The sequence below is a fragment of the Pongo pygmaeus genome, chromosome 4, assembly GCF_028885625.2.
Source record: "Pongo pygmaeus isolate AG05252 chromosome 4, NHGRI_mPonPyg2-v2.0_pri, whole genome shotgun sequence".
In the NCBI taxonomy this organism is placed as follows: domain Eukaryota; kingdom Metazoa; phylum Chordata; class Mammalia; order Primates; family Hominidae; genus Pongo; species Pongo pygmaeus.
In genome coordinates this window covers 146,575,069-146,719,247 of record NC_072377.2, presented here as the reverse complement: position 1 = coordinate 146,719,247, position 144,179 = coordinate 146,575,069, and the positions used below count along the sequence as shown (strand labels likewise).

The 144,179-nt window shown below is 42.9% G+C and overlaps 1 protein-coding gene across 2 annotated transcripts; it reads right to left on the bottom strand.

Moving 5' to 3' along the window:
• Nucleotides 1-53,460: 53,460 nt before the first annotated feature.
• NDFIP1 (Nedd4 family interacting protein 1) lies at nucleotides 53,461-97,097 on the bottom strand. Of its 2 annotated transcripts, XM_054488067.2 has the most exons (8): nucleotides 96,770-97,097; nucleotides 74,383-74,470; nucleotides 73,934-74,064; nucleotides 70,457-70,544; nucleotides 68,434-68,558; nucleotides 65,545-65,611; nucleotides 61,523-61,628; nucleotides 53,461-54,501 (listed from the first exon to the last, which is right to left on the bottom strand). In XM_054488067.2, exons 1-7 carry the CDS (start codon nucleotides 96,830-96,832, stop codon nucleotides 61,525-61,527), a joined length of 666 nt encoding a protein of 221 aa, XP_054344042.1. In that variant the 5' UTR covers nucleotides 96,833-97,097; the 3' UTR covers nucleotides 53,461-54,501; nucleotides 61,523-61,524. The 2 variants fall into 2 exon arrangements, with proteins under 2 accessions (XP_054344042.1, XP_063521308.1); XM_063665238.1 differs by lacking the exon at nucleotides 53,461-54,501 and having other exon boundaries at nucleotides 55,723-61,628; nucleotides 96,770-97,077.
• Between the last annotated feature and the right edge of the window lie 47,082 nt (nucleotides 97,098-144,179).

Below are 144,179 nucleotides of genomic sequence, written 5' to 3'. Positions count from 1 at the left end.
GGCCTAGTGGCCAGGAGGGGAGGCAGGAGCACTTCCTGAGAGACACTTCAGGAGAATGGCCTTTGCAGTGATCTCCAGTACAGGGACAGTGCTAGCTCCCACTCGTGTCAGGTGGGCCATTCTGCATGCTCGGAAGGGTCAGTTGAGTCTGGGAATTCACAGGCTTCTGGAGCATCCATATAGATGTCTCCATCCCACATATATATCACAGCCAGGTTTTACCCACCAGGGCCTTAACCTTGGTATAATGAAACTGCTTCAATGGGCATTTCATCCTGCCCTGTGCTGTAGGAGGCTAGAATTTCTTTGTATGCAAACAAAAAGGCCCTCTGGCTTCACACCTGCCTTTCAGTTGCCTGTTACTGGCCCTCAGCTGTCCATTCTTTTTCTGAAGGACATCAACTTTCTATCCCATACCCTATCCTTAAAGCAACTGTGAACTCCAGACCTCTCAAGTACCTCATGCATAACACCTACTAGTGTGTTTCCCCCCTTCCTCACCAGGGGAATCCATAGTTGGGCCACTGCCCTGACCCAGGGGCTGCTGTGCCTCACCCCTCTTAATGCTGGCCCTGTGATAACTGGTCCAGTTCCAAAACCCACCTGTCAACTGCTTTCTGGGACCATTCCTTGTACCAACTATCACAAATTGCGTTCTCCAGAAGGCAGAGGCTGATATGGAGTTGAGGGTGCATGATGTTTACTAGAGATCAATAACTGTGAAAGGAAAGAGGTGTACGGGAACAGATGTCGGCAGAGGGAAAAGCCAAGCTGCAATGCAGACCTGTCAAATGCGTGGCCAGCCCAGTGCAGAGCTCTGGAGCAAATGTTGCAGCAGAGTTACCCTTGCCAGGCTGAAGTGGCCAGGCCCTGGTGCCCTCATCTCACCCAGCCACCAGATGGGGCTCCCCTAGGGAGGCCATGGGCTCAGGCAGGACAACCCGTGTAGGAGCAACAGCTAGAAGCTCCCTGCTGAGAGCACCTGGCTGGGTACCATGTCTTGCCTTAAAGGAGAGCTGGGTGATGATGGAAAATCAAACTCCTTTTGGCTGATAAGAAACTTCTGGAGAGATTTGAAGTATGGTTGGGATTTTAACAGAAAAAAGAGAAGGGAGAGACCTTCTCAATGGAGAAAGCCCCTGAAGGCTTCCTAGAAGACGGAAGAATGAGAGGCTCTGGGAAAAGGTGGAACTCTTGGGGTAGCCCCATCCGGGAGGCTGTCTTCTGGGCCTGGAGACACAGTGTGGGGTTGGGGAGGGGCCTCATGGAGTCACTTTTAACAGGCTGGAAGCCTCTTGAGGCTCATCATCTATTTGTTTCTCTCTCTTGAAAAATCCTTGTGACTCTTCTTGCATAAACCCCACAGAGATCTGCAGGTGCCATCCACAGAGGGCAGGCTCCCAGTAGTGCCCCAGCTGGAGTCCATGACACTAGCAAAGTTCTTAGAAGGTATATCTGGCACATAGCACCACTATTGAGAAAGCAGAGGGACTTGACTCCTCAACCCCTGCAGGAGGTCCTGGCATTCCAACTGGACGTCATCACTTCTGCTGATTTCTGCCCAGGAGGGGTCACCACCCCTCCCCCAATGCCCAACTGGCTGCAGGCAGAGCCCTGGGGGTTCACCCACCTCTCAGGAGCAAAAGGCCAAAGCAATGTGGTAAAGCCTCGCTGTACTGTTAACGATTTCAAACGGAGAAGAAAGAAAACTACAAGAACAACCCTTTGACCATCTACACACACCTCACAGTGTCTTGAAATCTACTTCATTGCTCATTTTGAAAGAACTACTTCATTGCTTATTTTGAAAGAACTAAAAATGAGGGTCCTCGCAGAGAAGTAAAACACCCCTGACTTGACACTAACACAGAGGGGATTTTCTTTTTGCTTTTTATGTTTGCCTTCAATTGCACTTGAATGCAGATAAACACAAAGTCCCGTTGACACCCTCTTTCCCAGTTCCAGTCCCCTTCTGGAGGTGACCATGGTCAGTGTTTATCTTTCCAAATCTGTCTCTGTGTATGTACCTACCTATATGTGTACAGATAAAAATAATTTTTGCGGCAGCATTTTTAAAAAACATATTCTCCATAATAGCCTGAAGCTTGCATTTCTTTTTTCTTTTTCTTTTTTTTTTCTTTTTTTTTTTTTTTTTGAGACAGAGTCTCACTTTGTCGCCCAGGCTGGAGTGCAGTGGCACAATCTTGGCTCACTGCAAGTTCCATCTCCCAGATCCAAGTAGATTCTCATGCCTCAGTCTCCCGAGTATCTGGGATAAGAGGTGTGCACCACCATGCCTGGCTAATTTTTGTATTTTTAGTAGAGACAGAGTTTCGCCATGTTGGCCAGGCTGGTCTTGAATTCCTGACCTCAGGTGATCCACCCGCCTTGGCCTCCCAAAGTGCTGGGATTACAGGCATGAGCCACCACACCCAGCCCTGAAACTTGCATTTCTTACACATAAATATATCTTGGAAATGTTTCCATATTAGCAGTGTGGTGGCATTGGAATGCATCCATTTGGGAAGGCTGGATTCTGTCTTCCCTGTATATAGCCAGTTAGGGGGGACCAAGAGACATTTAGGCTGAGATTTGGATATCCTGTATTGCTGCTCATTTGACGGCTGCAGCTGCTCCACCTGCCCTGTGTCCTCCTTCAGCAGCTCCATCTCCTGGGCCAGGTGTGTGTTTGGCTCTGTGATGAAGGAAGAGGTCAGCTGCTCCCGCAGGACACTTGTACCAACAAGTTGGAGGTGGAGAGAGACTCCTGTGGATCTTGTGGGCTCCTGCTGGTTCTCACTCTTCCCTACTTACATCCCTCTTCTCTTCCTGCCCTGTGGATGCCAAGCTCCAGTGTCAGATGAGAAGGTAACAGCCTTCCCAAGACAGTTTAGCCAGCTCCCCAATTGCTTAAAGTCAAATCCCCACCTCTCTCTCTCTCTCTCCCTCTCCGTCTCTCTCTCTTTCTTTCTCTCTCTCTCTCTCACACACACACACACACACTGTACCTCCTAGTGGTTCCACTTCTCTAATTGAACTGTTAAGAACACATAATAATACTTCATTCTTTATTCTTTTTAACCACCACGAAAATGGCAATGTGATTTAGCCTCTCTCCTATATGAGACCTTTGGGAAGGTCCACTTTGTTCCTCTAACAAACCATGCTATAATAAGCACTCTTGTTCATATTTGTTTGTTTTTTTAAACCATATCTATAATTAGTTCTCCAGAAAAATTAAACTGATGATTCAAAAAGTTTGCATATCTTGCATTTTAGTAGGTAGGTCTAAATTGTAGGAAGGCTGCCTGGAACCAATGTAGATAGGGAACATTGACACAGTAGTTTTAGTCTCTTCCCCCAACAAGGATAGAGAAACATTTGACAACAATCGATTAGTCAAGATAAGCACTTTCTGTGGGTTCAGCAGTATGCTTGGCACTAACACGTACCCAACATAGGAATTCCCAGACTGTACAGTATGCTCAAAAAAGTCTAAGGGACACAGAGAGTGTAGTAGGTTGAATCATCAATCTCAATTCTTCACTGCCCTGTTGCAGCAGCATCACACATCCATACCTTTGCCGTGGTCATGCGAGGGCAAAGTGTGCCATTCACCCTTGAATTGGGGCTTGGCCTTGTGACTTGCGTTAAATGCTAATTACAGATTTCAGATGTGAAGTGAGCAGAAACTTGAAATATGATTGTGCAGTTGGGCTTGCCTTACTTTTTGGCCATGAATAGAATATGCCTCAGGTGGCCGGGCGCAGTGGCCCACCCCTGTAATCCCAGAAACTTGGGAGGCCGAGGCGGGTGGATTACCTGAGGTCAGGAGTTCGAGACCAGCCTGGCCAACATGGTGAAATCCTGTCTTTACAAAAATACAAAAATTAGCCGGGCATGGTGGCATGCGCCTGTAATCCCTGCACTCCAGCCTGGGTGACAGAGCAAGACTCCGTCTCAAAAACTGAAAAATAAAAAGAATATGCCTCAGGTATCTGCTGATCCAAGGGGGATGAAAGACATGTGGTGGAGACCTCAACTCAGCCATAACCTGGAGCCAAGACCCACAGATGCTAGCAGAGAGCAGCGGAGCCCCAGCTGGCCTAGAGACAGATCAGAATCACATACTGCATTTAGTCATCATATCTCTTCAGTCTCCTTCAATGTGAAACAGTTCCTTAGCCTTCATGGCCTTGACACTTTTGAAGATCACAGGGCAGCTTCTCACGGAATGTCTTTCAACTTAGTCCTCACGACTCGATCCTGGTTATGCATCTTTGGCAAGAATATCAGAGAAGTGATGCTGTGTTCTTCCCACATCCTATCAGTGCATTTCCTGCCTTGCTTTCCATTTGTCCCATTGCTGATGATGTTCACTTTGATCACTTGATTAAGGTGATGTCTGCCAGACTTCTTCACTGAAAAGTTACCCTTTTCCCCCTTGAAATTAATAGATGCTTTCTGGAGAGACTATCTGAAACTATGTAAATATTTATTTATTTATATTAGTGTGGAGTCATGGTTTCCTAAATCAGTCAATGGGTTATAACCATTACTACCATAATTTATTTTGGTGTTTAAATTGTCCCAGCTTTGCATAATAGAAGCCCCTTCAAGCTGGCTTCTGTGTTGACATATCCTCATCATTTTTTTTTTTTTTAGCACTTTTTTGCTTTCTGACACAACAGGATCTTCTAGGCTTTTCTTACACTTTCTATGCCTTAATATGGGAATCAGTCATTTCTGCAAGGAGCCCTAGTTCCTGCTATTGGAAAATGGTATTTAGAAGATCTGGGTGCTGGATGTGTTCATTGCTAGTGAGGTGTATCACTCTTCCCAGGCCCTCAGAGCTAGTGGACATTGCTATCTCATTTTATTTATTCATCCATCTACCTATGTGTTGAAAGCCATGAGTTCTGATATAGATCTCAATTCCAACACGACACTACAGGGTTCACTTAAGTTCTGTTCCTCTCCATAATTGTAACTCCCTTCTCTGACTCTGAGAAATCTGGCTCCCATTATTCCTAATATATGTACTTTTTGATGACTTTCCCTGCTGTCACCCAACTGCCATCATCATTCTTTGCCCTGGACACAGTTCTCACCTTCTGACTCTCTGTGCCCAGCTGCCCTCTTGCATGGACACCCTCTTCATCTCTCTAACACCCACATGGGGATGTTCCTCTATCTGCATGGACTCTGATCCTTCATGCCAGGCCCTTCCTCTGTGTAGACAAATTCCTCCCTCTCTATGGACTCTGATACCCGCTGCCAGGCCTCTCCTCCCCATGCACACTCTCCTGTCCCAACCCGGTTCTGTCTTCCCACATGAGGGCATGCCCTTTCACCATGTGGATACCTCCCTCACCTTTCACAGGCTCTGACATCCTCCTCCTCAGATGCCTTCTTCTCCCTGTCTACTCCCCATGCCAGGCAGTCTTTCTACATAGACACCTTCCTTACCCCACTCAGGCTCCGACACCCCATTCTGGACTACAGCAGTCTCTCCCAGGTGTACTAGGTGCCTGCCTTGCTTTGTCCTAATGGTTTTTAGAACAATCTGGTCAGAATGGGATGGGAAAGCACAGGAAAGGAAGTAGAAAAGAGGGGAGAGAGCCAGGCTGCTAAGTGAAGAACAGACTGTAGGGAGGCAGGAGCAGAAGGCAAACCAGGTGAGAGGCTATCGCAGCAATCCCATCGAGATGATGGTGACTTGGGTGGTGAGGAGTGGTCAATACTCTAGGTATATTCTAAAAGTAAAGTCAATAAGAAATACTGATAAAAACACTTGGGAATTCAACCCAAGGACAATTTTTTTGTTGTTTTGCTTAGTTTGCTTAGTCACGGCTCAAGTGGGTTGCAAATAGAAACCCACTCTAGGCCAGGCACGTTGGCTCACGCCTGTAATCCCAGTACTTTGGGAGGTCGAGGTGGGTGGATCACTTGAGCTCAGGAGTTCGAGACCAGCCTGGCCAACATGGTGAAACCCTATTTCTACTAAAAATACAAAAATTAGCCAGGTGCAATGGTGCATGCTTGTAATCCCATCTACTCGGAAGGCTGAGGCAGGAGAATTGCTTGAACGCAGGAGGCGGAGGTTGCAGTGAGCCGAGATCGTGCCACTGTACTCCAGCCTGGGTGACAGAGTGAGACTCCATCTCAAAAAAAAAAAAAGAAAGAAACCCACAAACCCACTCTAACTTAAACAAAGAGGATAAGAGGATGAATTTGTAAGGATTCAGGTGCAGCTCTCAAGCTCTCAGAACCCAAAGGCAGGAGGAGCAGCCGGGTCTCACGAAGAGTAAGAACCAGTATCCAGAGAGGTGCCCAGTGCTGGGGCAGGCGTCCTTCCTCTATCTGACTCTGGCCACATGGTCGCTTGTCAATGCTGCTCCCTCACACATGCTCTATTCTCCTCCCTGGCAGACCTCTTTCCTCTGTTCCCCATGCACACAGCAGAAAATGGTGATGATGATCCACAGCTCCTGTCTTACCTATTCCTGTTCAAAAGACCAATGGGAACCAAAGAGTCTGATTCCTAGTTCCAAGTTCTCAGGAAAGAGGTTCTGAGTGGTCCAGCGTGGGTCAGTCGCCCATCTCCTGTGGCCTCCTAATAAATATGTCAATATGTTGTGATACCCCATGTAGTGACCTCAAATTCAGCACCACCTGGACAAGTCAGTCAGGAGTGACACTCCCTTACATGTATTCCTTAAGGGGCATTAGTTCCAGGGAAAAAGAACCAATGATACGAAAGGGGTATGGCAGGAGGCATGTGTTTCATGGTTCCACAGGTTTGGGAAAAGGTTAAAGGGGGACAGGGTTACATGGTACAAACCTGGCTCCTGGAACTATTTTTTATTTTTTTAGTTGTTATATAATATTTGATCTATGTATGGGCTACATGTGATATTTTGTTACATGGATAGAATCCCTAATGATCAGGTCAGGGTATTTGGGATAGCCATCACCTCCAGTATTTATCAATACATTGTTGCTAACTACAGTTGTCTTACTCTGCTATCATTGAACATTAGAACTTATACCTTCTGCAAGGCGGGTGGATCACTTGAGGTCAGGAGTTTGAGACTAGCCTGGCCAACATGTTGAAACCCCGTCTCTACTAAAAATACGAAATTAGCTGGGCATGGTGGCACGCACCTGTAATCCCAGCTACTTGGGAAGCTGAGGCAGGAGAATCGCTTGAACCCGGAAGGCGGAGGTTGTGGTGAGTTGAGATCGCATCACTGCACTCCAGCCTAGGCCACAGAGTGAGACTTCGTCTCAAGAGAAAAAAAAGAACGTATACCTTCTGGCTGGTTGTAGTGGCCCAGGCCTGTAATCCCAGCACTTTGAGAGGCCAAGGCAAGCAGATCACTTGAAGCCAGAAGCTCGAGACCAGCCTGGGCAACATGGCAAAACTCCATCTCAAAAAAAAAAACTTATACCTTCTATCTAATTGTATGTTTGCACCCATTGGCTCGACCTCTCTTTCCTGGACCCATTCTTGATTGAAGTGGTGACACTTGTAGGGACCAAGGGTCAGTGACCTCAAAAATGTCCCTTATTCACCTATCAAATGCAAAGAGTTGAGCGGTGGTTGTGAAGTACATGGAAACAGATTAGGCACAATCGGCCTCCTCAAGCCAACAATCTCTGAAGGGAACTAAGAAATGCCACAGTGAGAAATGATCCAAGACAGCAAGGATTGTGTGGCAGGCGCTCTGGGGAGCATTGGTGACCTTCAGAAATGGAATGAACCCCACTTACCATCAGGCTGTAATCAGCAGCATCTCAGTTCACAGGACAGAAGCGGGGTGGGCAGGGAGAAGGGAGAAGAGAATTCTGGTTACTCTGCTGCGGAAAAGGCAGGCCCAGCAGAGACCCCTTGAGCAACACTGCCCTCTTATCCTGCAGGCAGTGGGCCTCTACAGGGCTTTGGATCCTCTCACCGCTGATTTATGGCTTGTGCAGCCAGCAAATTTATACCTTCTGTGGCTTTGTTTTTATAGGATTGCTCCTCCAAGAGCTGGCTTCATACCTCAGACATATAAATCTGTTAGAGGGTAGTATATGGCCCAAGAAGTCTTTACCAGGTAGGTAAGATTTTGTTCTCATCGGTAGATTATTTCAGAGTCCCCCCCAACCTGAGTCCCCCCTTTATGTATTCAGGCTGTCTTTATTCACTGCAAAAACCAATCCAATCTACAGTGCCAGTGGTTGGGAGACGGGGCCTGTCTCCTTCTTAATGCCCTAAAATGTTCACAGAGCCACCCAGTTCTCCACAGGCTGGAAGGGTCAATCTCAGTCATCTGCAAAGGAATTTTGCTAATACTTTTGTTTTTTGTTTGTTTGTTTGTTTAAGTAGAGACAGGGTTTCCACCATGTTGGCCAGGCTGGTCTTGAATTCCTGACCTCAAGTGATTCGCCGGCCTTGGCCTCCCAACGTGCTGGGTTATTAGCTCTGGTTGATTCCACCGTCTCTCAGACCTTGGCCAAAGGGGCGACACAACAACAAAACAGATGTGGAATCCTGTTACAACTAATTTCAGTTGTCATTTAAATCTTACATGGCTAGAATCATATTTGCAGTCTAAAGCAATATGGTGCTAGAGTGAAGAAGGAAGTGTCATGCAAATTCTTGAAATTCCTGCTCATTTCCCCCTCTTCCTTTCTGAGTGTTGTTTGGTTGAAGGAAAGCTCTAGTGTTTGACGTAGGGATGGTGTTGGTGGGGGAGGGTGGATGAAAGATATTTATTTCTTGTGGCTGAATAAGCAGAGCTTGGAACAGACCATCTCCCACTTCCAAGCCAAGCAGCACATCCCGACACCTTCCTCAGGAGTGGCCTCTGCTTCTAGGAGAGGCAGGAGGAAGCCAGTGCTGGCCTGGTTCGTTTGTGGGGAGGGTTTGTTGGACAAGAACAATGAAGGACTAGTTCCTGGGACTCAGCACTGAGCTTGGAAGTGGTTCCATCATGCAGGCTCCTTCTTTGATTCAGGCACCATAGATTTTGGTCACAAGGAAATACTAAGATAATAAGAGTTCCTTGCTTTCCCCTGCAAGGGAATGGTTCACTCTAGGTCAGTGCTTCCAGAGTAGGTTTCATGCAACACTACTCCCATGAAATGCTCATCAAAAAGTAAGTTTGGGCAACACTGTTTACAACAGTTTCACCCTGGGATTAATATAGTAGTTTGTTCTGTGAAGGGGCTGAGAAGCCCAGTAGTTAAAACATTTGGTTAGGCCGGGCACGGAGGCTTACGCCTATAATCCCAGCACTTTGGGAGGCCGAGGCAGGCGAATCACCTGAGGTCAGGAGTTTGAGACCAGCCTGGCCAACATGGTGAAACCCCATCTCTACTAAAAATACAAAAATTAGCCTGGCATAGTGGTGCATGCCTGTAATCCCAGCTACTTGGAAGGCTGAGGCAGGAGAATCGCTTGAACCTGGGAGGCAGAGGTTGCAGTGAGCTGAGATCGTGCCATTGCACTCCAGCCTGGGCAACAGAGCAAGAGTCCATCTCAAAAAAAAAAAATGCCAGGCGCGATGGCTCATGCCTGTAATCCCAGCACTTTGGGAGGCCAAGGCAGGTGGACCACCTGAGGTCGGGAGTTCGAGACCAAACTCCAGTCTGACCAACATGGAAAAACCCTGTCTCTATTAAAAATACAAAATCAGCCAGGCTTGGTGGCGAATGCCTGTAATCCCAGCTATTCAGGAGGCTGAGGCAGGAGAATTGTTTGAACCCAGGAGGTGGAGGTTGCAGTGAGCTGAGATCATGCCATTGCACTCCAGCCTGGGCAACAAGAGCAAAACACTGTCTCAAAAAAAAAGAAAAAAAAAAAAAAGAAATTAGCTTTACTTCACCTGCATCCCAAACCTATTGAACCAGGGAACACATACCTCCTGTCATTGCCCCTTCTTTTTAATTTTTTTTAAATTTTGAGACAGAGTCTCGCTCTGTTTCCCAGGCTGGAGTGCAGTGGTGAGATCTCAGCTCACTGCAACCTCCGCCTCCCAGGTTCAAATGATTCTCCTGCCTCAGCCTTCCAAGTAGCTGGGATTATAGGCACATGCCATCAAGCCCGGCTAATTTTTGTATTTTTAGTAGAGATGGAGTTTTGCCGTGTTGGTCAGGCTAGTCTCAAACTCCTGACCTCAAGTGATCCGCCCTCCTCGGCCTCCCAACGTGCTGGGATTACAGGCGTGAGCCACCATGCCTGGCCCATTGCCCCTTCTTAAAAATCATCAGGTTTTTTACCCTGGAAGTAGTGCTGTAAGGAACACACTTAAGGGAATGTTCCTCTTGACTGACTTGTCCTGGTCGCGCTGGATTTGGGGTCACCACATGAGGCATCATAAAATATTGACATATTTAATTCCATCCATGAACCAGGAACATTTTGCCCCTGAGAAATGTTTGTCTGATAGAAAAAAAGAATCTGCATCTCAAAAAAGATAAATATATAAATATTTTAAAATATTAAATGATTTAAAAAATTTTTAAATCAACATAAGCTTACCTATCTAAGGAGAACATTGAACTTGACAGCCAAACGACATCTAGCCAGCATGTAGTAAATCTGTGGAAGAAAAAAATCCGGCGGGGCACAGTGGTTCGCACCTGTAATCCCAGCACTTTGGGAGTCTGAAGCGGGAGGATTGCTCAAGCCCAGGAGCTTGAGACCAGCCTGGGTAACATGGCTAGACCCCATCTCTACAAAAAATCAAAAAATTAGCTGCACGTGGTGGCATGTGTGGTCCCCTGAGGTGAGGGGACCGCTTGAGCCCCAGGAGGTTGAGGCTGCCACTCCCTGTGTTCACGCCACTGCACTCCAGCCTGTGTGATAGAGCAAGACTCTGTCTCAAAAAATAATAATAATAAAAATAATTTAGAATTGAAAGAATTATCTCTCTCTTTTTTTTTTTTGGATGAAGTCTCACTCTGTCACCCAGACCGGAGTGCAGTGCCACCATCTCGGCTCACTGCAACTTCTGCCTCCCAGGTTCAAGCAATTCTTCTGCCTCAGCCTCCTGAGTAGCTGGGACTACAGGCGCCCACCACCACGCCCGGCTAATTTTTCTATTTTCAGTAGAGACAGGGTTTCATCATGTTGGCCAGGATGGTCTTGAACTCCCGACCTCAGATGATCCACCCACCTCAGACTCCCAAAGCGCTGGGATTACAGGGGTGAGCCACGACACCTGGCCTGAATTATCTCTAATTCATCAATGTCTACCATGAGCTTCTTTGTTAGCCCAGTTCATTTTGATTTATTCAATAACTTAAGCTCTTTAAGCTTCAGTTTCCCTGTCCACCCTACAGGCATGTCATCCAGAGAGGCTCAGAATGGCGTGTGTGTATATATACATGCCACCCAGTGGGTAGCAGTGGGGTGGGGGCTTCCACCAGGTATAGCCTTAAATAAAGAAGCTGAGCTTTCTATGCATACTGAGAGTGGTGGGAACAAAAGTTACAGCTCTACTATAAATAAACGGAGGTGTTTCTTTTTGTTAAATAATGATGGTACCTCTCTATGGAACACAATGAGCTAATCCAGAGAGGGCTCAGGCTGTCTACCTGTCTCCTGGGAATAAGAGATTTCTCCTATAAATCACTAATTGCTCACTTTAAGAGAGTATTTTATTTATTTATTTGAGACAAGGTCTGGCTCTATCACCACTGAAGTGCAGTGGTGTGATCTTGGCTCACTGCAACCTCTGCCTCGTGGGCTCAAATGATCCACCCACGTCAGCCTCCTGAGTAGCTGGGACTATAGGCATGCACCACCACACCCAGCTAGCTTTTTACACTTTTTGTAAAGACAGGATTTTGCCATGTTGCCCAGACTGGTCTCGCACTCATGAGCTCAAGCTAATCCGCCTGCCTCAGCCTCCCAAAGTGCTGGGATTACAGGAGTGAGCCACTGTACCCAGCGAATAGTTTAAATTCTGAACAAACTGCCAAAGGACAGGTTGGCGGCTTCACTGTGCCAGTGGCCGTGGTTTTGCCTAGGGCCTAATGCACGGGCACTGGAATCAGAAGGCCCTGGGTGCGAACGCTGCTTCCACCATGCCCCAACTTTGTGACCTGGAGCTGCTAACTTCCTCTCCCTGAGGCCAAGTGCACACCTGTAAAATGAGGACAACACTCAGCCCTACCTCACAGAGCCCTTGGGAATTATCAGGTAAGGCTGAAGAAGTACTAAGTACAGGGCTTGGTACCTATGCACAGTAATTATTTTTCCTCATCAGCAAGTGAGGGCCAGTTGCGGTAGCTTATGCCTGTAATCCCAGCATTTTGAGAGGCTGAGGCGGAAGGGTTGCTTGAGGCCAGAAGTTCAAGACCAGCCCGGGCAACATAGGGAGACCTTGTCATTATAAAATAAATTAAAAAAAAGTTTTTTTAAAAAGTGAGGATTATTACTATTACTATTTCCATATCTCTCTGCTGCATTGTAAGACATGTGACTATCGAGTGATTGATTTTCTTTTTAAACAGCAGAACTCTTATGTCTATAAAAGTGAATGCCGTTCATTCATGGTCATCTCCAAACAGGACTGAGCTGGACATAAGGAGCACTGAATTACAACAGCGCCTGTGCCCCGTCCCCCTGGGACTGCACTAAGCGAGGCTAGGAAGGACACTGTGCACTTTCTCTCGCTTTATCTTCAGGGTCCAGCACAAGGCCTGAGAACACAGTAGGGACTACATTCATGCTTTCCCAGTGGCACCTTGCCCTTGTTGGCAATGTTTTCTGGCCTTCAGATTCTGAGCCATCAGCTCTGGCATAACCTCAGTGGTGACAAGCCTTCAACTTTATTTCTGGAAACCGTAGGCCATTTGGAGCCCAGACGGCAAATAAGGCGAGGAGGAGTTTGTCCAATGATGCTGAGTGAGACCATTTTTGGTCAAAAGTGCAAGGAAGCAGTTCAGCGTGCAGGCCCTGTGAATGGGGGTGCCCCGCGGGGCAGAGAATACATGAGTGCAAGTAAACCTCTGGAAACAGCGCGCACGCCTTGGTGGTCAGCAGGTCAGCTGGCCGGAGGTGAGGACTGATTTGTCTCTTTAAGTCTGTGGCCTTAACTCTGGGCCTTAACTCTGGGGCTTCCAAGTCACAGCAGTGGAAAATTCTGATTGTTTCATTTTAAAGGCCAAAAGAATAATTTGTCCTTAAATGATGTGTATGCGGTGCGATTTTCTATTAAAAAGAAGGAGTATATATGGACTATCTCAGGAAGGATATGATGGAAACCGGTAACAGGGCCTGCCTCTGGGGTGGCAGTGGGGGAGGGGGCTGGGGACAAAGGTTCCAGGGGCCATGTATTTTTCCCATATCGCATTGTGTACCTTTTAGATTTTATACTATTTGCATGCTATTGCCTATTAAACAATTATGAGCAACAGAGCAGGAAAAGCAGGAGGAAGCAGCAGCATTCCTTTCCTGTATAATAAATATTTAACCTAAGTTTTCTCTCTAAAAAAAAAAAAAGTAAACCATAAAAGGATTAACAGGAAGCGAATGACCCCATTGGGCCTGTTAGCACATCACAGGGTTGCTCTCCCAGCCTGGCAAAAAAGAAGTACGTTTCGCTTCCCCAAACTATGTAGGCTTGTGGTTGAAGACAATAAATACCCTTACCCTAGACCCCCATGGATAATTTGCAATAATCAACTTTAAAAATAATAATCCTGTAAATAACATTTTGAAAGAAACGGCTCGATCCATCAGCTCCTACACTCCTCCCTTTGTTGCCAGTTCACTGCTCAGACACCTCCCCTTAAGGGCGAGAGGCACAAAGAAGTATTAGAATCCAGCTTTTTCATCATTTCCTTCATGAAGGCTGAGCTCTAAGACCACAACCCGTGACTGAAGCGAGGGTTTTGGATCATTTGTAATTGTTCTTGGACGACCCACAATTTTTTGTTTGCTAACACTAGTCCTGGGAGGAAGTGAATTAGCTTTAACTGAGGACAGGTAGGAGGCTCAAATTCCTCCCACTGTAGATTTTACATTCTAAATGAATGACTGTGTGACAGGCACTGGGGAGAAACCAGGGACAGTCACTTTTGTCTGTGACATGTCCAATATCCTTTCCTCTGCCTTCAGGAACAGCTCCCAGGGTTGGTTTGGGATCCACCCTGCCACCCTCAAGGTGAGGCTCCAGAACACAGCCATGGGGAGGAACACACGTCCTAGCCTAAGCCAATCACTGTTCCAGATTCCCTGGGCCACGGGGCTTAAATCAGGAAAGGAAAAATGGCCCCAGGGGAGCCAATGGGCCACAGAGGCCTTTCCTGGGAATGCAGAGCCAGAGATGGGCACTCTCTCTGGCTAGACTTCGATCCTGAGGCTGAGGGGCTGCCGGTGCCAACCCATCTTGTCTTCACAAGGAGTCTACGGCGAGAAGAGAGCGAAGAGAGAGTCCAGGGTTGATGCATGTCCTCTTTGGGCCCTGAATCCCTTCCATTCTCATCCCCACCCCCAGGCATCCTTGTATATGATCCAATAAATTGCTTCTTTTTTCTTTTTCTTTTTTTTTTTTTTGAGACGGAGTCTCACACTGTTGTCCAGGCTGGAATGCAGTGGTGCAGTCTTGGCCTACTGCAACCTCCGCCTCCCAGGATCAAGCAATTCTCCTGCCTCAGCCTCCCGAGTAGCTGGGATTACAGGTGCCCACCACCATGTCTGGCTAATTTTTTCTGTTTTTAGTAGAGACAGGGTTTTCACTATGTTGGCAAGGCAGGTCTCGAACTCCTGACCTTGTGATCCACCCACCTCAGCCTCCCAAAGTGCTGGGATTACAGGTGTGAGCCACTGCACCCGGCCAAACTGCTTCTTTATTAAGCCAGAGTGGGCATGGGCTTTTCTGGGTCTTATAACCAAAATGGTCCTGTGTGACATACTAGTGTGCAAACTCTCGGAAACTGAAGCTTGAATCAAAAGCTGGAAAAGCAGTGGGGCCCACTTTGACCAGTGAGCATCTTTGAATTAAACCCTGGACTATTCCATCAAAGTTACCATGGCCTATATTCTGTTACCTTTCTTCTCTTGGGAACATGGGAATAGCAGAGGGAAAAAGCCTGAAATGTACATTAATAGCAGGCCATTTAACGGAGGTTTACCCGCCATCTTACTACTGGTAGCCCACTCCCTCCCACTAAAAGGGCATTTTTTGCCCAGCCCCAGGGCTTAGAGTTCAGAGCTGCCTCACAATTTCACTGAAGAGCAGGACATTCTCTTACTGGGAATCACAGAGTCCTCTGAAAGCACAGGCCCTTATAAGTAAGGAATGAGCCTGGAGATAACACAGGGTTAATAATCTGCTTGTCAACACTTTGAAACTCTCTCTCAAAGTCAGTTCGCAGGCAGCAGAGCTGGCTGATGAAACCCTGAATCAGAGTCCTCATATGGGATATTTCCTCCCCTCTGAGCTCCAAACTACCATTCTGCTTCTTTGATGATATAGGAAACTCATGGACTTATTCCCAAACTGAACTCTCAGAACATACTGGACAACATAGCACGATCCCATCTCTTAAAATTGTGTGTGTGTGTGTGTGTGGTGGGGGTGCACACCTGTGGTCTCAGTTACTCAGGAAGCTAAAGCAGAAAGATCACTTGAGTCCAGGAGTTCAAGGCTACAATGAGCTATGATGGTGCCACTGCACTCCAGCCTGGGTGACAGAATGAGACTCTGTCTCAAAAAAAATTTTTTTAAGTGAAACATATAAAAAGATGCTCAGCACCTCTGGAACTAAAAACGAGTTATAATTTTACATCCACGAGATGGACTATGATGAAAACAATGGATAACATCCAACCCTGGTGAGGGTATGGAGAAATAAGCGCTCTTGTATCATGTTGAGGAGAGTATGTATTATTAGTATACGGCCCCCTGCAGGTCTTCCTCTCCCCGCACATGCACACATGCTGCTCCCCACATCAAGAGGCAGAGCTTGGCTCCCACCCTCTTTGAATCTGGGCTTGCCTTGTGACTGACTTTGATCAATAGAGTATGACAGCAGTGACATTCTGGAACCTGGACCCATGCTGCGAGAAACTCAAGCCACATGGAGAGACCAGTAAGAGGGAAGCCAAAGGCGCTCCTGGGGATAGCCCCAGCCCAGCACTCAGCGGCCAGCCAGCACCAACTACCAGCCCCACCAGTGAGAACGTTTGGACCCTCCCTCTCCAGCACCACAGGAGGCAGAGTCGCCACTCAGTCCACCCACAGAAACATGGGGAATAATGAATTATTGCTTTAAGTCATTTAATTTTGAGGGATTTGTTACTCAGGAATAGATAACAGAAACAATATTCATTGTCATCTTGTATGAAATAGAGAAAAAATTGGAAGCAAAAAGCCATCAGTAGGAGAATGGTTGCATAAATTATAGTCCAGCCATACCAGAAATGCTGCGCAGCCTTCAAGAAGATTGCTGTGAATCTGAATGAAGTGACAGAGGAAGGCCCCCAAGATAGTTGCTTAATGAAAAAAGCAATTTTTTGTTTGTTTTTTGAGACGGAGTCTCGCTCTGTCACCAGGCTGGAGTGCGGTGGTGTGATCTTGCTCACTGCAACCTCTGCCTCCCGGGTTCAAGCGATTCTCCTGCCTCAGCCTCCTGAGTAGCTGGGACTACAGGCACGCGCCACCACGCCCAGCTAATTTTTATATTTTTTAGTATAGACGGGTTTCACCATGTTGGCCAGGATGGTCTCGATCTCTTGATCTTGTGATCTGCCTGCCTTGGCCTCCCAAAGTGCTGGGATTACAGGTGTGAGCCACTGCACTCGGCCAAAAAAAGCAATTTTTAAAACCATATGCCTAGTATGATTTTGTTATGTAAAAATATGTGATTTGGGTAAACACATTTAAAACTATCGAAAAGATATACACCAAACCATTAACAGTATTTACTTATTGGGGAAAAAAGTGGATTTGGGGCAAAAAAGGGTATACAAACTTTCACTTTTGATTTCTATACAGTTTAATTTCTTCTTCTTCCTCCTCCTCCTCTTCTTCCTCTTCCTCCTCCTCCTCCTCCCTTCCTTCCATTTTTTTTTTTTTTTTTTTTTGACAGAGTCTCACTCCGTCTCCCAGGCTGGAGTGCAGTGGTGCGGTCTCAGCTCACTGCAACCTCTGCCTCCCTGGTTCAAGTGATTCTCCTGCCTCAGCCTCCCGAGTAGCTGGGACTATAGGCACCCGCCACCAAGCCCGGCTAATTTTTGTATTTTTAGTAGAGACGAGGTTTCACCATGTTGGCCAGGCTGGTCTCGAACTTCTGACCTTGTGGATCCACTCGCCTCGGCCTCCCAAAGTGCTGGGATTACAGGCGTGAGCCACTGCGGCCGGCCTTCCTTCCTTCCTTCCTTCCTTACTTCCTTCCTTCCTTCCTTCCTTCCTTCCCCCCTTCCTTCCTTCCCTCCTTTCCTTCTTCTTCTTCTCCTCCTTCTTCTTCCAATGACCATGTACTCATGTTTTATAGTTTTATAATCTAATAAAAGAGGACAGATTTCCAAGCTTTTTTAACTCAGTCCACTGGCTTCCTGAGAAGTTAGGTTGAGCCCAGTCTCATGTTAGCTGTCCTTTCACTGAACACCTATGATAAAACCAGGCATCCCACATACTATTTCCAATTCTCACAACAACCAGGCACTATTTTTCCGATTTTAGAAATGCACCCATGTGGGTTCAGAATGGATAGGTAACGTTCCAAGTGTCACCCAACTGAGTGGCGGAACCAGTGTTTTAATCCAGGTGGACCCCACTCCAAAGCCCTGGTGCCCTTTCAGGTAAGACCTGGGCCGGCCTGAAGGAGCTGATGGTCTGGCCAGGGACAAGAACTCACACATGGACAGAAAATACTGAATGCAATGACTGCACACAGGGATCTGGGTTCAAATCCCAGCTTCACTGCTGACCAGGTGTGAGGCTGTGGACTAGTGACAGCCTCCTGTGTCTTAGCCATTGAGCAAGCATCTATTGAGTACCTCCCAGGTGACAGGTGCTGCTCATGCCAGGTCCCCACCACCTCGGGAGGGAAATCCCTGCCCCATGGAGCTCATGATATAATACTTGAGCCAGATATGAAACAAGTAACCAGATAAACACATGATGTAACCACAGAGGATAATAAAAGCTAAGAAAAAGAAATACTGCCAGATGCAGTGGCCAGACATATAGTCCCAGCTACTCAGGAGACTGAGGTGGGAGGATCACCTGAGCTCTGGAGGTTGAGGCTGCAGTGAGCTGTGATCATGCCACTGCACTCCAGCCTGCGTAACAGAGCAAGACCCTGTCAAAAAGAAAGGAAGGAAGAGAGGGAGGGAGGAAGAAAGGGAGGAAGGAGGGGAGGGAGGGAGGAAAAGGAAAGAGAACAAAACATAAAAGTGCCTCAATTTTCCTGTCTGTAAAATGGGATACTGATGATGCCAACTTCACAGGACTCTTGTGCTGAGTCAGTAAAATATTTTCTGTCAGATGCTTAGTGCCAAGCTGTGTGTACAATGAGTAAATGGGAGTGACGGTGCTGGTATGCTAAATTGTGTTTGTACAAGCTGTGATAAAGAATTTTTAAAAGGTACATGACAAATATTTGCTAAATGAATGCAACAAAGAGCCATCACCTGCGCTAGAGCAGTCAGGGAGGACTTCCCAGAGGAGGCACCAGAGGAGCCTCTGCTCAAAGCTGGACCACACTTTGTAGGGCAAAGGCCTCCACCCTGCACAGGAGGTTCTGGAGTGTCCAAACACAAGACAGAGCCAAGGCAAACAGGCCAAGCACCCTGCTAATGTGGTTAGTTTGGGCCTTATCTCTGAAAGGAGCTGGGTCTCAGACAGCTTGTCGGGGCTGACCGCAGGGCCTGCCGAGAAACCAGATTCAGAACATGCGCTTGCTGCTGCCACCACAGGGAGGGTGGTGTGGGTGGGGGGTGCGGGAAGGCCTGGGGGAGCGCTGGGTTATTTGTTATGGGGTGAAGAGGAAGCTATAAGTGGTCCTCTGTCCTCCATTAACAGCAGGATGGAGTCAGGCTGGAGCCACCGGCTTCGGAGTCAGCCTTGTTTTTTAAACACACATGGCTGGCCCAGGCCTTTTAACCCCCAAACACCCCAGGGTTCCTGCAGGAAAAAAACAGTAGCCTTTGGTCTAGAAACTCTGCAGCTGGGGTGTAGCTTAGGGCATTTCTTTTTAGCTCAGAAACAAACAGAAGATAAGAATATTGTGATAAAAGGAACTGTACTTTTATAATGGATTATTCAAAGTCAGGGAGTCTGGGATGGTTATAATTCTTTATACTTCAGACTCTTTAATGTACATCCACAAAGCTAAGAGCAAATAATAAAAATGGATTATCCTTGTCTGCAAAGAAACACAAACTATTTATTTCTACCCAATCCTCCCCCACCCACTCTCATCACCAAAAGTTGATGCAAAGAAATACAAACTATTTACTGCAAAGAAATACAAATGATTTATCTCTCTCAATCCTCCCCCACCCACTCTCATCACCTGAAAGTATGAGACCTAGAACCATTTACACAAGTCTATGAGTACTTCACCCCCTCTGAACCTCCCCCAACCCTGTTCATTGGGACCTATTCTACAGCACTCTTCGGTGGGGTGAGGGAGTGGTTGTACCAGTGATTCTTAACTTTTTGGAGAAGTCCCAGACAATTTGGGAAGCTCATGAAGGCCATGAACCCTCTCCCTGGAAAGATGCACACCACACAGAATTGTGCACCATATTTCAGCGGTTCCAAGACTTCTCAGTCTTGGAACAGTACTTCCCAGATACAGTACTTCCCAGGTCAGACCGATTGGTGAATTTCTTCCAGCTCTCATTCTACGATTTATTTGCTCCCATTCAATACATGAGATAATCCTTAGCAATCAGAGTCTGATGATAAAAAAAATCTCAGTGGCTCAGAAACACCCAGGAAGTGTTTCTAAGGCTCAATAGTTAGTAGGGTGAGAATGGTTACCACTGTGGGAGAACTAGGGCATTTGCAGCAGGCACCTGGATAGTAGCTCTGAATCCCCACTTAGACTGGTGACATGAGGATAGGGTCCCTAGGACCCTTACGGCCAACAGGATTTCCACTGCCTTATACCCACAGATAGGCTGAGAAGGTGAAGCTTCTCCAAGCCCCCAGTGCCCATCATGTTCTCATGAGGTCTCACTCTGCGGCTATGCTCAGGCCTCATACTCCACAATGGGGGTCTGCAAGACCATGCTGCTGAGCAGGGGGCAGGCTGGGTCTGAGAGTCCAGTCCAGATGGATTTGGGCCCCAGACCTTGGAGAAAAGGCAGAAGTGAACACAGACTCACCATGTCCTCATCCAGCCTGGATGAAGGACGACCCAAAGGCTGGAGCTACGGTTCACCCCAACCCAAACAACTACTGTGGGAGGTGTGGGAGGTTGTGTTTTCCAGAGCCTGCAGTTCTTTATCTACCAAATCGGGGTTCTGTACCACCTCCCCTCTCCCTGACACACAATCATCCCAGAACTTCTGCAAAAGTTTCCAAGGCAAAACTGCTGCCCTGAAGGCAGTCCCTTCAGGAACTGTGGTGATCAGGACAAAGCAATTTTGGGAGGCGAGAAGATTATAATCCACAAGACTTTGGTCAGGCTCAGTGGGAGCAAGCCAGCCCCTAAATGCGGGAATGATTACTAACAGATGATGCTCCCAACCTTACGCGTGTTCCACATCCACAAACTGGAAAAAATTGTCAAATTAAATATGAAACAGGAAGTAGAGATAAAGACCCATGCACACACTGCGCACAAACTCACACACACTCTTCTTGTTAGCACGGGATGAAAGTCAGTGGTGACGATTTTTAATTAGAAAGGAGGACTAATAGCCGCCTCCCAAGGCCAAGGCACTCGGCTCTGAACACCAGGCCAGAGTTAACCCTTGCAGCTCCAGGGCGGTGCCTCATTATAAATGGCCCCACTCTACAAAAATTAGCTGGGCATGGTGATGGGCGCCTGTAGTCCCAGCTACTTGGGAGGCTGCAGCAGGAGAATTGCTTGAACCCAGGAGGCAGAGGTTGCAGTGAGCCAAGGTTGTGCCACTGCACTCCAGTCTGGGCAACAGGGCAAGACTCTGTCTCAAAAAAATAAAAATAAGATAAATGGCCCCTGCCGGGAGTGGTGGCTCACACCTGTAATCCCAGCACTTTGGAAGGCCGAGGCGAGTGGATCACCTGAGGCCAGGAGTTTGAGACCAGCCTGGCCAACATGGTGAAACCCCATCTCTACTAAAAATACAAAATCAGCAGGGCGTGGCGACGCATGCCTGTAATCCCAGCTACTCAGGAGACTGAGGCAGGAGAATCACTTGAACCCGGGAGGTGGAGGTTGAAGTGACCTGAGATTGCGCCATTGCACTCCCAGCCTGGGCAACAAGAGCGAAACTCCGCCTCAAAAAAAAAAAAAAGAAAAAAAGATAAATGGCCCCAGTGCTAGAGGAAGCTCATCAAAGTTTTCTAACCTTGCTTGGTTAATTAAAGAATCATTAAGAAATGGGTGGAGGGGATAGGAGGAAGAAAGGAAGAGAAGAGAAGAGAAAAAATCAAGGGGAGAAGAGACTCTCATGGCAGCATCAACCCCTCCACCGAGAGAGCGCTGGTGTGGAGGCCATGCCGCCTGAGGCCTGAGAGAGACAGGTTAGACTCCCAGCTTTTCTACTCACCAACTGTGTAACCATGGACTTACCCATCCTCTTGGTTTCGATTTTCCTTGTCTGTGAAATGGAAATGATAGCATGAACTTGACAAGATTGTTGTTAGGATTAAACGAGATATGTATGAAAGGCACATATTTGCTTAGAACATTATAAGTTCTCCAAAATGATGGCTACTACCTGGCCATTAAATTAGTTTCATTATATTCTTCAGTCTTCTTCTGACCATGTTTGAGGAAAATCTTTCCTCTAAATAAATATAAGGGGATAAACTACCTCCTGTAGATACTGATTTCAAAGTGTGGGGATAGGGTAGGGAAAGTAAGTAGTTGCCTTTTCCTTGAACAGATTCGCCACTCCCCCCCCCCCCCCACCATCACTGTGTCAGCTGAGAGTGAAATGTGACATCCTGGATGGACGAGTCCAGCAGGTGTCCTTTAGGGAAACCAGCCCACGCTGCCACAGAAAAAGACAACGAGAGCTCTAAAACAGGAGCTAATGCCCCACCCTACCCGAACCCTTTCCCTGCCCATCACTCCTGAGTAGCATTTGACTCCAGCTTAAGTTGCTGCTTGAACGGCAGTTTACCGACAGCAATGCAGGTGCATGCATTTCTCCCTTCCTCTTTCCAAGTCTATCTGAGAAAGAACAGGCAGGGGAAAGTGGGCTTGATTCTTTCTAAAACAAAAGTGATCATTTTAGAGATAATCGTTATCATCCTGAAAGAGCTCTTCACATCTCAATGACCAGCTAGTGCATAGCATATTGCTGGGCACATAGTAGGTGTGCATAAATACCTGTCGAGTGTCCAAATGGACAAAGTGACCCAGTCCCCACAGTGGCTACTCCTGAGGCACTCACATGTCAATAACAGAGACATACAGAAAGAACTCTCCCCCCAGCCCCCGAACAAGTTTCCAGGTACAGGGTCATAATATGCAGTTAAATTATGGCTTCTAATACATTTACAAAGTCAGTTTTGAAAAGAATTTGTTTCTCTCTTCCCTGTCAGCTTTACTCACCTACTCTTACTAAGACATTGGATCCAGTACCTGACACATAGCAGGTTTGTAATAAATAGGTGTGTAATAAAAAGTAATTAATAAATGCATTACTGATGTCAAGAGCCACACTGCTGGCCTGATGTAATTGTCAGAAAAATACGGCAGCAGAGCCCCAAGCAAGCCAGCCATGTGCATTTTCTTCCATTACCGTCCTGTACCAGATAGCATCTTTCTAAATGGAATCATAAGACCAGACCTGGTATAAGAGCACAGCATTGCTGGCTCACTCCAGTGACTCAAGCCACATGGTTTAGAAAAGAACAGCCCACTTTTTATTAGTAGCAGTAGGAACAGTGCCAATAATTGACATTTTGTGAGCATGTATTTGCCAGACTCCATGCTGGTTGATTTACATCTGATATATCTTTTAATTCTCACAACAATCTTATGAAGTAGGTTATATTATCCCTATTATACACATAAATAAACTGCAGCTGAGAGAAGTGAAATGACTAGCCCAAGGCTGTGCAGCTAGTCTGTGTGCCTCCAGAGGGCTTTCTCATCACACCTCTGAGCTCTGACTCTCCAACCTGCCCCAGCTTTTCCCTGCATTCCAATCTCACCCAACAGTATCCATTCCTCCAACACCTCCAGACATCTGTTCAAGCATTTTCCTTGGTCTGGAAAGTCCTTCCTATCTTTACCAACCATGGAAAGGCTCCCTATATTAGTCCATTTTCACACTGCTATAAAGAACTGCCCCAGACTGGGTTATTTATTTATTTATTTTTGAGATGGAGTTTCACTCTGTTGCCCAGGCTGGAGTGCAGTGGCGCAAACTTGGCTCACTGCAACCTCCGCCTCTCAGGTTCAAGCGATTATCCTGCCTCAGCCTCCTGAGTAGCTGGAATTACAGGCGGCTGCCACAACGTCTGGCTAATTTTTGTATTTTTAGTAGAGATGGGGTTTCACTGTGTTGGCTAGGCTGGTCTTGAACTCCTGACCTCAAGTGATCTGCTCACCTTGGCCTCCCAAAGTGCTGGGATTACAGGTGTGAGCCACTGTGCCTGGCCGGGACTGGGTAATTTATAAAGAAAAGAGGTTTAATTGACTCACAGTTTCTCATGTCTGGGGAGGCCTCAGGAAACCTAGAATCCTGGCGGAAGGGGAAGCAGTCACGTCTTACATGGAGCAGGCGAGAGAGCAAGTGTGTGAAGGAGACACTGTCAAACACTTGTAAAACCATCAGATCTCGTGAGAACTCACCCACCATCACGAGAACAGCATGAAAGAAACTGCCCCCGTGATTCAATCACCTCCTTCCCTTGTCACATGGGGATTAGAGGTCCCTCTCTCACTTAACATGTGGGATTACAATTCAAGACGAGATTTGGGTGGGGACACAGAGCCAAACCATATCACTCCCCTTATCTTTCAAGGCTTTGCCTAAAGTCTGCTCCCCTCTAAAGACTTCCCCAGCCCTCCTCACGGCCTGAGGCAGAACCACTGCTCCCATTCTCGGCCTGTAGTTCAGAGCATCATGGCACAAACTCACTGTGCTTGCAGGGAAGAGTCAGGATCGGTTCACCTTTGCACCTCCAGCACCTAGCACAGTCAGCTACCTGCCACTCGGCAGAAATTCAATAAATGTCTTATAATTAAGTAAAATCAAGCATATCATTCCCAGAATAACAAAATAGAGAGCAAACCTTCCAACCCCAGGACATTCTGGTCCCGTCTGCTCCCTAAGAAGTAGCTGACTGCTGGGGTTGGGAGGGGAGCAGAAAGAAGCTTAGAATTAGGCTGAGAGCCCCGCAAGCAGCCCTGGCAGGGGTCCAGCTCAGGGAGAGCCAGGTGGGGCTCCTACAGCAGGCTTTGTGATAGTGAGGAGCTAGGCAAGCTCAGATGGGTAAAGGCCATTTGGCTCTGGGCAGTCATGGCCCTGAGCCTGCAGACAAGGCCTGCAGCACCAGCCCTGCACGCCCTGCGGCCCCTTTGGGTCACCCACACTCACTGGCCTCCTCTCTTCGTTTCTATGATTCCACCTCAGAGAGTTGTTGCCTTTATCACAAGGAAGCCAGGAGAACAAGTTACCTCCTGGGCTTATCTTCAAGCCCAAGGGTCTCCTTGATGCTGGAACAGGAGGCTGTTCCCCCTGCAGTCCCAGCTTTTCCTGTTTGCTCATCTCTCATCAGAGAATTCTGAGCAGAGGAGAGAAGAAGCAGACGAAGGAGAAATTGTACCATGGAGACACCTGTGAAGGGCTGGACTGAGGGCTGGCCTGAGGCAGGCATGGGGCTCTTCCTGGACAGCAGGGTTGTGGGGTCTGTTTGTTGCCTTCCAGCCACAGAATGAATTAAAGACCCTTGGAAGCCTCTTCCAGCCCCACATTCTAGAATCTTTCTGAAGATTGGTCACATGTGCCTGTGGGCAGGGTAGCCATAATTTATTGTTCTGAAATACTTTTTTTTTTTTGAGACGGAGTCTCGCTCAAGTGTTGCTCAGGCTGGAGTGCAGTGATGCAATCACAGCTCACTGCAGCCTCAACCTTGTGGGCTCAAGTGATCCTCCCACCTCAGCCTCCCAAGTAGCTGGGACTACAGGCATGTACCACCATGGCTGGCTAGTTTTTGTATTTTTTGTAGAAACAGGGTCTTGCTGTGTTGCCCAGACTGGTCTCAAACTCCTGGGCTCAAGCGATCTACCTACCTCAGCCTCCCGAAGTGCTGGATTACAGGCATGAGCCACCATGGCCAGCCCAAAATACTTTTAAAATAAAGAAGTCACAGGCATAAACCAGGCCTACCCCAGGCAACACTTTTCTACCTAAGGTGTTGAGGACAGGGAATGTTTACCCAAATTTTGGTAGATCCAAGATTAAAACCTGGAATTACTGTCCAAACTTTTCCAAAAGAAATGGCCACTTCTCAAAGAGAGTTTGACAACCCACTTCTCTGAGTAACATAATAAGATACATGATAAATCGTAATAGCATGGAGCCTTTGCTTAATGTCCCCTGGTTTCTCCTGCAGCTGCTCTGCACAGGGGCACGTGCCCTAGAGCATTTTCTGGGTGAAGCAGACACTCCCAGGGGAGAGCACAGAGATAATGCTAAATGGCCTGTTGTACAGAATGATTCCCGGTAGTGCCACTCCTTCTAAGGGGGAAGGGAGAAGGGCCTTTATCTTTTCCCAGGTGGGAGAGGGGAGGGACGAGCCAGTGGCCACTGATTTCTGGGTAGAGTCCCTTTGTGTCTTGTCTTTTGGGCTGACCCCACATGCCTCTGGGAGATGGGGGCTGGAGTAAGGGGGTGGTACTTACCGTGCTTCCCCGAGACCAGAATGTGGGCACAGGGTCCCGGTTCCCCTTTCTTCCTCCCTGCTGGTTCTGCTGTGGGATTATTTTTCAGCACAAGGACAGGTTTCAGGGCAGTGCAGGACTTAGGGGCAGCCCACTCTTACTTGGGGTGTAACTCAGTGAGCCTACACAGAGGCAGGGTTCCTCTCCTAGCTCCTCAGGTGAGGTGAGCGAGTTTCTGGGATGAGGCCTTAGGAACCCCCTCTGTAACCTTGAGATATCAGGGACAAGTGTCCATGGGTGACCAAAACCCCTGACCTCCCAGGAAGGATGGTGTATGTGTGAAGTCAGAGATCAAAGGATCAAGTGTGAAGTCTGTTGGGAGCACTGGTTCCCTGAACTCCAAGCAGTTTTGCCAGGCCTTGTACCACAATCCATCAAATCCAGTCAACCTTTAACTTCAATACATAGCTTAGCTTTGTACCAAAAATAAACACTTGTGAAATAATAGATTTTGTAAATATTTTATTACATAAAGAAGATAGAAGCACTTGATATATATGGACACGTGTATATTTTAATACGTGACTATTAAACTTTAAAAAATCTTTATCCGGCTGGGCACGGTGGCTCACGCCTGTAATCCCAGCACTTCGGGAGGCTGAGGCAGGCGGATCACAAGGTCAGGAGTTCAAGACCAGCCTGGCGAATATGGTGAAACCTTGTCTCCACGAAAATACAAAAATTAGCCAGGCGTGGTGGTGGGCGCCGGTAGTCCCAGCTATTCTGGAGGCTGAGGCAGGAGAATCCCTTAAAACCGGGAGGCGGAGGTTGCAGTGAGCCGAGATCGCACCACTGCACTCCGGCCTGTGCGACAGAGTGAGACTCCATCTCAAAGAAAAAAAAAAATCTTTATCCATGAACCTCCCGGAACCATCTCACCATTTGGGAAACACAGGTGTAGTGATCTGAGCTCAGGCACCAGCAGGAGAGGGGAAGAAGAGAGCAGAGTGAAGTTGGGGAGTTGGGGAGTTACTTTCCCAGCTCCTTCCCTACGGAGTCATCCTGGGCTGGCTGTGTCCCTCTTTCAAAGCCACAGCACCTGCCAGGGAGGCCTCCCCTTATGCCAGCCCTTGTGGGGCCTGGTGTCTGCTCCCTCCTTGCTGCTGCTGCTTCTTCTTTTTTTTTTTAATTGAGACAGAGTCTTGCTCTGTTGCCCAGGCTGGAGGGCAGTGGCACCATCTTAACTTACTGCAACCTCCACCTCCCAGGCTCAAGTGATCCTCTCGCCTCAGCCTCCCGAGGAGCTGGGATTATAGGTATGTGTCACCATGCCTGGCTAATTTTTGTATTTTAGTAGAGACAGGTTTTCACCATGTTGGCTAGGCTGGTCTAGAACTCCCGACCTCACATAATCCACCCACCTCGGCCTCCCTAAGTGCTAGGATTACAGGCGTGAGCCACTGCACCCTGCCAAAGATTTTTTTTTAACTGCTGCAATGCATTTAATACCTTGCTAACACATTGTTTTGATGAATACCTAAAAATGGAAAAGTTAAAATTTCAGAAGTAACACATACCTTGTAGATAGTAACTGTTTCTCACCTTCTCTAAACTGTTTCTTTTACCGCCTGGTAACAGAGCAGCATGGTGTGAATGGAGAGTGGGCTTTGATACAGACAGAACCAGTCTCCTAGACTGAAGAGCTGCGTGGCCTCGGGTAAACTGTGTAACCTATCTGAGCTTCGGTTTCCTCATCTGAAATATAGAATGATAATGTCTGTCTGTCTTCCAGAGATATTAAAGATAAGTGCATAATACGTGACCAATAAAAGATTGCTATCAGGCCAGACAATATATTGGAGCTTATTTTTACAAGTCTTTTTGGGCTGCATTGTCCTCTGCTCGGTTTCTTGTGAGTACATGTCTCGCCTCCCAAACTAGACAGTGAGCACCTTAAGGTTGCCTTCTGTCCGCTTAGCCTGAGGATGCGGCCCACAGACAATGCTCCGTCAATGTCAGGTGAGTGGTGCATTGATGCACTTTGGTCCATCGTTATTATATGAAGAGGGGAAAAAATAAACAAAGACCGGAAACATTTTTCCATTCAGGAAGAGGTTGGTGACACCAATGAGCCTTCCACAAGCAAAGTGTCAGCGGGAGAGATAATGACACTACCACCTCCAAACACCCTTCCAGCTCATTCCAAAAATGGAAAAAACACAGGATCAGGAGATGAAGCTCGCTGTCCTCGCCTCCCTCCCCAACCTCACCCAGGGCACCGGCCTGGAATGGAAAACATTCCATGTAGAGGCTCGGGAGCACGGTCTGTCCCAGGCAAGGCCCTCGGACCCATTTCCAAAGAGCTGAAGAATCACAGGAGAAAGAGAGGAAAGGGAGGAAGAGGAAACCTCAACCTTTCGGTTACATTCACTCTTCCACCTCCTAAAGACCAAACACATTTTCCCAACTCCTTGCTCCTTACTCCTTGGAAGGCTGAGGAGGGCAGATTGCTTGAGCTCAGGAGTTCGAGACCAGTCTGGGCAACATGGTAAAACCCCGTCTCTACAAAAAATACAAAAATTAGCTGGGCATAGTGGCATGCACCTGTAGTCCTAGCTCCTCAGGCGGTTGAGATGGGAGGATCACTTGAACCTGGGAAGCTGAGGCTGCAGTGAGCCAAGATTACGTCACTGCACTCCAGCCCGGGCAAAAGAGTGAGACTCTGATCAGGCATAGATGCTAGAAAGCCCTTGGGTAAAATTGGTCGTTGTGGGATCAGATATTCACACAAGGCCAAAATATCACCCTCTAAATTACTTGCTGGTTGCAAGGTAGAAAATGGACACGTAACTGCCCTGGAGGGATCAGGTGAGTCTTTTGATGTTTTGGAAGACTAAAGATCTCTCTGGTCCCAGATTGTCACCTGACCTTTTTGCTACTCCTAATTATACCTAAGTCTTTCAAAAAGCCAATAGGAGATCTAAGCTTTTTTTTGTTTTTTTGAGACGGAGTCTTGCTCTTGTCGCCCAGGCTGGGCTGCAATGGCACAATCTTGGCTCACTGCAACCTCTGCCTCCTGGGTTCAAGCGAGTCTCCTGCCTCAGCCTCCCAAGTAGCTGGGATTACAGGCACCCACCACCACACCCAGCTAATTTTTTTGTATTTTTAGTAGAGATAGGGTTTCACCATGTTGGCTGGGCTGGTCTCAAACTCCTGACCTCGTGATTCACCCACCTCGGCCTCCCAAGGTGCTGGGATTACAGGCGTGAGCCACTGTGCCCGGCCAAGATCTAAGCTTTTTAAAAAAATTTTTTTTGTTTTTGAAAAACAAAAAGTCCTTAACTTCAAGGACTAATCCGTTTCCTGGACCTCCAGACTGGCTCAGAATAGAATTAAGAAAGGCAGTTCTAGAAAAAACTAGAGCCTGATGGAATAAAATAGACTCAGACCACTCCAGTCTAGAGAAGCCACACCTTGTTCTGAGTGCTGACTGCAGCCAGGCACAATCCCGAGGTCAGCTCTCAGCACCGGCGTGCACTCTGACAGCTAGGGAAACAGAATCTCAGAGAGCTAGAGTATAACAAATCTGTCCTATAACCTGCCCCAAGTGGCTCAGCTAAAGTGGGACAGATTTCAAACCTGCCTGTCTGAAAGTAGAGCCTGGATTAACTGGCCATCCAAGCTTTTCTGCTTTCTGCTTTAAAAAGACTTTGGGGCCGTCATCTCCAACCAAACATATCAGCCACAGGAGTCAAGGATGGTTGATCCATTTAAAGCACTGACCAACACTTACTGTAAACTTTGAACTGGGTGAGGCTTGTGCGGGAGTCAGAGGCAAAAGCCTGGTCTCTGGCCTAAAAGCGCTCATAGTCCATTTGAAGACAACACTAAGAAACATGAGATTACTAGAAGGGATAATATCCGAGATTGCATGGCACCTCCCCGGACACTGTCTTTGCACTGGCTTCCTCCTTCTGCTTCTCTGCTCATCACACTGCACTGCAATTATATGTTTACAGTGACAATGGTCTCGTTAAGCTCAAGATCTTGCCTTATCTTTATCCACTTAACACCTGCAGTGCTGCCAGGGACGGAGAAAGGGTGGGAGCCGGAAAGAAAGTGACTAGGTGCGCAGAGGAAATCACACCAATTCTCCACCTTATCTGCCTGGGCCGGGTCCTGGGAACGGATCATGTTATCATCCTATTCCTCTCTCTGCCACCACCATATCTGTTCCTGACTCCGTCCAGGTGGCCTGGGTTCCCTTGACTTCCTCCTGAGCTGTTACTTCTGACAGAGCCACACACACAGATGCTAAGGGCTCTGCTCCAATCTGCTCCAACCAAAGGCCACCTTCAGGTCCCTGGCCCTGCCTGGCTCTTCTGTCCTTAGGCTACTACTTTGTCAGTGCTATGCCCTATTTTCTCCAGCCCTCAGCTTCTAGGCTTTCCAGTTTTCTCCATGGGTGATGGGGCAATGAGTTGCCAGCCTGATGGGATTCAGCCCCAAGACCCAGACAAGGGGGCAGAGAGAGCAGTAGAGGCCCCCAAATCAGGATAAAGCCTCATTTGGGGGCACAGCAGTGCTGCCAAGACTTTCTTGGGTCAGGCCTGCTCCCTCCATATGTCCTCTGGCAGGACAAGAGCATGACAACGGCTGGGCCACAGTTTCTTGGTACACAAGCCCCAAAGACCTGGGTTTCCCCTGACTCTCCCTAGCAGCCAAATAACCCCTCGAAGTCCTGGTGCAACTGTTATTCTGATTGAGGGGGCAGATGAGCAAATTGAAACCTTAGAGGCAGCACCTGTTCCCAAGGAAACCCCCCCCCCAAACCATTGGCACTCCTGCTGGCTGGGATTTCATTTTCAGTGTGGGCAGGCTGCTCAGTGCCACGTTTTCCTCCTTCCTCCCCAGGGATGGTGGTGAAAACGCATGATTTCCAGGCTCCCACGTGGCTGCAATGACTCCATGTGTTTTTTCACTGCATACTCTCATTATCACCGTTTTGGTGTCCTATAACCTGCACATATTGCCAAAATCCAATCTTGCCTTCCAAAGCTTTTTCAAATTTTGATCAATCAGGTCAAAATTATTAGTATCACAATCAAAAGAGTATCTGAAAAGTTAAAGCTGAAAAAATTTGAAAAGCACAAAACTTGAATTCTATCCTTTTTTTTTTTTTTTTTTCTGAGACAGAGTCTTGCTCTGTCGCCCAGGCTGGGAGTGCAGTAGCACAATCTCTCAGCTCACTGCAAACTCTGCCTGCCAGGTTTAAGCAATTCCCCTGCCTCAGCCTCCCGAGTAGCTGTGATTACAGGCGTGCACCACCACACCTAGCTAATTTTTGTGTTTATACTAGAGACAGGGTTTCGCTATGTTGGCCAGGCAAGTCTCAAACTCCTGGCCTCCTGGCCTCAAATCTGCCTGCCTTGGCCTCCCAAAGTGCTGGGATTACAGGCGTGAGCCACCACGCCCAGCCTCTATCCTTGTTTTTAAAGCTATACTACAAATTTCTGGTCTTTTCATTTTTTCTTGTTTTTGTTGATTTTTTTTTTTTTTTAAACAAAACAGGATCTCACCCTGTCATCCAGGCTGGAGTACAGTGGCACAATCATGGCTCACTGCAGCCTCAACCTTCTGAGCTCAGGCAGTCCTCCCACCTCAGCCTCCCAAGTAGCTGGAACTATAGGTGTGCACCACCATGGCCCACTGTTTTTAAAAATTTTTTATAGTGATAGGGTCTCACTATGTTGCCCAGGCTGCTCTTGAACTCCTGGGCTCAAGCTATCCTCCCATCTCAGCCTCCCGAAGTGCTGGGATTATAGGCGTGAGCCACTGCACACAGCCTAAAGCTGTACTCCAACTTTCTGGAATGTGTACTTGAGTTTGAGGCTGAACACTTCTGAGGTGATACGGTCTGGATCTGTGTCCTCACCAAATCTCATGTTGAATTGTGGTCCCCATTGTTGAAGGTGAGACCTGGTGGGAGGTGGTTGGATTATAGGAGTGAGATTCTCATGAATGGGTTGGCACCATCCCCTTTGTGCTGTTCTCCTGATGGTGAGTGAGTTCTTGAAAGATCTGGTTGTTTAAAAGTGTGAGGTACCTTCCCTCTCCCTCCCCCCAACCCCCTTCTCCCACACCTTCTCCTGTTCCTGCCATGTCAAGACATCTGCTCCCCCTTTGCCTTCCACCATGATTGGAAGCCTCCTGAGGCCTCCCCAGAAGCAGAGGCTGCTATGCTTCCTGTACAGCCTGTGGAACTGTGAGCCAATTAAGCCTCTTTTCTTTATAAATTACTCAGTCTCAGATATTTCTTTTTTTTTTTTTTTTTTTTTTGAGACGGAGTCTCACTCTGTCACCAGGATGGAGTGCAGTAGTGCAATCTTGGCTCACTGCAAGCTCCGCCTCCGGGGTTCAAGCGATTCTCCTGCCTCAGCCTCCTGAGTAGCTGAGACTACAGGTGCACACCACCACACCCGGCTAATTTTTGTATTTTTAGTAGAGACAGGGTTTCACCATGTTGGCCAGGTTGGTCTTGATCTCTTGCCTCGTGATCTGCCTGCCTCGGCCTCCCAAAGTGCTGGGATTACAGGTGTAAGCCCCCACGCCTGGCCCCCAGTCTCAGGTATTTCTTCATAGCAATGCGAAAATGGACTAATATATGAGGTTACACATTTATATTGATCGGGTTGTAGAAAATACTGTCCCAAAATATGGCACTTTGGCATACTGAGTATTTTAAACTGAAAGAAATTGAGAAAATCTCAGAAGCAGAAGTCTTTCTGACCTTTTCTCTCTCTCTCTTTTTTTTTTTTTTTTGAGACGGAGTCTTGCCCCGTTGCCCCAGGCTGGAGTACAGAGGTGCGATCTTGGCTCACTGCAAGCTCTGCCTCCTGGGTTCAGGCCATTCTCCTGCCTCAGCCTCCCGAGTAGCTGGGACTACAGGCACCTGCCACCATGCCCAGTAATTCTTTGTATTTTTAGTAGAGACGGGGTTTCACCATGTTAGCCAGGATGGTCTCGATTTCCTGACCTCATGATCCGCCCGCCTCAGCCTCCCAAAGTGCTGGGATTACAGGCATGAGCCACCTCGCCTGGCCTCTGAACTTTTCTCTTGAAGAGCCTTATTTGACAAGTGTTCTGCCCTATACCTGGAAGAAAGGACTATTACACAGAGAGGCCAAGAGAAATCTGAACAAACAGGCTAGTTTGTTATCTTTAGATCATACCCTTTTGACCTCCAATCATATTTCTGCACAACTTTCCATACAAATACAGTTTTCAGTCAGGTGCGGTGGCTCACACCTGTAATCCCAGCACTACGGAAGGCCAAGGCGGGTGTATCACTTGAAGTCAGGAGTTTGAGACCAGCCTGGTCTCAAAGTGAAACCCCATCTCTATGAAAAATACAAAACTTAGCTGGGTGTGGTGGTGCATGCTGTAGTCCTGGCTACTCGGGAGGCTGAGGCAGGAGAATGGCTTCAACCCCGGAGGTGGAGGTTGCAGTGAGCCAAGATCACGCCACTGCACTCCAGACTGGGCGACAGAGAGAATCCATCTCAAAAATAAAATAAAACATAATAAAATAAAATAAAAATACAGTTTTCCCTGGGTCGGGTCTTCATTTCTTTCTTCCTTTTTTTTTTTTTGAGATGGAGTTTCACTTTTGTTGCCCAGGCTAGAATGGTGCAATCTTGGCTCACTGCAACCTCCACCTCCCAGGTTCAAGTGATTCTCCTGCCTCAGCCTCCTGAGTAGCTGGGACTACAGGCACCTGCCACCATGCCAGGCTAATTTTGTATTTTTAGTAGATACGGGGTTTCTCCATGTTGGTCAGGCTGGTCTCAAACTCCCAACCTCAGGTGGTCTGCCTGCCTCAGCCTCCCAAAGTGCTAGGATTACTGCACCCGGCCAGGTCTTCATATTTGAATGCTCATGTGTCACGCAAAACTTTGGTTAAACACATTCGTTGTTTTTCTATTGTTAATCTGTCTTTTGTTATAGGGGCGTTGGCCATAAACCTCGAGATAGGTGAGGAATATATATCCCTTTTCTTTCCTTATCCCTTTTCTTCCCTACAATATTCATTCAAGACATTCAAACTGAGAAAGTCAGTTCAAAATAATAAACTTTCGAAGTTGTGTCTTACCCCAAGATACAAACACTTAATGTACCCCATTAGTTCTATTTTTTATTGTATGAATTCATACAAAACTGTTCTGACAATGATCAAGGATGCTTCCAGGACCTGCTCTCACACGTTCCCTCACCCCCACCAGCTTTTGGCAAAGATAGTTGTCTAAATACCACTAAATAGTGACTTTTTTTTTTTTTTTTTTTGACAATGACCTTATTTTATCTTTTAACTAACTGAGTCTTATATACAGACCTGCCCAACTGGAAAGCTTTTACACATGCTTCAGAATGCGGCAGTATTGCACAATGGTTTGGGGCAGGTTCTGTGGTTAAACATGGGATGGAACCCCAGCTCTACCTGGCTCAGCTGTATGGCCCTGAACAAGTGACTCAACATTCCTACACATGGGGACCCCTGCTGGAAAATGAAGATGGTAACAGGTACCAGCCTCACACCTAGGAGGCGCTCACTTCATGCTCACTGCTAGGTTTCTTCTGTTTGTCCTGACTTTACAGCTTTCCCTAATTGCAATTCCCTGCTACAAACGTCACAGATGGAGAACACATGGAGGGAACAAATGTTAGGTAGCCTGCTGAACCCTAGGGCCAAGTTCACCAGTAATCCTACTAGATTTTAGCATCATAACCCCTCTATCTGGCATGGCTCCACCATCAGGGCCCAGATGACCAAAGACAACCAGAAGGGAATGAAGACTTCCTGTTCTTTAAAACTGTCCTTCTGTCTATACTTCACTGCCCTCAGCAAACTGCCATTCCACAGCCATATGATCCTGATTCACTTCCTCTGCTTCCACAGCCAACATCTTCTCAGCACCAGAGAGGAACCTAATTCGCCCTTACTCCTGAGTTGCTTTCCATGTTGTCCTCAAGGTGCCTCGGGCATGGGCCACCAGTAAGGATTCACCCAATGAGGATTCAGCTGTCACCTAGAAACTCAAAGTCTTCTCCCCATTGAAAGCTGTTGAGCTCATCTGAGCAGGCTCAAACCAGCTGACATCTGCCCATTCGGCTAAAAACTCGCTTGCCGCAATAATCAAGATATTTCCACAACATAACTTAATGGGGAGGGGAGGGGGACATTAATCACAGATTATTTAATGATGGTACAGTCAGGTGATGGAATATGACTGAGCCAACTTAAAACGATGTGACTAGAGACTAGGAAAAAAGATGTTCAAGACAAGTGGAGTGAAACAAAAAGCAGAGTCAAAAGAGTTTGCACAGGTGCTCTGGACTGAATTGCATCCCCCCAAATTCATGTGTTGAAGCCCAGGCCCCCTCAACGTGACTGTAATTGGAGACAGGGCCTGTGAGAAGGGGATAAAGGTTAAACGAGCTGGGATCCTAATCCCGTAGGGTTAGTGCCCTTATAAGGAGAGGAAGACACATCAGAGCTCTCTCTCTCTTCTCTGTGAGAAGGCCGCCATTTGCAAGCCAGGAAGAGAGGCCTCACCGGGAGCCACATCGGCTGGCACCTTGATCTTGGACTTCTCAGCCTCCAGAACTGTGAGAAAATAACTTTCTGTTGCTTAAGGCACCCAGTCTGTGGTATTTTGTTATGACAGCCCAAATTGACTAATGAGACAGTGAAATGCAATTTAAAAGTCAAAAAAAAAAAATTTCCCCTGCATGTGTGTTTATCTATTTTCTACCTGTATACATATGCAGGCACTGAAAACAGACTAGAAATAGATACACCAAAATGTTCACAGGGGTAATCAGTGCATGGTGGAGTTAGGGATAATTATTTTATTCATTTTGCCTGTCAGTATTTTCAATAATGGCCATGCATTACTTTTAGAGATGGGGGCAATTAACTCTAGAAGAACATTAAGGCTTGCCTCTCCCCCCACGTCTTCTTTGGCTTGAGTCACATCTCACAGAGAGAAAGACCAAGGCACGCTGCACCAATGAACTCCCCGAAGTCATGCTTCGTCTCCCATGTCGTGCTGGCATTCTTTCTCCGAGGAAGAGAATGAGTTTCTAGACAGCAGAGCGGGCCCTTCTCAGGGCCAGGATGGTCCTGGCAGGAGTCGTTCTCTAACACGTCACAACATGTGTTTCCAGTAACTCTGTTTGTGGCCGCTTTCTTCTCTTATCGCTCCTCCTGTGACCTTTGCTGGTTGCAGACTTACCGACTGGAGCCAGGTGGATTTGTTTGATTTTTGTTGATGGTTATTAGGAAGAGGAAGTGCCAGAAGGGATTACCTCAAGTTTAAACCTATTTCCAGCAGAGTCCCAGGGCCTTTAATTACACATGTTGGGTCTGTTTGGTAAAGAAGTGGTCAAAGATGTGCTTTTTATCTCCCTAGGAATCTCCTGCGACTGGCAGCATTCCATTTGTGCCTGATGTTCCTGTAAACTCCAGCCACAACTCCTGCAGGGAGGAGGGGCTGCTGTGGAGAATGGGATATGAAGTTGAAAGCTGGCGAGAGACTTCTTTTATTTTTTGTTTTTAAGACGGAGTTTCTCTCTTGTTACCCAGGCTGGAGTGCAATGGCGCAATCTTGGCTCACTGCAACCTCTGCCTCCCGGCTTCAAGCAATTCTCCTGCCTCAGCCTCCCGAGTTGCTGGGATTACAGGCATGCGCCATCACACCTGGCTAATTTTGTATTTTTAGTAGAGATGGGGTTTCTCCATGTTGGTCAGGCTGGTATTGAACTCCTGACCTCAGGTGATCCGCCTGCCTTGGCCTCTCAAAGTGCTGGGATTACAGGCGTGAGCCACCGTGCCCAGCCACGTATCTGGGAGTTAAAAGCACCATATCTGGGAGTTCTTGGCCAGACCGTGTCATATTGTCATTCCTGACAATAGGGGAAGATTAGAACTGCACCAGACAGAGTTGGAATTTTGTTTTCTGGACCGCACTATTGCAGTCCCCAGAAGAGTGTCATGGGTCAGCCACTGCTGAACACAAGCATGAGGACAGTCGGAATGCTAAATGCCTGGCCCAGCCCACCCAGCCCAGTCCAAAAGCAGACTTTTTTCCTTTTTCTTTTTTCCATTTTTTTTCTTAGTGAAATAGTAACAGACTATAGGGAGGCAATAGCTGTCTCTGGGACTATCAAGACACCAGCTTAGCTGCACCGCAGACAAATGTCACTTTTCTGATACAGGTGGCCCTAATCAGAGAGATCCTACTACAGCTGGTGCTCAAAAATAACCTTTCCCACTCTCCGATTTACCCAGGCAAGTGAAAGAAGACAGACTCCAGGATTCTATTCTCCAGAGCATGAGTATGTTGCTCTTCTTTAACTAACTTGCTGGTTAGAGGGATTGTCAAATTATAAAGTTGGTTAAGGTCCAAGATTAGAAAGTTTAATATGTAAAATGCAATTTTATTGGGGAGGATAATGAGGATGCTTCGTTACTGAGGGTCTTAGCATATTTTGGAATAACAGTGAGGTCAATAAATTAGGAACTATTCCTCAGATGCTTTTATTAAAGACATAGCAATATAGGTCAAATGCATATACAATTTCAGACAATAAGATTCCAAATTTTCCTTCAGCTTATGCCCCAGAAGGTATGGAATTTAGAGAGGAACATTTAGTTAAAATGGAAACATGAACAAGTGGGCTTTTCGTTAGAGGCCTTTTTCATCCTAGGCTGAGGGACCTTACTGCACAATTCTGCCCCTGGAAGGTTATTTCATCCACAACCCTCAATATCCCAGCAATATCCTTTCAGCAAGAGCACACAGAGCACAGATTCTTGCCCCAGTCACTGGAATCCTTCAACCCCCTCAAGGAGAGCTAAGCAACATTCTTTTTCTTGGCATCATTGCCTCATTAGAGCAACTAAAACAGGTCCTGAAAGATACAGGGCATGGCCTCCACCGTAAGAGTGCCTTCCCTGGAGTCAAACCCAGCCTCCTCTCTGATGCTCTTAGCACCACTCTCCATGACCCTAGCCTGTCACTGTGCCAGAAGGGCTGCCTGGGGTGGGTGGCATGAGGTGGTATTTTAGTTTACCCACAATTCTACTGCAATATAGACATGTAGTCTTTAAATCATACATTAGGGTTTTTTAAAGCACGGCACCAATACACTGATGGCACTCTACATGATATTAAGTAGTATTAAAACATAGCTTTTTTTTTTTTTTTTTTGAGATGGAGTCTCCCTCTGTTGCCCAGGCTGGAGTACAGCGGCGCAATCTCGGCTCACTGCAACCTCCGCCTTCCAGGTTCAAGCGATTCTTCTCCTCCACCACCCGAGTAGCTGAGGCTACAGGCACACACCACCGCACCTGGCTAATGCATTTTTCATCTTAATGGTTATGTAGTTATTTTAGTGTGTATTCAGGAAAAAAAATTAGCACATCAATGGTTTTTCCGTGGCTATTATTTAGGAATGAGGATAAGAAATAACACATTTAATTAAAAATTTTAAATGGTAGGTAACTTAATAGCATAGGTGATATATAAATAGGGCAAAATTCATGAAGGCTACACTTTGGGGAAAAGATGGCTACAGTTTAGGAAAAAGAGCCACCCATCCCACTCTGTGCCAGTTAGACAAATTAACCAATGTATATGAAACGCTTGAATAAGTATATTAAAACGCCAAAGACAGCCTTCCACAGTGCTAACTAACAGACATGGAATCAGAAAGTTGAAGTTCTGATCGTAGCTCTATCATTTACTTAGCTCTGTGATCATGGGCAAATTATAACTCTTTTAGAAATAAAAATTCCTATCTTATAAGATTTTCTGAGAATTAAATGTGATAACATTTATAAAGTATTTAGCACAGCACCTGGCATATAGCAAGTGCTTAGAAAGTAGGAGTGATTATAATTGCAAAGGCCTCATTTCTAAAGTAGGCTACCCATGTATCTGCCCTGAAGATTACCCTCAAAGAAGATGCAGCCCAAATAGTACAAGAACATTTAGTCCTTTGATTCATAGGTCAGCTCCCAGAGAAATATGCATGCAGACACATTTGCAAACCCCAAAATTGCATACAATTTTAAGACATTAACAGGCCCCCAATTGACACCTCCTTTAACCATAACCTGCACTGACTATAGACCTGGTAAACTAAGATGGAAAACCAGGGTAACAAGAGGTATCTCCAACTACTTCCACCATAGGGAGGCCTGGACTCATCCCACCTTCCGGGTGCATTCCTAAGCCTGACTGGTTCTCTTTGGGTGCCTCTTAGTACACAGGCTATCACAGCTTTATTCTCTATGTGGGCAGAATGCAAATAAGGTCTTGAGGGCCCCCCGACACCCTCATCCCCAGTAACTGGCTTGTTCTCCCTGCCCTGGCTCAGCGTAGTACAGCCCAGCCTTGCAATTTAACGCAGCGCTGATGGAGTTGGGTAAACTGAAGTGCCTAGCAAATGTACATGGAAAACCATGGTCCCTGATAAGCTGCTGATATGGTGTACTTGTGCTTCCGCCAGTTCTATTTAAACACTGATAGACCCTTGGGCAAACAAGAAGCCTTTTGTGCTCTGAGCATCCACAACTGCCATCCTGAGCCCAATCTGGACATGAGCATGCCTCACAGTGGGTGGAAGTGAGGGTAGGGAAGAGACAAACTTTTCCCGCATTTTATCAGATACATGCACACAGGCAAGACCAAGCTGATCTTCAACCTCGGGAGTCCGAATCTTTCCCCACACTCCCTACCCTACCTCACAGTGATCTCTTAACAATGGAGATTTAGAAAAATTTTTCTTTTTCTTTTCTTTTCTTTTTTTTTTTTTTTTTTGAGACGGAGTCTGGCTCTGTCGCCCAGGCTGGAGTGCAGTGGCGCAATCTCGGCTCACTGCAAGCTCCGCCTCCCGGGTTCACGCCATTCTGCCTCAGCCTCCCGAGTAGCTGGGACTACAGGCGCCCGCCACTACGCCCGGCTAATTTTTTTTGTATTTTTAGTAGAGACGGGGTTTCACCGTGTTAGCCAGGATGGTCTCGATCTCCTGACCTCGTGATCCGCCCGCCTCTGCCTCCCAAAGTGCTGGGATTACAGGCGTGAGCCACTGTGCCTGGCCTAGAAAAAATTTTCTAGAAAATGCACTGTAGATCGAGATCGTTCAAGCAGGACATGTGTGCTAACCAAAGCCATGACCCACCCATCACACTAGTAAGAGACAGAGGACTCAACTCACAAAGGAAGGGAAAGCTGATGTGTTTTCCTGCATGCACTGATGCCATCAGAAAGGAAGTTAAAATCAAGCCCAAAGAAAATCCAAGAAAATCAGACTGCTTTGGAGCCTGAGGATAAGGTTTTTTTTTATTTTTATGTTTACATGACCATTTGAGTTTTGGCTTATTCTGTAAGTAGTGTTTGTAAAGTTCTTTTTTTTTTTTTTTGAGATGAGTCTCACTTTGGAGTGCAGTGATGTGATCTCTACTCACTGCAACCTCCACCTCCTGGGTTCAAGTTTCTCCTGCCTGAGCCTCCCAAGTAGCTGGGACTACAAACGTGTGCCACCATGCCCAGCTAATTTTTGTATTTTTAGTAGAGATGGGGTTTCACCATGTTGGCCGAGCTGGTTTCGAACTCCTGACCTCGGGTGATCTGCCCACCTCAGCCTCCCAAAGTGCTGGGATTACAGATGTGGGCCATCAGGCCCAGCCTGTAAAGCTGTACATTTGAATTTAGTGTTTTTTTTTCTTGACTATTAATGTGGATTAGAGACTTGCTCATGAAAATTTGATTCTGGCCAGGCAGTTTGGTCATCACCTGGGAAGTTTTTACAAATGCAGAATCACAAGCCCCAGCCTAGACCTCCTAAACTAGAACCTGCATTTTATTAAGCTTCCCAGGTAGTTTGTATGCATATTAAAGTGTGAGAAGGACTAGATTCGAGCATTTATGTATAAGGCTACTAGAAAGGTATATTGAATAACAGTAAATGATTATAGCTTTCTTTCAGATTTGCAACAGATTTTGATCTAAATATTGAGTATAAAAAATAAAAGTTAAATTTAAAGGATGAGACTAATAACAATCATGACTTCTCAAATCTAAATGAATATTTCCTACAGATAACTCAATATATATGACCTCAACTGGGCAGCCTTAGTCACTCTTCTCTAACATAAAGACACGCTCTTCCCATGAAGGTTCACATCTGTATACATTACAATTGCTGGCATTTTAAGAGGCTAATGAAACACTCTATTTTGCGCTATTGACAGAAGGCAGATTTCTAAAAATCAGAGTTAAGATGTTCCATAATAAACATGGGTTAACTTTGTAAAATAAAAAGGGGAGGGGGCAGGGATGATGGTAGGGGAAGAAGTATTGGTTAGTGGTCAAGAATGCCTTGATTTGGATTCTTGCTCCGTCCACCGTGTGACCTGACCCGTTACTGCATCTCTCTGGGAGCCAGCTCCTTTAGTGTAAAATAGGGATAATAGCGCTGTTGCTGTTCAATTCTGGAGGGTTAAGCGATTCTGCGTGAAAAGGACTGTAGCAGCACTTGAACACAATAAATGTTGAATAAATGTAAGCTATTAATATGAAATTAGAATTGAAATCCTGTCTCGAGATACCATTTTGCTTAATTGAGAGAACTTGCCATGTCTCTGTCCAGCACTTGATCTGACTCTTAGCTAGAAAGATTCATACTATCAGCTGTGCCTATCTCACTGGCTTAGAGAAAGGATAAAAAAAAAAACCCTGCAGTACAAGCTGGGGGTGGCGGTGGGGGCACTGAAGCCATGCTCCAGGTGAGGTGGGGAGGCACACTGATGGAGGGGTAGGAGCCCACTTCATGGGGAACATGCACAAACAAGAAAACATCTCAGGCTGCTGTGGGAGGGCAGATGTCCTGTGCCTGCAGTCCAGAATCCCCCCCATTCCCACCTTCAATAAAGGGAATCCTGTGGGAAGAGAAAGGAATGTGTTAAAGTGTAGATCAAGAAGGGACAGGAGAATAAAAAGAAATGGAAAATGGAAGCAAGTGCACACACAGGAAAGATGATGAGTGTTCTATTGTTAAAGAGTTCATCCTCTAACAACACAAACCAAATTAATCCCAGCCTCCCCACTTAAGAATGGTAAGGGGCAAGTCAGTTAACATGAGTCTCCATTTTTTTTAAAGTATAAAACAAGGATCACAGTACTCCCTACCTCAAAGGGTTGGGGAGATGATTAAATGTACCTGTGAAGAAGAAAGCAGAGTACTTCACACATGATAAATGCTCAATAAATGGTATTCATTACTGTCCATCTATGATACGCATCTGCAACACAAAAACATACATGTTTACTGTAGGTTTAATCCCAGGGTCAAGGAATTTGATGTGAACTTCCAATCAACAGAGAAACCAGGTCTCTTTTGGATGCCCTATGGATGAAAGAAGACCAAGGGTATAGGACGCCTTTGTCATAATTGTTGCAAAAGTCTAATTATTCCTCTTAGCAATGAAGCAATGGAAAAAAGAGGTATTAGAAGTTGGCTTTAAAAACACCATCATCAGCTGGGCGCGGTGGCTCAAGCCTGTAATCCCAGCACTTTGGGAGGCCGCGGCGGGCAGATCATGAGGTCGGGAGATTGAGACCACGGTGAAACCCCGTCTCTACTAAAAATACAAAAAATTAGCCGGGTGCGGTGGTGGGCGCCTGTAGTCCCAGCTACTCAGGAGGCTGAGGCAGAAGAATGGCGTGAACCCGGGAGGCGGAGCTTGCAGTGAGCCGAGATTGCGCCACTGCACTCCAGCCTGGGCGACAAAGCGAGGCTCCATCTCAAAAAAAAAAACAAAAACAAAAAAAACACCATCATCGAGGCTAGTTGTGGTGGCTCACACCTGTAATCCCAGCACTTTGGGAGGCCGAGGAGGGCGGATCACTTGAGGTCAGGAGTTCGAGACCAGCCTGGCCAAAATGGTGAAGCTCCGTCTCTACTAAACATATAAAAATTAGCCGAGTGTGGTGACGGGCGTCTATAATCCCAGCTACACGGGAGACTGAGGCAGAAGAGTCACTTGAACCCAGGAAGTGGAGGTTGCAGTGAGCCAGGAAGGCACCACTGCATTCCAGCCTGGGTGACAAGAGTGAATGAAACTCAGTCTCAAAAAACAAAAACATCATGAGGCATTTTTCAGAACGAGCTGAAAAGCAGAAAAAGACAAGATAATCTACAGTGCAGCAAAGACTATTTAAAAAATTTAACATCTGATATAAACAGAATGGCTTAAGAGACCTCATCTCACTGGGCTGTACCAGTATGCTAGTACTACCTATGTAAAAATAATAAATTCACAAAAACAAGTCTGAAAAAGAACAAACAGTTGATTTTTGGAGATAGTAGGCTTAGAAAGTGACTTTTTAGATGTGCTTATAAGTTTTGCAAAATCAGGGCATTTTGAAACCCCTGTAAGATTGACGGAAGAAAAAAAATGTATAACGGTCTAACAGTTTTAGGCAAAGTAAGAGATGAGTTGAGTGTTTACTTAGGGCAGTGGTTTTCAAGCCATTTTTTTCAGCTGCAGAACCCTTTTTGTAAAACAAAATCTGAGATCCCAAATACTGTGAGTAAATTTATTTGTATATTTAGTATTTGTTCATGTCTGTAAATGAGAGCACAAATAACCACACAATTGAACACATATTTGAAAATACATTTTATTACATGATTAAGGCTGTTTTTAAAAGATAAAACTCCAATTAAAAGTTTATAGAATCCTAGTGTTTTGTGGAAGGTAATTCAGAAGCATCAGAAGGATTATGAAATGTGGGACTAGCCAGGTGCTTCTCCGTGGAGGCCTGGGAGTTGTCATAGATTCATGCAGATGCCATTGGAGGTGATCTATATAGTGAGAGAGAACAAAGAGCAGAGGACACCCCAATGCTTTCTGTTTAATGGCCAAGCCAAACTAGTGCTGAAGGGGCATGAAGAGGTGAGCCTGTGAACACTGTGACGAATGCCACCACTGTGAGAAGCTCCCCAGATCCCCCAATAAAGGGGAAAACAGGCAGGCCCTACGTGGGCAGGCTTGGATTGGCAGGACTGGGTTGGGGGGGCACAGACACAGGCTGGAACCATCTATCCAGGGGCATTCAGGAACGTTCCTTGGAGAGCTTCAGGAAGAGAAAGCAGGCATGTGGTTTTCTTGTTGGATGCGGCTAGATGGAATGGGAAGATAGAAAGCAACTAGGGTTAGGCCGGGCGCGGTAGCTCACGCCTGTAATCCTAGCACTTTGGGAGGCCGAGGCGGGCGGATCACCTGAGGTCAAGAGTTCGAGACCAGCCTCACCAACATGGTGAAACCCCGTCTCTACTAAAAATACAAAAGTTAGCCGGGCATGGTGGCACGCACCTGTAATCCCAGCTACTCGGGAGGCTGAGGCAGGAGAACCACTTGAACCCAGGAGGCAGAGGTTGCAGTGAGCCAAGATCATGCCATTGCACTCCAGCCTGGGGACAAGAGTGAGACTTTGTCTCAAAACAAACAAGCAAAAAAAACAAAACAAAAAAAAAGAAGTAACTAGGGTTCAAATGGCCCAGGGTAAGATTTGGAGAAAGGAAAGGGAAAGTGGCCACTGAGAAAATGGCCCTATCTACACCTGTGTAGGAATTTAGGACAGAGAAGTAACAAGAGTGATCTAAGCAGCACTGGAAACATAGGGGAGGGGGAGGTGTGGAGAGGGCAGCAAAGAAGACATGGAAAGGGCAGGGAAAAGAGCAGAGAATGTAAGGCCAGTGCAGAAAGAAACAAAGCAAAGGATAAGAAGTTCAAAGGCTGCTTTGAAGACCTAAATCCATACAAAGAGAGTATATGGCAAGTCTTGTAATGTAATACATGGAGTAAGCAAAAAAGAGGCCAGAGTTTCAGCCTATAGAACTCAGAAAAGGAAATGAGAATCAAAGTTTATTGAATTTTTAGAGTGTTTTGATGTTAGTGAGTGTTGGAAAATTATTTGCCGGGGGAGGGAGGCTTTGGTTGCTTGGTGGTAAAGAACGCAGAATAATCCCTTTTTGTAGTAATCTGTGAAGATCAAATGAACATGTATGTAAGTTGCTACATAAACGTATGATAATATTACCAGAAAAGCAATAGTAAATCATATTCTCATCTGGGCTGCAGGAATTTAGGAGGATAAGAACGATCTGATTTATCAGGGATGGCCTAATGACAACATTTAGGAAAGAAGGAATGAGGAAAGGCAGGGTGTATGACAGCTATATGGTCCTGAGAAGGAAATGAATTCCCTTGGTTTGAATTATAGGTTTGGGCTTTTCATGTCCTGCCCTTAGACCCAATACTATAGCTGATCAGCTGTGAAGAGCTGTTTGCTAGATGCTGGGCACTTTACCTCCCTAAAAATGGCCCTGTGAGAAAATATTCCAGCACACGATTAGAAAACCAAAGCTTGGATGGGACATGCAAATGACCCAAGATTACACAGCCAGTAAATGGGGAGGGAGGGCTCAAGCCCTAGGCTAACAGTCACAAGTCCCCTTGGCAGCCGGTTTTCTAGGTCCTGGCCACATAGCACCCTGAGATGTTCCCCCTCCATCCTTTTGGCCCTTTTGAGGGTGGCCTCTTCAAGTGGCAGTAATCTCTCCTTTGAGGGCATTTGGTTTTATGAACATCTTTAAAAGTGCCCTTCTGGTGAAAATTAAGTTAGCAGCAAGCTTGAAAAGTCTAAAAAGCTTCTTCCATCACTATGCAAACAAAGCAGAAAAACATTACATATTAAGATTTCTTGGACAGGAAAGCACTTTGTCTCCTACCAGTCTCCTCCCAGACTACAACCTCCTTGTGTTCAGGGGTTGTCTTGTACAAACCTTTGTATATACTATATCCAGCATAAGGTCATGTTTGTCATAATTGGCTAATAAGATAGTTTTTATCAAACAAAGGCCAAAGCAACTATATGCAAGAAGGCAGAGCACAATTATTTATAATATATAAAAACCATATTTTTCAAAGTAGATCATCACTTCTAACACAGGTGATTATACAAATTCCATCTGCAATTCTTTCTGAGGGGAATAAAATACTATGAATGGAGGCAAAGCCAAGGACACATAGAATTTGAAGATGTAGGGAACGTTTCTTGGCTTCTCTTCAGCAGTCTGATGTCACCAAAGTGGGCTGGCGTGGATAAACTTATGACCTCTGTTTGGCCCTGTGTTCCTAAAAATTTTATGGGAAGGTCACTAATAAACTAAGTGTGTAAATGCTCCACCATCTAGTTAAAAAATAATAACTGCTACTGGAGCTGACTTATACTACGTATTTTCTGCAAAACACATTTACTTACCTTTCCTTCTAATAAAATACACCCAGCAATAAATAAAAGGCAGTAAAAAGTATCCATGGCTTGCTATTAAACTTGATATATGTTTAACGACAGGTTTTAGTATACTGTTTTTAGAAGGATCAGGTATTTGAAAATAAGCACCCAATGAGGACATGATTAAGATTGGCACCAAGGTACAAATATAATAATTTGTCCCAAGTACAGTGTCTGTACTCAGAGAATTTAAATGTCTACTCATGAAAGATCAGATTGCACTTTAAAATGGTCAATATACTTCTAGCAATGAGTCACTTGTATAAAAATGCCACTCTAAAGTACATTATAGTCTTTTTGGGGTTTTTTGTTTTTGTTTTTTCAAGTTTAAACTACAGTCTAGTGGATTTAGTTCTTCATGCTTTTGCCTAAGTGCTACAATGGCAGGGAAAGAAGCTTTGGAATTTCAGATTTTTTTTCTTTCTTTTTTGTAAAGAAAACCTCTCAAGAGGGTATCCAACCACTTTTTGGAGACATAAACATATGTAAAGCAAAGTGACCCAAATAAAGGAAGAATTAAAAAATATATATATTCATTCTTAAATTTATTCTTCAATTTAGGCCAATTCTCTTTTATGGGCTCCTTGCAATTAGCTGGCAGTCTTGTCCTGTGGGTCTGAAGGATTAAAGCAGGAGCAAAGAACAAAAGGAACTGATCTGCTACACTCCTCCATCGGTCCTTTCTAAACAAATCAGGCTTCATCTCCTCTGGTGCCTCCTTACCACCTCATCTTCTTTCCTCTACCCATAGTTCCTTAGGGGAAGGACTGTTAACATGAGAAAATGCTACATAAATGAAATTCCTTCAGAATCAACACAGGTTTGAAAACGGCTCCAGAAACTAGAGGGTGGTTTTTATGGTTTTCTCATTTTGGAATTTTGGGCAAAGCACAGCTTTTTTAGATCACCGGATCTTTAAAAGATACGTAACAGTAGGTAATAAGCCACCCAAATTAAGTTTACCAGAAATTTAGATGTACTCCTTTCCCTCTTGCAGACAATTGAGGACAATGCTCCCAGAAGGTCACTACATTAAAGGAAGCATAGCCTGGGAACGGCAGACATGACATCTATTGAACTTACTGTTCCGTCTGTCACTGACGTGGGCCACATACAAATCTCTAGAGCTCTTGGGGTCTTTAAGGCGCCTGCTAATCCATTCCTTTTCCTTTACCCTTAAGTCATTCCAAATAGGAGGATCTATTCTGTTTAAAGACTTCCAAGGAAGAGTCCACAATCACTCAGCCAAATAGTTAGAAATTAATTTCCTATAGCCTTTCCCCGTTGCTCTGAATGCACATTCCTTCCCACAGTCCTGCCATTCTGAAGAGGAAAATACTGTGGCCATGAGCTTTGAGACCTATATAAAGACAAAATAATTCTTAATCTTACCCAATGTTTTGTTTTTTTTTAAGATGGAGTCTCACTCTGTTGTCCAGGCTGGAGTGACATCATCTTGGCTCACTGCAACCTCCGCCTCTGAGTTCAAGTGATTCTCCTGCCTCACCTCCCAAGTAGCTGGGGATTACAGGCACGCACCACCACACCCGGCTAATTTTTGTATTTTTAGTAGAGCCGAGGTTTCGCCATGTTGGCCAGGCTGGTCTCGAACTCCTGACCTCAGGTGATCTGCCCACCTTGGCCTCCCAAAGTATTGGGATTACAGGCGAGAGCCACCGTGCCTGGCATCCATGAAATTTTTTGATGAAAAACTAGTTCATAATTTATAAAGTGTAGATACAAATGTACTGCACTCAACCTTCTTCTATGGAAGTGATGAGAGATAAGTACTTACTTAGCCATTATCCTTACCCTTATTTGGAAGCTCTGTGGAACTGCTGTAGGAACTAAGTCTATAATTCAATGAGGTGGATATTGGAAAAATATATATAAGTCCAATACCTAAATCTAGAGGACTGCTAAACCAGAGAAGAGCTTACGGACAAAAACAGGTTATACAGATTCAACTCACTTCACAGTCTCAGGGACAAAATATATAATTAACCAAAAAGAGGAAAAAAGATGATTTTTGTCCTACACATGACCATGCGTATACAGATCTAGGGCTTAAGAGTCACTGAGTCAAACCTATAAAAATATGGACTGCTAATTTTGCTTCTTCAGGTCACCAGTGCCCACTATTTTCATCAACTATATAGTACCAAAGCATACTAGTAATAAATAAATAGTAAAAAATACATAAAAAGTAATAGTGAAAATGTTGATCCATCTGATTTCTCTGCAATCACTGATTTATCTGCAATCTGTTAAAATATAAACTGGAAATAAATCATATACATGAAAATCCTCAGTGTTGATAATCAGAGAAAAAAGCAACATATTAAAATGACATCCAAACAGAAGAACTGCCAAATATGGCCTATGAAATGTTCTGTCAAAATAAAGATGTGGAATCAGGAAGCAGATGGCAAAATTCTTTCTAAAACCTCACTTAAGTAGCATTTTAGGCATTTCTGACAGTTCTGCAAATGAAAAGAGGGATGTTTCATCAAGAGTAACTCTAGCCCAGTTATGATGATAGGTTGCTCCAATCCTCTCCAACTTGGCTCAGGAAGTATCTGGCTTAAATGGGGGAGGGGAAGTGGGAGGCAAAGCAGCTCTCAGCAGCAGACACGAATGCAAACCCAACTATGCAAGGTGAAAATCACTCTAGCTTTGGCATTTTGGTTGAATTTCATTAGAATCAGGCTGGGTTTCATAACCAGAAGGCAGAACTTCCTTAGTTTTATACTTTTTCTAATAATGCTTTGTCAGGGAAATCATCTTCTCTATTTTAGAGATTTCTTTTAGATTTTTGACCTATTTTCTTGTTTCCCAGGCTGCGTATATCACTTGCGAACCTTCCAGACAACTGAAGAATAACAATGAATACTGCCATCTTCCCAGAGCTCCAGCACTAATCTTTGTTAAGACTTAGAGGAAACCACTTTTCTCAGTTTTGATGTCTATGAATCTGCAATCACTAATGAATGGGGAAAAGTCTGTGAAACATTTATTTCCTACATAAATGATTAAAATTACTGTTTTTAGAGCAGAACGAACAACATACAAAGCAAGTTGGACGACATCTATTTCATACAATTGCATCTCAGTTTCTGACCTAGGTAAAATCCTGCATAAATGTAAGAGAATCCTCTATATTCATATGTTCTGTATTCAGGTTTAAGAGATGTGCATTTACATTTTATTAATTCATCAACTGAAAAACTTAAGAATTAAAACTCTCAAAATCAGAAGACAATACTTTTTGGTAAAGAAAAAAAGAAACAGGTTTTAAGTAAAAACAGGTATAAAAATTAACACAAAAACTTTGAGTAATGTATTTATCCTATAAGCGGAAAATTCTGAGAATAATGGAGGACTGAGGGGATTAAAATGCCATGCAGTAGATGGACTATTTCAGCTTTCATAGTCAGGGAAACTGGCTTCAGGAGGACAGCTCTCAATTCATATACTTTACATAAGAGCAGTTCTTTCTATAGGCCATAAAGTTGTAGGTGATACAATAAACTGGGTTATAAAATAGCTTCTTTTTAGAATGGAGATGATACAAAATCAATTTCTACAACCATCATTTCCTCCTGAACACCTCTCACTTTCAACCTAAACTTACTCTCCCCTTTGGGAATTCCCAGTGTATTTCTTTGAGATGTCTTCCACGTTAACAGTAGAGCCTACAAAGAACCAATATGCAGAGGCTACTTGTCAAAGGGCACTTTCTGTAGGTAGTCTAAAAGAACACAATTATACACATACACAAACGTGTACAGGTATATGCAAAAGGGAAAAGGAGATGCAAGAGTACTGTACTACTGCTTTAACAAATGCTCTCACCCAATCCACCTTATCCATCTTATAGGCTAGAAACACTATTTAGGCTTTAAAATATGCAAAAAAAAAAAAAAACTTTTTTTAATATATAAACCATCTATGGAAGCATATTTTGCCTTCTGTTATGACCCTCATCATTCCTCAAATCATATTCTAAAAGCCTGAGAGGTGAAAATCTTCTAAACAGCTGAACCACCCACAGAACCTGAAAATTATTATACATTTTGCACATGATTAACCTATATTCACCACTGAGGTTTAACCAAGAACCAGATTCAGGTAGGTAATAGGGGTCACAATTACTTTTTCATAAAATATACCGTCCTACTGGCCAGGTGAGGTGGCTCACGCCTGTAACTCCAGCACTTCGGATTGCTTGAGCCCAGGAGTTCAAGACCAGTCTGGGCAACATGGCAAAACCCTGTCTCTACTAAAAATACAAAAATTAACTGGGTGTGGTGGCATGTGCCTGTAGTCCCAGCTACTTGGGGAGGCTGAGGTGGGAGGGCTTGAGCCTGGAAGGTGGAGGTTGCAGTGAGCCGAGATCACGACTTTGTACTTAAGTCTGGGCGACAGAGCGAGACCCTGTCTCAAAAAAAAAAAAAAAAATCTGCCCATCTATCTATACAAACACACATCCTCCTACTTTATATAAATGTACAATTCCATGTCTATTCTTAGCATGTTTTAAGTTAAAATTAGATTACTGATGTTTACAAGAAGCACGGCCAAATGATTTTTTTCATTTTATGTCAATGTTTACACGCCAACCCTCCAGAAGGTTGGGACAATGGGAAGAGGGCATTGGACTGGATGTAAAGCCTGAGGCCAGGTGTCTAGTTTTGTTAGGGTCTAGTTTTGTTGATTCTCACCCCAGAATCTTGCCCCTCAGGCAATCACTCAAATTGAAATATCACTTCTATTGGTCCTCATACTCTACTTCAGTAGTTATCTTACTTCTTCCTTTGAATGTAAACCATTTATAGCTAAGTAGAGTATATTTTAGTATAAGAACACAGTGAAGGCTGGGCGCGGTGGCTCACACCTGTAATCCCAGCACTTTGGGAGGCCGAGGCGGGCGGATCACGAGGTCAAGAGCTCGAGACCAGCCTGACCAACATAGTGAAACCCTGTCTCTACTAAAAATATAAAAATTAGCTGGGCATAGTGGCACACGCCTGTAATCCCAGCTACTTGGGAGGCTGGGGCAGGAGAATCGCTTGGGAGGCGGAGGTTGCAGTGGGCGGAGGTCGCACCACTGCATTCCAGCCTGGGCGACAGGGCGAGACTCCATCTCAAAAAATAACAACAAAAAAAAACACATAGTGAAGACCAAACAAAATTTCATCTGTACTAATAATGACTCTCAGTGGGCCAGAGCTCAAGTCAGTATGTAATAAGAAAGCAAAGGGGAAAAAAAAATCATTTACTTCACTAAAAATTCTGTTGTTTCTTTAAAACTCTAAACAAAATTGACCCTATTAGTAAAGATATTCATTCTTATCATTTTTTAACAAGCAAATTTTAATAATGCCTTTTATTTCTATACAAAGCAATGTAACTTTCTGAAAAAAAAAAGGCTATACAGAACCCTTTAAACATAAGAGTACAGAGTTTCAAATGGCAACAAGAAGTTAAGAAACATAGCGCACTGTGTCGTTATGGGTGAATCCTAGTCCTGTAGCCCAAGGTCCAAGCTAGTTTACTCCATAACCTTAAGTAAATAACCGCGGTTCCTATGAATACCTTTCCAAAACCATTTATTATAAAAACTCACCCTTTATCCATTATCAGTATTAACGTTATCAAAGTGAGAAAGAACATGGGAGAGAAAAATGAGAATTAACAATGCAGCATGAACACTTTCATCCTGAATACCAGTAAGGACTCTAGATGATATATGGTGCCAACTTTATATGCCTCAAAAGATTTTAATTTTCAGAACATTTAAACGATTAAAGAGAAATCATCCTCTTGACTAGGTATTTTAAAGCGTATCAAACTGTAGGTTTACATTTGACAAAGTCTTATGGACCACCAAATACGTAGAAATAGGAATTCCAAATATTTCAGTTCATTGAATATACAAAACCAAATAAGGCACAAGGACCTGAAGAATAAACACAAAGCTAGTCTACAATGTTTGAGTTAATGTGATTTAGGACCCTTCTATTTTGTTCTGCAAGATAATTTACATAGTTCTCTCTGCTATATGTGTCCACATCTATTCAGATTGTTACAGATCCTTTCATTCTGGAACTTAGAACATTATAGGCCATACAAACTTCCAAACTCCATTGTTGGTATAATCTGATTCAAAATGTAAAAAAAAAACCCTTCAAAGAAACTTTCATAAAACTCCCTCCTCTATTATCAAATATAACTTCTGAACAAGAACACACTACACTATTATTCATAAGACTCCATAAACTGGTTAGAGGGATCATTGAAATGTCAATCCAGGAGGCTCCTAATTTTCCTGTTTGGCTTTCAAACAACCCACACTTCTGTGCATTATATACTGACATCCTAAATGACTTCCTATGCTGATTCTGGATATTCATACACAGCATATGAATGGACATTTGCAGCTATCAGACTGTGCTGGTGCTGATTTGTGTAGTAATTTAACCATCTTGGTGTATTTTTTCTTCATATTTCTTAAATAGAAAATGAAAAAAATCAAATGGCTGATATCATAAAAACCACTGGTCTCTAAATTTAACATCGAGACAAGAATAGAAATCAGGAGAAATGAGGAATCTTTAATTTCAACTGACTGAATGCTCACAGGACTCAAACCAGTTGGTGCATTCAACTGAGAAAAAGAACAAATGAGAACATGCACAAAACACTGGAAATAAATTATCTAAAATTATGTCTAAAAATTGAAGCATAATTAGGAATTCCAGAATGATTTAAGATCTCTACAACTCCTCTCTACTTTTTTAGTCCATTATCTTTTACAGAACCAATGTTCATATACATTTTTAGGAATGTATTTAGTAGGATATAAGAGGACTTCTTGTGCTGAAAATGAAGAAAAAAATTTGACCCAATATTAGTTTTTTAATCGCATCTACTGAATGATTCCCTAAGATTAGAAAAAATTGCCTTAGCAATCAACAAATGCAAGCCAAGAAATTAAGCACTAATCTACAGTAAAAGGTGCTACACAAGAGATATTTATTAATGTTCTGTTGTATTTACAGTTTTAACATAGCAAACCAAGATGAATTACCACTTGGGCAGAAAGCACATCATTCTACATTATAACCCACTGGTTTCTGCTAACACATTGTAAAAGCAAGTAGTACAGTATGTTAGGGATCATCTCAAAAGTTCCAAGCTACTTCTTTCTTTGCTCCTAAGTACCTAATCCTCTCCTTACTCCCAGACTTTGGCCTAATCATGAGACAAAAGGAAAATAAGGGGGGTGGGGGTAGGGGTGAAGGACTCTAATTATAGAAAGAGTGTCAAGAATTACATTTTAGTAATTAAGCTTCATTTGTATCCTAGTCATTTCTATTTTACACAGTGACAACACCTTTAGAATCCCTTAGGTACAATAAGGTACCGCAAAATTGTGAATACAGGCTATAAAAAATTAATGCTTATTATTTACCAATTAAAGACTTATTTTCGACCACACCTTAAACGTATTTTTGCACTATAGTTTTGCTTCCAGGTGTTCACACAGAATTGAATAAATTTCTAGATTAACTTGAACAGCAAATATGGATTATGTGCAAAAACACAGTCATAACAAAAGTTTAACTTTTGAGAAAACCCCTTTAAAATGGCCAGCATTATACATATCTTACAATAAAATATTTAATTCCAAGTTCATTTTGAGATGGAGGATGAATAAAGCAAGACTGCCCCCTACTGACTACAGGGACATGGCTCATGCTACTTAAAATGACTACAAACAATATATAAGGCATTATTAATACATCACAGACTTGATTGCAAGAGCTTTTTCAAACATTAACCACTAATGATTCAATGATTACAGAATTCTGCATTAACTATTAAAATTTTACACCTAGGAACAAATAGAGAGAAATGATCTTTTCAACAGTACTTTATTTTTTTAAAGCAGGTGATTATTCCTCTGTGTTCTGCATCTTGATTCACTTCCTGCAGGTGTTCTCTTGCTTCTTGAGAGAGAATTCATAAATGCAGGAAGGCCTTTGCCAGAAAACATCTGCCAGAGAAGGATATTGAATATTGAAACTCTAGTTAGCTTGTTATTTTGGCTAAGAGAAGGATGTAGTCACAAAAGAAGGCAGGATGTTTGGAGACACAAGTGCATTTTAACATAGTTTTAAGATTACTGTATACTGACATCACGGTATTCAATAAACATTAAAATTTCAGTTCTTAAAGTTATCAAGGCCTCTAGAACTAGAAAAAACTGGAATGCTTTTTCTAAAAGCTCCTGAAATCAGGAGTCTCTCTTTCCAAACCTCTTAACAAAAGAATAGAATGGAAGCAGTGCTACTGCGCATCCCACACTTAATGCTGTCAGCAATGACTGAAACTTGGGACACAGAGCATAATCCAAGTGCACAAGTAATTTTCCTAATATACCTGAAGCTACTGTTTACCCTAACAATTCCACTAGATATTGCACAAGGAAGGTTTCCAGTAAGGATGCCAATAGTATCATGATATACCTCAATTGAGCATGGCAAAATTAGAAAACAAGGATAAACTCACAGGTACCACAAATACTTTTAAAAAACAAGTTTTCCTAAAAAGTGATTGTATTTGGGGCATATTTCTCTTAAAATAATATATGCAGTTTCAAACTAATTTTAAGAAAGGAATATATCTGACTGCAATAAATGCTCTCAAAATAATGCCTATGCATTTTACTAAATGCAGTTTTCATCTAATACTTTGAGGCATTTCTGTATTAGTATATTGTTTTGGTTCTCATGAAAATAACTTGGGAAAAACTACAAGTAATTCCCTATATTAACAATAAAAGAAGAACTATTAACAATAAAAGAAGAAACACTAAAGAGATACATTTACTGCTTAATAAACATTTATTGAGAAACTATTTTGTGGTACTCAGCAACAAGTGAGAGTTGGATGGGCTCACATATGGGCCCATAACTTACTTTTCTATCCTCCAAATTACTGTAAAAGCCACAAGAAACTCTTCTGTGTCTTTTCTTTCTTTTTTCTTTTTTTTGGAGACAAGAGTCTGTCAGTCAGGCTGGAGTACAGTGGCACGAGCTCGGCTCACTGCAACCTACACCTCCGGGGCTCAAGCCAACCTTCTGCCTCAGCCCCCCAAGTAACTGGGACTAACAGGTGTGCGCCACTATGCCCGGTGTCTTCTGTATCTTTTCTGATTAGATTACTGCGTAAGCATTTAAAAGGCTGCCGAAATGGAGAGAGACTACAAACACACTGGAGGAAATGAACATATTTTAATATTATCAACATTTTTCCAAACTATAAATTCACTTGTGTTGTGATTTGAAGTAAACCACTGAAACTGATACAAGGACATCTTTTCTTTAGACTGAGAGACATAAGAGATTGAAAGACCTCGGAAAGCACAGAAAACAGCGACACAAAAGTATGAGGAACTCTAAAAGCCAAGCAGAAGCAAAAAGAAAATTGGCAGATGAATATTAAATGAATGTTTTTGCAATGAGGCCAGACTCATTATAAACATAAATAATTTGTTTTATCAGTTTCTATATATTTTTTTGAGACGGAGTCCCGCTCTATCACCCAGGCTGGAGTGCAGTGGCACAATTTCGGCTCACTGCAAGCTCCGCCTCCCGGGTTCATGCCAGTCTCCTGCCTCAGCCTCCCGAGTAGCTGGGACTACAGGTGCCTGCCACCACACCCGGCTAATTTTTTGTACTTTTAGTAGAGATGGGGTTTCACCGTGTTAGCCAGGATGGTCTCGATCTCCCGACCTCGTGATCTGCCCGCCTTGGCCTCCCAAAGTGCTGGGATTACAGGCGTGAGCCACCGCGCCCGGCCCAGTTTCTTTTAATAGATGAAAACTGATGAAACAGTGACTAGTAGGTCAAAACAGAGTTTGCAAGAATATACAATATGGTACAGACAATTACCTGGCCACTTCCTTAGTTTATGATGCTTTAGCATAGGTAAACAGCTTTAACAGATCCCTCAAAGTCAAAGCCTGCCACCCAACAAACATTAAAAATCCCTTTGCTTGTTCAGTAAGAAAAGTAAAAATTAAATTAAATTAAAATAAAATCTCTCAAGAGGATCTAGAGAGTTCACCAGTGGGTAATCTCAATCACCACACAATCTCCAAATGAAAGATTGCTAGAGGGCACTGCTGTCTGAGACTTGGAGGCTTGAGTGGCAGTTTTACAGAAATGCTGGCAGTACACAAACTGAAGGACAAACAGATCTTAGTGACTCTGGACCGCATTACTAAATTATAGATCAGATCACTTTGTAAAAAAAAAAAAAAAAAGGAATCGAATAGCCTACAGATCATTTTATTCCAAGAGGAAGACAACCAGTTCTTCTTGGAGACATGTAAATTTTGTTTAGCAAAAATTCTACTGGAAACACCATTTCCCTATTATCTTGCTATCTTATAACATAGTCCAATAAGTAAACCTTTACCTTGAGATGAATTTCCTTTAATAAAATAAAAGAAGTATTAAGGAACAGGAGAAAAATTGTAGAAAAGGAGAAATGAAAGTGTCTGTTATCACATGGATAAAAATTAAAATATTTGATGCCTAATAGGTACAGCTCACTAGGTCACTTTTTTAATTATGAAGGCCCTAGCTCATTAATGCTAGGGCTCAAAAACCTCCTTTTTTCCTTCTATTTCAGATGCAGTTAAAATAAATAATTTTAAAATATATTATGCTTCATATGTACAAGTGCTTTTGATACCACACAAATAGTGTTAGATATAATCAATCAACTGTGTTACCACCTTATTACTGTAGCTAACTCCTCATTCACCTGGCAGCATCAGAGGAGGTGATAATCCATAAAAATGTATTTTCCAGTGAACTGGTAAATAAGAAAAAGTATAAACACTTTACATTTTTTAACATTTCAGGTACAGATGTTTATAACAGGTATCTGTTTCTTCTGCTTCCTCAGTCACATACTTTTTTTTTTTTTTTTTTTTTTTGAGACAGAGTCTCACTGTGTCGCCCAGGCTGGAGTGCAGGGGCGTGATCTTGGCTCACTGCAACCTCCACCTCCTGGGTTCAAGCGATTCTTCTGCCTCAGCCTCCCAAGTAGCTGGGATTACAAGCGCACACCACCACACCCAGATAATTTTTGTATTTTTAGTAGAGACGCGGTTTTGTCATGTTGCCAAGGCAGGTCTCAAACTTCTAACCTCAGGTGACCTGCTCACCTTGGCCTCCCAAAGTGCTGGGATTACAGACGTGAGCCACTGCGCCCAGCCCAGTCACATACTTCTTGATGGCCACTGTGCACACCTTTAGCAGTTCCTTCTGGCATTTTGTTATGAAGCAGGAAAACAGATAACAGCTTATTAGTACATTTTTCCCTCCCTTAAGCTTAAATGGACTCTGAAAAGGAACCTGAGAGCTGCCCCTATGATAGTAGTACATAAGCTTTAATGTTTAGCTTTTGCAATATCTACTTTGGCTGATTAGAAAGAGGTGTTTTGGGATCACTTCAAGATTGGTTTATTTGTACTATATTTCAGGTAGCCTGACTAGAAAAGTCACTATTCTTATATCCTTTTCTAGTAAAATGCCAAATCCTAGTACAATATGGAAAGTATATTATTTTTCTGTTATGGTGAAGTTATTTTAAAAATTCTGTATCTGTATCTTTCTGGCAAAGTTATTTTAAAAATTCCCTACCTGTGTCTTTCTTCAGCTACCTTTTAATTGGTGACATCTCCATCAAAGAAGTAGAAGTCCATAAAAGAAAATAAAGATTTTGGGAACACTGACCCCGTTTTCTAAAGTTTGTGTTCTCTGATTGGCCATTCCCAGCTTTCTACTTGCATAAACTCTGTATTCTGATCCTTTTGATGGCTTCAGGTTGACAACGTCAAGAGAGGCAATTTAGCAGAGTAGTCGCTAGTTTTACCAGTGATTTTCCTCAGCAGGAGTTAGCCTAGGTTTTTTTAAACTACATTTTCCCTCTCCCCTATCCCTATCTCCCTAGAAGAATCACTGTACATGACAGTTAGAAATAAGATCAAAGTTATCCTTTAGTAATCTGACTGCCTGCTAGGCAAAAACTCAACAACCTTCTGACAAAATTCAGAGCTCATAATCTCTACAACATGATAATTAACAATGCTGCAACAAAGAAATAACTGGCCATGTGTGTAAAAACAGGAAAATGTAACCCAGAGTCAAGAGAAAAATCCATCAATACAAATAGACTTACCTATCTTGATGTTGGAATTAGCAGATAATTACTTTTTAAAAACTGTGATAAACATAATAAAGAATCGATAGGGAGGAAAAAATAAAGCTTTCATACTTCACATGACGGTTTTCTAGTATGTCTTCTAACAAAATTAAACTAAATGTCCTCTGAACTAGAGAAAGAAATGATTCTACATCTGGATCTGGACAGAGTTCTTACTCTTTCAGTGGACAAAGGGAACTCAGTCCCATAGGACATTATGGCTTTTCAGGTTCCCTCTGGGGATCCCTGGAAAATTAGTGAAGTCATTAGAATTCTAAATTCTGCTGTAAGTTCCTCAAACCCTTAATTTAGAGCTCTGAATTCTCTGGGTGTGTCAGGAATGATTTCAAATAAACCAGGGTATCACAGTTAAATAGAAAAGCAAATAAACTCTATTATGCCCTCCAATGGTGTGCATTCATTTACCTCCGAGTAAGTTTCTGACAACTCTTAATGTACACTCCTGAAGCACCAGCAGGCACATCACTTTAATCTCCCTTAGTACTTCCTACAACATTATTATTACTAAGGACTGCCTACTTCAAATCACAACCCCACATGCATAGTTTTAAATTTAGAATATCAAAAAACATTTCAGAAATTTTAGAAAATCCAAACAATAACAACAAAATTTTCAGTAAAGCACCAAACAACACAGGAAAACTGAGACGTTCAGGCTTTCTGTCAACTGGGCTGCTATTTCTTATGCTTAGAACCAAGATGAAGAAGGTATGCAATCCCCTAATAAAGATTCAAATTTCCTTCTAACTGAAGAACAAAGAGAATAGACAGAGGTGTGATCTCAGTCCATTTAGAAATTCAGAGCTAACATTAGACTACACCTACAGGATCGATGACTTTTTTTTAAAAGAGAAAGAAATCTGTCCCCTTAGTATATTTTGGGTGTCAATGTATTACAGGGAAAATATTAGGTGATTTCAGCACCCTTCATAAGGAGGACTTGTAGCAACCCAATAGTACTAGCTTTTGAATCCTTGATAGGTAAAAGTTAAACCTAAGGCTAACTATAAATTCCAATCTGATATATAGATGAAAGATGACAATGGTAACTATATAAAACTGCAAAGAATATCTAATAAGTCTCTTATGTTCTAGACATAAACAGAGACACATCGTAGGCATTAAGGCCCAGGCCAGTGGTATGAATATCCATCTGCGTCCAGACTGTGTGACTGAATTCAAATTCATGACATGCTACACATTTTTAAACATGCAATCAAAGATTCCTGTTTTTTAATAATGAATACTAGTTTTTTAATAATGAAGAAACTAACTTTAAAAGCAGTTTGAGCCTTCTTTACCTACATACATTTAATTATCCAGGTAAAATGCTTAATATATTATCTGACACATGGAAAACTCCATGAATGTTAATTTTACTCTACTATGCTTGAAAAAATGTTTGTTATATTCGAGAGGGTCTCATTATATTATTCTGTTGCCTAAAAGCTTTCAATGCTGTTTTATCACCTGGAAAATCAACTATGGTAGATGCTTTATTTTCTTGAAGCATACCACCTGAGACCACCACAAGTCTTCAAAATTGAGAACCTCACAATTAGCGTATGATCGCCTATATAAACTGACACTCTGCGAGTACAGAACAAATTCATGTTCCACGTGGGCTTAGTCTTGCATTGACCCAACATGTCACTGGCTCTATCATTTTGATGGTTCTACTGCAAATGGGCTTGGTGCTCAAGGTATTTGAGAAACCTGTTTCAACCTGACTTTTTAGCTTTGACCCTCAATACTCCTTTATGCCCCAATCAAGCTGTTGTCCTCTGAACAAGCTCCATACTTCCCTATTTTTGCTCTTCACTCTGCCTCAGATGATTCTGAAATTCTTCCCCACACTCTCCACTATCATGTAAAGTTTATCTGAACTACACCACCTATCTTTTATAATGCTTTGCCTAAGACCTTCAACCGGACTGGCCTCTAGGTGGTGCTCAAGGTTCCACTCTATGATCAACACAGTCCCCAAAGTCCCAAGGAACAAACAGCCAAGTCCAAGAAAGCCTATTAGAACTTGTTACCAGAGAGAGCTCTCTCTGGTGTACTCTTTCTCAAGATTCTCTGCCTCTTCCTTTAGGCAGCCATTGATGTAAGATGGAGTGTGAACCTCTGGGGAAAATCATGTGTGAATCAAACAGCCTTGGCAGGGCTTAGTCCTCCTGTTCTAGGCAAGGGAAAAGGTCCTTTCTCCTCTTGAGTTTGACCGTCCTCACATTAGAGTGGTATCAGAATGTCAACCTGAAGAAAGCCATCAGGAAAGCCTCAACGACAATTTTAAGAAATGGAAGACTTGGTGGGCTTGTCAGCAGCCCAGACAAAAGGAGTTCTTAAAGTACTACACGGTCTCTCCAGGTTCTGGGATTTAGGGGCAGAGACGAGTGATTAGGCCTGAAGGGTTCCTTCTGAATGTCATCCTCTGGAACTGGTGCAACAGTAAGCAGTGGCTTCAGGATGCTGGATTCAGTCAAGCAGCCAAATATCCCAGCTTTCTGCTGACTGCTAAGACCCCTGCCTCTTTCACACTGTCAAAGCATGAAGTAATGATTTCTCCTATGGCAGTTTTTCTAATTTGACTTTATCAATAGCTTTTTGTAAAAATCCCTGTTACTAGGCAAGAAACTGCTAAAAGGCAGGGACTGTGCCTTCTTTACTTTCTCTATATCCCCCTACCACAGATACTTACTCTAAAACTGAACAGAAATCTACAATGTAGCACATGGTTACACTGGGACTAGAATAAATTTTTTCTTTAATACCTTTAATAAATAAAGAGAACTCTGGTCCTGGGGAGATTTGAGAAAGTTTCTGGCATCTTCCGAACTTTTGCATAATTGATAAATCCTCTGAGAAACAGGAGAAAGCCTAATTTAAAAAAGAAAAGTCATGAATGAATTTATAATTTCCATGTTAAGTCCCCTCCCCAGAAATCCCTCTCCTGATAGCAATACATTGTTATTTTTCTGCTAAAGGTAATCAAAACATGAGCAATTTCCTCCAGAATCTGCAAAGGATTTTCATACCAAATTATCCATCCTTCAATGAGAAGGTATAATGCAAGAGTCAATAGTGTCTTTTGCATATTCAGAATTGAATTGGTCTAAAAAGGAAATAAAAGATGGATCCAAACATTTACATAAGAAAGCCTCATTGAGAAACATCAAAATCTACCTATTGAGTTCCAAAAAAGCATTCCAAGATAATTAACTCCAAACAACGACAACAACAACAATAACAACAAAAAGAGGTTATAACTGTGTTTTTCTCAAGTAAAAAGAAAAAATGTAACCTTCCTTGTCATGGGCTGTTTTTTCTGTCGACAGTATATAATGTTGTCCACTAGATGTCAGGATCCCCTTATCTATTACAGCAATTCTCATCGTCTCAACTTGAAACTTTAGTTCTCTATTATTATTATTTTTAACAGACAGGGTCTTGCTCTGTTGCCCAGGCTGGAGTGCAGTGGTATGATCACTGCTCTGCAAGCTTGAACTCCTGGGCCCAGATGATCCTCCTGCCTCTGCCTCCCAAGTAGCTAGGATAGCAGGTTCATGCCCAGCTAATTTTTTAATTTTCTGTAGAGATAGGGGTCTCACTATGTTGCCCAGGCTGGCCTTGAACGACTAGGCTCAAGTGATTCTACTGTCTCAGCCTCCCAAAGAGTTGGGATTATAAGTGTGAACCACTGTACCCAGCCTATTTCTCTATTCTTACTAAGACTCTTTTTGTGTGACTACACCAGAATCTATACATTCACAAAAGTTTGTACCTCTTAAAACTGTCAGCAGAGGGGTGATATGCCCCTCCAGGGGAAACTCAGATACTCCTCCTGGCCTTCCTCTTTCAGAGATGGTCTCTGAGCCTTTAGCACATTTTTTTTTTTTTTTTAATACTTTTACTGGGCTACTCAGTGGTAGAAAACGGTACTTGGACAGTTGAACTGATTTTTAGCAGTAACCAAGAGCTGTCAGCTCTGAGCCTGGGGAACATCATTCTATCTGGCACCCAAAACAACAAGTGACTATTGAGCAGGGGTTACCCCTTCAAATACTAAGTTGGGGTATGGTGGTGGGATCTTACTGAACTGGAAGGCACATGACCTGTATGGAGGAGATAGCAACAACTCAGCTCCAGCCAAAGGGTGCCATGTGGAATGCAGGCTAGCTTTGCTTGATATTCCAACTTTTAATAAAGGTAAAAACATTCAGGCGTTTTATGTGAAATAATTTTGATTTTTAAAATGTTGGCAACTAATTTAAAAAAACTTGAAAAATAACTGTGGAACAAATAAACTATAGGCTAACTATAGCTCAAGAGCAGCCAGCTTGGGAGCTCTGCATAGAGCTCTGCAAGAGAAAACACCATAAAACTGGTTCTCTTCAAAAGGGAAGTTCCCAAAATGACCCGAATATTGGGCACAAATGCTCATAAGTGTATCCAAACTCATATATATATATATATATACTTTTTTTTTTTTTTTTTTTGTTGAGATGGAATCTTGCTCTGTCACCCAGGCTGGAGTGCAGTGGCACGATCTCAGCTCACTGCAACCTCTGTCTCTCGGGTTCAAGCCATTCTCCTCCCGAGTAGCTGGGATCATAGACATGAGCAACCGCACCCAGCTAATTTTTGTATTTTTAGTAGAGAAGGGGTTTCACCATGGTGGCCATGCTGGTCTCAAACTCCTGACCTCAAGTGATCTGCCTGCCTCGGCCTCCCAAAGTGCTGGGATTACAGGCATGAGCCACCACGCCCAGCCAAACTCTTATTTTTTGCTTACAAGCAAATGGTACGTAGCAAGAATGATCAGTGATGAAGTATTATAAAACCACCTCCCATGAAACTTTAATAAAGGAAGGGAATCAATCCATTAAATTTCTTTAAATTATTTATGCCATAAGCAATCAATCTGAACATATGCTTAAGGGCTCTTCTTTGGTCCATTCAGGATTTGACTTGGGGAAACAGGGGTGGTCAGCCTTTCTCTTAAAGGTACAGTTTAGAAAATAAGCAAGCCAAGGAAGTATTTATTCTAAATTATTCTCCTGTTGGTCATTTTTATTACTGAAGTTCTCAATAATCAAGAGAGGAAAAAAAATTATATTTCTCTTTCCTTAGAATTCTAATGACCAATCATAGAGTACATGATGCTGTTGAGGAGGTGGTAGATGGTGCGATGAATGATTTATGTTTTCTAAGCGAAATGTAGGGTCAGCAATGCAAGGCTCTGTCAGTTTTGGCAAAACAGGTCCTGAACTGTTTTGTTTTGTTTTTAGAGACACTGTCTTGCTGTCACCCAAGCTGAAGTGCAGTGATGCCATCATAGTTCATTGCAGGCTCCAACTCCTGGGCTCAAGGGGTCCTCCTGGCTCAGTCTCCCAAGTAGCTAGGACTACAGGCACAAACCACCATGCTTGGTTGATTTAAAAAAAATTTTTTGTAGAGACGAGGTCTTGCTATGTTGCCCAGGCTGGTCTTAAAATCCTGGCCTCAAGGTGAAATCCTCCTGACTCAGCCTCCCAAAATGCTGGGATTACAGGCGTGAGCCACCATGGCTGGCCCAGGTCCTCAATTTATTAAACACCTGCCAGGCATGGGTGCCAGGATGTGCTAGCCAGAACCATTAGCAGCACTACCACCAAGGATTTTAATTAAGGAGGCAACAAGAAGCAAAACAGGACACAGGAGAAACTGATGCCACAGAAGCACAGTGAGGCAATCACACCATCTTTAACAGCCACAAGATGGCCCTGTTATTCTCTTGTAGAAATGACAGAAGTGATGGTGGTCTCTCTAACTGTATCATATATATTTTCTTTACATATAATCAAGAAGCCAACATTGAAATAATTTACTCCAATGTTCATCTCTTTGTTTTAATGTCTAAGAAAAAAGTATTTAAAAATAAATATTTAGAGTAAAAAATATAATCCAGGCCGGGCACGGTGGCTCAGGCCTGTAATCCCAGCCGAGCCGAGGAGGCCGAGGCAGGTGGATCACGAAGTCAGGAGATCGAGACCATCCTGGCCAACACGGTGAAACCCCGTCTCTACTAAAAACACAAAAAAATTAGCCAGGCGTGGTGGCAGGCGCCTGTAGTCCCAGCCACTCGGGAGGCTGAGGCAGGAGAATGGCATGAACCCGGGAGGCAGAGCTTGCAGTGAGCCGAGATCACGCCACTGCACTCCAGCCTGTGCGACAGAGCAAGACTCTGTATAAAAAAAAAAAAAAAAGAAAAAAAAGTCCTCTTGCCTATTGTAAAATAATTCTTATCTCACCAACAGTAAACTAAAGCATTCTGGAAATCCAATGGTGGTTCTTTCAAAAGTTATGTCTAGTGAGGTTATATATTTTCTGTTTTCTACTGACAGACCCACCAAAGATGGGCCACCTGCACTTATGAGTTAGTTCAACTGGCTGCAGTAAGCCTATAAGCAATTCTGGTTTGAGTCTGTGAATGCTGTGTGGCAACAGCTCACAAGGGGAAAAAAACTGACAGACTACAGAGTCATCAGTATACCCCATTTATCACATGGGGAAGAAGAACATATGTATAGGTTAGGAAAAATCTACAACCACAAAGAAACTTTTTATTAACGTGCATGTTACTCTGATGGTAACAAAAGACTATTCTTTAAGAAAGCAACATTTTTAAAATGTTTATTATTAATTGTTAATATATTACTATACAGTAATCAAGATGAACATTTACTACAAGTAATTTTACTTATAAAATTTAATGTAATGTTTTCTTGCCGTTTCTTACATTAAAAACACTTACCTAAAACAAGGAACACCCACCAGAGCCAGTACTGACCATCAAAATATCCAGGGAAATAGGTGGAAAACTAAAAAATAAGGCAAAACACTTTATAGCAGCTTAACAGACACAATTTCTCATTTAAACTTAAGGGTACACAAAATCACAAAATGCAAGACTTTTTTTTTTTTTTTTTTTGAGACAGAGTTTCGCTCTTGTTGCCCAGGCTGAAGTGCAATGGCGTGATCTCAGCTCACTGCAACCTCTGCCTCTCGGGTTCAAGCAATTCTCCTGCCTCAGCCTCCCGAGTAGCTGGGATTACAGGCATATACCACCACACCTGGCTAACTTTGTATTTTTAGTAGAGATGGGGTTTCTCCATGTTGGTCAAACTGGTCTCAAACTCCCTACCTCAGGTGATCCAACCACCTCGGCCTCCCAAAGTGCTGGGATTACAGGCGTGAGCTACCGTGCCCAGCAAGACTTATTTGTTCTACCAATGCCATCACTTAGCCTTTAGAATAATTTTAAAATATAAGTGAAAGTATTTTACATATTACTAGCTTGAAATGGTTACAATAAATGCAAATCTATTTCCTTTCAGGGAAAAGCAATTGTTAAATATGACAGCTTTTAGCTTTATTAACTCCTTATTTTGAAAGTATACAAAAATTTGTTTTTTAGAAAACATCTTTCCCCACATAATATCTGCTCTTCTAGAAATGTTTCAATAATGATCATTTTACTTTGCTTATTCAGTGCCAAAAGCAATTATTATTATTATTAATTTTAAGAGACAGGATCTCACTATGTTGTCCAGGCTGCATTTGAACTCCTGGGCTCAAGCAATCCTCTCACCCCAGCCTCCTGAGTAGCTGATATCATTGCCTTCTTTCTAATGAGGCCTGATTTTGTTCCTACTCCTCCAGCCTTGTCTTGACTTTGGAAGCTTTATCATGTATACCAGGGTAATCCCCTTCCCATGCTGGCAACTGGTTTAGGAATGGGCACAGGATGCCATTCTGACCAGTGGAAATTGAGGGCTTCTGAGAAGCTTTCCTTGCTTCTCAAAGAAAAAATAGCTCTTTCTAAAGGTGGTAGAAAAATTTTTTTTTAAATAGTTCAAAAACTTAAAGTATAATAATAATAAAATTTTAAAAAAAGGATACATGTTGCTGACAGCACAAAGTAACAAATAAATAAATAAATAAATAAAATAAAATAGCTCTTTTTCTTTTCTTGAGCACTGTCGTGTTTCAATGTAATACTGATACATGAAACTGCCATCTTTTAACCCTGAGGGGAGGGGAGACCTGTGCCAATATGCTGATATGTCAGCTGTCCTTGATGATGTCAAAGAACCACTGACTTAACTAACCTCCTTGTCAGGGACTTGTTTTCAGGGGAAATAAACTTTCCCTATTTAAAAAAACAATTAAAAATTTTTTTCTAAGCCATTTTGAGCTAGGTTTTTGTTACTCACAGTCAAAAGCATCCTACCTGATACAAGTTAATTCATTTGATTAACTTTTTTTTTTTTTTTTTGAGACGGAGTCTGGCTCTGTCGCCCAGGCTGGAGTGCAGTGACAGGATCTCGGCTCACTGCAAGCTCCACCTCCCGGGTTCACGCCATTCTCCTTCCTCAGCCTCCTGAGTAGCTGGGACTACAGGCCCCCACCACCATGTCTGGCTATTTTTTTTGTTTTTTTTTTAGTAGAGACGGGGTTTCACCGTGTTAGCCAGGATGGTCTCGATCTCCTGACCTCGTGATCTGTCCCCCTCGGCCTCCCAAAGTGCTGGGATTACAGGCGTAAGCCACCGCACCCGGCCCATTTGATTTACTTTTTAAATGCAGTTGAAAATTTAGTTTGAAAAAAAAGAAAAAAGACTGGAATTAATTTGATTTCTCCTTTCCTTGGAGGCTGTGGTGTCCAAGAGTTTAATGTAGTTTGAAAATTAAAATATAGTATTTTATTTGTTAATAAAGTAACAATTAAGATTTAGGGAAGGAATGAAAACCTCTTTAGGGCTCGAGTTCTTAACCTAAAGTCCATTATTATAGATGAGTACATATTAGCTATGTGGGGGAAAAGCTTACAACTTTCATCAGATTCCCAAAGGATTCTGGAACCCTAAAAACGTTAACAAATGTTTTATAATAAATAAGGTGGCACTACTTGGAAAAACTACAGTGGTCAAGCAACACCCATTAGTTAGTTAAGTATGCCAATTTATGATGGATAAATTGGTTTTGTTTATAAGGTTGACGATAGCAATAAATTTATCTGAAATCAGAGGATACTTTAAAAGCCTAGATCTTTTACAACTTTAAATTACTTCATGCAAATTTAACTAACTGGTAACTCTTAAGTCACTAAAGACATACATCTCTATAATTTACTTCAGAGGTAGGCTCCTAATGGAGCAATACTTGTTAAACAGTTTTGGCTCCCCAAACATTTCGGCATAAACAATCCTGGAAGGGAGAGGGGAAGAGAAGGAGAAAAGAAAAGAAGGAAGAAGAGAGCTAGATTAAAACTGTAACAGAATTAATGAGAGGAATGGCTGCTTTTGATGAGATATCAAAGGGGTAATATCCTTCCTTTTATTACAAAAACAACGAATTTCAGAACATATACATTATCATATTATAAACATTAAAAACAAAGAAAGCAGATGGTGAACAATATTAATGATAGACCAGTTTTCAATAGATTTGACAACAAAACTTGTGTGCATGAACCATTTACAAATGATTTTGGTTCAGCTTCATCATGAAACCACAGACAAACCAAAAATCATTTAACAAGTTGAAATAACTTTTAAAAAAGCAAATGAAAAATCAAATATTCAAAAATATTCTAATTATTGCCTCTCTGTACAGCCCATCTTTTCTGTTGTACAACTTACCCTGACAATCAGGATCCATTTAATTAGAGAGAGACCAAATCCTGAAATGGCCCCATACCTTCCTGCAGCTGAAGTGGTCAGGCAAAAAGACAGGAAAAACCCAATCCAGTTAAAGAGGAATGCCACTGCAAAAGAGGGGAAAGATGTTAGACATGTCCTGTTACCCAAGAACAAGAGTGCCTTACACCTGCCTCTGTTTAAATGACTTTCCAAAGGATAAAAGACAGCCTGTCCTCTACAACCCTCACCATACCTCCTCTAAAACATCCATTCTTCTGTCTTTCCCCAAAAAGCAAACAAGAAAAACTCCTCCCTATCAGGTTTTACACAATTATGTCTACTGCTAGTCACTTTCAAAAACGCCTTAATAGGCTGAGCAAAGTGGCTCACACCTGTAATCCTAGCACTTTGGGAGGCCAACATTGGAGGATCCCCTGAGCCCAGCAGTTTGAGACCAGCCTGAGCACCACAGTGAGACCCATCTCTGCAAAAACTGAAAAAAAAAAAAAAAAAAAAAAAAAAAAAAAAAAAGCCGGGCACAGTGGTGCACACCTGCAAGTCCCAGCTACTTGGGAGGCCAAGGTAGGGGGATCACCTGAGCCCAGGAAGTCAAGGGTACAGTGAGAAGTGATCACACCACTGCACTCCAAATTCAGCCTGGGCAACAGAGCAAGACCTTGTCTCAAAAGGAAAAAGGAAAAAAAAAAACAAAAAACAGCAAAAAGGAAAACTTAACATTCACCAAACTGTGTACTTACAACCTCAGCTTTTTTTTTTGAGACTGAGTCTCACTCTGTCACCCAAGCTGGAGTGCAGTAGCATGACCTTGGCTCACTGCAATCTCTGCCTCCCAGGTTCAAGTGATTCTCCTGCCTCAGCCTCCCGAGTGGCTGGGACTACAGGCGTGTACCGCCAGGCCTGGCTAATTTTTGTTTTTAGTAGAGATGGGGTTTCTCCATATTGGCCAGGCTGGTCTTGAACTCCTAGCCTCAGGTGATTCGCCCACCTCAGCCTTCCAAAGTGCTGGGATTACAGGCATGAGCCACTGTGCCCAGCCTTTGACCTCTGCTTTTTTTTTTTGAGATGAAGTCTCGCTCTTGTCCCCCAGGCGGGAGTGCAATGGTGCGATCTCACCTCATGGCAACCTCTGCCTCCCAGGTTCAATCGATTCTCCTGCCTCCTGACTCAGCCTCCTGAGTAGCTGGGATTACAGGTGCCTGCCACCACACTCAGCTAATTTTTGTATTTTTAGTAGAGATGGGGTTTTACCATGGTGGCCAGGCTGGTCTCGAACTCCTGACCTCAGGTCATCTGCCTGCCTCGGCCTCCCAAAGTGCTGGGATTATAGGCGTGAGCCACCATGCCCAGCCTGACCTCTGCTTTTTACTGTGTGTGTTATATATATAGTCCAGTAAATAAAATAAATGCCTTCAACATTAAATAAGTGCCCCCAAATAATCCGATTCAAGTCACTCATCCTCCTGTTCTCTGAATTTTGACAACTTATATAACATCACCTCTAAAAGCATTGCATTTTCTTATCTTTCTAATATAACAAATAAAGGAAATGGTTGCTCACTTCTATGTGAGGCACACGAAAAGATAAATGCAAAGTAACTTGAAGGAAGAAAATCAGGCTGACTTTGATCTGTCAGAAAAAAGCAGCTTTCAGAGCAAAATTCATCAAAGGCATTTAATTCCTATTCTACAGATTAAGTATGAGTAGAAGCAATGCAGAAGGGCCCCGTAGACCTGGAAGATGAGGCTTAGCTCATGTAAAAATGCAGCATCCTCATAACTGCTTTAATTATATTTTCCACAGATATTCATAAAAATAGAAGGCAAAGAGAAGGGATATTAAAACAAAGGTATATTAAGCTTTGAACATTCCAGTAAAAGGCACCAAATAAACATAATGTATTAATATATTAGCTCAACTAGTTATTTTAATTCAGTCAGATTCACTCATAATCCAAAGCACTCTGGTTTGTAGGGGGTGGTACTGCTATGCATACATACTTACTGAAAAAAGTTAACATGAAAATCCCATCATTTCCTATCCTCAGCTGGTCAGCATCATCAAAATCATCCCGACCCACAAAATCCTCATCCTAAATGAAAAGAAAAAGGATTATTTCTTGGCAAAGGGAAGATATAAAGAAAAATGAAGGGGTAAATTTGAGTAGCAAGGAAAAAAGTTATTGCTTTGGCTCAGTTCAAAATTATGAGCATTAAAGGCTCAATGTGTGTTTAAAATTCCATTTTGCATTATTAATATATAGAAAAGAAGCAAATCTTTCTTCTATCTCCAGTGTTCTAAATGAAATTTTCATCTTATGACCCAAGTTCTTTAACAATACACTTCAAAAATTTAAAAGTTCACAAAGAACTATTCACTCTTCCTTTAAAAAAATATACCTCAAGAAAAGACAAAAGACAAAATTTACTTACACATTTGGTTTAAATTCTGGAATATTATTAATCGAGGACCTGTTTAGGACCTAAAATATTAGTAATCCAGGGTCTATTAAAGAGATAAAATCAGCCAGGTGCAGTGGCTCATGCCTGTAATCCCAGCACTTTGGGAAGCCAAGGCAGGCAGATCACGAGGTTAGGAGATCAAAACCATCCTGGCTAACATGGTGAAACCCCTGTCTCTACTAAAAATAGAAAAAAATTAGCTGGGAGTGGTGGCGGGCACCTGTAGTCCCAGCTACTCGGGAGGCTGAGGCAGGAGAATGGCATGAACCCGGGAGGCGGAGCTTGCAGTGAGCCGAGATCGCACCACTGCACTCCAGCCTGGGTGACAGAGTGAGCCCCCGTCTCAAAAAAAACAAAAAAAAGATAAAATCAACCAGCTCAAGTGCGTTACGAGGCTGATATAGGGGAAAAAAGAATAGTACGAACATACATGAATAGTCCACAGAACTGCCCACTGCTCAACTCCATAAGCATGTATTTGTATTGGTATACAGATCTAAAACAATCTCACTTCTAACCTTATCAGCAGATAAGATCTTTTCCATCCTAACTTGATAACATAATATTGCAGATCTAGAAATAACATGATCATGAACAATACCAACACATGTGGGCTACCTTTTTAACTGATACAGGTATGTGGTGAGATATTTAAAAATAATTGAATATATACTTAAAAGTGATAGATTTGTACACAGTTCAATGAGGGCTCCTCAAATGAAAAATATTTTAGGGAATATCAAAACTTGTTGTACACAGAAAAGGGTCTGGAAGACCCAAATTGTTAACAGTGGTTCCCCTGGGGAGTGGGAACTAGAGAAAGGGAAGTCGGTGGCAATGGCAGCTTCCTTTTCTAACTTAACATACTTCCTCTACTGTTTGAAATTTCTATAAAAATGAATTGTTTTATAATTAATTTTTTAAAACATTAAATATTAGTATTCTTACTTCATATTAGCAGAATAAGGTTTTGCCAAAATTAAAAGCTAATGGTTTTTTGCATAACTACTCAAAGATATACTCCAAAAAACACATGGAAGTAACATCTAACAATATTACAAATGCCTTCTAACTGTTCTTCCTGTCCTCTTGGTATCTCTTCTACCATGACGCATCCTAGAAATTGCTGCCAAGTTAATGTTTCCAAAACACCATACAAGTCCTCTCATACCCCTGCTCAAAAACTCCGAAAGATCCTCTAAAAGCTACATATAAAGTTTAAATACCCCCATCTAACATTCCTAGGATTTTATAAACAACAGTTCTAGTCACTACTTTCTATCTCCCTTCACAAACTCTTGCTCATACAAAGCCAATTACTACATCTACAGAACTGCCCTCACCTGGCTGAATTCACACCTGCTTTCTGTGCTTTTTCCCTCTGGAATGTTCTTACCCATCAAAACTCCAGGCCTACATAAAATCTCATTTTCCCCTATGATCACCCAGTAAAAAGTTTCAGTTCTTGATGCCCACTGCTCTTATGTGTCTTAGTTATCAGTATTTGTGGGCGATTTACCCTAGTTGGATTTTAGGCTTTTGAATAACAATGAGGAACACTGCCTTATACAAAGCTTTTTACCTATCCACTGTAAAATATACTGCATCTTATATTTACAAAGTGCTTTATACATGTCTGCTGAATACTAGAGCCCTTTAAGAAGTTCCTAAATATGTACTTGTATCAAATGAAAGTATTCTGAAGAGTTCTGTGATTAATCAGAGCTAATTTCCATACTGATCTATTTACCATATATTACAACAGGTCTGCAGAGTACAGTGAAACAAACAAGGACTTTGGATTCTAGAATATCTGGGTTTGACTTTCACTTCTGCTACTTATCAGTCATATGACTTTGGGAAAATTACTTTTTCTCTCTGGACCTAAATTTTCACATCTGTAAAATGGAGATAATATAATCTCTACCTTTCAAGGTTACTATGAAGACTGGAAACAATATACAAAATATATAAAAGCATCAAGCACAGTACCAAGCATGTGATTTGCTTCCAATATGCGGCAGTTACATTATGATGGTCTTGCCCTTAGACACTAGGGTTTTTAGTTTCTCTCTGGTACCTATAAGAACTGAATGCACATCATCACCATTTAGGATCATCCTAGATTGGGCTCATAAACTATTTCTTCCAAGCAATGATTTTAGGAGCTCCGCTCGTCACAGTAGGTGTGGTCTGTAAACAGTCTCCTATCTTAAAGCCAAGAGGGGAACATCTGGGCCTATGCCATCACACTGCCCAGACTAGGCTTCTGTACTTGCTCATCACTCACTCCAGTTACTTGCTAGAATAGAGCCTAGAGGCCTGATGGTCCCCACATTTCTGGGGACTTATCCTGCTTCCATCCTCCCAGCATCTGGTCCAATGCCCGACCTTCATCAGCCTCAATCTGGATGAATATTTACAAAATGACAAATGCAGCACTTATATATCTGACATCAAGAACCAAGAGTGCCCAATAATCTCCACTGGTTTATATGGCATCCCAATCTCCACCTCCATGAATCAACATCAGGCTAGATGGAATCTGAACTCACTATGTTCCCACAAATGACATGATCTGGACTGCTGGAAGAATGGAGTTCATCTAAATCAATGTGAAGATCCCTTTTATGAGTTTAATTCTATAAATTTGCAAATATTTATTCTCTTCCTAGACATCCCTAGCAGCTATCCACCCAACAGCAAAATATTAAGTGTGCAGAATCAAGGAAACGTTAGTGTGCTTCTGCTTCAAGATACTTCAGCCATCCCAAGAGACTTGAAAAAGTAGTGGTAATAGGAGAGATGAAGGAAAAATGAGCAGATTTGACTAGTAATTTACCTCGTCATTTTTAAGAACAGATGAGTTTATTATCCCAAAAGCAAATGTATCTGATTTTTAAAATTAGCTCTACTTTCACTAATCAATACAATCGTAAGTAATGAATCAAAATTGGATAATGAAAATAACTTAATTCCCACAGAGCAGCCATCAAGTAACATAGCAAATTATACTCACTCTCCCAGGAACCAAAGGGATAGTAGCTTCAGCCTTGGTCCTCTCCGCTTCATCATAACTGGGCAGTGTTGTAGCTACATTGTAAGATGGGGGCTTTGGAAACCCAGACTCATCCTTGTAGTCAAAATATGCTGCAGAATTTTAACAGTCACAATTTTTTGATGATTAGCTGAATTGAAATAAAAGGAGTTCCACTAACTCTAGCAGACAAAACCCAGTCATTCCCTTAAGAGTACACATTTAACAATTGAACCAAAAGACAGTCCTAGATGAATGTTAAGAGGCTGGGGGTGATTTTTAAATGTATCCACTTCTCAATTATTTAAAATCCAGACTCGCTTTGTAACCTTTCTTCCGACTGCTTCTGAAGCTTTTTTTTTTTTTAAACTGTAATGTCAAAGCACAGAGTGTTTTTAAGGATTCCGCAATCACCTTGCCCTGTTACCTACCTGCGCTCTCTGCAGAAATGCTGCTGTAAGGTGGAGGAGCATCACCTGCAGCCTGTTCAGGTTCTCCAGACTCTTCTTCATTCTGCAACTAAATAAAAATTTCATATTTTAATGTAAGCATAAAGCCAATTAGAAAGATAAGAACCCCAAAACTGAAATAAGTAGCCTTTCTAGAAAGCTATTTGGCAACATATTTTGAAAGCCTTGAAATGCACAAATCCTTTAAGAAAAGTATTCTACTCCCAGGAAGTTATTCTATGGAAATATTCAAAGAGGCAAAAAGGGTACATATAAGTGTTGTGTCAGCAAAAATTAGAAACAACCTAAATTCCAATCATAGGAGACAAATAAATTATAGTACATCTCACAAAGGACTACTAAACGGCCATTAAAAATTAAATTTTGCCATCCTGGCCAACATGGCAAAACCCCATCTCTACTAAAAATACAAAAATTAGCCAGGCATGGTGGCACACTCCTGTAGTCCCAGCTGCTCAGGAGGCTGAGGCACAAGAATCGTTTTAACCTGGGAGGCGGAGGTTGCAGTGAGCTGAGATGGTGCCACTGCACTCCAGCCTGGGCAACAGAGTGAAACTCTGTGTCAAAAAATATATACATTAAATTTCAGCCAGGCATGGTGGCTCACACCTGTAATCCTAGCACTCTGGGAGGCCTAGGTGGGTGGGATCGCTTGAGATTAGGAGAGCTTAGGAGTTCAAGACTAGCCTGGGCAACATGGCAAAACCCTGTCTCTACAAAAAATACAAAAATTACCCGGGAGTGGTGGCATGCACCTGTGGTTCTAGCTACTCAGGAGGCTGAGGCAGCAGGACGGCTTGAACCCAGGAGGTCGTGGCTGCAGCGAGCTAAGATTGTGCCACTGCCCTCCAACCTGGGGCATGAGCGAGACCATGTCTTTAAAAAAAAAAAAAATTAAATTTCATTACTCAAATAGATATTTATGGTGTACTATTATTACATGAAAAAAACTAAATTTGCCAAACAATATGCATCATATAATCCCTTTTAAAAAGGCAGACATATAATGGAAAGGAGGCCTAGAATGAGAAATTGACAGTTCAACACTGTTATTTCTAGGTAATAGGAGTACAGGGGAATTTTTCCTTTTTTTTGTGTATCTGCATGTTCAAATATTTTGTAGTCAATATTTATCTTTTTTTTTTTTTTTTTTTGGAGAGACAGGATCTCACTCTTGTTGTCCAGGCAGGAGTGGGTGGCACAATTATGGCACACTGCGACCCTGGCTTTTTTTTAAATTTATTTTTTGTAGAGATGGGGTCTTTCTGTGTTGCCCAGACTGGTTTACAACTCCTGGCCTCAACTGATGTACACTTCTTTAAAGTTAGAAAAATAATCTGTTAAGACAAAAGATAAATCACAGACAAACCATGTTACCATTATATTCAGCATGCACACCAAATTAAATCTTAAATAATTGAGACATTTATGAAAACATAAAATTCTCCCTAATTCTACATATATCTGTCAATAGATATCCCTTTTCCCTATCTCAGCAACTTTTCTGCCAGCCCAATCTTCAATTTTTTTAAATAACTTGCACTGAAAGTGTCTGCTGTTGCTAGTCTGTATAGTCTACACAAGTCATCTTCATAGAATAAGGATATTTCATTTGGTTTTTCCAGTCCAGTGTGACAATGAACTATATTAATTTAAAACATGAGTTGGCTGGGACTAGGAGTCAATCTGGAAATTAATAACATAATATTTAGTGGTATAACTGACGTAGGGGTCTGGTCCTGGCTTCAGTATCATCAGGATATACAGAGCCAACTGACATACTTGTAAAATACATACCACCTCCAAACCATACTGCTACAAAGAACTCTATCTTGAATTGAGACAGAAAAACAGAGAGGCTGAGGTGTACTAACATGAAGTAGAGCTCCATAATCCATTAAATTTTCTTTCTTTTTTTTTTTTTGAGATGGAGTTTCGCTTTTGTTGCCCAGGCTGGAGAGTAATGGTGGGATCTCAGCTCACTGAAACCTCCACCTCCCAGGTTCAAGCAATTCTGTTGCCTCAGACTCCAAGTAGCTGGGACTACAGGTGTGTGCCACCAGACCTGGCTAATTTTTGTATTTTTAGTAGACGTGGGCCAGGCTCGTCTCACACTCCCGACCTCAGGTGATCTGCCTGCCTTAGCCTCCCAAAGTGCTGGAATTACAGGTGTGAGCCATTGTGCCCGGCCATAATCCATTAAATTTTAACTGATCATCTCAATCTCCACTCACTATGCTGTTCAAAACCAGATGTCAATAAATTTTTCTGACTAATACTACAAAAGCTTCAATTTCAAATGAATTCTTGTGTCAAATTCTCATCAGCATCTACCATCTGGGTACATTTTTTCGAATCCTAGAAATCTAATGTTAAACTTAAGGTACTCCCAAAATAACTGTATTATAACCTAAGATAATTTTTCCTTTTAAACAAAGACATGTGGCCAAAATAGCTGCAGTAAAGCCAAATGCTCCTGGGACACCAAACTAGGAATTACTTAAAGAGAGTTCTTGGGACCACGGTTCACCTAAAATACTGGTTTTAACATTATTTGAAGCTCTTGGCAAGGTATTCTTAGCCTCCTCACACCTAACCACTCTTGTGCTGTGGGAAGGTCACCAAAAGAAGCAGAAGCGTCAGCAGCAAGAACAAAGGCAAATACGGACTTTCCGAATATGTTCCCTTAATATACTGTAGCCAGTAATGAACTTCATTTAAACTTAGCTTGGTTTATATCTAACCCGTTTTATATTTCCTGAGCTTGGTGTCAAAGTAATCACGTTACCTCTGCATAATTTAGGTCTCAGAAAGGAAGCATGACAATTCTAAGAAATACAGAAATCCAAAGAACAAAAAGGTTCAGAGGTCTTCTATAACAATATTTATAAGATAGGCTGCCTGTCTCCTGGCAACTTGGAAATGTTAAATTTGATCATCCCCCACCATAGTAAAAGATGACAGTGCAAATAAATTCCAGCCTTCTTAGAACCACCAATTTTCATTTTGGTATGGAAAAAAGAAACACTTCCAGGTGAAGAGTTTGCTCCATTAAAATTCACTACTTTAGAATAGTGTACTTTTTTCAATTAAAAAAAAGAAAAAGAAAAACAATTTAAAACACCATTATGACTATGGTATAATCCCAAGACCTCACTGTACAGGCTTCCCACTCTGGCTTATTTCTATAATGCTGGTGATAAGATTAGGCTCCATCAAGAAAGCTGTTTAAAACAAAACACTGCAATGTAGGGGGATTGGGGGGGAGAGGCAATCACCTTCAAAAAGAGTAAGCATTTAGTGCCTGCCATCTGCATGAATAATAACTTGCTGAACAATGGAATCCCTAAATATACATCTTTTTACACTTCGGGGGCAACAAGTCAGGCATTCACTAACAAGTGGAGGAACCATGTGCGCTAGAACTAGAGTGTGCTATAGAATTGATTACTTGGTTCCAAAATTTATTTTTAAGATTCCCCTTTTCCGCCCCTGGGAACCCTTCTGTGCAGCCTCCCTGCCATGTCCCTGGAGCTCAGGGATTTTCGGGCTCTTTCCTGACACTTTCTGAAAGAATACGCGGCACTGTCACGTTGGGGTTAGAGTTGGAAAGATGCTCAGTCTCTTCCATCAACTGGGTCAGTGGAAGCCTGAGTCCAATTTAACTGTCACAGAATCTGGGTTGTAGGGGATACTCAGAGAGACAGACCTGAAAACTGGAACAGATCTAGGAACTTCTGCTCTCAGTGCACAGAGATGTTGGGCAAGGGTAGGGGGGATATCCTTTGAGTGACTGTGATAGATAATAAATAGCTGTTGGACACTGGATTTTTTTTCCCGTCATATAATTTCTGTTAAAATTCTGATCAATTTTACTAAACTTCAAATATGATTTTTTTTTAATTTTTATTTTTTTGAGACAGAATCTCACTCTGTCACCCAGGCTGGAGTGCAGCGGTACGATCTTGGCTCACTGCAACCTCTGCCTCCTGGGTTCAAGTAATTCTTCCGCCTCAGCCTCCCAAGTAGTTGGGATTACAGGCATGCGCCACCATACTTGGCTGATTTTTGTATTTTTAGTAGAGATGGGGTTGTGCCATGTTGGCCAGGTTGGTATCAAACTCCTGACCTCAAGTGATCCGCCTGCCTCAGCCTCCCAAAGCGCTGGGATTACAGGCGTGAGCCACCACACCCGGCTGAAATATGATTTAAATGGCATTTTTTCCAAATAGAGCTATACAATTACCTACACAGGCCATATAAAGTAGAGTTTAATACAGAACTACCTATAACTACCTATGCCTCCATCACTAAGAAATAAATAATCTAATCACCTGAGAATTCGGATGACCTTTCACTTTCTCACACCCAGAGTGTGCCCTTACTCTTTTCCTGATTACCTTTGCTCCCCTCTATGTGCTGAGCAGACTAGAATGGCTCCCCAGAAGAACCCTAAAACTCTTCCATTGTTCCTACTTCAGATATGTCACAATCTGCCATGGTGCCTTTGGCCTTGATGACCTTCAATTTTAAAAAAACATTTATTTACAAATAGGTGCTACTAAGGTTTTGTTCTCAAGTCACACCTGTAAACCCAGCACTTTGGGAGGCTGAGGTGGGCAGATCACTTGAGGTCAGGAGTTTGAGACCAGCCTGGCCAACATGGTAAAACCTCGTCTCTACTAAAAATACAAAAATCAACCAGGTGTGGTGGCGTGCACCTGTAGTCCCAACTACTCGGGAGGCTTAGGCATGAGAATCACTTGATCCTGGGAGGTGGAGGTTACAGTAAGCTGAGATCAAGCCACTGCGCTTCAGCCTGGGCGACATAGCGAGATTCTGTCTCAAAAATAAATAAATAAAATAAAATAGAGGGTTTTTTTCCCCCTCCGTATCACCTTCCTCTGTATCTAGGTCCTATTGTTATTAAAAATAAATATGACATTTTTATGAATCTCCAACACAGAAATCATATATAGTTCTAATTCTAATAGAAATAAACTTGAATTTAACAAGTTTAAGACATTATACCCTACAGATTTAAACTATTATTTAAGTTCCCAATCAGCAAGAAAGCTTCACCACTGCCCTCCTCACTAAGCAGTTCTAAAATGAGTTGTTTTTAAGCAATAGCAGAGCTGGGGCTAGGATTAGGGCTAAGCAAGGGGCAACATTTATAACTGTAGTAAATGGCAGGACCTAAAGGCACTTAAAAGTCATTCTTGGATTCTCTATATTTACTAAGAATGGGAGAACAACAAAAAACCCTACACTAAACAAAACCCATAAATCCTTATATATGAGAAAAGGTATCAACATACACCTCAGAATTCATACAAACAAACAAACAAAGCACGTGAAAAATAATGCTGAAGTATCCAGTAAGTCCATAAAGTTGCAAGTATTTTCACTACTTAACTTTTTCTTGGTTTGGTCCTATTTAAACAGCAAGAAAATTCTTGTAAGTTTCAAGTCCCTTCTTTAAGTTATTAAAAATAAATATCAGAAAATTCTGGGTCAATGCCTGAACTCTAGCTTTAAATGTTATTTACCACTTCTATCTTAGAGTTAATTTCTAAAACTTTTACCTTAAAATGCAATTTTTAAAGCTCTCATTACCAACCCACTACTTCTACATAGTCCCTAAATCCTATCAAAACAAGCCAGTATAATTACAATAAGTAAACAAGCACATTTCTTTTGGTAAACAGCTGAGTATGCTATTTTACTGTTGTTCAAAAATAATCAAGTTTGTGTGGCCTGTACATTTACTTTATATATTGTAAATATAAACTCTGTTATTCTAACATCACCAAATTATTTACATTCAAGAAAAATTCACTATTTAATTGTTATTAATTAGGGGAAGATATTTTAAATAATTCTGACAAGATAAGAGAGACTAAACAATAAAAAGGCAACCCAATTATAAAATGGGCAAATGATTTGAATAGATGTTTCTCCAAAGAAGATATACAAAAGGCCAGTAGACACAAAATGCTCAACATCATCAAGTCAGCAGGAAAACGCAAATCAAAACCAAGACTCAATACCACTTCATGCTTACTAGGATGGCTATAATAAAAAAGACAGACAATAACAAGTGCTGAGTATGTGGAGAAACGGGAACTCTAATACACTGCTGGTGGGAATGTAAAATGGTGCAGCTGCTATGGAAAAGTTTGGAAGTTCCTCAAAATAAGTTAAACATAGGCTGAAAACACAGTGGCTCAGCCTGCAATCCCAGCACTTTGGGAGGCTGAGGCAGGAGGATCACTTGAGGCCAGGAGTTTAAGACCAGCCTGGGCAACACAGCAAGATCCTGTCTCTACTAAAAATTTAAAAATTAGCCAGGCATGGCGGCACACCTGTGATCCAGCTACTCAAGACGCTGAGACAGGAGGATCACTTTAGCCAAGGAGTTCAAGGCTGCAGTGAGTCCAGTCCAGTCTGTTGCTCAGTTTGAGCAACAGAGTGAGATCCTGTCTCAAACAAAAACAACAACACAGATTTATATTAACATCAAGCAATTCCACTCCAAGGTATGTACCCAAGAGAACTGAAAACAAGTTCACACAAAAACTTGTACATGAATCTTCACAGTAGCATTATCCATAATAGCCAACAATGTTCATCAACTTACGAAGGGATCGACAAAATGTGGCATATCTGTACAATGAAATATTATTCATCCAGAAAAAATGAGGTACTGACACATGCTGAAACATGGATGAACCTTAAAAATATTATAGTACAAGAGGCTGGGAGTGGGTAATCCCAGCACTTTGGGAGGCCAAGGCAGGCAGATCACGAGGTTAGGAGATCGAGACCATCCTGCCTAACATGGTGAAACCCCATCTCTACTAAAAATACAAAAAAATTAGCCGGGTGTGATGGTGGGCACCTGTAGTCCCAGCTACTTGGGAGGCTGAGGCAGGAGAATGGTGTGAACCTGGGAGGTGGAGCTTGCAGTGAGCCGAGATTGCGCCACTGCACTCCCGCCTGGATGACAGAGGCAAGACTCCGTCTCAAAAAAAAAAAAATCTTCCAAGTTGCTCATGGGGAGCCAAAAAAAAGAAAAGAAAAACCCACCAAACCAATTACCAGATTTAGACTATCCTCAATATCTCTCATGGAAAAGATAAATGAAAATCCTCTTAATAGCAAAATGAAAACACATTTAAAAATGAAAATTTGCCAAAGGAAAAGCGAAGTAATCAGAATAATGCTTTAAAAAGTCAATACAATAACAGATGAAAAGAATACCCTAATTTTGCAGTAAATCCCCTCAGAAAGGCTAACCGTTTGTAAAGCTTTCTATTTAAAATTTTTGTGGTTATCATCACTGTTAATATGTATCAATATAACTGATGAGTACAACTTGGTTTTGAAAGAGAAAATTATTTATGTTAGAATGAGTCCTTAGAAATGAAAGCACAAATACTGTGTGACCTATGATCATCAATTTTATGGGTTTTCTTCTGATCTTTCTATTCTTTACATAGGTCCAAGTAACAAGTGAAGGCATGGCATCCAAAGAGAAAGGCAAGGAACTAGCAGAAATCAACCCTCATCCCTGAAGGCACTAATTAGCCAACCATGGCTATGGTAGTAGCACTGCAAGGTTTTGGGGTGGCACCAGAAAATTGTCATCAACCTGCCAACCCCTGGGATCTGTGTCTGACATCCAAATATTTCTAGTACTGATGGCTCCACCAAGATATCATCAAGCAAATAATCCTCAGTGTTTTCTGGCACCCAGCTTGAGGAAAACCTACAGCCAAGAGCCTTTGAGGTTAACGGTAGGCCCTTGATGGGTCATGATCTTACAAAGACTACGGAAATAAGGAGGGACAATTGTTCAATATTTCCAAATAGTTAATAGCAAGTCTCTCTGCTCATGAACATATAGCATTTTAAATTAAGAAGTAGCATCTACACTATTTATAACCAGTCCATATCCTCAGTAATGTGAGTTCTTTTTCTCCACTTCTTGGTTCCATAAGAAAATTCAGGCTTAGCTCAGAGCTCCAGGGCCCATTTGAGAAGGATTTAAAGCCCTAGAGAAAGACAAGTTGAAAAGGAGACTAAGCACCTGGCTCCCTGACTTTGACAGAATAGCAGGAACTGGTCATCTTTTGTTTACAGAGTAAACAATACTAAAAATAGTGGCTGTATCAGACTCGTTTTAAAATAATTTATATAAAATCTAGTCCATAATTTAAATGCAAAGGTGGTAAATACATTCTGTTTTAACCCCTCAAGACCCCGTATATAGATTTCATCTAAGATATGTTAAAGCTCTAAAATAGAAACATGGAAGCAGAAACAAGCTCCTAATTATTTGTCATTTAAAATTATACATTAAGCAGCTCCTTCCAAAGGGGAAAAAAAAAGTCACAACAGACCATGGACTACAACTGGCATCTATTCAAGAATTATTTTATGGCTGGACATGGTAGATCACACCTGTAATCTCAGCACTTTGGGAAGCTGAGGTGGAAGGACTGCTTGAGCCCAGGAGCTCAAGACCAGCCTGGGCAACATAGCAACACCCTGCCTGTTAAAAAAAAATTATTCTTTTAGATTTCAAGAACAATTTTAAAAATCATTTGTTTGGGCCAGGCACAGTGGCTCATGCCTGTAATACCAGCACTTTGGGAGGCTGAGGTGGGAGGATCACTTGAGGTCAGGAGTTTGAGACCAGCCTGGCCAACCTGGTGAAACCCCATCTGTACCAAAAACAGAAAAATTAGCTGGGTGTGGTGGCACGCCCCTGTAGTCCCAGCTACTTGGGAGGCTGAGGCATGAGAATCACTTGAACCTGGGAGGTAGAGGTTGCAGTGAGCCGAGATTACTCCACTGCACTCCAGCCTGGGCAACAGAGCGAGACTCTGCCTAAAACACAAAACAAAACCAAAACACACACACAAGAACTCTACTATTCATTCAGAAGACACCATTAGGAAAGTGAAAAGAAAATCCAAAGAGCGGGAGGATATATTTTTCAGACAATGGACTTATATCCAAAATATATAAAGAACTTCTTAAAATCAGTAAGGAAGCCATTCAATAAAAAAAGGGACAAGACTTGAATAGACATTTCACAAAAAAAGATATCTAAATGGCCAATAAACTTACAAAAAGGTGCTTTATTTCATTAGTCATTATAGAAATGAAAATTAAAACCACAGATGATGACCAAAATAAAAAACAGAAAATACCAAATATTGTTGAGAATATATAATAACCAGAACTCTCACACTACACTACTGATGGGAGTATAAACCTGTACAACCACTTTAGAAAACTGTTTGCCAATATCAACAAAAAATGAATTTACACATATCCAGCAATTCCATTCCTGGTTATATATCCAACAGAAACATTTACATATGACACCAAAAGACACATAAGGAGGGACAAAGCAACAGTATTCATAAAACTGGAAATTACTCAAATGCCTATCTACAGTAGAATAGGTAACTAAATTGTGGTATTTTCACATAATGAGACAGCAGTGTGCCTGAATAAACTGTAACCCACATGGGTAAATTTTGCAACATCAAGTAGAGCGAAAGAAGCCAGACTCAAAACAGTATTTACTGTATGATTAGATTCATATAAAGATTTTTTTAAAGAACAAGCAAACTAAACATACCAGCGAGTATGCCCTGGGAGGAGAGTGACTGGAAAGGCACTGAAGGGACCTTTTGGAGTGCTGGTAATGCTGTTTCTGGATTTAAGTACTAGTTAGCTGTGCATGTTCAGTTTGCGAAAATTCATTGAGCTGCACATTTATGATTGTACATGTTTTTATACATAAATCATACTTCACTAACAATTCAGAAATGGGAGAAGAAAAAGACTGTACGAGGAATAGTGATGCAGACTGTGAGCCCTCTGTGGACTGAGACCTTTGCATGGTTTACCACTGCATTCACCCCAGCACTTACCAGTGAGTGGCACAGCATGGATACATGAGTGAGTGTTGGCCAAAACAGGCATGGAGGTGGATTTCTAACAGAAACTTACCTGAAGAAATAGCAGCTAATCTTAATATCATTTTAACTTACCAGTTCGCATCTATGAAAAATATTCATATTACTTTACAAATCTCCAAATAAATTCACAGGCTATGCATGTAGCCATACACAGATGACTGCTATAACTGTAGAGAGGACAGTGATGATGGTTTCAGGAGTGGAGAACAGCAGGTATGGTATCCCCATCAGTACTCAGCACAAGGAGTGCATTTTAAACATGGAAGAATTGAGGAGAAACATGGCCTTACAAAGCAATTAAGGCAAAAGCAGCTCTGTCCTACTGACTGGTCTAAAAGAATACGTGTGAAACAAACAAACTTTCAAAAAAGATTGCTATGATTTGGATGGTAGTCACAGGTCTCTGATTTATTATTGTTATTTTGCATAAGGTACATCTATACTATGTATTCCTTTCATATGTATCCATAATTTCACAATAAAAATGAAACGAATAGTATGGCTCTATAGTTACCAATTTTAAAAAGAAATAACAGAAAAGAAACACAAAGGAGAAACAGACATCTCCAACCTTTATCTCTTTAGAAATGAGAAACGTTTAACATTTAGTATTCAACCTACAGCACTTAGCATTAAGTGCTCAGGTATTCAATTAAAGTTTGTGTTATATATGAAGGAAAACTTATCTTGATCACAATGTAATTCCTACAATATTGTTTCTTCTAAAAACAACCAATTGGTATATCCCAAGAATGGAATATTCCACATTGAAAAGACAGTGAAATCAAATGTAGACACTGAAAGACAGTGACAGAGCCACGCCTAGAACCCAGGCTTGCATGTTGACTGCAGCCTGCTCAGCTCTGATAGTGAGAAGTTCCAAAAGCTATGCTTGCTTATTAGCCTGGAGTAGAGCATACTCAGGCAGACATTATGGGTGGGAAAAGGTATTCTATTCAGGAGAGTCCACCTTGATTCAGGCCTGGTCATGAGGTCTCCTCTTCCTGCAAGAACAAAGAGAGCCAAAAAGTAGGTGCCTCAAGCATTTAATACCTTTCCTGTTACACTATCATCACAGAATGTTTCATTCTACAACTATTCAACTGCTGGTTAATTTAACAACACTCATTAAATGTGTCAGGCCACAACTGACGTGGGGTCTGGGGACAGAACAGTGACATGGCTGGTGTTTTTGGCCTCACTAAGTCTGCAAGTTTAGCAAATGAAACACAAAGAATTACAATTACTGTATAATGTCCAATTAAAGATTAGACAGTTGCCTCTTATTCCTCCTGATACCCTCTTAAATATAAATGTGGGTAAATTGTTGCTTGTTTAAAGGCAAAAAAAAAACTTACAAGCAACAGGAAAGGAAGCAGCAATAAATTTCTGAAAGCTAGAAGCAGGATAACCAGGGTAACTGACTCAGCAGACCCAAGAAAGCTAAATCCTAAACCAGAAAGCCAAAAAACAACCTGTTTTGTATCCCCCAAAAGCTCAAGAACTGGTGGCACCAGGTACTGGTAGAAGTAGAAGTGAAAATGAGATTTATAAACAGACGAGATTGGGCATGTTCAGAGTGGTATGGCTGTAGACGAGATTTATAAACAGAAAGTTTGGGCCGGGTGCAGTGGCTCATGCCTGTAATCCCAGCACTTTGGGAGGCCGAGGTGGGCAGACTGCCTGAGGTCAGGAGTTTGAGACCAGCCTGACCAACATAGTGAAACCCCGTCTCTACTAAAAATACAAGAATTAGCTGGGCATTGTGGTGCGTGCCTGTAATCCCAACTACTCGGGAGGCTGAGGCAGGAGAATTGCTTCAACCTGGGAGGCAGAGATTGCAGTGAGCTGAGATGGCACCACTGCACTCCAGCCTGGGCAACAGAGCGAGACTCCGTCTCAAAAATAATAATAATAACAATTTGATAACAAATAGCTAAATCAACACTGAATTCTATAGAGAAAGGACTGTGATGATTAAAGGGACTTGGGTTTTATCTGTAGAGCTTTCAATTTTTATAGGATTGTATTTTGTTAATCAAAATTTAACAATGAGTCTAAGATGAATTTGGTAATAGATATATGAGTGTTATGTTATACTACTCTTGCAACCTTCTCTAAGTTTAAAATTATTTCTAAATAAAATTTTCTTTAAAGGTACTTTAAAAAGAAAGCAAACATCATCATTAGCAGAAAGTTTAGAAAATAAAAAATCAGTCCTACCATTTTTCTTAAAATGTGTTGTTTAAAAAGAAAAAAATAAGACACTATGCATTTGTGAAAATTTATAGAACTTGATAGCACAAAGAAAGAATCTTAAGGTATGCAAATTTTAAAAATCCACTTAGGTGGCTGGAGGATGTATGCAAAATGTGACAAAACGAGATAACTGTATTATAAATGTTTGAAACAACCTCACTCAAGTGGGTGGAGGAAAAGGTGCTGACCTAAGTAACATTTGGAAAAAAGTAGAGTTTTTAAGACTAAAGGCAAAGGAACTGTACATATGCTTTGTCCTGTGGTGGTTATAATACTATTTCCCACAGAGGTGTGGGTTAATAATTCTGATACAACTTCCGCATGTATATCAGAACTGAAGAATGATGTAAATGGATGGTGGAAGTGAGCCAGGTTTCTCCGTGTTGGAGTGGGAGTTTATAGATAAGGGGAGTAGGCTAGAGTGACCCATATGGTAACAAATTCGAGGTGGAGATACTAGTATGAACTTATGTTTAGCTTAATATAGATAGATGGTACATACAGAAATAGTTACAGATGTGTATACCCACAGGTTACTATACAGACATTTATAGTTCCTTGCTCTGTCAGCTTAGAAGGCCTAAAAGCAATGACACCCTAGTAGCAAGGAGCACAGATCTTGGTTTGTAGTATTATTTTTCAATAAAAGGAACCTAGGCTCCTTGGAAAAATGCCTGATTCTAGGATAGTGCAGGAAATATATAAGATGAGCCTAGTGCCAAAAAGTATGGAAGTGGTTAAAAAAAATCCACAATGATGGAGGAATGCAATTTAAGCAATAAAATAAAGCAGTTATTGGATTATAATTAGAAGAATAAAATAAATATTTATGAGTCTATACAGATATAAATACTAAACAAATTATCAGAGAAGAGACAAATGTTCCATGCAGGAAAATTCCAAATAATTCATGTCAATACTTGGCCCTCAGCGAGGTGTTACATAACTCTCCACTCCTTATGTGTGGACCATGCATAGTGACTTCCTTCCCAAGAGTAAGTACGGAAAGTGGGGTAAAAAGTATCTTTACAGAAGAGAAACCTGACAAACACTACCTCAGCCAGGTGATCAAGGTCAATGTCAACAATGATAAGTCATGTTGACAGTGTGCATTCTTGATATGATGTGATGAGAACAGCACTTTACCTGTGGTCTTCCCCCAAATCCACAACCCCAGTCTAATCATGAGAAAAACATCAAACAAACCCCAATTGAGGGACATTCTACAAAGACCTGACCAGTACTCCTCAAAACTGTCAAGCTCATCAAAAACAAGGAAAGTTTGAGAAACTCACAGCCAAGAGGAGCCTAAGGAGACAGGACGACTAAATGTAACGTTACCACATTATATCATCCTGGATCCTGGATGGGATCCTGGAACAGAAAAAGGACATTAGGTAAAAACTTAGAAAATCTGAACAAAGTACAGACTTTAATTGATAACAACGTACTAATATTGGTTCAATAATTGTAAAAAACATATCATACTGATATAAGATGCTAATAGGGAAAGCGGAGCGTAGGGCATATGGAAACTCTCTACTGTCTTCTCAGTGTTTTTGAAAAATTAAAAATGTTTCAGCTGGGTGTGGTGGTGTGTGCCTGTGGTCCCAGCTACTCGGGAGGCCGGTGGGGGAAGGATCGCTTGAGCCAAGAAGTTTGAGGCCAGCCTGGGTAGCAACATAGCAGGAACCCATCTTAGGGGGAGAAAAGTTCCAAAAAGTAAAGTCTATTTGAAAGTATAGATTTATTTAAAAAACATTTAAAGCCAAGGAAAGGTTAAGAAGAAAGCGTGAAGATGGAGGGTTGCAGTGAGCCGAGACTATGCGGCTGCACTCCAGCCTGGGTGCAGAGTGAGGCCCTGTCTCAAAAAAAAAAAGCCTGTAGAACGCGCACCAAACTTGAGGAGCAGTTACAGCTCTGCGAAGAGATAGGGAGGAAAGGGAAATCAAGTTTTTCTTTAGAAAGTTACTGTTTGAATCTAGCACATGAAGAATGTATTACTATATAATACAAAATGTTTAATTTTAAATACCACATTTAAGCATTGAATGATAAAATGAAATCGGCCGGGCACAGTGGCTCACGCCTGTAATCTCAGCACTTTGGGAGGCAGAGACGGGCAGATCACTTAAGGCCAGGAGTTCAAGACCAGCCTGGGCAACACGGTGAAACCCCATCTCTACTAAAAATACAAAAATTAGCCAGCTGTGGTGGCATGCACCTGTAACACCAGCTACTCAGGAAGCTGAGGCCTGAGAATCTCTTGAACCCAGGAGGCGGAGATTGCAGTGAGTGGAGCTCTCACCACTGCACTACAGCCTAGGTGACAGAACGAGACCCTGTCTCAAAAAAAAAAAAGAAGAGGAAAGAAGAGAAGAGAAATACATATGCAGGTAGCCTGGGCATGGTGGCTCACACCTGTAATCCCAGCACTTTGGGAGGTCAAGGTGGGTGGATCATTTGAGGTCAGGAGTTCGAGACTAGCCTGGCCAACACTGTGAAACCCCACCTCTACTAAAAATACAAAAATTAGCTGGGCATGGTGGTGGGCACCTGTAGTCCCAGCTACTCGGGAGGCCGAGGCAGGAGAATGGCTTCAACCTGGAAGGCAGAGGTTGCAGTGTGCCGAGATTGAGCCACTGCACTCCAGCCTGGGCAACAGAGCAAGACTCTGTCGAAAGAAGAGAGAGACAGAGAGAGAGAGAGAGAAAGAGAGAGAGACAGACAGAGAGAGAGAGAGAAAGAAAGAAGGAAAGAAGGAAAGGAAAGGAAAGAAAGAAAGAAATATACATATGAAGGGAATTGAATTAATAAGAAAATATTTCACTAGGAATGCTCTTAAACTTGATCAGTGCTAGTATTTAGGACATTTAATATAAATTATGTTATTCAGAAAAATCATGAGTAAGCCTTATTGTAACAGCAGGATGTCCTAAGTGATGTCAGGTTACACTTGCTTTACTACCACTCTTGGTCAAGTTAGTAAGATACATCATACAGTCATCCCTCAGTATCCACTGGAAATTGGTTCCAGGACTCCCCACAGATGCCAAAATCTGAGGATGCACAAGCCTCTGACATAAAATGGTATAGTATTTACATATAACCTACCTCGTGTACTTTAAATCATCTTTACTTATAACACTTAATACAATGTAAATGCTATGTAAAATAGCTGTTATAGTGTATATTTTACTTGCACTATTATTTATTATTGTATTGTTATTTTCCCCTATTTTCAATCCGCAGTTGGCTGAATCTGCGAATGTGGAACCTGTGGATACCCAGAGCCTACTCTAACTCATACCCCCACCTAGCCAACCACTAGAAGCAATTACCACTGGAAAGTATGTCAAGCCCAAAAAATGTCATACATGATGTTTGCCAGTTGCCTAGCTTATTGGCAACAATGACTTGAAAAAAAGATAAATCATCAAGCCAATTTTCAGTACGAATGGAACAGAAGTATTAAAGTTGCTTTATCTAAATTGTCCATTATTATAAGAATATAGGCCGGGCGCAGTGGCTCACGCCTGTATTCCCAGCACTTTGGGAGACCGAGGCGGGCGGATCACTTGAGGTCAGGAGTTCAAGACCAGCCTGGCCAACATGGTGAAACCCCATCTCTACTAAAAATATAAAAAATTAGCTGGGCGTGGTGGTGGGCACCTGTAATCCCAGCTACTCAGGAGGCTGAGGCAGGAGAATCGCTTGAACCTGGGAGGCAGAGGTTGCAGCGAGCCGAGATCGCGCCATTGCCTTCCAGCCTGAGCAAGAACGAAACTCCATCTCAAAACAAAAACAAAAAAAAGAATATAATTCTTCTAAGCTGTTGTACTTGCTTAAAGATAAAATAAGAACATTTTAAGAAACCAAGATAATTATTTTAAAGCCCTAAAAACAAATAAATCTGAGAATGTCACTTGAATCTCTTCGAGCCTTTTTTTCTTTCTTAATAAAAATATGAAGTTATTCTCAAGGTAGGATTTACTTTATAACCTAGCATAAAATTATGAAATCTAATTGATGTCTAGGATAAAACAATTTGAAGTTATGTGCAGTCAAACTACTGGTGGCACCAGCTTAGAGCAAAATTCCCTAGAGCAGTTCAACTGGGCCTTGGTTTCTGCCCAAACCAGGAAGCGCTGCCCTGTTTTCAGGACACAGATAGTATGATTAAGCCAAATAAATCTTGCCTAACAAGTGGTCACCCATGGGATCAGGTAAGAAAACAAGGATAGATTAACAGGAATCTATCACTGCTACAAAAACAAAGCATAAGGCTTGGCAAGAGTAAGCCCAATCAATACAAAGGACAGTTAGTTATGGATCCACAGCCCAACACTGACAAATCCTGTTTCCATACTCCTCACAGATTACAAGAGAGCTCTCATGATATATTCCTCATGTGATATCTTCTTGAACTATCATACCATTTGTTTTCTTTTAGAGTTACACATAGAAATATTTATCAATATATGATTTCCAGGATTCGTTTCAAAATAATGTGGTAAGTATAAATAATATTGGCCATTCATTCACAATTGCTGAAGCTGGGTGATGGTGCATAAAGTTTCTTATACTACTTTATTATTGTATGTGTTTGAAATTTCCATAGTAAAAAGTTGAAAAAGTAAACATCATGAAGAAATTACTCCTACAACTCGACAACAAAACAAAAAACTCAATTCAAAAATGAGCAAAGAACTTGAGTACACATTTTCTCTAAAGAAAATATCAATGGCCAATAAGCACATGAAAAGATGCTCAACATCACTAATTATTAGGGAAACAGGGATCAATACTGCAATGAGATACCACTTCACACCCATTAGATGGCTACTATCAAAAAAACAAAAACAAAAAAGAGAACATTACAAGTATGTTGAGGATATGGAGAAATTGGAATCCTTATGCATTGCTGGTGGGAAAATAAAATGGTGAAGCTGCTATGGAAAATAGTATGGGAGTTCCTTGAAAACTTAAAAATAGAATTGCCGTATGACCCAGCAATTCCATTTCTGGGTATATCCAAAAGAACTGAAAGCAGGGACTTGAAAGGTATTTGTAGAGTCATGTTTTTTATAGCAGCATTACTCACAAGGACCAAAAGGTAGAAGCAAACCAAGCATCCGTCAACAAATGAATGCATAAACAAAATGTGGTACATATATAAAATGGACTATTATTCAGCCTTAAAGAGGCAGGAAATTCTGACACATGCTACAACATGGATGAACTCTGAAGACATTATGCTAAGTGATATATGCCAGTCACAAAAGGACAAATCCTGTCTAATTCCACTTATGAGAGGTACCTACAGTAGTCAAATACACAGAAAGCAGAATGGTGGCTTCCAGGGGCTGGAGGAGGGGGGAATGGAGTTATTGTTTAATGGATATGGAGTTTCAGTTTTGCAAGGTGAAAAAGTTCTGGAGATGGACTGGTTCCACAACATTGTGAATGTACTTAATGCCACTAAACTATATACTTAAAAATGGTTAACATGGCAAATTTTATGTGTATTTTGCCATAATTCAAAGTTTTCAAAGGAATAATGTACCCATCTTCCTAATATTTTTATAAATTTTATTTGATCACTGACCATGTAGGCCACAAATACAGCATATAACTTAAGAAACTTTGACATTTAGGTTATGTTGGCATTCTGTGATATAATTATAACTTCTTTTGAAACTGAAAAATAAGCAAAAAAGCCACATAAGCACTATTCATTCCTTCCTCCAGGATCATTACTTCATCTAATAATTTAACATGAATATGGTTTGACCTATCAGAGATGAAATTCTTATGCTCATCAAAATATTCCTCCATAATCCTGAGAGAATTTATCCAAAAGTATACCATTCCAAAAGCTGCACTATAATGTCATCAAACAATAATACAGAGTATTGGTGATGCTCACAAACGGGCAACTTCTTTAGCAGGTAATGAGGCAAGTCCAGAACTAAACATTCTGTAATCTGTTTGAACCTACATGGCAGTGTCATCATCACCCGCTTACACTGAATTCAAATCCAAGTATCCCAAAATACTTGAAATGAATTGGCAAAATTCATGCACAGATCTACTGCTGAAGATCTGCGTTCATCTATGGATGAACGGGAGTTAATGTCCTCAGAGAGAGAAACACGCAACAGGTTTCTCAGCACTCAGTATGGGCCTACTTAGGTCTTTCTAAAATAGTGCTTTCATACTGTCTGAGACACAGTCTCAGTTTCAAAATGCAAAAATGAAAAAAAAATAAAATAATGCCACAGGGAACCTATAAGCCTAGCCTCTTTTTTTTGTATAGAGTCTCACTCTGTCGCCCAGCCTGGAGTGCAGTGGCATGATCTTGGCTCACTGCAACCTTCACCTCCCGGGTTTCTCCTGCCTCAGCCTCCCGAGTAGCTGGGACTACAGGCACGTGCCACCACGCCCAGCTAATTTTTTGTATTTTTAGTAGAGATGGGGTTTCACCATGTTAGCCAGGATGGTCTCGATCTCCTGACCTCGTGATCTGCCCACCTCGGTGCCCCTTTTTTTTTTTTTAAGACAGTCTTGCTCACCCAAGCTGGAGTACAGTGGCGCGATCCCAGCTCACTGCAACCTCTGCCTCCTGGGTTCAAGTGATTTTCCTGCCTCAGCCTCCCAAGTAGCTGGGATTACAGGTGTGCACCACCATGCCACGCTTCTTTTTTTTTTTTTTTTTAAAAACAGAGTCTTGCTCTGTCACCAGGCAGGAGTGCAGTGGCACGATCTCAGTTCACTGCAACATCCACCTCCTGGGTTCAAGCGATTCTCCTGCCTCAGCCTCCTGAGTAGCTGGGACTACAGGTGCAAACCACCACGCCCAGCTAATTTTTGTATTTTTAATAGAGATGGGGTTTCATATGTCGGCCAGGATGGTCTCATCTCTTGACCTCGTGATCTTTGTAATCTGCCCGCCTTGGCCTCCCAGAGTGCTGGGATTACAGGCATGAGCCACCTTGCCTGGCCATTTTTTGTTTTGCTTTGTTTTGTTTTTTTTGAGACAGTCTCACTCTGTCACCCAGGCTGGGGTACAGTGGCACAATCTCGGCTCACTGCAACCTCTGCCTCCCAGGTTCAAGCAATTCTCCTGCCTCAGCCTCCCAAGTAGCTGGGATTACAGGCGAGTGCCACCACACCTGGCTAATTTTTGTATTTTTAGTAGAGACAAGGTTTCGCCATGTTGGCCAGGCTGGTCTCAAACTCCTGACCTCAAGTGATCCGCCCACCTCGGCCTCCCAAAGTGCTGTGATTACAGGTGTGAGCCACCACACCTGGTTGAGCCTAGCATAGTCTGTCACTATGCTAAATTCAAGTTGTCCACATATTACACTACCAATAAAAAGACCATAAAGACAAAACTGTGTTTGCATTTATGAATGAATCATACAGTTTTCCATTACATTTACTTGGTGAGAAAACCAGCTCAATTTGATTAACCAGATCAAACAGAAGTCAGAACAGCCCTGTGTGACAACCAAAGAGTATCATGTTCCTATCAAGTTGCCTGGACAATTCACCATCATTCTATAATTCAAAAGCCTTTTAAATATGCATATTCTCTGACCAGGCATTTCCATGGCTAGTAATTTATGCTAAGGAAACGGTTGAAGACGTATGTAAAATAAATTTCAGTCAATGAAAAAAACTATAAACATTCTTAGTGACCAAAGATAAGCAATTAGTTAAATTATGATTCAACCATACAATTACATGCCATGCAGACATTAAAAATATTTTATATAGAAGACGTTAACAACATTGTGTGAAGAACATTACAAAACAGAAATATGAACCCATTTCATTATTTATCTAGCATGCCTTTGTAGATACATGTGCATGATACACATGTGCAAATGTATGAATGCACATGTCTGAGAACAAGATACACATGGACACGTGCAAAAGTATGTGCAAGTATGATCAGGGGCTCATAAAACCGCACACGAATGTACAAAGATATGTCTGTATATGTATATGTGGGTACATAAGAGAATACATATGCATGGGTACATAAGAGAATACATATGCATGTGTACATATCTGCTAATGCATACACCTATATTTGGACTGTGAGCCTGTGTTTTAAGTAGGTGAGTGTGTGTATATCCTTGTAATCACTACTTAGCAGCCTGCGACCTTGAGGCAAGTTACTGAGCCACTTTGAGTCTTTGACAATGAGAACAAACCCTGGTTCATAAGGGTTTGGTATGGATTAAATGAAAAAAAAAAAATGGATGTAAATTACTTAATACTGTGATTGTTGCATAAAAAAATCAATATTAGCTTTCCTGCATTCCTTATCTGTACACACATATACTGATCTGTAACTATGTGTATTTACATAGCTATAAACCCACAAGAATGCACATTAAAATATTACCTTTGGTTATCTATTTGGTTTTTGTTTAGGGAGGGTTTTGCAGTTTTTTTAGCTTTCATCCTTTACAATTTTTCTAGGAAGATTTTTTTTCGTTTTTTTTAATACTTCAATTCTGCATAATTAAAAAATATTAAATGCCACACTAAGGAATACATGATTTTGATACTCCAGCAAATTTTTCGTATTCTAGCAGTATGTCAGCATTACCTAATAGCTCAAGAAGATGGCAGTACAAAGAAAAACCACAGCTCTTTTGCTTGTTAGCCTTATCCAAGTCAGGATGAAAAAGATGAAATCAGATGACAGTATACAGTAGGGGTGATTTGCAAACACTGTGGTGACAGTTAAGTGACATCTGATATTCCCATTTTATTAAAGCAGTAAGGAACCCGCAGGCTGCCCAAGGTCATACAAAAAAAGCATGTGCTAGATCCATGTGCTCTGAAGAGATCTAAGGATTAACTGCATTGCCACAATTTGCGCCGTGTTTATAAAACCAAGAAGCGAAATTCTTAACTAGTCATTTTGGGAGTCCAAGCCTGAGTGGGGGCGGATTGCAACACATGGCTGATGATAGCAAAACAAACCAGTAACCGGCCGCACCAGGGTTAATCTACGTTTTCATCGTACTGTCTGGCTTTCCTTACTTCTAAAATATAAAATTGTAGATCGTCTAAGATAGGACATTTTATTTGATAAAAGCAGGACTGACATCTGTATGCACCGAAAGCATCTGAAACATGACAAACACAAGCCGTTATTTGCGGTTACAATCAACATCAGTTTACCACCTGGCTCAATTCCCACCATTACTGTATGTTAGATTAACACTTCCAAAAACCCTGCAGAAGGTCGCTCAATTTCCTGGGGGAACTTAGCTACAGACGGGGAGTGAAACAAGCAGCTCTTTTCCCTGGGGCCTCAATGTATTAAATCAAACCCGAGAAAATGATCCAATCATTCCCTATACATTTCCTCCCCAGCTATGCCATCAAATCTCTTAAAACGTCACTTCCAAGCATTTAAAATACACCCGGCACACGCCCTGCAGACTTCATCGTAGCTCTCCCTTTTGGGGCATCACCACAGCCAAACATCGCCTCTTCCAAATCTACTGCAAACTGCGGGCTTGTTTCTTGCTTCATTTTTCACTTTTGTCTTAAAACGGAGGCGAGGGGGATGGGTTCCGACAAACTAGGCTCTGAAAGCCTGAGCAATAGCATCTTGCTGTGGGGAGCTATCGGCAGCAGCAGAGATTTTAATCTTTTCTCTCCACCCAGTTTCCGTTTCATGCTTTTTTCTTTCTTTCTTTTCCAATGACATCAAACCAAAGGCGGAAAAATGAAAAACGAATGCCTCAGATCGATGCCGCCTGTGGGTCGCGGGTTCTGACTTAGGGACCCGCCCGCCCTGGGAAATGCGGGAAACGAGGCCAGGAGGAGGGCTTTTCACCGCCGGCGTCCCACCCGGGGTCGTGGACGGGCAAGCCGGGCCCGCGGCAGCCTCGAATCCGAGCCCGGGGCCCGACCCGCCCCTCCAGGCCCAGCGCGGCCTGCCAAGCCCCGGCGTCGAGTTGGCCGCGGGCCGGCCAGAGAGGCCTGAGGCGGCCAGCGGGCAGGGCAGAGCCAGGGGCCGGAGTCCGGGGCTGGAGTCGGGCGCCGCTTACCTGCTGGTACCGGCTGCCGCAGGCCGGCTCGACCGCCGCCAGCGCCGCCAACGCCAACGCCATGGCGCAGCCGGCAGCAGGGAAGGAGAGCGAGCGAGCGAGCTAGCTGAAGGGCCGCGGCCGCTGCGGCCTGGGAGCGCTGGGAGGCCGAGGGGGACGCGCCTTGGGTGGGTCTCGATGGCCGCCGCCGCTCCGGGGCCAGACGCTCTTCTCAGGCTGTAAGCACCGCCGACGCCGCCGCCGCCGCCGCCGCCGAGGCTCCGACGCGGCCCCTAGGGAAGAGGCGGGGACTACGACGACGACGCTGCGCCGCCGCCCCGCCCCCGCCTCGCGCCGCCCTGCCCGGCCCGGCCCGGCCTAGCCCTGCGCCGCCGCCCCGAGGTGCACCGGCCCGGGTGTAGTTGCTCCGACGACCTGAGCCTCCGAGGCTGAAGTGTTGTATTCGATTCCACTAAAAACGAATTACTAACAGGACAGCCCAAAGAAAGGGCGATGCTGCTGATGAGCACCTCGTGCCAAGCACTGAGCTTCACCTACGTGCCCTCATCCAGCCTTCAGCACAACCGCCCTGACACAGGGACCACAGCCCCATTCTCGAGGTCGTTGGCAACCAGAGAGGTTGACAATCTTCACAGCAGCGACCTGATCCCTCGTGTCTGGCAGCAGAATCGTGGTTCTTATTCACCCCCTTCTTTTATCGCCGTACTCATAAACCAGGGGTCAGCCAGCGACAGGGAGGGGGCCAAATCCGGTCTGCCACCATGACTGTGTAAAGTACATGAAATTCAAGTTTCAGCGTCCATAAATAAAGTTTTATTGGAACACAGCAGCACCCATTTGTTTGGTATGGCCTGCAAACCGTAGAATACTTGCTATCTGGCATTTTACAGAAAAAGTTTGCTAACCTTAAATCCTTGAGAACTGCTTGGATCTCAAATCCTACTTAGGGTGGATGATTATAATAGCATCTTCATGTTTATGCCATCCTTTAGTATTTTAACAGCCTCATCTGAGGAATCGGAAACAATATTTTCCAAAAAATCTCCCTGACTCGGTGACATGGAAGTCAAAACTTGAAGGTTTGGCCATGCTAAAGGCTTTCCCGACCACAGGAACAGGTGCAAAGGGCGGTCCAGAGAGAGATTGTCTTGTGGAAGAACAGAAAGGAGGCTGGCATAGCTGCCATATAGGAGATACAATTATCAGTGTTTCACAGATGAGGAAGTTATGCCCAAAGAAATTAAATATCTCACCCAATGACACAGAGCTACTAAGGGGTGAAGCTGGACTACAACTCCATTAAGCCAGCTTTCTTAACCAGTATTGCACAACTAAATTATAAGCTTTGTGAAGACAAGAGTATTTGTCTTTTAAATCTTATTACCTCCCAATGGCATCTAGCACAGTATAGCTATATAGCAGGCTTGCAAGGTCTGTTTCTTTCACACCCAGCCATCTGTAATTGCTTCTACCCACATGTCCTACAGAGAAAAACAAAATCTTCCATCTCTGAAGCTTGTTGCAATTCGCATTTCTTCGTCATTGCCTTTCCAAGTTGGCAGTGTAGAGGTTATATTAATATGATTATTGTCTTAGCTTCTAATTTTGAAGTTTAGTTAATTATGTATTTTAAAAGAGAGCTGTGTTTCTAACACACCCTGAGGTTTCTGTATATATGAGAAAATTGTAATCAATAAAAACTCTAGATATTTACCATCTTCACTTTGAGTTCTCTCTCAGCATCCAAACTCCTCCATATCTGTCGCTATTTCCAAGTATTAGTCTCACATATTAACATGCTGGGAGAGTGAACAAATGTAGCAACATTCCAAGCTCTCAAGTCTATTTAGAGCCTCCTTACTCTGCCCCTCAGTTGTTGTTTTTAATCCAGGAAAACAACATTTAAATGTAATCAGGTACAGTGAATCAAACATAATGTCCTGCCATGTAGTCTTGTATAAAGGGTGCAAAAATCTAATTTGAAATTTTTAAAAATGTCAGCAGTGGAAAGTAGAAATCCAGACTTCTTTGTCCAGATTGTCTAAATTTACGTGTAAGAAAGAATAAAAAAGAATTTGTCCACTGGGCACAGTGGCTCACATCTGTAATCTCAGCACTTTGAGAGGCTGAGACTCGAGGATCACGTGAGCCCAGGAACCAGGAGTTCGAGACCAACCTGGGCAACATAGGGAGACACAATCTCTGAGAAAAAAAAAAAGAAAAAATAATTTGTCGGCCTACCACATAAGGCTATTGGAGCAACAACTGCAATCTTTATGCATGTCTGCAGTGCTGTGGCTTTTGTGGAAAAGATGTTGCCACCCTTCTATTTCTTTCCTAAATTACTTTCTCCCTCAATATCTATATACTCCTTGCATGTGGACACAAATATTTATCATAATATAAATAACAGGCTTTATCATAGAAATATTTTGCATTGAAAGTAAAAGAAAATTGATCTCCAACTTCCAATCTCCTTTTCCTACGTCCTCAACCAAAATGTTTTGTAGTCACGGTAAAGATTTTGGTCTTTTTTTTCTTGAGTTCCCCAAAGCCTCTAATAAGTAAATTGAGATTATTTGCCTTGATTTGATGGGTGGATAAATTGGACAATTGAGAAATTGAGTCACTGCTATATTAGGCCTCCAGCTGGCAGGCAAATTGTACAACGAAGGGGAAAACTGAATTGCTGGCTCACAGATCCATGCCTGGTGCAAGCCAAGCAGACAGAGAAGATAATCCAAAGCCATAAAAATTGTGCTCTTTGGCTTCATCTCGAGATGTTGTCAAGAGAGTTTCCACAGAGAAAGTTATTAATTTCAGATTGCTGCACTTTGAAACTTATTTCCCCACAGAATAACAGTAATACTTTCCATGTGCAGTACTGCATATGTGAATTGCTGACTCTGAATCATCCCTCCTGAGACAGAAGAGAAACATGGACAAGTATAAGCATAGCTCATGTCTGTATCCCTTTCCCCCTGCAATATAGATACAAATCTCTAGGATAAATGTGGCCTTCTGTCTTTCATATCCACATGAGGCTTGACCTAGGTAATGCAGAGCTCAGTAAGTAACCAAGAAGGGTTTGTTAAACGTGTTAAATTTAGACAAAAGCCTCATTAGTCTAATATCTCATTTGAGGCCTTGAACTTCTCCAGCTAGTCTTCACAGGGCTCCAATTAAACCATGAAGTTTTATTTCTATGACTTACTGCTTCTTTTAATTCTCACTACATTACCATAAGGTCCATTAAGAGCAAAAGGTAATATCTTCATATTACAAATAAAGAAATTATCCACTGATAATCACTACTGTTATGGAGCACTTCCAGAATCTTGGACCTGATGGTACATCATCTGCTTAAATTTCATAACAAACCCATTCTGCAGATGAACAGACTCAGGAAATTTACATAACCTACTCAGCTTTGTGAGCGGTGGAGTCGAAACGCAAACTGGGATTTGTCTGGCTCCAAAATGTATGCACTGCTTTGGGTGTGGAGAGAAATACAGGACATAAATAGACAGGAGATAGAAAGTTCTAACCTTTGGAGTCTTCATGATGAAATAGAGATGATAGTAAACACTTATTCAAGACATTTTTAAAATATAAAACTTACAAGTTAATTACAACTGTGTTGAGCTGTATTAACTAGTGCTGAGAGATAGTGAAGAGAATTGTGTGGCCAGCTGGGATAATCAGGTAAGGATTGGGAAGAAAGGGTTTTGAACGAGAAAAGGGCTTTGTTGGCCAGGTGTGGTGGCTCACACCTGTAATCCCAGCACTTTGGGAGGCCGAGGCGGGAGGATTACCTGAGGTCGGGAGTTGGAGACCAGCCTGACCAACATGGAGAAACCCCATCTCTACTAAAAATACGAAAAACTTAGCCGGGCGTGGTGGCACATGCCTGTAATCCCAGCTACTTGGGAGGCTAAGGCAAGAGAATCACTTGAACCTGAGAGGCAGAGGTTGCAGTGAGCCGAGATCACGCCATTGCACTCCAGCCTGGGCAACAAGAGTGAAACTTCATCTAAAAAAAAAAAAAAAAAACAGAAAGAAAGAAAAGCGCTTTGCTGTCATGGGAAGAGAGAAAGTTGTCAACCTAAAATAACAACAGAGAGATTCTCCAGACAGTGAGTTTATTTGTGAATCCTCAAGATTGCAATTTGGGATATGTATGCACCTCATGAAGGGCCATGGATGTACCCACAGAGGGAAAGGAAGGCAAAGGTTTTAAAGGCAACATGAGCAAGGTTACATAAGTTGTTTTGAAACTATTAACCTTGGCTACAAGGATCAATAACAAGGGTGGTATCACTCCAAGGCTGAACAGACAGTTGCTAGGCAGATGTCCTTGTAGTATTCTGTGTGTAAAGTTGTGGTGGCCTTGTTCAAGGTTGTGGTTTTCAGAAAGCGTAATCTAAAAATAGATTTTAACATAGACATCTGTGCATGAAAGCCCCTCCTTTATGGCCCCCCGACTCCTATTTGTTGGGGTATAGCATAAGTGACTCCATTTTGATTCTTACAACTTTCACAAAGTCATGAGTGTAATTGTACAAAAGCTTAGAACTTAGTTTAGAACAAAAGCTTAGAACTTAGCAAACTTTTAATGTTAAGGAATAGATAGAAATATTTTCGGCTTTGTGAACCATAAGCTCCGTTGCAGCTACTCCACTTTGCCATTGCATTGTGAACACAGCCATAAACAATGCCAAACTGGCATGACTGTGTTTCAATAAAATCTTATTTATGATCATTGAAATGTGAATTACATATGATTTTTTTTTTTTTTTTTGAGGTGGAGTCTCACTCTATCGCCCAGGCTGGATGGAGTGCAGTGGCATGTTCTTGGCTCACCGCAACCTTCGCCTCCTGCGTTGAAGAGATTCTCCTGCCTTAGCCTCCCGAGTAGCTGGGATTACAGGCACCTGCCACCACACCTAGCTAATTTTTGTATTTTTAGTAGAGACAGGGTTTTGCTATGTTGGCCAGGCTGGTCTCAAACTCCTGACCTAAAGCGATCCGCCCGCCTCAGCCTCCCAAAGAGCTGGGATTACAGGCGTGAGCCACCGTGTCCGGCCTCAACATATGATTTTTATGTGTCGTGAAATAGTATTCTTCTTTTGATTTTTTTTTTCCAATTAGCTAAAAATATAAAAACTGGGCTGGGCACGGTGGCTCACGCCTGTAATCCCAGCACTTTGGGAGGCAGAGGTGGGCAGATCACAAGGTCAAGAGATCAAGACCATCCTGGCCAACATGGTGAAACCCCGTCTTTACTAAAAATACAAAAATTAGCTGGGTGTGGTGGCACAAGCCTGTAGTCCCAGCTACTCAGAGGCTGAGGCAGGAGAATCGCTTGAACCCGGGAGGCGGAGGTTGCAGTGAGCTGAGATCATGCCACTGCACTTCAGTCTGCCCGACAGAGTAAGACTCTGTTTAAATAAAAAATAAAAAAAAATAAAAAAAGTAAAAACTGGCCAGGCACAGTGGCTTATGCCCATAATCCCAGTACTTTGAGAAGCCGAGGCCAGAGGATCACTTGAGGCCAGGAGATTGAGACCCACCTGGGCAATACGGCAGAACTCTATCTCTACAAAAATAAAAAATAAAAAATAAATAAGCCATTAGCCAAACATGGTAGCAAACGCTTGTGGTCCCAGCTACTCAGGAGGTTGAGGCAGTAGGATCACTTGAACATAGGAGTTTGAGGCTGCAGTGAGCTGTGATCACGTCACTGCACACCAGCTCTACACAATAGAATTTAAAAAAAAAAAGTAAAAACTCTTCTCAACTCTCAGGTCAAACAAAGACAGGCAGTAGGCTGGACTTGGCTCCTGAGCAGTAGTTTGCCAACCCCTAGTTTAGAAGCAAGACAAAAGAAGTTATTTGCTAAGAGATTAAGTAGAGAGTTTAAGCCAAAGACTAATGCAGAACATCTACTGGAAAAGGAAAGGAAAGAGAGAGGAAGATAAGAATTTATAAAAGATCCTAAAATATAAACAGGTAAGTGGCTTTTATGAAACAGTGAGTCAGAGGCCGGATGCTTTGGCTCACACCTGTAATCCCAACACTTTGGGAGGCCAAGGCGGGCAGATCACCTGAGGCCAGGAGTTCCAGACCAGCCTGGCCCACATGACGAAACCCTGTCTCTACTAAAAATACAAAAATTAACTGGGTGTGGTGGCACAAGCCTGCAATCCCAGCTACTCAGGAGGCTGAGGCAGGAGATCGCTTGAACCTGGGATGCAGAATTTGCAGTGAGCCAAGATCACGCCACTGCACTCTAGCCTGGGGGATAGAGCAAGACTCCATCTCAAAAAAAAGAAAAGGAAAGGTGAGTCAGAGGAAAGGGGTTCATCAAATAAGAATCCAACATGGGACTCCTGATTCCTTGGTTTACCTTCCTGCCACTGGAATTCCACAGATTCATTTATTCAGCAAATATTAATTTAGCACCACTATAGATAAACACTGTGACTTTATGCCTAGAACCTGAAACTATTTAAAAAATGGTCTCTCATTTATTCTACAAAATGAAATTAAGAAATGCTGAAAGTGGTTATTTATGTATTCTAGCTACATATGCGTAAGCTTCGGTATGTTGTGTCTTTCTTTTTTTGTGTGAGGCAGAGTCTCGCTCTGTCACCCAGGCTGCTGGAGTGCAGTGGCACCATCTTGGCTCACTGCAACCTCCGCCTCCTGGTTTCAAGTGATTTTCCTGTCTCAGCCTCCCGAATAGCTGGGATTACAGGCATGTGCCGTCACACCTGGCTAGTTTTTGTATTTTTAGTACAGACAGGGTTTCATCATGTTGGTCAGGCTGGTATCAAACTCCTGGCCTCAAACGCCTTGGCCTCCCAAAGTACTGGGATTACAGGCATGAGCCACTGTGCCCAGTCATGTATGTTGTATCTTTATCTAATTTCATCTCAAAGTATTTTCTTTTTTTTTTCTTTTTTTTTGAGAGGGAGTCTCGCTCTGTCACCCAGGCTGGAGTGCAGTAGTGCAGTAATGGCTCACAGTAACCTCTGCCTCCCGGGTTCAAGTGATTCTCCCCCCTCAGCCTCCTGAGTAGCTGGGATTACAGGTGTGCACCACCGCGCCCAGCTAATTGGTCTTGAACTCCTGACCTCAAGTGATCCGCCCACCTCCGCCTCCCAAAGTGCTGGGATTACAGGCATAAGCCACCATGCCCGGCCTCAAAGTATTTTCTCATTTCTCTTGTGATTTCTTCTTTTACCCATTGGTTATTTAAGATTGTGGTTTGATTTCCATATATCTGCAAATCCCCCAAATTTCTGTTATTTATTTCTAATTTTATCTCATTGTATTTGGAGAACATACTTTGCATCATTTCAATCCTTTTAAATTTATTGATGTTTGTTTTATGGCCTAGATTATCAAGTCTACCCTGGAGAATGTTCCACACACGCTAGAGAAGAATATATATTCTGCCGTTGTTGGGTGGAGTGTTTGTTAGGGAAGTTTAAACTTTCCCTCTGAGGGTTCAATAATTGAGCCTGTTGAAATAAACGGACAAAAGATTAACAGGAGAAGAGGCTATTAACTTGCAAGCCAATGGAAGTCACACCAAGTATGAAACTCAAAGAAGGACCTGACAGATAGAGTTTAAATACCCTCTTCACAGGGGAGATAGAGGCAATTTTAGAGAAAGAGTTATCACTCTTCATATGGTTAGGCTTTGCGTCCCCACCCAAATCTCATCTTGAATTCTAATCCCCGTGTGTCAAGGGAGAGACCAAGTGGAGGTAATTGATTCTTGGGGGCAGTTTCCCCCAGGCTGTTCTCGTGATAGTGAGTGAGATCTCGTGAGATCTGATGGTTTTATAAGGGGCTCTTCCCCCTTCGCTCAGCACTTCTCCTTCCTGCTGCCTTGTGGAGAAGCATTGCCTTGCTTCCCCTTTGCCTTCCGCTATGATTGTAAGTTTCCTGAGGACTTCCCAACCATGCTGAACTGTGTGTCAATTAAGCCTCTTTCTTTTACAAATTACCCAGTCATGGGCATTTCTTTATAGCCCTGTGAAAATGGACTAATACAAAGAATAAGTAATTTTTAGGAGAGATGAATGGGCCCAAAGAACAGACAATAGCCTGGGACAAAGGTCCTCTGAGCTCTGGGGAAGGTGGTGACAAGTTATGGGAAGGTGAGGGGGCAGAAGTGCAATGCAAAGATTGTCTTAGTATGCAAATAAGGTCTCTCAGGCAATATGATAAGTCTGCTTGGGTGGGTGTAGTGACAACCTTTTGTTTCTTCTTCCTGATTAATCTTCCCTAGGCAATGAGATTTATTTATTTATTTTTGTTTATTTTTATTTTTTTGAGACGCAGTTTCACTCTGTCACCCATGCTGGAGTACAGTGGCATGATCTCAGCTCACTGCAACCTCTGCCTCCCGAGTTCAAGCCATTCTCATGCCTCAGGCTCCCGAGTAGCTGGGATTATAGATGCCCAACACCATGCCTAGTGAATTTTTGTATTATTAGTAGAGATGGCATTTTGCCCTGTTGGCCAGGCTGGTCTTGAACTCCTGACCTCAAGTGATCCGCCCACCTCAGCCTTCCAAAATGCTGGGATTACAGGCATAAGCCACTGCGCCCGGCTGGCAATGCGATTTTAAAAAGTGGATTGAAGGCAATTGTGTTTATTTTGAAAGAACTTCCCTCAATGAGATAAGGGACCTTCAGAGACAGCCTGTCCCCGCCCTTGTGGGGAGAAACAAGAGAAGGTCAGAGAGACCCTGATTCTGAGGTCACTTCTAAGGCTTTCAATTTCCTTTAATTCAAAGTGCTCAGTATTTAAATAATATGCCATACTTTGGAGTATTATTTTCTGAACCCCAACAGTTCTATAGGTATCTATTAGCTGTAGCTGGCTTATGGTATGATTTAAGACTTCTCTTTCCTTGGGAGTCCAAGGCAGGTAGATCATGAGGTGAAGAGTTCGAGACCAGCCTGGCCAAAATGGTGACACCTCGTCGCTACTAAAAATACAAAAATTAGTCGGGCGTAGTGGCACACATGTGTAGTCCCAGCTACTTGGGAGGCTGAGACAGAAGAATTGCTTGAACCTGGGAGGCAGAGGTTGCAGTGAGGTGAGATCATGCCACTGCACTCCAGCCTGGGCGACACAGCAAGACTCTGTCTCAAAAAAAAAAAAAAAAAAAAGACTTCTATCTTTTTATTGATCTTCTACTTAGTTGTTCTCACTGTATTGAAAGTGGTTTGTTGAAGTCTCCAACTGTTGCTGTTGATTGTCTATTTGTCCCTTCAATTGTGTCAGTTTTGCTTTGTGTATTTTGCTGCTCTATTTTTAGGTGCATATATATTTATAATATCCACTTATTTTACGCACTTGATCCTGAAAGGATTTAGGAGGTTACTATATAACAAGAAATCACAAATTAGAAGTAGATGAGAAAGAAAAAGCAAAACAAGAGTGGCAACGTAAAATAGACTTTGTCTTCTTGTTCACTTTTGTTGCCATGTGAACAGGGCCTGTCACATAATAGTCTTCATAGAATTAAAATAACACCAAGAATAAGGTTAACACAAAAATGAAGTTATACATTACAAGTGTACCGTAAACTTGGCATCCAATTAAAGTGGAGACCTGATTGGTTATACAATTGATAGTGACCCTGAGCTAAATAAAACAAGAGATGATACCAAGAACAATAGAGAAATTCCTTCCAAGGGTTGTCACTAACATTCAGTTATAAATATGCCAAACAAACTCCTCCATCCTAAACAGAATGTATGCTTTAAGTTTGGGAATTTCCCCTTCCCAGGAGTGATGCTATAGTTAGTCTCCATGGGCTGCCACATCTGATTGTGCAAATTGTGTACTGTCCAACTCCAGGACATCCATCACATTGCAGTCTATGCAAACAACACCCTCTCCCCAACCACACACACTCTGCATTGGGTAATATACAACCTAGGCTCCTACAAGAGTGACTCCATAAAATCTTTAAGTGATTCCTCCTCTGACAAATGGCTTAGTGTTCACTGTATATTTAGAGATTGTAAAAGAACAGAATATGCTACCCCAAAATATACCTCTTTGGCATAAGGATTATTTTGAGCCAATTATTTTAGGAAATAGCAGACATGGGAGAATCTCTGAAAACAGAGAAGTTTCCCATTTGAAGGGGAAATTTACATTTATAAAGGAAATCTCCATGTGTAGGGATGTCTTTCTCTGTACTAGGAAGAGAAAGATATTCTAAATCACAAGAAATTCTTATCAATGGAGAAGGCACCAACTTATATCTGCATAACAAAGCTTACCCTTGTTTACTGTACATTTCCTGGTCGCCTTCTCATAATTTACCTCCACCACACAATTCTTTCATTGATTTAGCTGAAGATGGTATTTAAGCCTGAATTCTAAGCCACCTCTCTGAGAGTTACTCATTTCCCTGACTGCTCCATGTTTATATGAGATATACCTGTTAGTAAATTTGTTTTGTTTTTCTTCTTCGTCTTTTTTTAAAAAAATATTTCTTTCTCTGCTTTTTTTTTTTTTTTTTTTTTCTTTTTTTTAAGAGATGGAGTTTTGCAATGTTGCCTAGGCTGGTTTCAAATTCCTGGACTCAAGTGATTTACCCACCTTGGCTTTCCAAAGTGCTGAGATTACAGGAATGAGCCAAGATACACGTTAGTAAACTTCTGTTTGTTTTTTCTCTTGTTAATCTGTCTTTTGTTACAGGAGCCCCAGCAGATAACTTAGAAGGGTGTAAGGAAAATTATTTTTTCCTCCCCTACAAGGTGTTGTGGGTGGCCAAGAAATGAGGAACAGCATAGTGTTCATCTACAAGGAAATGAAGTCTCTGAACCTCATCTTTGGACACAATGTTCCAACCAGTTGTCTTAACCAAGTGCCTTGAAAAGAGAACAAGGTGAGTAGAGAAGGTGCTTCACTTCTCCAAGCTCCCACACTGATTCGTAAGATAAGTCAAGGGGTTCTCACATTTCCTAGGATGGTAGTTTTCTCACTGTATTTAGAGAGTATCAGAAGAAACACGATTGCACACTGGAAATGCTAAAGCTAGGAGCTCTGCAGTGTGTCAGGGGAGACACATATGCGTTAATTATGATGCAGAAGAGAAGTGACCCTCAGGTGCCCTTAGTGGAAGAAACCATGTTGGCTTGCACTCAGCAGCAGCTTGTGGGCATGCACGCCAGTTACTACAAGTCTTCAGGGAGCTCTGCTCAGGTGACTCAGCAGGCCTCAGGCAAAGTACAAGAGAATCTCTAGTTCTAAATAAGATTACATGAGGACCAGAAAATAATACCTGAGTTTTTGTTTTGTTTGTTTTGTTTTGTTTTTAGACACAGTCTTGCTCTGTTGCCCAGGCTGGAAGTGCAGTGGCACGATCTCGGCTCACTGCAACCTCCACCTCCCAGGTTCAAGCAATTCTCCTGCCTCAGCCTCCCGAGTAGCTGGGATTACAGGCGTGAGCCACCACGCCCGGCTGATTTTTGTATTTTTAGTAGAGACAGGTTTCATCATTTTGGCTAGGCTGGTCTCGAACTCCTGACCTCAGGTGATCCACCTGCCTCGGCCTCCCAAAGTGCTGGAATTAGAGGCGTGAGCCACCATGCCTGGCTGCTGAGTTTTTTTAAGTACTATAGAAATCCTGGCCCAGTTATTCATAACTTCTCCCTAACCTTATTCCCAAGTTGGGACAGTCCTTTGTCACATCTTCAGTAACTAAAACCCACAGAGAGCAGCAAAGACAAGCCCCTCTCTGTGTCAACTTCCTCCACCGGAGTGAGCACTGTTATGATAGAATCGGGGTACAAGGTGGCTGGGTGCAGTGGCTCACACCTGTAATCCCAGTGCTTTGGGAGGCCAAGGCAGGCGGATCACCTGAGGTCAGGTGTTCGAGACCAGCCTGGCTAACATGGAGAAACCCCGTCTCTACTAAAAATACAAAATTAGCCGGGTATGGTGGCCCATGCCGGTAATCCCAGCTACTCGAGAGGCTGAGGCAGGAAGATTGCTTGAACCCAGGAGGCGGAGGTTGCAGTGAGCCAAGATCGAGCCATTGCACTCCAGCCTGGGCAACAAGAGCAAAACGCCGTCTCAAAAAAAAAAAAAAAAAGAATCGGGGTACAAGGTAAGACACCACCTGGCAATGAGGCCTTTCCCGAGTTCCTTATGGCAAAACAGGCCACGAAATCTTGGATTTCCATTTCTAACAGAGTAATAGGCCACCTGCTTCATGGCTGAGGGAGGCTGTGTTTTTGGCTCTTGACACCCCAAACACCCTCTTGCCTTTACCTGGTGAGCCAGTGTCACTTCATCAACAAGCACGGTCAGATTAGTTTATAGCTGCTCCAGAACACCAGCTTACATGCTCCTTGATGTATTTCACCATAAAAAGTTGTAAGGCACATTTTTTATTGTTCAATGCCCTAACAAAGGGGCCTCTGACGTCATGAGTCCCAAGAATGCTGTTTGAATAACACATGACTTGAGCACTTACTTTAAGTGAGGGACTGTGCCGAACAATTTTATATTTATCATCTTTTTTTAGTACAATAAACACATGAGGTAGTGTCTATTTCTCTCTCTATTCTATGAGTGAAAGAACAGGTCATATGAAGGTTAATTATTTTGTGTTTGTTATTATTATGTTTTACTATTTTTATTTTTTGAGATGGAGTCTCACTCTGTCACCCAGGCTGGAGGGCAGTGGCACAATCTTGGCTCACTGCAACCTCCGCCTCTTGGGTTCAAGTGATTCTCCTGCCTCAGCCTCCTGAGTAGCTAGGATTACAGGTGTCCACCACCACACCCGGCTAATTTTTGTAGTTTTAGTAGAGATGGGGTTTCACTACGTTGGCCAAGATGGTCTCGAACTCCTGACCTCAGGTGATCCACCCATCTTGGCCTCCCAAAGTGCTCAGATTACTCACCATGCCTGACCTGTGTGTGTGTTGTTAGAAGATTAGGGCTAAGAGGACTCTATTTTACAGATGAGGAAACTGAGCTCAAAGGAGTTAAGTCACATGCCCATAATCACGCAGCCAGGAAGTGGCTTTAGGGTGGCACACATCATCCGGCTCTCTGTGAGTCTGCGGCCTAGCCTTTCATGATTTGAGGGTTTGTGCCACCCCCAAGTATTCTGTCATCCTGCAACCAAACTATGCTAAAAGGCGGGGCGGGCACCACACTGCATCAGATTGAAGTCAAACTTTGTGCCTCAGAACACGCAGAGTCCCTCTAGCCCTTAGCAACTTTCTCTTCAGGAAACCTGCCAAGTGCTTGGTTACCTTTTGAGTTCTTCCTGGGTGTCAGGGAACACATCTAAAAATAGATCTGTCCCCAGCTCTCCCAGAAGAGGCTTGTAACTTAAAAATGTCACTCCCTCCTCCCTTCCAAAACACAGACTTCACTGTTCCTTCTTTCCAACCCAGCAGCTGCCTAAGAATATACCTTCCTCTTACCTGAAGACTAGACTTCCTTCTTCAGGAAGGGACAATAGTGTCTCTTGCCAGGAAGGAAAGACCTTTCATATCAGCTTTGACAAAAATTGCTTTCTCTAAAGCAGAATGACTTCAGGGAAAAGGGTGTGGGTCTTGTCCTGGTCTTTCACCTCCTAAAGATCGGCGAAATGGGACAATGTATATAAATGTGTTTTATAAATTGCAGATACCAGGAACTATCATGTGTCTCTGCATGTGTTCCCTGATTCTTAAAAATTGCAGTGGGTGGAAGGGAGACTTCTCTAGCGATACCTCTGGTGACACAGATTTTCCGGCCACAGAAACTCGGGGAAGTTTTTCCTGGCGTGGGCTTTCCGTGGGTAACTCCTTGTGTGCTGAGATGACATTAGAATGATTGCAGAGAGCAGGCCTGAAGCTGGGCTGGGCTCACACCAGCTAAAATTGAGTTTGAAGCAAGCCAGCAGAATTGAGGAGACAAACAAAAAGAGCCTGTTCACCCATGGGAGTCTCTCCCAGTTGATTCTGTACCTTGTTAACCTGGAGTTGGTCTCAACACTAAGATAAGACATGTTTGCTAGCTTCTCGCCAGTACCATGCAATGCTTGAGCTCCACTGAACACTTTGTCATGTTAGAAGTGTTTTCAGTTATCTTTATTTTATTCATGTATTCACTCCTTCAATAAATAGATATTTAATTCTTACTCCATTGGCAGCTTTCTCTGTTTAAAAGACTCCATTTGCTGTCCACATATAGTGAATATAGTTTGAAGGTAAACAATTGTTTCAATACAAAAAATAAAGATGTGCCCATTTCTATTGTGCTCACTCTCTGCCACCCTCCTTTCCCCCAACTCTAAACTAGAGGTCACTTTGGTGATAGTTTCTGTTCCTGGGAATCACTGTGCTCCTGAAAAGCACTATTTTTAGAAGGCCAGAGTACTCTTTTTTTTTTTTTTGAGACAGAGGCTCACTCCCTGGTCCAGGCTGGAGTGAGTGGTGAGACACGGCTCACCACAGCCCCGACTTTCCTGGGCTCATCAGGTGATCCTTCCACCTCAGCCTGCTGAGTAGCTGGGACTACAGGTGCACACCACCACGGTCGATTAATTTTTTGCATTTTTAGTAGAGATGGGATTTTGCCAAGTTGCCCAGGCTGGTCTCAAACTCCTGGGCTCAAATCATCTCCCAAAGTGCTGGTGTTACAGGCATGAGCCACTGTACCCTGCCTCCTTATATATAAATTATTTTTGTCCATCTTTGATTATTTCCTTAAAACGGATATCTATAAATGAAATTACTGTTTTTCAGATATAGTACTTTTTTAGATTCTTGATCTACATTGCTAAAGTGCTCTCCAGGGAGATTGTACTGATTAATATTCCCACCACCAGGGCACACCAGTACTCATTTTTCCACACTCTTACCAACATTGGTTATTGGCAATTTTTAAAAAGTCTTTGCTGATCTGATCAAAGGAGTTAATGTGGTGGCTCATGCCTATAATCCCAGCACTTTGGGAGGCCGAGGTGGGAGGATTATTTGAGCTCAGGAGTTTGTGATGAGCCAGGACAACATAGACCCTGTCTCTATTTTAAAGAAAAGAAAAGGGCCGGGTGTAGTGGCTCATGCCTGTAATCCTAGCACTTTGGGAGGCCAAGGAGGGTGGATCACAAAGTCAGGAGATTGAGACCATCCTGGCTAACACAGTGAAACCTGGTCTCTACTAAAAATATTTAAAAAATTAGCCGGGCGTGGTGGCGGGCGCCTGTAGTTTCAGCTACTCTGGAGGCTGAGGCAGGAGAATCCCTTTCACCCAGGAGGCAGAGCTTGCAGTGAGCTGAGATCACGCCACTGCACTCTAGCCTGGGTGACAGAGTGAGACTCCGTCTCAAAAAAAAAAGAGAAAAAGAAAAGAAAGAAAATTCTTTGCTAGTCGAATGCACACGCATATTTATATCTTTTTATAATTAGTCTTTGATCTATAAGCATTCTTTATGTATTAGGAATATTACCCTTTGTTTATTGCAAATATTTTTCACAGCTTATCCTTTGTCTTTGAGTCTACTTGGCAGCATTATTTGCCATACTGAAGATTTTTCGCTTTTTTTTTTTTTTTCTGAGACAGAGTCTCACTCTGTCGTCCAGGCTAGAGTGCAGTGGCACAATCTCAGCTCACTGCAACCTCCACCTCCTGGGTTCAAGCAATTCACCTGCCTCAGCCTCCCAAGTAGCTGGGATTACAGGCATGTGCCACAATGCCTGGCTGATTTTTGTATTTTTAATAAAGACATGGTTTCACCATGCTGGCCAGGCTGGTCTCGAACTTCTGACCTCAAGTGATCCACCCGCCTCAGCCTTCCAAAGTGCTTAAATAACAGGCATGAGCCACCGCACCTGGGCACATTTTTAAAATGTAGTCAAATGTATCCTCCTTTTTTTTTTTTCTTCTTTTTTAGGCTCAGGAAGGTCTTCACTCCCAAAATCACAAAAATACTTAGCTATATTTTCCTTAGTGCTTTTGTGGTTTCTTTTTTACATGGACATATCTGATCAAGTAATTTATTTAGGGGTAAGGAAGCTAGTAATCCAGATTTTTTTTTTTTAATCGTTAGCTAGATTCCATACCATTTGTTAAATGACCATTTTAAAAGTCTCCTTTATTTCTGGAATCCCACCTTTTTTCTTTTCTTTGTTTCCTTTTTTTTTTTTTTTTTTGAGAAGAAGTCTTGCTCTGTCGCCCAAGCTGAATACAGTGACACAATCTCAGCTCACTGCAACCTCTGCCTTCCGGGTTCAAGCGGTTCTCCTGCCTCAGCACCCCCAGCCCCTCCCAGTATTTGGGACTACAGGTGCGTGCCACCATGCCTGGCTAATTTTTGTATTTTTAGTAGCAACGCAGTTTCACCATGTTGCCTAGGCTGGTCTCAAACTTCTGACCTCAAGTGATCCACCCACCTCAGCCTCCCAAAGTGCTGGGATTACAGGCGTGAGCCACTGTGCTTGGCCCCCCACTTCTTTTTCACTCACCTATCCGTGTGTTTATTAGTGTCCTGTTTTTTAGAAGACAATTCACAAAGACTTCAACATACAAATTAGATAACCTAAGGAAATAGAACTGTTGAGGCTACAGATAGCAAGCTGTCCTAATTACCCATGAAATTATTCAATTTTTTGAAAGCTGAAATTTTTACATATTCTTATATCAGCTTTATTAACATATAATTCATATACCATACAATTCACTCACTTAAAATATACAATTCAGTGGCTTTAAGCATATTCACAGTTGTGTAACCTTCACCACAATCAATTTTAGAACTATTAAAAGACAGCAGGTCCAAAATGGTGTCGCTCATGCTAAGGTTCTATGCCACCAAACTGAAACCTAAGTTGTTTATTTATAAGATTTGACCTTCTGAGAAACCAGGAGAAAGGCGATGGCCAAATCCCATAAAGCCAACAGGATTTCCTATACACCTCTACAAGGAAAGTAATCTTGAAATGATTAACATACCGTTGGTTCATTGTTTCTTCTTTCCTGTATTTTTTTCTACGTGTGAAATTCACCCATTCTGTCTAGCTTGTGAGAGCTCTTTTCTGTGTTTTACTTTATTTATTTATTTATTTATTTATTGAAACAGGGTCGTTGTTGCCCAGGCTGGAATGCAGTGGCATGATATAGCTCCCTGTAGTCTCAAACTCATGAGCTCAAGTGATCCTCCAGCTTTAGTGTCCTGAGTAGCCAGGACTATAGATACATGCTACCATACCTACTTGGCTAGCTAATTGTTTTGGTGGCAGTGCGGGGGCATGGGCTCTGGCTATGTTTGTTGCTCAGGCTGGTCTTGAACTCTTGGCCTCAAGCAATCCTCCCACCTCAGCCTCCCAAAGCACAGGGAGTATAAGTGTGAGCCACCATGCCCAGCCCTCTTTGTTTTAGACTGGATGCTGCTCAGTTCATGAATTACTAATAAAAGCCAATTAGATCTTTGAAATTAAATTTGTTGAAATTTTGTTCTTTGGCGGAACATTTCCATCACCCCACAAAGAACATTTCATATACATGGAATCATACGATATGCAGCCTTTTGTATGTGGCTTCTTTCACTTAGGATGTTTTCAAAATTCATCTACAGTATAGTATATATCCACATTTAATTTCTTTCTTTTTTTAAATTGAAGTAAGGTTCATATACCATGAAATTAATCATTTTAAAGTGTTTAATTCAGTGCCATTTAGCACCTTCATTATGTTGTGCAATCATCACCTCTATCTAATTCCAAAGCATTTTCATCATCCAAAAAGCAAAACCTGTGTTCATTAAGCAGTCACTCCCCATTCCTCCCTTCCAGCCCCTGGCAACCAGTAATCTACTTTCTGTCTCTATGTGGGTTTGCATGTTTTGGACATTTCATGTAAATGGGATTACATAGTATGTAACCTTTTGTGACTAGATTCTTTCATTTAGCATGTTTTCCAAGTTCATTCATATTATAGCATGTAGATATACTTCATTTCTTCTTATTGTCAAATACTCCATTGTATGGATATAGCACAGTTTGTTTATTCATTCATCAGTTGACGGACATTTTCATCATTTACACTTTTGCCTACTATGAATAATGCTGCTATGAACCTTCTTGTACAAGTTTTTATGTATACTATATACTTCTCTTAAAAATAACTTTATTTTTTGCATAAAATCATATACTTATCTGCAGTATCAGTCCTGTAAGCCATCTTTTCAGGATGATTAAAAAGTTTATTTGCCCACAACCTTCTTTTATTTTTTTGAGACGGAGTCTCACTCTGTCACCCAGGCTAGATTGCAGTGGCACGATCACGGCTCATTGCAACCTCCATCTCCTGGGTTCAAGTGATTCTCCTGCCTCAGCCTCCTGAGTAGCTGGGATTACAGGCATGCACCACCATGCCTGGCTAATTTTTTTGTACTTTTAGTAGAGATGGGGTTTCACCACGTTGGCCATGGCTGGTCTTGAACTCCTGACCTCAAGTGATCCACCCACCTCAGCCTCCCAAAGTGCTGGGATTACCAGCGTGAGTCACCAAGCCGGGCCACAACCTTGCTTCTTTAAAGCCAAACGTAATGTAATTTCATTTGTGAAGGCCTTAATCTTATTAGTCTATGCTAATTTAAACCACCAAGGAGAAAACTAAATCAAGAAATTTAAGCTGGGCATGGTGGCTTACGCCTATAATCCCAGCACTTTGGGAGATTGAGGCAGGAGCATCTTTTGAGTCCAAAAGTTCGAGACCAGCCTGGGCAATATAGTGGGACCCTGTCTCTATAAAAAAGAAAAAAAAAAAAAAAGAAATTTAAGAATTTAGTTAAAACTGTAATCTGGGGGAATTATGTCTAGGGGGGTGCTCAGAAGGACCCAATGATGATGGAAGTGATGCTCAAGCAACTCTATTCATGTCTTTCTTTATGTACTAGGGGCAACTCCATTCATTTATTTATGCACTTGAGGTTCAATTTTTAATATTAACATAAACATCTAATAGATTTTGCCTGTGAATCCTGCCATTAACAGGATTGCAACATACAAGGTTCAGTAAAATCAAAGAAGCAAAACACAGGACAAAGTTTTTTAATGGACCCAGTCCCCCACTAGATTCTAAGTTCTTGAGAGCAAAGATTGCATCTTGTTTGTAGTGGGCACGCCAGAAATATTTGTTCAATAAAAAAATAAGGAAAGCTGTGTCCAGAATCAGATTTCCTAGCCTTTGCCCCACCCACCCACTCCCACCCTATTGTTTGCTCTTTCCCCAGACCCCAGTTCCACCTAATTCCAAGGGACAAGATAGAGTCTCAGATCACAATGTATCGAAGGCAGGTGTAGTTGGAAGATTGTATTTATCTTTGTGGGGAAGGAAGGGAGTAGCATCAACAATGGAAAACCAAATGATCTTGTTCCTTCCTGTGCACCTCATTTGCCAGTTTTGGAGAGACAGCAATTTTTTAATACCTTGAAACACTGGAGTTTGTATTGAGAAACAAAAGAAAAAGGCTCAAAGGTGGCGGTGGAGGTCTCTATCCCTCCTTCCAAGGCTCCCTGACCCCTCAGTGACCTGTAATTATAGCTCTGGAGAAACGAATAAGCAGGCGATTCAATGCTGCTATTTTAAGCACCCAGTCTGGTTAGTTGATGTGGGCAGCAGACATTGGGGTTGGTGTATTGGGAGAAGGGCTTGTGGGGTGCCTGTATAAACTGGCCATAAAAATATGGAACAATAAGTTGTGGAAAGCCACAAGAGGCCTCTGAGGAGGAAAGCCTAATTGCCATCATATTCCCATGCTCAGGGTGAGACCCGCTCTCTTATCTGTAAACACTGTGTTCAAGGAGAAAGACACTCCTTTGAAGCATTGGAATGTAGACAGACGTGCAGGCTCCTAGTTAAGCCTGCTCCCACTAGCTACTCTCTGATAAGTTAAAGATACGCTGTTTGAGCACGAAAGAGATTCATTTAAACCGCTATTGCTATAGATTACACCTATGATGCACTGCCTCCCTTTCACTGTTTCGCACTGAACATCTGCTTCTTAGATCTAAGTGATTGTAATCAATAGTGTGTAGACCAGAACTCTGGGCCTTTGCAGTCTCTGATTTGCTCTGGCCCCCTGGCTCCCACTTTTATGAACTCTTAACCTGTCTCTTCTCATTCCTTTGTCACCACTGGACTTCAGGTACCCTACGGATGGTGTTGAGGCTGTTCCCCAACATTGGTGAAAGAAGCACCTTTATGGACCAGACAGCCATGTACTCGGTCAGCCCCACTGCAGATGTGCCGGAGGGAGGTCCAAAAGCCATTTTCAGGGAAATGACTCTTTGCCCCTTATTAGTTAAACCTTGGCAGACATGCTGGGCAGGAATGACATACCCTGCGTGTAAGTACCTGGAAAACCCCACGGTGCTCCCACACACTCAACCGGAAGCAGCGTTTTCAGATCTGCTTGTGCTGGTTCTTTTGCATTAGTTGATAGTCAGTTTAGATTTCAGATGCCACTGTCCCAGAAGGGCCTTCCCTGGTGCCTCATAAAGGCCAAGAGACCACAAAAGTTGAATGGCCAAGCCAGCCTGGCACGATGCAGTGCCCTAGCTATCTCCTTTTCTGCTGCAGAAGCGCACTACCGGTGACGGGCAGTAGTGAGTGGGAGGGCCACCATCTGAAATGTGCTGCTCCTTTTGATTAGTTGGTACTGTGTTTTTCTCTGCTTTTAGCTCCTATTCTGAAGAAATGATAGTGATTTTCACCCCATCCCCGATCAAACAGGACTGTGACTTATGTTTCCCAGTGTTCATTGCTCATTTCATGCACCATTAAGTTTTGTAGTCTCCCACGTCCATTAGACCTTGCTTCTCCCTCTGGGATGTTGGGACATTGTGGGGAGCATATTGTGATGTGTTGGCATGCTGGGGTGGGGGAGGCCACAGCTGACTTGGGAGAACTCGTCCCTTGGTGACACCCACCCACACTGAGCTTGAACTTCAGACAAGGGAAATTGACTCTTACTCCACTCCCCACCCTCACCCCACGGCAACCTGGCTCACCAACCACAGCAAAGCCAGTTCTTCTTGGTTCTTCTCAACACAGCTCCCCGGTCAGCCACCACCAATTGAACTGAATTGGCACTATTTGGTAGTCTAGCCTGACTTATAATAACAATTGAAAAAGAAAAGATAAATCTGTCCTCCAAACTGGATTCAGTTATCACACTATTGCTCGGATCTATTGTATCACTTGCAGCCCTGCACTTACAGTGCTATTCTGTGAATTTCTTCTAACAGCAAGAGTCTATAAGGGGAGAGGGCCCCTTGTTCTTTCAAAGAGAAAGAAAATGTCTCTAAAAGCATCATTTAAACTTAAATTTTAATGTTGTTTAAGCATGGAGAAGTACAGAGAAGAAAACATTTGATGGCCCACATTCTTATTGCCCAGCTCACTCCTGTCTGTATTAGATAATAATTATGACATTACAATAGTTATACATGCATACGAGTAGAAATTTTAAACATGAAAGTATAACATGACAAGTGCTAACTTCTATTCCTTCCTTCCTAATGATAACAGCTATTGATTATTGATAGTTTTTTATGGGTTCTACCAGAAAAAGTATATGTATGTATATATTCTTTTCTAAAAGTTACCAAAAAAGGGGAAAAGGGTGAAGCGTACTCTACAATATGTTCTGCAGCTTGGTTTTTTTCTTCTTACTGAATTATACATCTGGCATTCTTTCCTGATTCACCTCATTCATTCATTCACATGGTCTTCCAGCATATGGATGTGCCATAATCCATAACATGGATGTACCATAACTTAATCGGTACTCTGTTAATGGTAAAACATCTTTTGAAGACTTCAGGGGGCTCATTGACCCACTTGAACTGTTATTCATCAACAAAGGAGGAAGGACACCTATTTCATTCATTCACTCAAAATCCTGCAGCTCCAAAGATTATTCAACTTGGTCCACAACTTCTGGCAAATACAACTACAAAGGAAAGCTCAGCAGAGCTGGGGCTGGGGTGTGGTATGAATAAAGTCATTTGCAATGCACCAGAATAAAGATCCCTTGCAATGATCACGAGCTGTAAGCACTGACAGTCCTAGAAGACTTGGTCATGTGATAGACCAGGTAGCATTGCCCGGAGTAACATGAAGGCAGCATTGCTTCACACAGAGACTTCAAACTAACAGTGTCTCCCAGAAGCCTTACAGCACTGAAAATGCTTCACTGTATTTTATTCATAATGGATATATTCACTATAGATGCTGAGTCTGCTAAGCCAGCTGTGTTTTCCTGTCACCAAGATGACTTGATGCCATCTTAATATGCACATATTTAAAAATTCTCCATGGAAGAACACCTTTACTTTGTCTAACTCTAATTGTGCCAGGGAATTGAAGTAGTCAGTTCAGATAATGCTGAAACTTATTGACTACTTGTTAGTTCTGTGTCCCGGAGCATGTCATCTAACCATTCTAAGCCTATAAAATGAAGGTAATGATGCCTACCCCATAGGGTTGATGGGATGATTAACTAGGATGATTTATATCTACAGAAAAACATATATGGTGTGCCCCCACTTATGTAGTTAAACAGGTATCTCTGTTTATTTACAAAGAGAGATGTCTGGAAAGATGTTTATCAAAATGTTAAGCTTGGTTTTCTCTGGGTGTGAGATTTCTGAAGATTTTACTTTTTTCTTAGTTCTTTTCCATGTTGATTGGATTTGTTTGTTTTGTTTATACAATGATTAGGAGTGATTTTTACATTTTTTTAAAAAGCCGTTTTCAAAATGAGATAATGTTTATAAGGAAAATCACACATAAATACTCAATCAACGTTGTTACTGTTAAAAGCTATCAGGAAAAGACCACTCACTCTATACCAGAAAAATCACGATTTAACTGTATTTAAGACCCACCAAAGCCCAATTCTTTGGGGTTTTTTTGCTTGTTTGTTCTTAGAGACAGGATCTCACTCTGTCACTCAGGCAGTAGTGCAATCCCATGCTCATGGCTCACTGTAACCTCAAACTCCTGGGCTCCGCAATCCTCCCACATCAGCCTCTCAAGTAGTTAGGACTATAGGTGCATACCACCGTTCACCACACCCTGCTAATTAAAAAAAATTTTTTTCCTAGAGACAACGTCTTGGTATATTACCCAAGCTGCTCTTGAACTCCTGGCCTCAAGTGATCCTCCTACCTCGGCTTCCCAAAGTGCTGGTATTACAGTTGTAAGCCACCATGCCTGGCCCCAATTCTTAAGAATATGGGCTTTGGACTCAAGTAGTCCTGGCTTTGAATTACAGTTCTTAATCTTTGTTTTTCCTCCCTAAACCTTTTTTTTTTTTTTCTCTCAAGACGGAGTCTCGCTCTGTCACCCAGGCTGGAGGGCAGTGGGGCGCAAGCTCGGCTCACTGCAACCTCCGCCTCCCAGATTCAAACGATTCTCCTGCCTCACCCTCCTGAGTACCTGGGATTATAGGCACACAACACCACGCCCAGCTAACTTTTATATTTTTAGTAGAGATGGAGTTTCAAATGTTGGCCAGGCTGGTCTTGAACTCCTGATCTTGTGATCTGCCCTCCTTGGCCTCCCAAAGTGCTGAGATTACAGGCATGAGCCACCGCGCCCAGTGTTTTTTTTTGTTCGTTTGTTTTGTTTTTGAGACAGGGTCTCGCTCCGTTACCCAGGCTGGAGTACAGTGGTGTAATCTTGGCTCACTGCAACCTCTGCCTTCTGGGCTCAAGCAATCCTTGAACCTCAGCTTTCTGAGTAGCTGGGACTACAGGTGTGCCTCCACACCTGACAATTTTTTTTGTATTTTTGGTAGAGATGGGGCCTTACCATGTTGCCCAGGTTGGGTCTGAAACTCCTGAGCTCAAGCGATCTGTGCACCTCAGCCTCCCAAAGTGCTGGGATTACAGGCATGAGCCACCATGCCCAGCCACGCAACGTCTTTTTAGATGCTACACTTTGAGGAAAACACTTCACCATTTGTAGCCTTGGTTCTTCCTCTATAAAATAAAATGCTTTTCTCCTCTATCCAATAACCCAAATCCTACACAACCTTCAGACCTTTCAGTGTTTCCAGCTGTCCCAAACACTTGGAATTCCTAGAGTACTTGCAAACCTGGTTACTCTTTAGGGCCCTGGATATAATAACAAAACCTAGTCATGGCCAACACAGCTAATTCTCCATGTAATATCTACTCTTCTCTTTCTCTTTACCAACAGAACTTGGATTTTATGCAGGGCAGCAATGTGCCCAGTTAAAAATACTCACTTAGCCATGTGTGGTGGCTCCTGCTGCAATCCCAGCTACTAGGGGGTCTAAGGCAGGAGGATTGCTTAAGTCCAGGAGTTTAAGACCAGCCCAGCCGACCCCATATCTGAAGTAAATAAAAGTTAAGATACTCACCTTCCAGACTTACTTGCCACTCAGAGTGGCTCAGTTTGACCACTGGGAAGTATATAAGCAGTATGAGGTATGTATTAGTCTGTTTTCACATTGCTGTAAAGAACTGCCCAAGACTGGGTAATTTATAAAGGAAAGAGGCTTAACTGACTCACAGTTCAGCATGGCTGAGGAGGCCTCAGGAAACTTACAATCATGGCAGAAGATGAAGGGGAAGCAAGGCACCTTCACAAGGCGGCAGGAAGGAAAAGTGCTGAGTGAAGGGGGAAGAGCCCCTTATAAAACCGTCAGATCTTGTGAGGACTTACTGTCAGGAGAACAGCATGGAGAAAACTGATTTTCCCCATGATTCAGTTACCTACACCTGGTCTTTCCCTTGACACCTGGGGATCATGGGGATTACAATTCACGATAAGATTTGGGTGGGGACACAAAGCCTAACCATATCAAGGTATAAACAGTATTATCATATAAGGGGCTTCCAAGACAATTGTATCCCTCATCAGAAGGGAGAGATTCAGCTGATACATACTCTTTGAACTTTAGTCTTCCCCTGTTCCTGCCTGAAGAAAGAAAATGACACCTAGAGTGGTTGCAATCATCTTATAAGAGCCACATTCTAAGAATGAGACAGCAGGAAAACAGAAGAAACCCAGACCTTGGTGGGTTCGTGATAAATCCTGGACCACATGCCCCAGACTTCTTGTTACATGATGAAATTAACTCTTAGTGGGTTAAGCCACTGTTGTCAGGATTTGGTTACATGCAGCCAAATGCAGTCTCGAGTGAATAGCCTACCTTAAAAGGTTGCTGTGAGGATTCGTTTGAGATAATGTTCGTGAAACACTTAGCCCAGTACCTGGAACACAGGCATAGCCTAATAAATATTTGCTGATGAGTTGCAGTTTTCTTCCTTATAAAAAGGAATTAAGGGCTGGGCACGGCGGCTCATGCCTATAATCCCAGCACTTTGGGGGGCTGACGTGGGCGGATCACTTGAGGTCAGGAGTTCAAGACCAGCCTGGCCAACATGGTGAAACCCCATCTCTACTAAAAATACAAAAATTAGCCAGGCGTGGTGGCACGTACCTGTAATCCCAGCTACTAGGGAGTCTGAGGCAGGAGAATTGCTGGAACCTGGGAGGCAGAGGTTGCAGTGAGGAGAGATCATGCCACTGCACTCTAGCCTGGGTGACAGAGCAAGACTCTGTCTCAAAAAAAAAAAAAAAAAAAGAACAACAAAAGAATTGAGCCGAGCGCAGTGGCTCATGCCTGTAATAACATCACTTTGGGAGGCCGAGGTGGGCGGATCATCTGAGATCAGGAGTTCAAGACCAGCCTGGCCAACATGGTGAAACCCCGTCTCTACTAAAATTACAAAATTAGCTGGGCGTGGTGGCGCATGCCTGTAATCCCAGCTACTCGGGAGGCTGAGGCAGGAGAATAGCTTGAACCCAGGAGGTGGAGGTTGCAGTGAGTTGAGATCAAGCCATTGCACTCCAGCCTGGGCAACAAGAGTGAAACTCCATCTCAAAAAAAAAAAAAAAAAAGAAGGAATTGAAAATCTGATCCAGAGTATGGACAATAATAGAAACTTGGGAACTTTATTTGTTAAGGTGTTAGAATAATGCCCAGCACACAAGAAACACTTTATAAGTATTTATAAATATAATTCTAACAGATGTTTATTGAATGCCTATTATGTGCCAGGCACTGTTCTAGATGCTGGGGCTACAGCAGTGAGCAAGACAGTATTCCTGCTCTTATTGTACTTTCATTTTAGAAAAAGTAGGAGGTGGCATATGTAAGAAAATAAAGGTCAAGAAGTTGTCAAGAAAACAAGATGATGTGAAGGAACTCCTTGGGTGAGTTATAGAGAGAATGCCTTCTGAAGGTGGTGACATTTGAGAACTACAAAACCCTTGGCACAAATGACTCCATCCAATACCATTGACCACCCTCCCAAACTTGCTGCACTAAGAGACTTGACTAAACTCTAGCATGACTTCTGGCCCCAGCTCCACTTTAAGTGCCTGCTTGAGAAAGCTCAACACTGCCAAAAAAATTTACTGTTCCCACCAAGACCTGACAATAGGCTCCTGATTTCTTTACTCTTAGAGGGTTTACTTTAGAAACCTTGCCATTATGAATCCTTTCCCTGACCCTTTAAGATGTAAATATGTTACCATTCAGAAATGTTTCCTCAAGGACATAGTAGCTATCTCTTTGAAAGGCAGACATCCAGGGAGGTAGTGCTTCTGTCTTCCAGTTCTTTTGGGAGAGTAAGAGCCTAACTTCTGTGGGTGCCTTGCTCCAATTTACAAAACTACCTCCTGTCCTAATGATAGGAGCAGTTTGTTTCTCCTCCACAAAAGTTCCAGTTAACAAACCCAGATAGCCCAATCAGGTAGACTAAAGCCCCCTTAATGTCCTTTAGTATCTTTCCTTTAGCACACCCCAGGATTTAAAAGGCTTTCAAGCTTTTGTTTTGGTGGAGTTGAGTTGCCTTTACACTGAAGTCTCTCTCCGTTGTGGCAGTAGTACTGAATAAATTTTGTTTTACCACCTATAACAAGTGGCTCTGTTACTCTTTGACACATTGAAAGTGAGACCTGATTTGTAAGAAGGAGCCAACTCCTGAAAGGTCTGGAGGAAGAACATTGCAGGCAGAGGGAGGCTCGTCAAAGGACCCAAAGAAGTTATGAGTTTGGAATTATGGAGGAATAGTCTTTCTGAAATTACCAAAAGTTTGTTTTTGCAACCACAGAGAGGAATGGGTATACAGGGAAAATTCACATTTTGTGGAGCCTGAGGTTTATACAATTTGGATAACCCTCTTTAAGAAAAAGAATACAGCCGGGCCTGTAATCCCAGCACTTTGGGAGGTCGAGGCAGGAGGATCACTTGAGGTCAGGAGTTCCAGACAAGCCTGACCAACATGGTGAGACCCCGTCTCTACTAAAAAATACAAAAATTAGCTAGGCGTGGTGGCATGTGCCTGTAATCCCAGCTACTCAGGAGGCTGAGGCAGGAGAATCTCTTGAACCCGGGAGGCGGAGGTTGCAGTGAGCCCAGATTGCACCACTGCACTCCAGCCTGGGTGACAGAGTGAGACCCCATCTCCAAAAAAAAAAAAAAAAAAAAGAAGAAAGAAGGAAAAGAAAAAAGAAAAAACAGAAAAAGAATACAAAATTCCAAATACAAAATGACAAAATGGAGCTTTGGAAGGGATCTTTGCAAGCGAATGGCCCCGAAGCTTAAGCTTCAGCTTTATGAACTTCCTAGAAAATCTATTTAGACCTGATCTGATGACAAAAAACTAGATTTGAAGTATGAATTATTCAGAATTATTCAGACTCTTTTAGCAGTGAGAAACCCATTTGTGCTAGATTAAGTGAAAAAAAGTTGACACGTATAACAACAATCCAGGGTATCTCGCAGGACAAAGCACGAGAATTTAGCTGGGGCAAATATATGTTGCAACCAGAGACTCAAACACCAGCAGCACTCCCCATCTTTCACCTGTACCTCTCTAAACCTACACATGTGCTTTGTCTCTATCTTATCTTTGCAGATAAGCTCTATCTGTTTTCCTGACCCATGGAATAGAAAATCATGGCCTCTAGAGCAGCAGTCCCCAACCTTTTTGGCACCAGGGACTGGTTTCATGGAAGACAATTTCCATGGACAGGGGATGGAGGGATGCTTTTGGGAAGAAACTGTTTCACCTCAGATCATGAGGCATTAGTTAGATTCTTGTAAGTGGTGCTGAGTGCATACCCTAGATCCCTCACATGCGCGGTTCACAATAGAGTTCCTGCTCCTATGAGAATCTAATGCCGCTGCTGATCTGACAGCAGGCGGAGCTCAGGCAGTAATGCTTGCTCACCTGCTACTCACCTCCTGCTGTGCAGCCCAGTTCCTAACAGGCCATGGACTGGTACAGGTCCATGACCCAGGGGTTGGGGACCCCTGGTCTAGATCACTTCACTTTACATGTTACGGCTCCACCCGCCATGTTACGACTTCCAGCGTTCTCACAGAAGCACTCTGACAGGTTTGAGTCACATTCCGTCCTCTGATCAAAAACCAGCTCCACAGAAATAGGAGAGCACTCAACCCTGGGATCAAGACAAAGGCAGCCATCTGAAAAAGAGGAATCACTGTGCGCCAAGAAGCAGACTCAAGCGGTGTCTGCCTCACCTGTTAACGTCTGACTGTAGAACAGCTCTGCCCAAAAGAAATATAATGCAAGCCACAAATGTAGGTCACATATCATTTTCAATTTTCTAGCAGACACATTAAAGAAGTACAAAGAAACACATGAGATAAATTTTAGTAATATATTTTATTTAGTCAATGTTATAACTTTAACATGTACTCAATAAAAAATTAGATATGCTATGTTTTTTTTTTTTTTTTTTTTTTTTTTTTTTTTTTTTTTGAGACGGACTCTTGCTCTGTCACCAGGCTGGAGTGCAGTGGCACAATCTCGGTTACTGCAACCCCCACCTCCCAAGTTCAGCGATTCTCCTGCCTCAGCCTTCCTAGTAGCTGGGATTACATGTGCGAGCCACCATGCCCAGCTAAATTTTTGTTGTTTTAGTAGAAATGGGGTTTCACTATATTGGCCAGGCTGGTCTCGAATTCCTGACCTCAAGTGATCTGCCCACCTCGGCCTCCCAAAGTGCTGGGATTACAGGCATGAGCCACCATGCCCAGCCTGCTGTGTTCTTTTTTACATACTGTCTTCAAAATCCAGTGTGTGTTTTACACTTGCAGCACATCTCAATTTGGGCTAGCCACATTTCAAGTGCTCAGTAGCCACAGATGGCAGGTGGCTACCACAGCGGACATGCAGGTTTTCATTTCTTGGCTGAGATCTGGTTGGTGCTACCACCCCTGTACATCACAGCAGGCACAAGTCTGTAGTGATCAAACGCAACCATTATCTTGCCTGATGCAGTTTGTCATTATTGTGTCTCCACTCTTGGGCTCTGATAAATGTGCAGGATTAATCATCATTGGCTTTCACAGCACACACAGCAAAAACACACTCACTGCCAAATTGCAATTACATTCTTTCTTTGATGGATTCAGAGTTAATGTCTTTGTACTTCCTTTATTCCAGAAATGAAATAAAAGCCACACACACACACACACACACACACACACACACACACACACACACACCCCCACAGAAACCTGCAGCTCCATCAGCAAATTGTTCAAGCGCGGTAAGGAGGTCATTAGACTGGTTTTATATGGAAGCTATAAGGCATCAGGAAAGCAGATAAATTTCAAAATACTGGTTACTCAGCTATACTTCAGCTCAGTCTCCCAAGGGTACTAAATGCATTTCTCCAAAGTGTGTCTGCTTTCTCTTCAATTTGCTGTATCCAGGTGCATAAGTTCTATGAGACATACTCCTTTCTCATTATATATGTATATTCCGAGCTTGACAACATGGATATTTACAGGTCAGACCTGCTCCATCTCACTTTGAGAGCCTTGTTTCTAGTCTGTCTATAGATTTTTCAGGTGAGTTTTGTTCAAAAGACCAGATGTAATGGTTTAGAAGTCTTATTTTTCCTTCTGGAGGCAATTTGTAATAAGGCCTACTGATTTGATAGCTACAATAAATTGAGCACTTATTATGTGCCAGCACCATGCCAAGTGATTACAGACATGAAGTCATTAATTCTTGCAACAATGCCATAGGTAAGTATTGTGAACCCCCATATTACAGAGAAGGAAATGGAGGTTCAAGAAGGATTGAATAATTTGTGTGAAGTCACACAGCTACTAAGCATCAGAAGCAAGATTTGAACTCGAGTTGCCTGACTCCAAAGCCTTCATTGCTGAGGCTGGCATGCAAGTTGGGATAATTGCTGAAATATAAGGTCATCAAGCCTCGCTTCAAAGGGCTAGCACTTCCACCAGATGGCTTTTTGGGGTGGGGTGTCTGAGCAGAGAAGGTAGTGGAAATAAGGTCACTTGTAAGTAGTGCTGGAAGGCAGCAAAATGGGGTTCCTCTTATGTCAGAAAAAATGCAGACAGACATGAGAGTGCCACGGAGCAGTTGACCAATCCCAGCGAAGAAGGGCAGGCCTCCAGTTGGCAGCCATTGTAAACCAGCTCTGACATGAGCAGGCCACCTGGCTTTCAGTAATGTACAGATAATGGCTCCACCAAGCCTCCCTAAGGGGCTATTTGGATTAACTAGTTAATGGTTATATACTAGTTTGAATAGGAAAAGGGCCCAGTAAATTCTCTACTCAGGCCTTTTCAGCACAGAACTGAGCCCCTGTTAATTATAAATGTTAAAGGAAGATCAAGCCCTCTTGAGTTTTATTGCATTAATCGAGTCATTTGGCAATACTAGGCCAGACAGGAAAATAATGGCATGCCCACATGAATTAGCCAACTTGACTCTGACAGACAATGCCAGTCATGTTCTTAGATCCTGAATTTAATCTTGGCGACCTCAGGTGGAGGGCAGGCCTTATGTAAATATTTGTTGAAAAACTAAATGCAAGAATTTGGGGCCAGGTGCCGTGGCTCATCCCTGTAATACCAGCACTTTGGGAGGCTGAGGCGGGCAGATCACCTGTCAGGAGTTCGAGGCCAGCCTGGCCAATGTGGCGAAACCCTGTCTCTACTAAAAATGCAAAAATTAGCTGGGCATGGTGGCAGGCACCTGTAATCCCAGCTACTCGGGAGGCTGAGGTAGGAAAATCACTTGAACCCAGGAGATGGAGGTTGCAGTGAGCTGAGATCGCACCACTGTACTCCAGCCTGGGTGACAGAGCGAGCCTCTGTCTCAAAACAAACAAACAAACAAAAAAAGAATTTGACATTTACTTAAGCACTTATTATGCGCCAGACAGTGGATTACAAATACCAAGGTTTTTCTTGAGAGAGTCTTGCTCTGTTGCCCAGGCTGGAGTACAGTGGTGCTATCTTAGCTGTAACCTCTGCCTCCTATGTTCAAGCGATTCTCCTGGCTCAGCCTCCTGAGTAGCTGGGACTACAGGTGCCTGCCACCACACCTGGCTAATTTTTGTATTTTTAGTAGAGACAGGGTTTCACCATGTTGGCCAAGCTGGTCTCGAACTTCTGGCCTGAAGTGATCCACCCGCCTCAGCCCCCCAAAGTGCTAGGATTATAGGTGTGAGCCATCACACTCGGCCACAAATAACAAGCTTTAAAAGCCACCCCTCTAATGTGAATATTTTGTCTGGAGATTGGGAATGTTATCACACACTCTGAATGTGGATTTCTCCATCAGCCAGTGCACAACCAACAATACAGCAAAATATCAAATCATTGAACAATCCTGGTTGATAGCAAACTGTCAAATAGTTTCTCATAACACAGACAAATTGAAACTCTGACAATAGCTCTCTTGGCAGGATGACCCTGGAAGATAGCAATAGTCATTTGCCAGATTCAGCATAAATAACAGAATTTCAGGAGCTGTTTTAACAAATGAAAACAGAAAAATTATGCAGAGTATTTTCATCTTTGAAGGATCAAATCTATTCAAATTTCTACAAGGCAAGGATAAGTAAACTCCCAATTAGAGGTACAAGTCATGCTTTGATCACATACCACGCCCTCAACTCTTAACTGTTTAGGAAAATGTGAATGTGCAGGTTTCCGTAGAAATAACCAGGCAGCAGATTGTCCAGCAGATTTCAAAAATGGCTAGACCCTGTTAGTCATTTAATGCCTTAACTTCACACGGGATAAACACAAGACATATCATTGCCAGGCTGAAGTATTCTCTCCAACCATAATTTATTCATTCATTTTTCCATTCATTCAACTAAGATAAATTAAGGGCCTACTGTATGCCAGGCACTGTTCTAGGCATCAATGAAGCAGGAACCAAACAAAGATTACTTGCTGTCCTAGAATTTACATTTTAGCAACTACTTTCCATTTGCCAACAGAACCAACAGAACTGATTACACTTCAGGTCATAGTTTAACAAAATGAAACAGCCTTTTGGGCTAGTACTTGGATTTGCTTATGTTGATTCATTCTTTCCACAAATATTTACTGAGTAGCTACTGAGCTACTTTGTAGCAATACAAATGTGTATGAAGATGGGTATCATGCTTTCCCAGAGCTGTCTCCTTGGAGATGTAGGAAAGGAAAAAGCCTTTTCCCTCCACCCTCCTAGATTCAATGACTGGGACCCCTAAATCAAACTGATAAAATGTTAACAAGAGGAGAATAAACTGAAGTTTATTAACACATGTATCAACATATACACATGAGCAATGAATGATGAGTAATTCAAAGTGGGGGTTAGAATAGGGGCTTACAAAGCATCTTAACAAAGATTAGACTTAGAGAAGTGACAAGATGAAGGAAAAGGGCTTTTAGTTTCTAGGGTAGCAAATTGTGGGAAGGTAAATATACGGGTTAACTAATGACAGATAAGGGCTAGTTAGTAAGGTTTGCTATATAGATTCTTCTGGTTTAGTCTCCAGGCTGGTAAGGATCTAGAACTGTCTCTGGTGATTAACTTCTTCCCTTCCTGATAGAGAAGGGATGGGGGACAGCTTTATAAATTTATGTCCACAGCTGGATACCATAGTGTGTGCCTGTAATCCCAGCTACTCCAGACACTAAAGGGAAGAGGATCACTTGAGCACAGGAGTTTGAGACCAGCCTGGGCAACATAGGGAGAGCTTACCTAAAAATAAATAAAAAGAAAATATATGTCCTGCTTTTAGGCAAATAGGGTGTTGTAGTCTGTTTTGTGCTGCTATAACAGAATACTGAGACTGGATAATTTGCTATGAACAGAAATTTATTGGCTTACAGTTCTTGGAGGCTGGGAAGTCTGATATCAGGGTACTGGCATCTGACAAGAGCCTTCTTGCTGTGTCATCACATGGAGGAAGACGAGGGCAAGAGAGGGTCAAATTCATCTTTTTATTAATGGCACCAATCCCAACCATGAGGGTGGAGCCTTTATGACTAATATGGTTTAGATTTGTGTCCCTGCCCAAATCTCATGTTGAATTGAAGGAAGGGTCTGGTAGGAGGTGATTGGATAATGGGGGCAGATTTCCCCCTGCTGTTCTCATAATAGTGAGTGAGATCTCACGAGATCTGCTGGTTTAAAAGTGTGTGGCACCTCCCCCTTCACGTGCACTCTCTCTCTCCTGCTCCGCCATGGGAGTAATGTGCCTTGTTTCCTCTTCACCTTCTGCCATGATTGTAAGTTTCCCCAGCCATGTGGAACTCTGAGTCAATTAAACCTCTTTTCTTCATAAACTACCCAGTCTCGGGTAGTTATTTATAGCAAAGTGAAAACGAAATAATACAATAATCGTATCACCTCTTAAAGGTCTCACCTCTTAATACTGTTACAATGGCAATTAAATTTCAACATGAGTTTTGGAGGGGACAAACATTCAAATCATAGCATAGAGGGGGGACAGAGAGCTTTTCTTGTATCTGCTTCTTCTCAATTGTCTTCAGCTCAAAATAATTCTTAGGCCTAAAGTGGTATATTGTGGGGTGGCATATTCTGCTACCCTTCAGAAACATATAGCATTTATTAAGACAAGAAAACAGGCCAGGCACAGTGACTCATGCCTGTAATCCCAGCACTTTGGGAGGCCAAGGCGGGTGGATCACCTGAGGTCGGGAGTTCGAGCCCAGCCTGTCCAACATGATGAAACCCCGTCTCTACTAAAAAAAAAAAAAAAAAAAATAGCTGGGGTGTGGTGGCAGATACATGTAATCCCAGCTACTTGGGAGGCTGAGGCAGGAGAATCGCTTGAACCCGGGAGGCGGAGGTTGTAGTGAGTTGAGATCACGCCACTGCACTCCAGCCTGGGCAACAAGAGCAAAACTCCGTCTCAAAAAAACAAGAAAACAATAATACAAAGCATTAAATGCCATGAGCAGGCCGGGCTCAGTGACTCATGCCTGTAATCCTAGCACTTTGGAAGACTGAGGCAGGTGGATCACAAGGTCAGGAGTTCAAGAACAGCCTGGCCAACATGGTGAAACCCCATCGCTACTAAAAATACAAGAATTAACCAGGCGTGGTGGCATGCGCCTATAGTCCCAGCTACTTGGGGGGCTGAGGCAGGAGAATTTCTGGAACCTGGGAGGTGGGACTACAGGTGCAGTGCCAGTAGCTGAGATCTCACCACTGCACTCCAGACTGGTTGACAGAGTGAGACTCTGTCTTGGAAAAAATAATAATAATAAATAAAATAAAAGCCATGAGCAAAGTAGACAAAGCTGTGAACATTCAGAGAAGAAAATTCAGCTTCATGGAGGAAGTAGCTAGGTGGTGCTGGAGTTGGAATTTAAAGGGTGAGTATGATTTGCATATGTAAAATGCAAGAAGGTGGGGCGTATTAGCACAAAGGACAATCTGTAACTGATCAAAAGTAATCAATCTTGTTTTATAATATATATATGTTAGTAAAACACATTGAAAACAGACTTGAATCTTTCCTTAAAACTTATTTATCCAAATGAAGTTTTAAAGCAGCTGTTGCTCTCAGTTCAACTGAACACTCAAGGTCTATCTAAAATGAATAATCAAAAGAGTTAAAAATTGAGCCCTTGCTGGTGATGCAAACCTGTAGTAACAGCTACTGGGAAGGCTGAGATAGGAGGATCACCTGAGCCCAGGAGTTGGAGGCTGTGGCGTGCCATGATCACATTCAGGAATAGCCATTGCACTATAGCCTGGGCAACATAGGGAGACCCCATTTCTTAAAAATAAATAAATGCAAAGAGTGGAAAATTGGTTTTATTTCATATGCCCTCTGAGGAACAGACTGCTATAAGTATTGTGTGTTGCAAATAATTCTGAGGCTTTACTAAAAAGAGTCTGTGATTGATTACTAATGTCAGAAACAGGCACAGGATGTGGCAGTGGCTCTATTTGCCATCCTTGGATTAAGGTCAGATGTCTGAATTGCCTAGTGAAAAGTGCTCTGTAACACTGGTTTTCAAATTGTTTTTGTTTTTGTTCTTTGCAGCAGAACCCATTGTTTCAATGAAATCTTACTCAGAATCCCAGTCTATTAAAGAGTGGAGTTGTCCTCCTTGAAGCAGAGAATTGAAGAGTCAAGGGTCTCACCACGGACCCTTCTCATTATTCACTATAGGGTACCCAGAGCACTCCCTGAAAAATTGCTGCTTTATGAGATTGTTGCTTTTCATGCAACAAGAAGAAAAGCATGTGATAATTTGTTTATGTTGATTTCTACAAGAGGGATGATAATCACCATTTTACAGATGCAGAAACTGAGGTCCAGAGAGGTAAAGTGATAAGCCCCAGGTTCCTGAAAGATGGTTAGTGAAGAAGTCAAGGACTAGAAGCCAGGTCTTCTCCCTATTACACGAGCTAGGATGCTACTGGTCTCTGGCCCTGCAGCTCCATCGGAGCTTGTCTTGGGGCTGAACACCAGGGACTTTGGAAGAGAGCTGAGTTTGGGTTGAAATAAATGCAGTGAAAAAGGAGATAGTCCTGCCCTTCTGTCTGAAACTCTGCCTCACTCTGCCTTCAACTACATATCATTTTCAAAAGCTCTAATTGACACATTAGAGATATGCAATCTTGAGCAGCTCCAGACTCCCGCACAGGCTGAAGTTTCCTCCACACTCCATGTGACTTGCAGGAATTGCGGCAACCTGAGCATCAGCCTTCACCTCTTTCCTCAGCTGTTTGAAGGAGAACCTGTCATCTCTGCCTGGACTGGAGCATGGAGTGGAGCTGCAAAGGGTGGTTCCAGGGACAGGGTGGTCACAGTGAGTCCATAGTAAGGCATTTTACAAATTGTAAAGCGCATTTATTACCCCACCAACCCACTCTCGCATCCTCGCCACCATCATATGTAGCCTGGACCACTGCAGCAGCCTCCGGTCTTCTCCCCTTACCCACTCTGGCCTCACTATGATCACTTCCATTTTCTGCATGGCAGGCAGAGAGGTCATTTAATAATGCAGATCTGACTGGATCACTGCCTTGCTTAAAACCCTTCAAGAGCTTCCTATTTTCCTTAGTACCCGGCTGGAAGAGCAGTTACTTGTGAAAAATCATGTGTGGGTGTGTGTGTGTATGCATGTATACTCTCTCAAAGGAGGGTGGTTTATGATATTTAAACAGGAACATGACATTAGTATAAGCTTCATTTGATACACGGTAGAGTATATTTATTTACTTATGTATATTTATTTAGGTCCTGGCTCATCCACAAAAGAATTGGAGTGGCTGGGTATATAATACTGTTCCCACCAGGCATGGTGGCTCACCACTGTAATCCCAGCACTTTGGTAAGCTGAGTGGGAAGGATTGCTTGAGCCCAGGAGACTGAGATCAACCTGGGCAACATAGCCAGCTCCTGTCTCTAAAAAAAAAAAAAAAAAAAAAAAAGCTGGGTGTGGCTTGTGCCTGGGAAGTTGAGGCTGTAGAGAACCATGATTGTACCTCTGCACTCCAGCCTGGGCAAAAGAGCAAAGAGCGAGACCCCATCTCTAAATAATAATAATAATATAATGATAATAATGATACTATGTTTCCTGGGCAGGCAACAACAGAAAGCTGTCTCAGCTACATTTTGGAAATGTCAATCCCATTGTATGAACCAACTACAGTCTAAAATAATAATAAATTAATATTCCATTATCTTAGAAGTCCTGAAGGGAAAATAAGGGATGAGATGCCTGCACAGGTGCTCTCTCACAGCAGCAAGATTATTTCTGGATCACTGAAAGGGCATTCCAATGTGCATTGGGAGAAACTGTCATTACCTAAGATAGTATCCTCTTGGTTTGTTTGTTTGTTTTGTTTTGTTTTGTTTTGTTTTGAGACAGAGTCTCTCTCTTTCGCCCACGCTGGAGTGCAGTGGTGCAATCTTGGCTCACTGCAACCTCCGCCTCCTGGGTTCAAGTGATTCTCTTGCCTTAGCCTCCTGAGTTCAAGTGTTTCTCTTGCCTTAGCCTCCTGAGTAGCTGGGATTACAGGCACCCGCCACCACACCTGGCTAATTTTTGTGTTTTTAGTAGAGACAGGGTTTCACCATTTTGGCCAAGCTTGTCTCGAACTCCTGACCTCAAGTGATCTGTCCGCCTCGGCCTCCCAAAGTGCTGGGATTACAGGCGTGAGCCACTGTGCCTGGGCTCCTCTTGTATTAATATCATCCTAGCAGTGGCCCCGGGTCCCTAAGTCATGGAGGCCATTCCCTCAACCATGTTTCTCACAATTTATTAACAGAAACGGGCCCTTGGTGGACCAATTTTTTAAACATTTTCTTTGAAGTTACTTATTTTGAATTAGGTAACACAAAATATTTCAAAATTCCAAAGGTACAAGAGTGCTTAAGATAAAGCTGCTCCTTCCCACTCATCTTCCAACCAGAGCAATCACTGTTACTAGTTTCTAGAAATAGTCTGTGCATATACAAGTCTGCATGTTTGTGGTTTTTATTTTCATTCAAATAGTGGAATTCTATTCACAATATCTTGTGCCTTGTTTGTTTCCCCACCTTGCTTTCTCACTCAACAGTTTATCTTAAAGCCCAGTTTCACTACGTGACTGTTCTGAACCATGACGGACTTGTGTGCTTGAGATCCTTAAAGGGCAGGAGGGATTTGGGTCCCGCTAAACTGAAACTGTCTGACTTGGGGTGGGAGGGCTTTGGCCCATGTCTACTCAGGCTGATTCGGAAGCTCATCACCTGCAGGAAGGGCAGGTCTGGGGTCAATCAGTGCCAGCCTTCTGCACATCACTTGGGGATGCATTTATTTTTAGAGCTTTTAAATTACACAGGAAACACACAAGTGTATTCCTGCTGGATAAAAACATCAACAATACAATTAAAGTAAAAGCCCATTTGAATTCCCAAACCCAAGTTTACTCTCTCTATTCAGAAGTATTCACTGTAAGCCGGGTGCAGTGGCCTACGCCTGTAATCCCAGCACTTTGGGAGGTTGAAGTGGGCGGATTACCTGAGGTCAGGAGTTCGAGACCAGCCTTGCCAACATGGTGAAACTCCATCTCTACTAAAAATACAAAAATTAGCCAGGAGTGGTGGCGCATGCCTGTAATCCCAGCTACTTGAGAGACAGGGGCAGGAGAATCGCTTGAACCTGGGTGGCGGAGGTTGCAGTGAGCAGAGATAGCGCCACTGCACTCCAGCCTGGGCGACTCAAAAAAGAAAAAAAAAAAGTACACACTGTAGCCATTTGATATTTTGTGTGTTTTGAGACTTTTTAATTTTTTATTTTTATTCATTTATTTATTTTCGAGAGGCAGTCTCACTCTGTCACCCAGGCTGGAGTGCAGGCTCACTGCAACCTTCGCCTTTCGGGCTCAAGCAATCCTCCCGCCACAGCCTCCCAAGCACCTGGGATCACAGGTGCATGCTACCATGCCCAGCTAATGTTTTTTAGAGATGGGATTCCCATCGCTTCTTGGCCTTTTGGATAAGATCAAGTGTACAGATGGGGTTTCCCCATGTCACCCAGGCTAGTCTCGAACTCCTGAGCTCAAGCAATCCGCCTGCGTTGGCCTCCCAAAGTTCTGGGATTATAGGTGTGAGCCACCACTCCCAGCCTTGAGACTTTTTTTTAATGGAGAGGTCGTTTTTGTTGTTTTCCTACATGAGACCATATTCTATGTACTCTACAACTTGCTTTTTTCATTTAACATTTTGTCTTAGACATAATCCCACTTAAAGTATATAGATCTATTTCATTCTTTACAATGATCACATTACTATTTTATTGTATGGACATACTATAATTTATTTAGAAATTTTCCTCTTGGCTGGGTGCAGTGGCTAACACCTGTAATAACAATAATAATAACAATTATTATTATATATAAAAAACAGAGGTTAAATTAGAGTGTATTGAAAACAGTGAACACAGAGATTGGCAGGTAGTAAGTTAGTTCACATCATGTCCAAGAGGATCTCACCTTTCACACTGGAAAATGACCCATCAAGGTGTTTATCTTACAAAAGAGCAGGTATTGCCCTAAGTGAGTTGTGCCACCAACCTAAGACATCCAACAGTTAGCTTTTAACATAATAATTTTCTTCCCTGTTAGTGTGTTGTAAGAAAGCTTCCTTTCGACTTAACACCTTAGAAATGTTGCTTATAAAATGCTTCAGTTCTCAGGGGTTTCATGGTGAAAATGAAAGATGCTCTTGGATAACTTGAATGTGGCTTCCAGGCCAACAGAGCTGAGATGCAGTGCAATTTCTCCCCCTGCCTCTGCTATCATCCCTCCCTTCACAGATGGCACCTCCACTCACCCAAGGTTCAATCAGACCCTGGGAGTCATCCTTGAGTCCCCTTTCCCTTGTCCTCCACCCTCGGTCCCCCAGCAAGTCCTGCTGGGCTTACCTGCAAATCCTCTGTCTTCATCCATACCAGCACAGGCAGGGGCCCTTCAGCTCTCACCTGGGCCAGGGCAGTGGTTTCCTCATGGGTCCCCTGCTTCAACTCTTGCCTTCCTGCAGGAAGTCCATTGTCCCCTAGGCTAGCAGAGGGAGCATTTAAAAGCATCAGTGGGATCACTCCCCTCTTGTGCTTAAAGACAACCAGTGCTTCCTATTGCCTTCAGAGTGAAAACCAGACTCCATGACAAGGCTTTGCTTATCCTAGCCCGCCTCTCTCCAGCCCTGGCTTCTGCTGCTGACCTCCACCGACCCCCTCATTTCTCTGCCCCTAATGCCATGGCCTGCCGCTCTGAGCCTTTGCACTTGCTCTTCCCTGGACCACTCCCAACACCTGTAGCTCCTTCTCAACTTCAGAAAGACCTTTCCTGACCGTCCAGTCTAAATCAGCCCAGCCTTAATTTCTCTGGATCATGTCGCCTGTTTATCAGCATCTGAGTCTCTCTCTCTTTCTACTTATTTGTATGCTGTGTTCTCCCCAACTAAACTGGAGGCTCCCTGGAGGCAGGAGCCTCGTCTGTCTTTTTCACTGCTCTGGCCCAACATTTTGTGCGGTATATACTTGTTGAGTGAATGAACAAACGAATGAATGAATCAATGAGGAAGATGAAGAGGAAATCCCAGGGGAATATATGGTCTGAGGAGATACTCCAAGGTAGGGGTGCCAAGGGAATTGCCACTCCATACAGAAGCCTGGTTCCTCCCTGTGAGGGAGTTTGGGTGGGAGATGATCTGAGCCAGATGCATTGGCCCTGGAGTCCAGGGGTCTCCTGTGTGGCTTCCTGAGATGGCAGAGGGAGTATCCCCACCCTGCCCCCATCAGAAATACCCAGACTGCTGGAGCAAAAGGGCACAGCTGCTGCCTCCAATGCCGATTTCCACACAGCCACTGCCTTCTTCCACCAACCACAGAGCCCCTGAGTTGCCATAGCAACAGAGGACTGCACCAGAGTCCAAATAGGGATGTCTGCATCTCCCGGCACTTCTGGCTGGGGAGGCAGAGGGTGGTCAGTCCACAGCTGTGCCTGTGCCCTGTCTCTGACCTGTCCTGGTCTCTAAGCAAAGCACCCTCCTCTGCCTTTCCACCCTCATTTCACTTCCTCACTTGAAAATCTTAAGAAGAGGATCTGGAAAAATAACTAACGGGTACTAGGCTTAATACCTGGGTGATGAAATAATCTGAACAACAAACCCCCATGACCAATGTTTACCTATGTAACAAACCAGCACATGCACCCTTGAACTTAAAAGTTTAAAAAAAAAAAAGGCCAGGCATGGTGGCTTACACCTGTAATCCCAGCACTTTGGGAGGCCGAGGCAGGTGGATCACCTGAGGTCAGGAGTTCGAGACTGGCCTGGCCAACATAGTGAAACCCCATCTTTACTAAAAATACAAAAAATTAGCCGGGTGTGGCAGCATGCACCTGTAATCCCAGCTACCTGGGAGCCTGAGGCAGAATTGCTTGAACTCAGGAAGTGGAGGTTGCAGTGAGCCAAGATCGCGTCACTGCACTCCAGCCTGAGGGACAGAGAGAGACTCTGTCTCAAAAAAAAAAAAAAAAAAAAATTAAATTAAAAAAAAAAGTCTCAGGAAGCACTCATTTCAGGATCTTCTCTGCTTTCTCTCCCTGCTGTGGAAGGAGAGGGGAGGGATGGCCTTATCTTTGTGTCCTGTCCAGGCCCACAAATTGGACAAAAGAACAAAGGAGCAGGATTCTCTGATTACTCACAGCTCTCGAGCCTGCCTGAAGAATGTTTTCTTTTTAAATACCACTTGGTTAGTCTAGCTGGTCACCTCCTGGAGTTTTTTAGTTTCTACCAACTGCCTTTTTGGTACCCCTAAGGAGACCCCTGAAGAAGCAAAACCTGCCTTTTATTCCCCAGAAGCTAAGAGCCTTTTGGAGGAGCTGCTGTTGTCTGTCAGAATAACATCAACAGCATCTACCACTCACTAAGTGAATGTGTGACATGCATCACTTCTCTCCATCCTTACAACCGCCCTGTGAAAAAGGTGTTAGTCCCATTTTGTATGTAAGGAAACTGAGGTCACACAGCTGCTAAAAGGCCACACTGCGATCTGAGCCCTGGACTCTCAGACTCTGAATCCCAAGCCATTGGCCGCTGCTTTATGTTGGGAGGCACAGCCAGCTCCATGGAATGACATATTTAGCTTCCCCAGCCCCAGCCAGTCCTCTGGGTCCTCACGTGGCTCCCTCCCAGCCATGGTGGCTAGCAGTTGTTGGCTCTGTCCCCATGCCGCGTCACCCCCGCAGGGATCTGATGGCAACTCGCTCAAAGTGGGAACAAAGGCAGCATTTTTAGCCCCTTCTTTAGAAACCTTGACTCCTTGCCACATACGCGGCCACTCGGATTGGCTGTTACCATGGTAACTGGCTGCCGCTCTCTGTCCAATTATGTCAGCCCTGAACTGCAGGGCTTCCGTGCCCATTTCCTGCCCGATCTCCCCAGCCCGCCAGCCCAGCCCCTCTGACCTCCAGGCAGCTTTGAATGCCTATGCTTTCTAATTGCAGCTGCCTTTCAATTCCCCGGTCCTTTCAGAACCCTTTGTAATCTGCGTGGAACTTCTCCTCCCAACAGCCCATTGTCACACTCAGCTCCCTGGCCCTTTATCTGTGGTTTCTGTAGCATTGATTGTGTATCTGGCCTTGTACCCAGCATACACACACGCCCCAATGGGCACACAGCTTGGGCACAGAAATTTCAAACATCCCAGGCTCAGTGCCTGGCACTGAGATGTTTCTCCCGCAATTGTGACCTCGTTGGGGCTCTCAGTGGTCTGATTTCAAGCTATCTTCTTTGTACATTCGTTTATTCATTCAATGACTCATGAGCACCTATGATGTGCCAGGCACTAGGGATACCAAGTTAAACAAGACAAAATGGAACTTTACATTTTTGGGGGGTGCAGGGGTGATCAATGTAAACAGGTAAGCAATTAAATAAATACATGTAATTTTGGATCATGTTAAGCATGGTGACGAGAAAGAAATGAGGGACCCCAATTCTGGATGGACAGTTGCCTCTGTCCTCACTCAAGCTCCCCACTTCCAGCCAGAGGGGTTCACCAGATGAAGGGGGTGAGGAGGAGGTGCTTGGTGTCCATTGGGCACTTTGGATGCAAGTGGCAGAGACCAAAGTTCAGCAGCTTAGGGAAAAGGGTGCTCTGGGCAGAGCTGCAGCTGGAGCTCTGAGGCCTGAAAGTCACCAAGACCCAGTTATCGTCTCTTCTCTCTGCATCCCTCTCAGATGTCAGCTTCCTTTCCTCTCCTTGCAGTAGATTTTCTTTTCTTTTAATTTTTAAATTTTATTATTATTATTATTTTTGAGACAGTCTTACTCTGTCACCCAGGCTGGAGTGCAACGGCATGATTTCGGGTCACTGCAACCTCCACCTCCCGGGTTCAAGCGATTCTCCTGCCTCAGCCTCCCAAGTAGCTGGGACTACAGGCGCCCCCCACCACACACGGCTAATTTTTATATTTTTGGTAGAGACAGGGTTTCACCATATTGGCTGAGTTGGTCTCGAACTCCTGACCTCAGGTGATCCGCCCGCCTCGGCCTCCCAAAGTGCTGAGATTACAGGCTTGAGCCACCATGCCCGGCTAGCTTTTCCCACATGACAGAAAGCATGGCTGCAGACAGATCCTAGGAATTTTACCTTTCACTGCCTCAGTCATGGGAGACAGCCTGACCTCAAGCATTCTTGAAGTCTAAGAGACAGAAACCAAGGGAAGAGGCTTAATGGCCCAGGTCAGAGGTTCCCATACCTGGACTAATCAGCTAAGGCTAAGGATGGGATCAGAGTACAGACAACGAGGCTCCCTGGTTCCTGGCTAGCCCTCTGTGGTTGCAGAAGGCAGACAATCCCAGCATCTAGAACACCCTTACAAAGTGAAACTCCCCTAGGTATGTGCCCTCCACTCCCTCACCTCATCCCACCCGGCCCTACCCCTGCTTTCTTACTTTCACAGTCTCACTTCTGCTCCTGAGAGGCAATCTTACGGCCTATGCTCCAGCTCAGTCCCAACTCTTTAAAATAAATAAATATATATATATAATTTAAAAAAATTTATATTATTGACTAGAGTCACCCTGTTGTGCTATCAAATAGTATGTCTTATTCATTCTTTCTATTTTTGTACCCATTACCCAACCCCCACCTTCCCCCTACTACCTACTATGTCCATGAGTTTGTTTTGATTTTTAGATCCCAAAAATAAGAACATGCAAAAAATTAAAATTAAAAATTAAAAAAAAATTTTTGTAGGGATAGAGTCTTGCTCTATTGCCCAGGCTGGAGTGCAGTGGCGGGATCATAGCTCACTGCAGCCTTGAACTCCTGGGCTCAAGTGATCCTCCCACCTCAGTCTCCTGAGTAGCTGTGACTACAGGCATGCACCACCATGCCTGGCTTTTTTTTTTTTTTTTTGGAGAAACGGGGTCACATCACCTTGTCCAGCCTGGTCTTGAACTCCTGGGCTCAAGCCATCCTCCCACCATAGCCTCCCAAAGTGTTGGAATTACAGGTGTGAGCCACTGCACCCAGCCTCAGTCCCGACTCTTAAGGTCAGTCTTTGAGGTTGACCTCAAGTGAGTCCCACTAACTTCATGCATGACCCCAAGTCACCACCAACACCAGGCTACTGTGTACAGCAGGTTTTACTGAAGGTCTGGGGTTGACAGATGGGGAACATCCCATAGCTCACAAGACCAACTTATGCTCCAATAGAATCATTTCTCAGTCTTCCAGGGCTCAGACTAAGGATGTTGCATTGTTTGCTCATTGACTTCTCCCCCAGGGTGCACCCTGAAATTCCTTGTTACTTTCTAATGCAGAAGTATTCACTTTTCAGCTTCCATCCAAATCAACCTCCTGAGCCTACCTTGGCATAGTCTCAAAATACATTAAGTGCTTTGCTAAACAAAGGAATCTTCATTGTGAGCCTCCAAAGGACAGGAGAAGCTTTGGAGCTGTAGATATTTTTTTTAATTTATCTGCTCTCAAATTCTTAGGGGTCCTATTCCCAACAACCACAGCAAACACAGGAGGTGGGATGGAGCAGGGTTCACACATGCACTCTGATGTGGCCCCAGGATAAAGTGCTGTCCCACTCAATATTCAATAAAGTGCTTTCCCCATCTTGTAAGGTTGATTGGGGAAACTTAGATGTGTTATATTTTACTATGTCTCCTATCTTAGTCTGTTGTGTGCTGCTATAACAGAATACTTAAGACTGAGTAATTTATAAAGAACACACGTTTATTTCTACTGTTCTGGGAAGTCCAAGGTCAAGGGTCCTGCATGTAGCGAAGGCCTTCTTGTTCCCATGGCAAAAGGTGGAAAGCAAGAAAGCGTGGGAGAGAGCCAAAGAGCAAGAGATGGAACTCGCAGCCTCAAGCCCTTTTATAATTGGCATTCATTCATTCATGAGTGTGGAGCCTTCATGACCTAAACATCTCCCATTCAGCCCCATCTCCCAACACTGTGGCATCGTGGATTAAGTTTCCAATACATGCTTTTTGGGGAGACACATGCAAACCATGGCAAGGACAGGAGTGAGAGTGGGAGAGTTCATATATCCTGACGTGGCCCCAGGATAAAGGGCTGCTCCCCTCAATGCTGAGCTCTTGTAAGGTCGATTGGGAAAAACTTGTATGTGGTATAACTCACTAAGTAGAGTTACATCGGGGTTAGATCGGGGCTGCATGCTCAGATCCCTTAGCATTCCTTTGAGGGATGGGTTCAACAAGCTACACACCAGCCCAAACCCCGACAGTAACACAGGGGAAGAATGAGTGGCTCCCAGACTGTAGAGGTGGGGGACACCTCAGCAAGAGACACAGATCAGAGAAGAGAAAGACTTATGAAACTTGGGGGGAGTCACTCCCGCCGTCAGTTCTATTTTCCAGCTAAAGAAGTTCAAGTGCATGCTTGCATTTCCAGAGCCTACCCTTTTCCGTCTCAGAGCTATGGGATCTGCAAACGCTAAAATTCTAAGAGTCATCTCCTCTGAGTCTCCCTATTGGATCCATAAAGATTCAAAGATGACAGGCATCTGAGGCTGGGCATGATGGTTCACGCCTATAAGCCCAGCACTTTGAGAGGCCAAGGTGGAAGGATAACTTGAGCCCAGGAGTTCAAGACCAGCCTAGCCAACATAGTAAGACCCCAACTTAAAAAAAAATTATAACTTTTAAAAAAAGAAAAGAAAAAGAATTTGAGACAGGCATCTAAGAAGGTGTGCCCTTACACCTTTCCAGCTGCTTGAAGTAGTTTCTATGAACAATGAAGGCCCTCTCTGTGGCCTCCCAGGGCCTATGCAGGGGTAGACGCTCTGCCCGGGGCACTCAAGCATGGGTCTGCTGCTTTGCTGAAGGGCCATTTGCAGTCTTCTGGAGGGATGGGAGGCAGCGGTAGGAACCCAGATGCACACTTTGCTCCCCCAGAGAATTCATATGAAGAGAATTACCAAGATCTTGGTGTTCATTCCTTAGAAATCTCCTTCTACCTTATTAACTCTAAGCAAACTGCAGGCTATTTCTGAAAATGCATTTGACTTTGAATCTAGGGGCTAGGCTGCATGGTCATTGAGATCTCTTCCCCTTCTCGCAAGAGGGAAGTAGCAGGCATATTGGAGTAAGCACTGGGCCAGGAACCAGGGAATTTTGTCATCTGGTTTTAGCCCTGATGAGGTCTGACCTTGAGTAAGTCCCTTGCACGGCAGGGCCTTAGATTCCTCATCTGTTAAATGCATGTTTTGACTGGTGTAATTTTCTATCATCTCAGCCACTCATATCCACCATCATAATTTTTGTCATACCCGGGTGTCACCTGTATTTTTATATACTTAGTATGCTTCTGAAAATTGAATTCGCTTTTTAACTTGGCTTCATGCCAGGCAATATGTCCAAGAAATCACATATTTAATGTACTAGTTTTATTTTTACCACTATGTACTAGAACACTTTTTTATTTTAGGAGACGGAGTCTCATTCTGTCACCAAGGCTGGAGTGCAGTGGCACAATCTTGGCTCACTGCAACCTCTGCCTCCTAGGTTCAAGTTATTCTCCGGCCTCAGCCTCCTGAGTAACTGGGATTACAGTGACATATCACCATGCCTGGCTAATTTTTTTGTATTTTTAGTAGACACAGGGTTTCATCATGTTGGCCAGGCTTGTCTTGAACTCCTGACCTCAAGTGATCTGCCTGCCTCAGCCTCCCGAAGTGCTAGGATTACAGGCGTGAGCCACCACGCCCAGCTTATAACACTTACTTTTAATCATATTTATCTCTATAACCTCTGAAACCATCCTGTATCACCCTTTGGGAAATACTGGACCACAGCATCACTTTGATTACCCAATGTCTTCTCCCCTACTGAGAAATTGTAATAATCCCAAAAGGAAATGCAATTTCAGAAACAAAAAAGGAAAAGAAAATGTATATTTGTGTGTGTACATATGTGTGTGTGTATATATGTGTATATA

Coding starts and splice junctions, on each gene's coding strand:
- NDFIP1 (XM_054488067.2), bottom strand. CDS start 96,832: ATGGCGTTGGCGTTGGCGGCGCTGGCGGCGGTCGAGCCGGCCTGCGGC. Junction 74,471..96,769: donor GCGGCAGCCGGTACCAGCAG/GTAAGCGGCGCC, acceptor ATTTTTATTTAG/TTGCAGAATGAAGAAGAGTC. Junction 70,545..73,933: donor TCCCTTTGGTTCCTGGGAGA/GTGAGTATAATT, acceptor CTTTTCATTTAG/GATGAGGATTTTGTGGGTCG.